This window comes from Malaya genurostris, chromosome 1 (genome assembly GCF_030247185.1).
Source record: "Malaya genurostris strain Urasoe2022 chromosome 1, Malgen_1.1, whole genome shotgun sequence".
NCBI lineage: Eukaryota > Metazoa > Arthropoda > Insecta > Diptera > Culicidae > Malaya > Malaya genurostris.
The window spans coordinates 161,940,863-162,062,958 of NC_080570.1; the positions used below are offsets into that span (position 1 = coordinate 161,940,863).

At 38.7% G+C, this 122,096-nt stretch overlaps 6 protein-coding genes and 2 long non-coding RNA genes across 13 annotated transcripts; 4 read left to right on the forward strand and 4 right to left on the reverse strand.

The window, feature by feature from the left end:
• Positions 1-954: 954 nt before the first annotated feature.
• On the reverse strand, positions 955-2,105 carry LOC131428381 (baculoviral IAP repeat-containing protein 5.2-B-like). Its single transcript, XM_058592300.1, has 4 exons — positions 1,941-2,105; positions 1,708-1,887; positions 1,136-1,652; positions 955-1,081 (listed from the first exon to the last, which is right to left on the reverse strand). The coding sequence occupies exons 1-3, from the start codon at positions 2,046-2,048 to the stop codon at positions 1,515-1,517; spliced, it is 426 nt and encodes a 141-aa protein (XP_058448283.1). The 5' UTR covers positions 2,049-2,105; the 3' UTR covers positions 955-1,081; positions 1,136-1,514.
• Positions 2,106-6,536: 4,431 nt separating this feature from the next.
• LOC131426547 (uncharacterized) lies at positions 6,537-36,747 on the forward strand. The gene is made up of 9 exons (XM_058589376.1): positions 6,537-7,477; positions 14,375-14,605; positions 27,000-27,167; positions 27,231-27,403; positions 27,459-27,546; positions 29,625-29,777; positions 29,858-30,133; positions 30,195-30,536; positions 30,639-36,747. The coding sequence occupies exons 1-9, from the start codon at positions 7,412-7,414 to the stop codon at positions 31,836-31,838; spliced, it is 2,697 nt and encodes an 898-aa protein (XP_058445359.1). The 5' UTR covers positions 6,537-7,411; the 3' UTR covers positions 31,839-36,747.
• A 10,171-nt stretch (positions 36,748-46,918) lies between these two features.
• Positions 46,919-67,890, forward strand: LOC131426548 (actin nucleation-promoting factor WASL). 6 transcript variants are annotated; one of them, XM_058589377.1, is made up of 10 exons: positions 46,919-47,207; positions 47,859-48,316; positions 60,633-60,860; positions 60,925-61,024; positions 61,149-61,259; positions 61,348-61,607; positions 61,681-61,827; positions 61,889-62,056; positions 62,120-62,290; positions 66,338-67,890. In XM_058589377.1, exons 2-10 carry the CDS (start codon positions 48,197-48,199, stop codon positions 66,614-66,616), a joined length of 1,584 nt encoding a protein of 527 aa, XP_058445360.1. In that variant the 5' UTR covers positions 46,919-47,207; positions 47,859-48,196; the 3' UTR covers positions 66,617-67,890. The 6 variants fall into 6 exon arrangements, with proteins under 6 accessions (XP_058445360.1, XP_058445361.1, XP_058445363.1 ...); XM_058589378.1 differs by having other exon boundaries at positions 46,923-47,207; positions 47,836-48,316; XM_058589380.1 differs by having other exon boundaries at positions 46,923-47,207; positions 47,843-48,316.
• A 4,284-nt stretch (positions 67,891-72,174) lies between these two features.
• On the reverse strand, positions 72,175-100,485 carry LOC131426549 (DDB1- and CUL4-associated factor 10). The gene is made up of 6 exons (XM_058589384.1): positions 99,688-100,485; positions 78,967-79,080; positions 74,691-75,060; positions 74,463-74,618; positions 73,606-73,665; positions 72,175-73,439 (listed from the first exon to the last, which is right to left on the reverse strand). The coding sequence occupies exons 1-6, from the start codon at positions 99,870-99,872 to the stop codon at positions 72,621-72,623; spliced, it is 1,704 nt and encodes a 567-aa protein (XP_058445367.1). The 5' UTR covers positions 99,873-100,485; the 3' UTR covers positions 72,175-72,620.
• Positions 100,486-104,222: 3,737 nt separating this feature from the next.
• Positions 104,223-105,057, forward strand: LOC131428404 (uncharacterized). Its single transcript, XR_009229376.1, has 4 exons — positions 104,223-104,335; positions 104,395-104,516; positions 104,648-104,876; positions 104,939-105,057. It is a non-coding gene; the product is annotated as an uncharacterized LOC131428404 (long non-coding RNA).
• Positions 105,058-105,088: 31 nt separating this feature from the next.
• Positions 105,089-105,929, reverse strand: LOC131428410 (uncharacterized). The gene is made up of 3 exons (XR_009229377.1): positions 105,815-105,929; positions 105,273-105,529; positions 105,089-105,213 (listed from the first exon to the last, which is right to left on the reverse strand). It is a non-coding gene; the product is annotated as an uncharacterized LOC131428410 (long non-coding RNA).
• Positions 105,930-106,778: 849 nt separating this feature from the next.
• LOC131426551 (26S proteasome non-ATPase regulatory subunit 9) lies at positions 106,779-107,869 on the forward strand. The gene is made up of 3 exons (XM_058589386.1): positions 106,779-106,989; positions 107,044-107,388; positions 107,444-107,869. The coding sequence occupies exons 1-3, from the start codon at positions 106,885-106,887 to the stop codon at positions 107,663-107,665; spliced, it is 672 nt and encodes a 223-aa protein (XP_058445369.1). The 5' UTR covers positions 106,779-106,884; the 3' UTR covers positions 107,666-107,869.
• Positions 107,717-118,336, reverse strand: LOC131426550 (pre-mRNA-processing factor 39). The gene is made up of 8 exons (XM_058589385.1): positions 118,257-118,336; positions 117,857-117,987; positions 116,584-117,625; positions 116,301-116,410; positions 116,101-116,226; positions 109,943-110,217; positions 108,502-109,878; positions 107,717-108,429 (listed from the first exon to the last, which is right to left on the reverse strand). Exons 1-8 carry the CDS (start codon positions 118,300-118,302, stop codon positions 108,162-108,164), a joined length of 3,375 nt encoding a protein of 1,124 aa, XP_058445368.1. The 5' UTR covers positions 118,303-118,336; the 3' UTR covers positions 107,717-108,161.
• Between the last annotated feature and the right edge of the window lie 3,760 nt (positions 118,337-122,096).

Here is a 122,096-nt window from a genome sequence, read left to right on the forward strand (position 1 = left end):
TAGCGTGATGGGTAAGTCGATGCCTTTCACGCCGCCCGCCTGGGTTCGATTCCCAACCCCGCACATAGGATCAGAAAGTTTTTCTGTCCCGAAGAGGCGAATGACATTAATGTTAAAGCCTCTATAATTGAAACAAAAAAAAAATATATCAAAATGACATTTTTTTAATGATATTTTAGCGCAATTCATTCCATCTAAATAAATTTAATTTGATGTTTTAAAGCTAGTTTCAACTTTTTTTTTAAATTTAGAATCATCCCGAAAAAAGATTTATCGGAGGTCTATGCTGGTTCCTCACTTTGCTTAATAAACCTTATGAGGCAGGAATATGCTCTTATAGAGGTTTTCAGTTGGCTTTCGTGGAGTTTAAAGTTTTAATGCAAGATTTCAGATGTAGCATTGAAGACAGTTAGAAATATTTAGTAATATTAAAAATGTTACTTGATGATTATCTACATCGTCTCAATACTCGTTTTGCCTTTCTCTATTGAAAGATAAAAGAATTGCTGTAAAAACCAACTTTTCGACGCAGTCTCAGAGACCCATAGTGTTATATACCATTCGACTTAGCTCGACGAGATTAGGAAACGTGTGTGTATAGTTTTTTTTGGCTCAATTTTCTCGGAGATGGCTAAACCGTTTCTGACAAGTTTAGGCTTGTTCAAAAGTAATTTTTAAATTATTGATCAAGTTTGAAAATTAAATGACTATCACTCCTGGTGCAATGATAAAAATGACGTAACTGACAAACCGCTCTTTTTCATGGGCTGAATTTTTTCGAAGATGACTCAACGAATTTTGACAAAGTTATGCTTATTTGAAAGCTACAATGGCAAATATTTCGTTCGACTTGTTACAGAAACTCGACTCAATAGGAACGTTTAACATCCTACGACATTACAACGAACGGCGTTCGGATATTCCGGATCGATAACATTATGTTTGAGGATATTTGGCATTTGTTCATTAAGAATACTTTATTGTCAGGTGAAAAAAATTGATAAATACATAAATATATAAGTAAACAAATTTGTGGCACGCATTGAACGACAATCGATAAAATTTCGGTTCAACCTGAGAACTGAAAACGAATAACAGTTGTGTGAATTTGAACTAGAACAATATAAAAACTTACTTGGGGGAACGAAATTAATTGCCAGAGAAATGTGAACTACACATGATCCGTTGAATCCATGTTATGTACTTTACTGCTACAATATTCAGAGAGAATTGGGAAAATGAAAGAAATGCTTTCTTGGACATTCAAGCAAAGAAATGCGCTGACGAAGACCGTGTGATGAAGATAAAAGGCAATAAGGAGAAAACAACTCTGGCGGAATGCAATGTATGCGGTGATCCAAAAGATTACGTGTGCTCGGTCTGTGAAGATGCAACCTTTACTAAACTGTTCTGAATATTGATGCAAATAAACAGAGACATATTGCCAAAATATGTATTTCAATATTCCTAGAGATTGTCCCTTAAAAAGCATATTTTATTGATAAATATATAATTCAGTGCTTTGATAGTTGCTTCATAATTTGTTTTCGCTTTTTATCGAAGTGCACTTGAAGACTGCTTTTTAACGAGCTGTATTGATTTTGGATTCTAGCCTTCAGAATGGCCTCCAACAAATTGATCATTTCTTCGCACTGAAAGTGAAAATTTAGAAATGTATAACCATTGACCTAAGCTAGAGGAACTCACCGTCAGTTGTGCTTCCGGTCGTCCATACTTTACGAATAAACATTGAGGAGCATGTTTGTTGTGTTCCACCCAGGGTTCATCTGTTTCTTCCCAGCCATCCAATACCTTTCCACATACAAAGCAAATAGCTGTATCTATCTCACTATCGTCTCCATGCCAGCAAAAGCCCGCTTCGGCCATCTATGAAAGCATCAAACTAAGTTATAAATATACATCAAATCCGTTGGTTTCACCTTTTGAACGTTGCACGAACTGGAGCTTGAATAAGGCCATTTTATGAAACTCCTCTCTCGATCTTTTTCGAATAAGCATATTTTCTGCACGTTTTGCGACGTAATCATTCTAGTAGGAGTTGTCTTGATTTTGATTTCACTGTTTTAGAAGTGTGCACTAAATACTACGAGCAGGGTTGCCACATTTAAATCTGCATTTTTCAGAAGAAAAATCTGTAAATCTGCATCGGGAGCTCAAAAACCTGTATTGAAGATCTGTATATAGAAGTGATAAGAAATCGAAGCACAACGGAATGATAAAGTCTTTAGAACCCAAATTTAATGAAACCAAAACTTTTCTTAGTCTGAATTTTATGATTTTGTAGTTGAAAAAACGCTGGAAGTTGTTTTTACGTTGGAGCCTCTCAAAATAATGATTTGATGAAAAACTTTCAAAATCCAATCTGAAAGTGAAATTTAATCTGATTGATCAATTGACAATCTTTCATCTTTACTACCTTACGTTATGGCTGAGGCCATCATCTTTTCATCTTATCAGAAGCAATTTTTGAATGCATAAGCAATTACGCTACACTAGTTGTAAATAAAAGTAAGCATAAACAAATCTTTATTTGCAGATAGAACATCTGTGTTTACTGTCCTTAACCTACTCTTTTAAATTTAGTTTTATCGTCTTTTTAGAATTAACACACAATCAGGATAATGTTTTCACTTTGAAAAAATAATCAATACCATTATTTAATATATTTAAACTTGATCTTTATTCAATTGTTAATCCACCCTATCAAAATTCTGTACAAATCTTTTTTTTTTACAAAAATATGTAATCTGCATATACAGAATCTTGGTCACAAATTTATCTGAAAAAATCTGTAAAATGCAGATTATTCTGTATATGTGGCAACCCTGACTACGAGATTGTACCAAACCGCTTTTCGAGGCCGTTTTTGAATGTTTGACTCGATTAACGTGACATTTGTTAAAAATTTTTACTGTAACCCACTGAAAACGAAAAGGTGATCTCATAGTACACCGATAAAAATCGAAACATTAGATTGGAGTGTGAGAACTTAATTCTATTGTAGATTTGGAGTTCAAACGCAAAACTCAAAAGAACTCAATGTATTATTTTATGAATCACAAACTCCAATATGTGAGCAAGTTATCACATAGAGCAACATAGGAATCGAGTATCAATTGCTAAAATAGTTACTAACATTCCTTTGTGTTTTGACAACTTCATTCGAAAACATCATCGTTTGGACCACAACGCAATCTACATGTCGAACTGTCGTTAGAAGGCCAATACGTTTTTAGGATGCTACTAATAATATGTTCGGAAAATCTGAGAACTGGATATCTTATTAATATGATATCTTTGCCTATATCGATCGCAATGGAGTTTCGGTAGGATGGTAAAAGCCCATTTGAAAATCGTCAAATGCGCGTAAATATCTTCGCTGCTTAATTTGAGAAAATCGTTGATAGAGAAGAGACTATGAACTTTTATCTTTAGAACTGAAAAAACTCGAATTTGAATTTATTTGATATTTGTCAACATATCTGATAAAATCGAAAATGATTACAAGAAATCAAAGAAAATTAATTATCTTGCATTTACAAATTAACACTTCATGTAAAAGATTCTAGAACTCAATTTATTTGAAATTATATGAGTTTCCCATAAAAACCTGGGTGCTTTAAAAATAACAGAGAGGAAATTGATTTTTCTCACACTAAAATTAATTTTTCGCTTGAACAAATGACGTTGTGAATAATGAATAAATGATTTTACAAGTGGAAATTAGTTTTCCATTGTATTTTGACAGATAAACTTGTAATCGTCATCCTCGCACACGTACGCGTCTTGCTGTGAAAAACACAACGTTAGATCGCTCCTATCCGAAAAAACTTGAGGATTCAAATGTATACACTAAGGTCTTTTATTTATGCGATCTTTTTTATGTGGTTTTTTATGCGACTTTTTTTATGCGAAGTTTTAGAGTTATGCGGTTTTTTATGCGAATTATCAGTTATGTGGTTTTTTTTATGAAAAGTTTCAGAGTTATGCGGTTTTTTCATGTGAAGTTTCAGAGTTATGCGGTTTTTTATTTGAATTTTCAGAGTTTTGCGGTTTTTTTATGCGGTACGTAAACTCGCAAAAAAAAAGACTTCAGTATATATTCAATTGTATATTTTTTTAATTCAGAAATAAACTGAAAATCGGGGAAGAATAAGATGAAAACAATTTGACAATTCATTTCGCATCTTCTCATTCGATTCCGAAAGATTTCCAAACCAACCAGTTGGAGGCGAAATTCATCCGGAATCAGTTGTTGGGCTGGAAGTGGAATTTATTCGGAATTCACTATGATTTCCACATGGAAATCCGAATGAAAATTTTTCGCCGATTCAGAATTGAATTCATTCGGATCTGATGCCGGCTTCTGAGGAATTCTGGCAACCGTCAGAAGGCTGGCTGCATTCCGGCTGTCAAAATTGCCCAGGCGAAATTGCATCATTATCTCACCGTACGTGTCTGGTTTATTTCCCTCCTTTCTCTTTTTTTATTCGACTTTGTTTGATATTCGTCAATCCCGCATGTGCGTAAAAAACGAATCTTGAGACGAGCTAAAAGAGATTGAAATATGGGTATGTTTGGTAGTGAGAAAGCAATGTTATTGACAATAACATTTTCCATGATTAGTATATATGAAGGCTAAACTTATTGTCTTTCATATGTATCTTTTATTGAAAAAAATAAAACCAATGTAGAACCGATTCAAAACGGTTCTGCCAATCTTGTATGGCAAGAATCCGACAGAGCCAGAACCGTTAATAATCGCTAGGCGAAATTCTCTGCCGGATACGGTTGTTGCATTGTTGCCAGATTTTTGCGGAATTCTGCAGACATAGTCAGGAATGGCTGCAGACATAGCTAGCCGTCTGGGGGGAAATCTGCCCGCCGCGTACAAGTGGGTGTAGGTTGTTACTTCTATGCCGCGAATGAAATTGAAGTTTAATTTCACATCACCCAAGTAACATTTTTAATATTATTAAATACTTGTAGCTGTCTTCAATGATACATGATAAATCTTGCAATAAAACTTTAAGCTCCACGAAAGCCTACTGAAAACATCTATAAGAGCATGTTCCTGCAAAGTGAAGAATCAGCACAAACCTGCGTTGAAACTCCAAATTCAAGAAAATTTTGAAACCAGCTCTACGATCAACATTAAATTTATTCGGATGGAATTAATTCCGCTATGAATAAACTGTCATTTTGATAATATTTTTCTTGACTTTGTGTGTGTCATGTCTGCTTTGAGTGTAATCAGTAAGAATAAATTTGATTTTATTTACAAGTTTGAGGCTTCTTCCGAACATAAAAACTTCACGCGCTTTTATTTTTATCGTGAATATAAGGATCAAAATAAGAATTATAACTAATCGCCTTGAAATAAATGCGGTTTTTGCGAAAATCACCATGATTTATGAAAAATATTTTCTGTGATTCATCGTCATTTTTGTATAAAACTATTTCGTGGCGTTAAAACTTGTACATACGTTCTGAAAATTTATCATGAAAGTCCCTCATATTTTCTCGTTTTTGCATTTCGAAGTTTTTTTTATGTCAATAAAGGCTACGGCATAGAACATCATAATGGCGACCATAAAATTTTCTTTAATGAAAATTCCACTTAATCTAAGAAGCAATAAATCAAATAACCCGCAACAAATGTTTCATAAATGTACTTCAGCACCCTCAAATTTGCTCTGAGTGAAACTGTCATCCAATGAACACGCACACACAAAACAAGATTTATGAAAGAATTTAACTGACTACAATGTTTTAAAGAAAATGTTTGAAAGCAATATTAAGAGCGTTTGCATGGTTTTATTCTAGTACAAATGGTTTTTTTTACTCCAGTTGATAGTCTAGGTCAGGGGTTCCCAAACTATTTTGGGTCATGGGCCCCTTTACTAAAATTAACTTAGGCCACAGACTCCCATCAACAAATTCCTATGAAAATTCAATTTCTTGCTTTTTAATATTGATATAAACTAGTTACCATTGTTCTGCGGATGGTCAAATAAACACAATATTTTTAGCGTAAATATTTCAATTACCAATTTATATAATAAAATAGGGGATCGATTTCTGGACCTCGTCGACCCCAATAGTCGTTTACGTCGACCCCCGCAAAAAAGATATCGACTCCATGGGATCTAATCGACCACTTTGGGAACCCCTGGTCTAGGTAAAGGGTTCTATGGAAGCTTTAAAAACTATGATATTACTTGTCAAAAGAGACACTTATTATAGTTGTCATAAAACAGGTAGTGGTTGAAAAATCAATTACAAATCTCCTATAAAGTATAATCAAAACCATAAGGCATTCGAATTGTTACTTGGACATTCAACCGATTTCATTTTTATCAGTGTATGAAATGCATGAAGTGAGTTTAATGGTACCCACTTTTCATACTTTGTAACCGACACCAATGGATGTTTGCATTTTATTTTGACAGTTTGTAAATTCTCCATCCTTCGTACAGAACGTCAAAATTTTTCAACCTTCAGTTGCCGTTTATCGCTCGTTCTGTCGTAACGTTGTAGGGCAGTTCTCACAGGGATCGGGTTCGTGTTGTACTGATTGCGATTCAACGCCGAAAAGTACTGTTCATATTTATTATCATCCTCATCGTTACTGCGCTTAATAGCAATATTCTGTTGCGTCGAAAAAATCGGGATTAACGGCGTGAAAAAAGTGCTAATTTCCAAAAGTGTGCAATTCTGTAGTAAGGCGAAAGTAGAAAAAAAATATTTTAAAATCATGGTTGTTATGCAAAGAAGCTATAAAAATTGATTATTGCGGAAATCCGGATGAGTGGTTCTGTTTTTCTCTACCGTAAGAGAAAAAAGTTTCATCACCCCGCTAGCCAACCAGCCAGCCAGCTACCTACCATACAGAAGAATGTCAATGAAGTGAAGAGTATCTTTCGGTCAAGTGTGGCGAGCTTGTCGGAGGAGGAAGTATACGAAAAAAAAAATGAAAGTGAAAGCGCCTTCGCCTACTTTTGTCGCAGTTGTCACCGAGAGGGTTGTGTAGATAATATTTACGAATACGTACCACATACAACAGCAATCCTTACAAAACGGAAAGATTGAAAGATTCCCGCCCGCAAATGATTCGAATGTAATCAGTTCACCTGTGCAATGTGTAAGATGAATAATTGTGAAGTGCAGTGTGCTAGAATTGGTTGAATTTATCACATAGCAAAAAAAAGCATCTTATCAAAATCGAGAAAAAGTAAATATCTAACGGGGTGAGGAGATTAGTCGGTGGTTGTTGTTTAACCGTACGAAACTTCTGCGTCTTCTCCTGCGTGGGCTTACAACGAAAATCAGACCGACGAAAAGCGGACGTCAGTCCGTCCGCAACAGTCTGGTGGCAGAGGACAGAAAGATGGATAATTCAAGCTCGCTTCCATTTCTTCTAGTCACAGCCAACGTTGGAAGCGTTTTCGAAGACGTAAGTTCAAGTTCAGCGCATAATAAAAACAGAAGTTGGCCCAATAGTATGAACCGGGATCGCTAGATGACATGGGCCTCATATTGCTATCAGTTTTTTTATTATCAATTCCGATGGATAAAAAGGATATACCACCGAAGGTTCACTAGCGCTGATAGAGAATGGGAATGTCGTATTTTTTTCTGCCCGCTGGACGTTAATAGTGCTTCGAACGGTTTGGCGTCCAATAATTGATTCGCTTGATAGCCACTTCTTTTTATCATCATGTGCTCGTGTCATGTCAGCTTAGTCCGTTTAACCAGCAGTCATGCAACCCAGTAAACACAGCAGCTTTTCCCTACTGGTTGAACCGGTCTGAATGGTCTTAATGTTGTTAACCGCACTGTGCGACTTTAAACTCGGTTTGCTTGCCGATGGTGGCTGTGAATTATTACAGATCACGGTCTCCGTAGTACCTGAGGCCGGAGGATGCTTTTCGTGAGTACAATAGATTTTTGATAACAAATCATTGTTGCCTATTCAATATTATAACAACTGCATCGAGTGAAACTGTAAGCACTCATTATCATATCACACCTCTCAATACACGTCTCGAGTGACGTCTTTTGGTGGACGAACCTCGTGTGCTACAAATAATAGTACAGGATTTAAGGGTTCGAACGAGTATAGCAATCCACTAGAATGAAAAATGATGTAATTATACTTGCTCTGACGTAAGAGTGGGGAAAAGTTTTACTCAACAGGTCAACGAGTCTTGATAATTGATTGCAGCAGTGCGTTTTACCCAATGTTCCCCTCCGTCCGTGCACGGTATGACCCGCACCGATAATCAACGAAATTGCGTCAATCAAACTATAGTGTGCGAGTGACGACTTGATTAGCGACCAGAATATATTTAAACCGTCGGTGCCGATAACGCAAAAATGTGTATATTTACAAACAAACCGCATGTTGCAGTTTGTTTATTATTCGATTTATGAATGTGATTCTTCTGCCTAACGAATCGCGAGCACTGAACTATTAGTGGATTGCGATGTAACGTGATTTTTTAGTGAATGAATAACAAATGTTGCAAGGTTTGATGTAACGAAACATATCAGTCCTAAAGTACGGATATCGAAAATGCCGTAAGCAGACGTGAACTGATGTCTCAAGATATTGAAAATTCATTGCATCATTTAATGGGGTTTTAGAATAGTAATTGATCGAACGTACTTGACCACTTATATATGTATTTGCAAGGCTCGTTTTTATGAAGAGAGCAAACTAATTGGAATTGAACTGTTTCGTTTGAAAAAACTGAAACTAAACCAGGGATTGTCACTTGTCACGAAACTGTGTTTCGAAACTTACTCAAATTTCTGTTCAATAGGGTTGAAACTAGGTTCGAAAATGGTTCCAAACGAATGCACAGTGGTCCGAAACGGGAAATTAGCGTGACAAAAATATTTTCACTATTAAATATTAGTTTTTTGTAGTTAGTGTCTTTGCTTAAAAAAGCAACACTCTAGCTTTTTATTAGATCGAGTTACAACAGTTTTCCCGAGTAAAAGTAGGGTGGCTTCTAAAAAATCACTTTTTTTTTGTTCTAACTTTTTGTGAAACGTTCTACGAAAAAGTTGTCTTCAGAAGAGTTGTTGAACTAATCATTGCGCACAATTTTGCTCAACTAAGTTTTTTATATGAGCTACCAGTAAAAAGTTATGATTGCAGGGTTGTTACGGTTGTGCGGTTTTCGCGGATTTCTCGATTTTCGCGGATTTCGCGCGGTTTCTGCTCAGATTTTAATACGATGGCGCGGATTTTGCGCGAATTTCAAGAAATATTGTTTCACATTTCTGAATCATTTGTTCAAACAAAAAAGTGCAGTTTCATGAAACCCCAAAAAATTAAAGGTGGGCGAACGTTTCAGCAATTGGTAGAGTTGTGAAAACCTTGATAAAATTTACAAGGAGGAAAATAGTTCCTTCAGTGGACAAAACTTCTTTTTTAAACTCTCCGATCTCGAGTTAGACAAGAAAAAAAAAACGAAGAAGAAAGGGTTAAAACGTTTATCTAATTCTGGATCCGACAGCATTCCATCCGTGGTAATGAATTGTTCTAATAGTTTGATATCACTATCCAACATTTTCAATTGCTCTTTGCGTTCTAGAATTTTTCGTGAAATATGGAAGAAATCCTATGTGTTTACAAAAGTATTCAACTACCGTGCTGCTTTGTGCGCTGTATCGAAGTTGTTTGGAGTTATAGTTCTGGATTTTATAACACTTAGTTGCTCTGACTACATATCTGAGACTCAGCATGGACTCATGCCAAAGCATTCAACTTCCACAAATTTATTAACCTACACTTCCTTCATCATACGTTCGTTACAAGCACGTCTACAAGTAGATCCTATATATACTGAGATCTCTTTTTACGCAGGGGATATGCACCGCGTAACTTCGAAGATCCGCGTAAACAAAACCTTAGCATGGAAGAATTTTTTGTTTGATGCCAAATGTATTAGAAATGCATGAAACGTCCAGATCTGTTGTAATCTCAAAAAAATTTTTTTTTGTCGAAACCGATTTAGCAACTTGGAAAAAATATGAAGATTTCCTAAATCGAACATTTTTTCAAATCAATTGTCTTAGAAATATATGAAAAGTCGAGATCTGGTGCAATTTGAATTTTTTTTTATTTCGAAAATGTATGAGAGAGTTGACTTAAAAAATCGTGATAACACCAGATCTCGACGTTTCATGCATTTCTAAGACAAAACAAGAAAACCCGCGTTACTTCGGAAATCCGCTTAAAAACTGCGTAACATCGGAGATCTGCGTAAAAAAGCTGCGTAAATAACCTGTACAACCTCATTATTTGCTGTGTTACTTCAGAAGTTCCTCGAGGAAGTCACCTTGGACCGTTTATATTTTTATTGTATCACAACGATCCAAATTTTTCTATCAAGTGTTTTAGTGACTCAGACTTCCTATAAAAACAGTTGGATAATTTAACTAATTAGTGTAACATCTACAATATGGGTTTTGAGGGGCTACCACGTTTGGCATAACGCCGTTTGGCATAATAATTATTTGGCATAATGGTCATTTGGCATAACAGATTAACAAGCTGCTTAATAGAAATTGTTCTAATTTACTGCAATTTTGAAAGATCTAATGCGGCTATGCAGAGTTTTAGATTATATTAAAGTGGATTTTCAAGTTATGCGGAACGTAACAACTGTATTTTTATGGTGTAAACGCTTCGCTCGAAAATCGCGCGTTTACTTTACAACTTCGCGCGTTTTAGTTGTCGACTTCGACCGGATCTCGCGCGTTTTGATTTCAAATTTTTTCGTAACAACCCTGTGATTGTGATTGTATGCGGTTCCTGAAATGTCATAATATAAGTAAAAATTTAAGAGATCATTGAAAGGGTGCTATTTTTTAACTTATTTAAATTAGTTTTAAAAATACTTTTAAAAAACTCAAAAACATTGCATAACGCTTAAACATCTTAACATATTATCATACTTCCTTCAGCAAAATAATAGTATCAAATCAGTTCTAAAAATGTTCCATACATTGCTTTTTCGAAGAATGTGACACACAAAAACTACAGCCGAAAATAGATTGCAGAACAATTTTAATTAATTTATTACCAAAATAACTGCTTAAATTGAGTTTGAACAACTGAGGATCAGAGATACTGTGTAATATGGTTATTCCGAACTAGTTGGCCATGATAAATCTATGAACAGAAATTTTCATGATCATTCCAACAAGCTGGTGCAAGTTAGTAAAATGCAAATATTTTTTATCCACATCGAACCGAGACGCCTTTGGCACTGTCCCTTTTTTCTCATCCACTTGTGTGCCGAATAGCCTGTAAAAACCGGAAAACGATGCACAATGAGGTTTGCTTCGAATAAATACATTCTACTCATTTTAACAAACTAATGATTTTCTTGGGTTTCAGGAAGTGCTTTGACTTACAAAAAATCTATTTTCGGCTGTAATTTTTGTGTGTCTCATTTCTCGAAAGGACAATGTATGGAACACTTGTAGAACTAATTTGATAAAGCTTAGCTGAGCAAAATTGTACGCAATGAATAGTTCAACAACTCTTCTAAAGTCAACTTTTTTTATGAGCCACCCTACTTTTATTTGGGAAAACTGATGTAACTCGATAAAATGAAAAGCTAGAGAGGTGCGTTTTCAGCAAAGTTGTTCAAAATGAAATTTACTATAACTTTATTGTACAACAAAATCATTTTTGAGTTCAATTAAGAAAATTAGATTTCAGATTTCAATCTAAATGAGGACCACCCTAGTAACATTTTTCATCAAAAGGTGCGCCATTTGATTACAAACAACTTTTGACACTAACTGCAAATAACTAATATTTAATAGTGAAAATATTTTTGTCACGCTAATTTCTCGTTTCGGACCATAGTGGTTTGACCGCAGTTAGGGTGCGAACTGGGATAGGTTTGGCATGAAGCGAACATAACTTTGTCTTTAACTCATCAGTGTTTAAAAGTTCAAATTGAATTTTTAATGCAACCTATCAGTTCAATTATTACCACCAATAAGACGGTAAAATGTACTCTACTTGACTGCTAAAAATTTTTACAACTGTTCTACTGTTATACACATAATTGTACCATATCCTATGAGATTTCCTATATATAATCTCTCGGACGTATTGGAGGTATTAGGTACCGTGCATTTTTTATTGTATTGTTATTTAATTCCATCTGACAATATAACCTTATACTATATGGTTACATTATTTTTAATCCGTGTGACAATCGGCAAGATGGTTGTTCTAATTCTAATAGTCCTCGACAGATGTAGAAGATGTAAGCGATGTGATAAACTGAACAAGAAGACATCTACACCAAAGGACAATGGTGCTTCCTCCACACTAACCCCAAACATCCCCAGTATATCTTTGACAGCCATCAACAACAATGAAGCATCCTTCTCAACGAAACTATCTGTTGTATCTCATGTAGAACAAAGTACGCCAGCTACAGCTAACAACGCACCTAACGCCTGGACAAATAAAAGCAATAACGATGATTCCGCCAACAACAGTGACACCGAATCAATGGACGAGAACGTGAATAGCGAACCACTGCTTCACCTTCATTCGCTGGATAGCAATGAATACACCTGATCTCCAATAAAGACTGTCCCAGAAAGTATGGACGCACTTTGATTTCGCTGTAAATAATTCACAAGTGTTAGATATTCAAATTTTATTCGATATAATGATAATATTAGACTACAACAACAGAATATTATTCTCAACATTTGCTACTTAGTCACCTTCGTGCGAACGTTCCTCATTGAATTCCCTACAGACTTCGTGGCGACAAGTTTTGACACTTTTTTCCTATCTTTTTCGAACTGTTGAATGGTTTCGGCTGCCGAGACATGTTTCCTAAGATGTGCCATCGTTAATACCCAAAATTCCTCAATTGGTCGAGGTTTTGGGCAATTTGGTGGATTCATATCTTTTGGGATGAAAATGCCATTTTGGATTTTTTCTACCGTTGATTTCGAGTAGTGGCAAGAAGCAAGATCTGGCCAGAAGACAACAGGATCCTTGTGGCTTCGAATCATGGGTAGAAGTCGTTTTTGTAAACATTCCTTGATGTATATTTCGCTGTTCATTGAAGCAGTGGTGAAGAACGGTTTCGAAATCTTACTGCAGCTACAAATTGCTTGCCAGACCATAGCTTTTTCACCAAATTTTTCGACTTCAATCGATGTCTCGGACTGGTTTAACACTTGCCCTTCTCGCACCGTATAATATTGTGGTCCCGGCAAGGATTTGTAATAGAGTTTCACGTAGGTTTCGTCGTCCATGATTATGCAGTTCAAATTTCAGCTCTAGTTCAATTTGTACAGCCTTCGAACCTTCGGCCTGATTGATGCTTCTCGTTTCGGACTATGTTGTGGTTGTTTCTGCTTCTTACAGGATCGAAGATTCAAACGTTCTTTAGCACGAAGAACATTTGACTTCGAAGTGCTCACTTTTTTGGCCACATCCCGAACTGAAACCTTCTTCTTTTGCTCGAACGCCTTCAGTATACGTTTATCCAACTGAGGGTTAGCAGGAACTTTTTATCGACCCGTTTTCGGTTTATCCTCAAAGGTGTTTTCCTCACCGAACTTTTCCTGATTGTATTCCGCACGGGGTTTTCACTTACTCCTTCCATTCTTGCTATCTTTCTCAGTGACAGTCCGCGTTCTGTGCACCATTTGTACACAATTTTTCGACGTTGTTCTGCTGAAAGTCCACGTATTTCGAAACAAACTAATGAAAACAAATAAACAACTACACAAGTGGTTAGAGAAGAGTGTAAACAACAGAATGCAACCATAAATGGCAGCGGTTTTTGGTTGCGTCCATACTTTTTAGGACAGTACTTAGGTGAGATATTCGACCGAAAACTTAGCTTCTTGCACCTTCATCAATTCCGGCTAAAGCACTGAAACGAAATATCGCTGATTTTAATGACTTATATACACTAAAATTTCCCTACTGCGCCCTAATTCGAAGCTTTTTAGAATATGCTGTACAAGTGTGGGCGTTAAACTTAGGTTAGGTTAGATTTGGTATCAAACGAAAACGGCATAAGCTCGTTTTCAACTCATCAGTGCCTAACAGTTCAGAATTGAACTGATAATGAAACTTGTCAGTTTAACTCGTATCATCAAAATAAGAAGAGTACACTTCTTGAGTGCTAAAATTTTCTACCACTGTATAAAAATTGCCAGCAGAACGGGGCAGCGTGCACAGTTGATTGGTAACCGAACAACCCTAACTGAGTAGAATTTCACTTGAACAAAATAACGAACCAGCGATTTAATGATGTTTATCGTTGTTTACCCACAGCCTTCGCGACTGCTCAACATCTGGATCCAGGAATTCCTCACCCATGTCGTCTCTCGGCGGCCGGCATTCATCGCCCTTCATCTGCAGGAGGTCGGCGGCAAGACGTACGAAAAGTCGATGGAGTACGTGCAGGAATTCATCAAGCACCTGTGCGAATCGGCCGAACTGGCCGACTACAACCGGATCCGGGTATACCTGGACGAGGACTACAACTCAGCGGAACACTTCACGGTAGGTTTGTTTCGTAATCATCCTTCATTCCATCTGCAATCAGCCAGCTCAAAGCAATCATACTAATTTAATCCCACCGGCAACTATCGAAAACTTCCACTAAACCATTTATATGTCCACTGGCATAGCCCAGCCAACTCCGACAAGTTTTCCTGAGTTGTTCTACTGCTGCAACCACATCATATTGCGTTCCGATTGCAGTGTTTTTTTTTTTCTTTCTTTCTTCTTCTGACTGCGGTTGATCCCATTAGTGTAGTCTTTCGTCTGTGTGATATTCAGTCTCTCGACGATGATGATGGACTTGTCATCTTCGTTCCTGTCTGTCTATTTGCCTTGTGTATGACGACACGGGGGAAAAACAAGAAACAAACAAACGATGCACTTAGCGTTATGACTAATCAAGTATATCCCTGTCAAGTGTCGTGTCTCGCACAGACGGGAGTGTCGGTTGTCCCAATGATTTTGATTTTAAAATATGTCTTGTATTTTATATTGTGTACTGCTCAATGCTGTTTGATTGATAGAGTGGCTTGCAGTCACATAATTTGAAGAGGCAGCTGTCTTGTCAAGTTAAGACATCTGTAAGAAAACGGCACGAACTTTTTTTTGAATGCCTATTAAAAACTATAACATTGCAAAATCCAGAACTGAGAGCACAACAAACTATAAAGCTCTTTGTGCATAAACAAAGATATTGACGTATTGCCGCCGGTAGAGTAATCGTACCCATATTCATCTATTTCTATTTATTTTCTATTTCATAATATGTTCGGGATTTCTTATGTCAAGAATTTCAGAATGTTGGAATTTCCTCTCTTGGTGGGAGTAGATATTGGAATACGATTCCAAGTTAAATGAAATTACTTTCTGAGTTTCGAAAACACATTTCACTAATCGATTTCGTGATTCGTTACACGATTCGAGCCGTGTTTGCTCTCGGAATTATTTTCGAACTGATCGCCTTTTGTTTACCATACCGAGCGAGAAGCAGCGTGGAGAACTCATAAATTGGAAGTGTAACGAAAGTGGACCGATTTGACGGTTTTATTAGCCCGGGGGTCAATATCATAGTGCCGTAACCGTTGTTGCGTAGGATGAATAATTAATAAATATTTATGGCTGATTGGCATTTTGGTGGTAAAATACTGCTTCTTTTTATTTTTAGTTTACACCAGTTTTCCGATAGGTTCAATGTCGGAACAAACATTCACTCGGGAAATTGGTTGCTGCTGCACCTACACTTCGTCGTCGTGGCCTTGACGTGTCTGAGAGCAGATCGACACGAAATAATGCGACTTGTCTACTCGGAGATTTCGTGCCAAATCGAGTAAGATTTTGCTAGCATTCTTCCAGAGTTAGACCAAACATTTTGGGTGCATGAAAAGCATCACTTTTATAGCTAGTTTTTTATAATGAAATATTGCCATTTAAAAAAACAAAAAAATTGATATTTTCAATATTTCAAAAAGGATTACAGAAATGTGAACAACATTTATGCGTTAAGGTCTAAGGTCAGTGTGTTTTAGGGTGATTTAGAAGGCTATTTTCACGCTTCAAATCTGATTTTCTCAGAAACGGTGACGAATATCAAAAAACTCAACTGACAATCTCATAGAACATTACTTTAGATTATTCTGTGAAAATTTCAGAATGATTCGTTGACTTTAGCGGTCGGGAAAGTCTTTTTTCTGAAGGAAGAATTGCATAGCTGAAAGGGGCAACTTTCAACTTGTTCAATGAATATCTCGCCTTCCAAGGCATGCATCAAAAATCTATCCTGACAATGTCTAGATAATTTAATTAAGATTAAGATGCATTGCATAAAAACATATATGTTGTCGCGATAAAAATGAAGTGAATTTTTGTGAAGGTAAGTCGATTTCTAAGCTCGCGCCATTTTTTTCTGCTCCAGTTTCCTGGTAACGTAACGAAAAATGAGAGAGAAATGAAATCGACTCAGAAAGGCTGCCAAACAAGCGGTAGCTTTATGGGATTTTATGTGATGTAGTCAAATTTGTAACCGAAAATATCAAAAATTTCTTGGCCTCCCGGCCCATCGAGTGTCATTTTGCATATATGCGAGAGAGCATGGAGAGAAATGTAATACGTAGAGCGAGGCACGTGGTTATAGCGACCTACTGGCCTCAGCCCTTAATAGCTCTAGTCGAAAGGCTAATGCCCTTTAGCAGTTCAACATCAACTGAACGTCTAAACTGATGCTGCATTCCGAAAAATGTGATTACAAACTAACATCTACTGTTTCATTGAAACGTCTGTGGCGGAACTGTCAACAGAGACAATTACACGCATTCCACGGGTAGACAGATTCCAACAATAATACTCTGTCCTTAGATGGAGCATCTCGCTGAACACACTCGAATCCATCTGATGGTTTGCTTTGAGAAGGACGCATTGAACTAGCGTCAAACTTTCAAAAGGAAACAAACTCCGGTCAAGTGACTCGGGCTAGTTAGCAACGTTTATGAGAAAGGTATCATTTTGCAATTGATTACATGGGAAAAGATTAAATTTGTATGAGAATCATAGAACAGTTGCACATGCGAAGAAAATACGATTTGTTTCAATGTTTTTTTTGTGAATTTTGTACGGACAAAGTCTGAATTGTCCCTGATTTTTCCCAACATTTGAAAAACAAAACTATTAAAAGGCTCGTAATTTGTGAGCTACTTTCTTAATCTACTGCAGTTTTTTTTTTACTTTCTTCATGAGTTTCCTTATAGAATAACTTGTTCACAAAGGTTTCTCAAAGTTCTCAAAATGTATAAATTTTAGCTTTCATCTAAACTCGATGTAGCATTCGGAATGTTTTCATATTTTAATCAGTGTATTTTATTTTTTGGCTTAAAAAGCACTCGCTTGAATTCGAAGAAACTCATCATCTTGTAGTTTCGGAACCGAAAATAGAATTTGAACTGCTCTGCACTGACGAGTCAAAGACGAAACGTAAAGAAAATTCTAAATTAGTATTTTTTTAAATTCTTCATCATGTTTTGGAAAAGAAAATCGAATCTGAAAAAAAATCCAAATCAAATCTGCGCAATCCTAAATACGTATATCTCTGGAAATATTTCAAGTATGGAATGAAGTCGTTCAAAATGAAACCTGTACCGAACCGTAATGATAAACAGAACGTGACGGCTAAAGCCTGGGTGATAATGGACACTGAAACTTATGTGCTAGAAGACTTGAAGCAGCTTCCCTAAATGTCTTTTTATACTGCCATGCAGCGGAACGGCGTAGAGTGGCATTTCCGGACGAAGAAAAGATCAAGTTTCCAAAAAAAAGATTGGTTTGGCAGGCAATATGGAGCTGTGGTCGAGAAAGGCAAATCTTCGTCACTACCAAAACGGTAAACAAGGAAATATACCGTGACGAGTGCCTAAAGAAGCGATTGTTACCATTCCTGCGCAGCCATGATACTTCCTCGCTATTTTGGCCTAATTTGGCATTTTGTCACTAGCCCAAAGATGTTTTGGAATGGTATAAAGCGAATGGAGACGAAAGACGCGAGTCCACCTAACTGCCAGGAGTTGCAACCTATCGAGAATTGTTGGGCTCTAGGGAAGAGAGAACACTCTCAATATGAATAACAAACTACAGCTATAGAAAAATTTCTAAAATCTTGGACAAAAGCAGCTGAATTCGGTTGCAGAGAAGTTTGCGTAAATTCCAATGGCTGGAGTAAAGAAAAAAGTTCGTGCTGCACAAAACTGGACAAAAAGTCACAACACTCAAGGAAAACGCAAAATACGACAACTGGCTTGTAAGACCAACGCCCTAACTATTGAACCGCCAACCCCCCTTACAATTTTCTGAATATAGCCTATACAAGTTCGAATATCAGATGTTTGGCACTTTTGGTTCCAAAGATATGATGGTGTGAGTGACGTAACCGACAATCTGCACTTTTTTTCTATCATCAGAGATGGCAGAACCAATCTTGAAAACAGATCCTTTTCATGAGATAAAATCGTATAAGTGACGTATCCAATAAACCGCTCGGGCTTCTATCCACACAGTGTTCTCTGAGATGGCCAAACCGATCCATACAAATTTGGGCTCATTCAAAGTTATAGTGTGGTCACAGATCAAATGGACTGTACAGAACACCTTCGGTTCTGGTCATGTAATATTATAAATGACGTAACCGACAAATCACACTATTTTCTTAGAGAAAAACTCACCCGATTTCGGCAAACTTGAACTCGTTTGAAAGCTGCAAATGAGTCAATAGTCAAATTGAAATGTATTATTGTTGATACTTTCGGATACTGAAACTGTTATCTAATAAATTTTGTGAATTACCTGCATCATCAGTATCTAACGGGGAAGCAGATTGTAAAACTGACATGCGAATGCAATTATGTAAGGAAAACCGCAAAAATATTACCGCAGAGACGGGACTCGAACCAGTAGCTAACTCCTAACCGGAGAAATTGATTTAACAATTAAACTACCATGCATAAGAAAACACATGAAGTGAAAGTCCAATTGAATAGACGGAAACCAGGCATTAAACGTATGAAGAATGCTAATCTATGAATAATATAAAGAATGTAACAGACGATTTTTATCCAAACAAGTGAACTAAACATCTGGATAAATTAAAGGCAATTCAAAACCACATTAAGGAGTCTGAATATTTTCCAACAATAGGACTTCAAGCCGAAATACAGGAGCTATTTAAAATGAGTGATTACATACAAATCATTTGCACCCTCTCATTCTGCTACGCAGAAGGGGATAGCACCCAAGTAGAAGCCGTTCTATCGATCAAATATCATGATAGACTCATGGGGAGGCATGGAATAGGAACTTGTGAGCTCTTAGTTATCTCATCTTTTGGCAACTAGAAATTTCGAGGAGGTGCACCTGAATTCGGATTTGGTTAAGCAAAGGGCTACCGACAAAGGAGACCCTCGATGAAATACATAAGGTACTTCCAGCACAATCATCGTGGTGATGAGGCTCGATTTACCTAATATTTTGACGCAAAGCAAAGTCATTGCATTACATTCATTTTGTGGAATTTGGCCTTTCTGTTTCAACAAACTTCGCAGCCGATTCTTAGCGTACAGAATCATTGAGTGATTAGTAGTACTACGATTTTACTGACGTTAAGAACTCTTACAAGTTAGAACTCGATGTAAGAGGTAAGTTCGTTTTGGCTGAAGAAACCTTCAGAATAGTTTCGATTTCGCAAGCACAATGAAGATGCGGACTGAAATTCGAGTTTCCGTTACAAGTGTTTCCAAGTACTCATATCTTTACAAAGGATATTGAATCAAATATAAACTATACAGCTCCTGAAGTGGATTTAACTGACTACACCGATTTTAGAATTCCGGTTCCAGTATCGAATCGTTTCTCAAAGCTCAATCGTTTCCTCAAAAAAGTCCAAATCAAATTTCAACTACAAAATTGAAATTAAAGGATTTATGGTCCCATACAAAATTAATGAATTTTATCCGATTCTGGAATTACAGGGTGATGAGTTTTGAAAATTCATATCGATATAGAAGATGACAATCCAAAAAGCTTCAAAGTTGAACTCAAAACTATTGCAATTTGATCGTCATATTAATTTATGGCCATACGAATCGTTTTCGGTTATGCGGGTTCCTGAATACCGGTTCTGGTAGAACCGTAAACTCTAAAGTGGAACTTATTTCGACATCTCATGGAATGTTCAATCGATTATTACACGTTTAGATTCAAATTCGATCCGATTTGCAGTTTCGACATTACAGGGTGATGAGTGAATTGAACTTTAAATTGCCGCTTGAAACGACGGTCATTAAAATAATGTCATGAGAACTAAAACACCGAACAATATTGCAAAAAACTCATGCGGATGATAAAAAAAGGTATCATCTCACTGTTAGGTGGATTAAGCACGTTTTTAGTACTAAATTTAGTGCCTTAATCTTTTGTTTGGGATCGTAGGAATTAAATCCGAAACCAATGATTATCGATATTCGAAAGTGTGAAAGAAACATGTCAGTTTTATTCGTATTCAAGTGCTTCAGTTATGTCGTTGACATTACCCTTTCGTCTTTTTTTTTCGTTTGCGGAATTTAATTGTGAGATACTACGCCACGGCATGACGCACAAATACTCAGTGTTTTTTTCTTTTTTTTTTCATTAGTTCTATTCGAAAATTTGACTAATTTTGTAAAATTTACTCAATTTTGGAAAAACAAAGCATGCAAAGTAGCTTTCTATGTGAAAAAGTCTTCATGTACAGAAAGCTCACATTTGTTCGAGTTAGTGCGAAATTCGTCATTTAAAACTTTACATACTCATAGGCCCGTTTTTCTCTGTATCGTTCACCTGGTAGAGACATTTAATTTTCATTTTTTTTTCTCTTCAATCCCCTGTAAGTTCCAAATCAAAGTACCTCCGTCCGCCTCCTACCTATGTTATGTAAATTCGATCCCTGCATAATCAAAACTAGTTGAAGCGTATCCTTCTGAAATCACCATTTTGATTTACATACTTCTTCGTTCACGTCTCTTAGCTTCTGCTTCGTGGCGGCCAATATCGATATCGGGGATCAGTGGCGTATGAGATTACAATTATTTTCGTCACTCATGCAAATACACTCGAATACCGAACGCGGGCGTTTGTCAATGTTTGTGGAGGGGCCTCTGTCTGTCTGTCTGTTTGTGAACAGAGTCTACATGGTAAAATACGAGCAGAGCACTTTGAAACGACGATGCTATTAAAAGCGTCAGCATCGGAACCGTCGTCAGTGAACTTGAAGTTCAACAAATCGATTGCGGTGAGATTGTTTTTAGCAAAGGACGAAAATGTGGCTTTTTGTGTTTTTTTTTACGTTGTTCAACATTGTTGGATGCCCATTAAAACTGACATGGTAAAGTGAACAATTTTCCTTCGGTCGGTTTCGGTCGGAGCTCAGAGGAGCCCTTTACAAAAGACGCTTCCATTCCGTCAATGTTTATGCAATGAATCGCTGCGGTTCAAGAAGCCGCACGGAGAATGTTGTTGTTGTTGTTGTTGTAGAAAAGAATGATACCACTTGCGCGTCGCAAACCAATGACGGTTCGGAACGTGGGCGGGTAGTGTTTTGTCCGGCTAGTTTATTCTCTCCTAACCCCATCAGAATTGGTTATACAATAAAACCATGGTCGGCCGGCCACCTCATCGTTCGTCTAGTTCGTGCGGCTAGTTTTTGCGGCTGTAGAGAAATGGAACCTCACTCGTTGATCGATATTGTTTACATCGTGTTCCGCGCCTTTCGACTGTCGGTCTGTCTGTTTCAGATTTTTATTGATCGCTGTCACATCGCTGATGATGGTCGGGAGGGTTTGTTGTCTGACGTGTGCGACCTGGCACTCAAGCAAAGCAATTTTCACGCGCACTTTCCGAGTACATATGACCGCTCAATGTCCCAACGAGTCGTCGTCGTCTTCGCGTACCGTCAGCAGTTCTACTTGCTAGACTGCCTCCGACTGTTGTTTGTGATGTAGATTGCATGGATGATTACTTTTTGCAGAACAGCCAGCATGCACTGGGCGTTATGATGAATCGTTAGTTGTGAATATGATCGTTCTAAGGGAAGCAGAGCAGACGCAAAATTGGGTGAGTCGCTGCGTTTCTAGAATGGAAAGTCGAACTAGTAGGTTTCGGTCACGTATTTGTGTATTGATTTGATTCAACATGCTGATGTCTGCCAAATAGGGAGGGGGGGTTTGGCACCTCATGGGTATCGGTTTGTTTGCTAGAGTGCAATAATTTTAATTTATTTTACTAGCATAAGTTGATCAGAAAGCGATAGGTGTAGGGAGAGCGGAAATGATATTAACAGGTCAGAAAAAACGCAAGCCGAAAGCGAAACGTAGAAAACAATTAATGCTGATGCCATTTCCACTCTCCCTACACAAATCGCTTTCTGGTCAACTTATGCCGGTAGAATTTCTGCTCCCACTATACTATACTACTGGTTTTTTGCATTGGAGAAAAATACAACGAAAAGGAACTATTAGAATTACTTATCTGTTGAAATATTGAAATCGGCTTACAGTCTGATATTTTCTAATCACAAAATTTTCGCATTTTTTCTCGATTTTTAAAATTAGATTTGGCCTTCAGAGTGTGCAAGTGGTGTCAGATATTGTATTGTTCATTCCATTTGAATTAAATTAGAGGATATTTTTCGTATGATTATGAATAAAGAGTTTTTTTTAACGTGTACGTTTTTCTTTTCATTATAGAGAACTATACAAATTATTGCGCAATATTTAATTATATGTCAGAATGTTTGAAATAACTAATCCGTACTTTAGTGTAAATGCATCGTTTCAAATTCAAGCAGTGAAGAAGGAGAAAGCTTACCCACCCGCCTTTTTTTTCAAAATCGACCCAGGCTGTGTTTTGCAAAGATGTACGATTTTCTCATAAATTTTTTTCAATATAGAGGATAACGGCAAACGGATAATAAAATGGATGGTTCAGTTATGAACCGAATTTTGAAGCCGAGTGCTAGAACTGATTTCTGAACCTTGCAACTGAATATCTGAATCTGATTTTCGGAACGGGATCTTAAACTCAATTTTGATGCCAGATTCTGGAACTGAATTCTGGATCTAAATTGTTGAATCTGAACTGAACATGTGTTCTGGAACTGAATTCGAAACCAGGATTTTGGTTCGCCCTGAACTCTGAAGATTCTGATTCTGTAGCTGAATTTAAGTTAGAGAATTTCGGTCAAGAATTCAGTTTTCAAATTCGGATTCAGAATTCCGGATCAAAATTCAACTCTAGAATTCAGACCCAGAATTTAGCACGAAAATTTTCAAAATCTAGTTCCGGAATCTTCAGGATTGTGGAACTGAGTTTTGGAATTATATTCGAGACCTGCACTCTGGAACTGAACTCTGAAACTGGATTCAACTTCAACTTACAACTAGATTTTGGATCTAATTTCTGGTCTTGGATTTCGATTCGAAGTTCCAGAATTTCTGATTAAAAACTTAGTTCCAGAGTTCTTAACGCGGATTCTGAAATAGAGTTCTAAATCTGAATTGCGTTCAGAAATTGTTGAACTCTATTCTAGTCTGAACTTCAATTTCAAAATTCATATCCAGAATTTATTTCCGAAATACAACTGAAGTCTTTTTTATGCGAGTTTACGTACCGCATAACTCTGAAAATTCGCATAAAAAATCGCATAACTCTGAAATTTCGCATAAAAAATCGCATAAAAATGACCTTAGTGTACAGTTCCAGAGTCCAGATCTAAATTAAAGATCGTGATCTCAGTTTCATATTTCGGTTCCCAAATGGTGCTTTTTTGCAAATCGACTTGAGAATAAAAAAAAAATTTTCAGTGTAGGACTCGGAAAGGATTGATATTTTTATTCGGAAATTTGACTAATTTTGTGAAAATCATCAGTATAACATTCAAGTTTTCGAATAAACAATATCGAAAAACAAAAATTCCTAATCGAGTCCCACAAATTGATTTTAAAAATTCGATTTAAAAAATTAAATATCGATTTGCAAAAAAAAATTGCAAAAACTAATTTTGATTACAGTAGTTTATTCCTGGTAGTCAAAGTATGATAATTTTCGAGCTTGAAAATCACCATAAACCACCCTATAACCACCCTCCCCCCCCCCCCCCCTCTCGCACAAGAATTTTCCGAAATCCAGAAAAAATGTTTTGATGCCTAAAAGTTTTAGAATTGAATAAAACTTAATAGTATAATATAATAGTTTCATCTCGAAAATTTTTTTTTGTACAAATCAACAAATTTTAGATTTCAAACGCCTTGGAATTGTTTGAAATGTCGAGATCTAGTGTCATCTCTAATTTTTTGTTTAAATTCGACTCTGGAACTTTAGATTCCCAAAATCGAAAAATATCGAAAATTTGTTTTCAGTGCCAAATGTCTTAGAATTACATGAAACGTTAAGGTTTTGTGTTATCACCAGTACAGACTATCATTACAACCTTCATAGGGTCTGTCTCTGACGATATCCAGCCAGCAACCAGTGACACCAGTAGAGGTGACAAGCGATTCTAAATACACTCTCCTACTCAGTGCTTGAGCGGAAAATAGGTATAGAGCGAGAAGACTGGTGTTTGATGAACAGAGAAGATGTTTGGATGTATGGAAGGAGTGAGTGAAAAATCCGTGCGAAATGCAATCAGGAAGTTCGGTGAGGATAACACTTTTGAGGATAACCTGAAAACGCTTCGAAAAAAAGGTCCTGCTAACCCTTAGTTGAATAAACGTATACTGAAGGCGTTCGAGCAAAAGAAGGAGGTTTCAGTTCGGGATGTGGCCACTTCTAAGTCAAATGTTCTTCGTGCTAAAGAACGTTTGAATATTCGAACCTATAAGAAGCAGAAACAACCAAAACGTAGTCCGAAACAAGAAGCATAGTTCAGGCCGAGGGTTCGAAAGCTGTACAATACGATTCTTGTTGGAAATTTGAACTGCATAATCATGGACGACGAAATCTACGTCAAACTCGATTACAAATCCTTGCCGGGACCACAATATTATACGGTGCGGGAAGGGCAAGTTTTTTAACCAGTCCGAGACATCGATTTAAGTCGAAAAATTTGGTAAGAAAGCTATGGTATGGCAAGCAATTTGTAGCTGCGGTAAGATTTCGAAACCCTTCATCACCACTGCTTCAATGAACAGCGAAATATACTTCAAGGAATGTTTACAAAAACGACTTCTACCCATGATTCAAAGCCACAAGGATCCTGTTGTCTTCTGGCCAAATCTTGCTTCTTGCCACTACTCGAAATCAACGGTAGAATGGTATACTACCAAAAATGTCACTTTCGTTTCAAAAGACATGAATCCACCAAATTGCACACAACTTCGACCAATTGAAGAATTTTGGGTATTTACGAAGGCACATCTTAGGAAACATGTCTCGGCAGCCGAAACCATTCAACAGCTCGAAAAAGATTGGAAAAAAAAGTGTCAAAACTTGTCGCCAACAAGTCTGTACGGAATTTAATGAGGAACGTTTGCAAGAAGGTGCGCCAGCTAGTCTACAATTGCTAAGTAGCAAATGTTCAGAATAATATTCTGTTGTTGTAGTCTAATATTATCAGTATATCGAATGAAATTTGAATATCTAACACTTGTCAACTATTTACAGCGAAATCAAAGTGCGTCCATACTTTCTGGGACAGTCTTTATGTGTCGGTTGTGTCTGTTATGCTTTGTGCGATGATTCGTTAAACTCAAGCGGTTACATTATTGCGCGCATTTTTTCGGGAGTACATTTCACCTAAAATTGTCTAAACAGTAATGAATATATCGACGTAAAGATTTCAACTGGATTTTGAAACCAGTTTGACAAAAAGACGATAACAAAATGTCAAACAAAATGTCAAAATGTCAACGACCGACGCGACGCTTCAATTACTGTCAGCAGCAACGACAAGGAAATGGATGAAGGTGCGATTCGGTCACCTACTGCCCATCAACCCTTTTTGCGAATTTAATGACAGCGCTTTTCCTCCAAGCAAAGCGGATTGAGAAATCCAATACAAATCGTATTTATTGTTTCATGGTACAAACAATGTGATATGAAAATAAATTAATGGAATATTCTAAATAAATTCGATGCGCTTGAACGATTCAAGAATTCTATAGCATTCCAATTGAGCAGTTGAGAAAAGTGATCTTTAACATTTTTCTGCAATTTTCTGAACAAATAACAAGAATCGGAATGAGTTAATTCCTTTTTTTTTATTGCAACCATCGTGTCAGTTCTAATCAATTACTTTTCTATCGTTTTCATGATGATGCTTCATTCCGTATGTTATCAGTTTATATTCCTCTGCTAGAATATAGTCGCAGGCCAATTTGCTGGTCCTTCTACAAAGGAGCGAAATTGAGACAAAAAGCAAAACTTAAACTCACTCAATATGTGGCAAAACAAACACACTTTATATACAAAACACACATCTGCGGGGCACCACATTAGCTGGCAGATGTTTAATCAGATTTGCAATCAAGCGTGGTCATTAACATTATAAACACAGGGAAACCGAGTGTCGGTGCCATGCGAACTTGCTCATCTGCCTTTCATGCCTTGGGGATGAATGGATTTGATCCTTGAATGGTTTGAACACTGGAATCCATTGAACTGTCTGCAGCTACTCTAGCTCTAACTCTAGCTTTATATCTGTGATACGTGTGAGTCGTGTGGGGATTGGGATCGTATCGTTGATTAAAGTCTGATTGCTACAGTGGCAATCAAATGATGCTCAACGACTTTGATTTTTTTTTTCGTTCCTCCCACGATGCTTTTTCTTCTTCTGATGTACAGGGACTAATTTTCAATTTCTTTTTTCATTTTTACTTCACAGGCTCTAGGCAATCTTTACTTTGCCATTCATACCATCAATCATCTGCAGATTTGGAACTTCCTCACACACGAATGGGAAACGGTCGAGGGTAAAAACATCCATACCGGTAACATCGAATCGGTTGCTACAAAAGAAAAGGCTAAATTTCCTCAACAATTCTTCCCGGAGGTAATTTTTGTGTGCTTTATATGAACCTCAAAATAAGGAAATAATTTTATTTTGTATTTTTAGTGCAAATGGTCACGTAAGGGCTTCCTGCGAACTCGTTGGTCCCTGAACGGAACTGTGTTCGATCTGGTCAATATCCATCTGTTCCACGATGCTTCCAACCTGGCGGCCTGCGAGGAATATCCATCGGTGTACTGCAAAAGCCGACGGAGGGCCCTGGTGCATACACTGGAAAGGTACAACAGTTAGTTAGATGGAACTACCTTCTAAACTGTTTGCTTTCTTTGTTAGATTTCACATGGATAAGCTGAACAAAGCTGTGCCATATTTTGTCTTCGGTGATTTTAACTTTCGGTGTGATACCGAAGGTGTTGTAAAGGTAAGTTTCTTCAACTTCAACTTTTTCTTCAAATTCTGCAGTGATTTTTCAAATGACTGCCCGTTTATATTCGAAGTCGTTAAAAATGGGGAAAGTATTATCTCTAAACGAGCAGCGCCTCTGCTTTGACTGCCGGAAAGTTCGGATCTAAAGTTCCTTCTTCGTTCGCATTTTTTTGTGTTGATGAAGGGAATAGTTGAACCATGCATAGAGAACAATTAAGAAAATCAAACTGTTTATGACAATGAAATTGATGCCCACTTGGTTCATAAACCTCAGTTCTATGAAACTTTTAATTGTTTTTTTTCCGCAGTGTAGGAATAGGTTTGATAAAACGCTTCTTCTACGCAAACCATACACCAGAGTGCTCACCGGCGTGTACACCTCTGTGAAAGTATCTGCATCCACCTCAGAGAATTTATTAGCTAATGCTCTAGCACTTAGGTGCGATTCAGTGGAGGAGGTAAAAGGAAATAAACAAACGCACTCATGATGCGTGCACACTTTCTACAACAGTGGTGTATATATGTGAAAGAGAAGAGCTCTCGTTGAAGTTGTCAGTGCGAGGGGAGAAATTTTGCTTGCTCTTCGTCACACAGAGGAGATGGACATCTCTGATTTTGATGTGCATTAGGAACAGTTGATTAAGACCAGATACCTCCAAAAAATTCACTTATTGTTCGAATAATATTTCCAAATTATTTCCAAAGATGCTCGTCGAAATACTGCCGCCACCTCTCGATCACCTCACAGTCGTTCGTGAGAAGATCCCCGTTGGTGTCCTTGCACATATCGGCCTGTGGCACATGGCCTCTGCGCGAACGGTTCACCTTCTCGTAGAACTTCCTTGTGTCATTAGCACGGAACAGCTGTTCCATCGCTTCGCGATCTCGGTCTTCCTGCTGGCGCTTTTTTCTACGGGATACCGAGTTTAGTCTGTTCCGCGCCTGTCTGTATCGCTCCTCGTTTGCTCTCGTCCGGTGTTGCAGCTTGCTCGCCCAAGCTGCATTCTTCTCGGCCACTAACTGTTCACATTCGTCGTCAAATGCTACCTATGGCAAAACGGATGTCTCTTCAGCCATCTTCAAGAGTAGCTGCACCAAGCTGCTCTTCCGTTGGTAGTGCCACTGCCAACTGCTGCGCGTAATCTTGGGCTACTCCAGCATCCCGGAGCCGCGCGATGTTAAACCGCGACGTTCGGTTTCAACGTTGGGTAGCCACCGTCGAAAGTTTTGAGCGCATGCATACAGCAACCAAGTAGTGGTCCTAATCTACATTCGCACTGCGGTAGGTGCGAACATTGTTGATGTCCGAGAAAAATTTTCCGTCGATCAAAACGTGGTCGATTTGGTTTTCGGTCTGTTGGTCAGGTGATCTCCAGGTAGCTTTGTGGATATCCTTACGGGGAAAAAAGGTGCTTCTGACTACCATTCCTCGGAAGGCCGCAAAGTTGACACACCGTTGGACGTTGTTATTCGATGCGGCTTGCAGGCTTTTCGGCCCGATTACCGGTCGGTACATTGCCTCCCTTCCTACCTGGGCATTCATGTCACCGATGACCATTTTTACGTCTCTGCGTGGGCAGCCGTCATAGGCTTGTTCCAGCTGCACGTAGAACGCTTCTTTCTCGTCATCGGGTCTTCCTTCATGTGGGCAGTGCACGTTGATGATGCTGTAATTGAAAAAACGGCCTTTTATTCTCAACTTACACATCCTAGCGTTGATCGGCCATGTTCCAAGTTTCCAATCGTAGTCCTTATTTCATTGCGTGGGTCTATGCCGATTGTTCCGGGTCGTATTCTCTTCTGTATTATTCGTAATAGATGTTTTACGGGAGGCTTACTAGGCCTACGCCAACCCCCTGTCTCGCCGAAGGATCATCGTGCTTGTTCTGTTTAACGTCCCAACTAGCACTAGGACGATCCCGTTGGTGGGGTTGCCACCTTGGATTTAGCTGGACGAGATGCAGCATTTCATACTCAGCCGCTGGATACCAGAACAGACGCATGAATGACGCATTGTCCAGTCGTTTGCCAACCATGTAAAAGTTTGTAATTCTTTTCTTTTTTCTCTTGCAGAAACTGACTGAGGATCTCACGATGCACCAAATCCCGCACGCAAAACTAGACAATACCAAGGTTCAGTACCGAGATTCGGAAGGTGCGAATGTACTTACGGTGGGTAAGAAAGAGTTCAATCATTACGATCAGAGCACCTTCAAGGAAAGTTGGGTCAGTATGAATGGCTTGGGTGATGGTTCGATCATGTCGGTTTCATCTGGCACTTTCTCGTGTTATTTTTTTGTTTTCAGCTGCGTCAATTTGACCGCGAGCTGGATTCGCTTCGCAGCATACTGTACGAGTATCCAATCACATTCCCGCCCTCCTACCCGTACGAGGAAGACCCGCTGCAACCGGCCAACTACATGTCCACTCGCTGTCCGGCCTGGTGTGACCGGATACTGATTAGTCCTGCGGCCCGCAAACTTATCGACGAAGGACGTGAGAACGGGAAGGCACAGACTGCAGCGGTTGCCAAAGATACTTACGGTATCATCGGTGAAACGGTCTGCATGGGAGACCATAAGGTTGGTATCGCTTGCTTGAAAAGGTGATGATAATATCGAATATATTTTCCTTTCGTTTCAGCCGGTTTATCTCAATATTCGAATTAAGACGAGTCAAGGTATTTTAAATTACTGTTCCTGTGATACGCATGCGCCTAAACGTGTTGAATACTTTTCCAATAATAGTACTTTCAATGTCAATAATAATAACAATAATAGCTGTAGTAGTAATTTAGCCGGTAAACATGTTAGTAGTATTAGTAGTCGTAGTAGTAGTAGCAACAATTGCGAAGCAAACAACGCCACAAATAGTAACAACAACACCAACAACAACATCAGCATACGAACTCCTACTACTGCTAACGAAACGCAGCCTTCTAGTGGCTATACTTCAACTATCATCACTAGCACCATTTGCACACCTGTTTGCGCAATCGTTCCTTCTTCCACAACTACTACTCCCAACACCACCACCACCACTACAAGCAACAACAACAACAACACCGACGACAAATCATCGCTACAGCCTAACACCAAACATCACTGTTCATACTGCTTCGGTCATATTCAGGCCACATTTGATCAGATCCTTTCCGAGTTGGAGCTATCCTCCGTTGGATCCTGTGTGCCCGGAACGAACGAACCGGTTGACCAATCGGATGGAGGGGCTGACGAGCCGTCACTAGCTGCAACAAAAGCACCATTGCCGGTCCGCATCAGCGTGTTCGATACGGACAGTAACGCCAATGTTTGTATGTGTTCATTGTACAGTAGTAACTTTAGTCTAGGTGGAGAGATCCGGCATAGCCGGTCCGGTTCCGTCAATCATCTCGATCAGCAGTTTGCTTCGGCGTCGGATACTAGTCCTCAAATCTGTCCCAACTGTCGAAACATTATCAAGCATCAACCGGTCGAACACCGGAAGACACTCATCTCACGCAGACTGATGTTGGCTAACGACATAATTGTCAATCGTATCGATACGCACTATTTAAACACTTATACAAACCCCACAGGGAAGTCGACACCCGGAGGTACGATCAATCATTTTGAACCATACACTCCGGAGAGTGTAGAATCTCATTCGCCCGTGCCGGAAGGTGTCATTCGGTTGGACCTTAACGAATCTCGATCCGGTGATATGCTGCTGGATATGGATCAAAGTGCTCCACTGTTGAAGGAAGCAGACAGTTCCATCCAATCGCCCACTACTCGTTGTCCAGATGGTTTGGAAAAACAACAAACAACAACAACAACAACAACGGCCACCAAGGCCACTCTAGCAGGGAGAGCTAATTCGACAAAGAAAAGTGTCGGTACCGATGGTGGTGGAGGGACCAGCACCAGCACCACTAGTCGTGGAGGTGTTTCCCCGCGTCAACTGAAATCTCGCCTGGAGAAGCTCAAGCGAATCTCGGATCGTCGAAAATCCTATCAATTAAGTCGAAGTACTGGCAACAGTAGTGAGGGAACGCTAACCGTCGCCACCGGAACGGCCAGTGGCGATGAGTTGCTAACACTGAACGTTAGCGGAAAGTCTAGTCTCGGCGGTGCTGCTGCTGCTGCTGTTACTGTAACTGGTGATGGTGCGACACAGAAGGATGATCTAGCACTCGTTTCATCGTCGGATGCCACCGGATGTGGAGACACTGACAAGCGAGGGACTGAGCGGAGTGATCGCAAACTGGTCAACTGCTGTCAGCGGCATTGCTGTGCTGTGTCGTAGTGGTTTGGTGAAGAAACATTATTTGTGGCGTATGTTTCGGTTGTACTTACGTGGTTCATTTTAATTTTTTTTGCGAAACAAAAGAAGCAAGAAAGTAAAACAATTTGTTTTTTTATTCTATTTGAGTGTTTTTTTTTTTCAAATTTTATTTTCAACTACATGTTTCGTGTTTGTTTGTGTGTCGTGAAAAAATACGTGGTCGCTGATCTCCGGTCTAGAAAACAGTCGAAACAGCAGTTTGTTCACATGAGTGTGCATAGGTATAACTAAAGGAAGGAAATTTCAGGTGTCTGTTTTTTGAATTTAAGTACGGAACTTACAGTGTAGAGAGTTTTGAGTGCGATAAATTTTGAAACGTGTTTCAATGGCGAGAGTTTTGTCTCTAGATATATTAAGTATTAGCAAATTTGAGCTAGCTGGAAGACGTGAAACGAACCATAATTCTACACGTATAAAGTCGATATTATCAATACGAGATGCGTTTTTACCGTAGGTTCTTAAATAATCCCGTGATTGAAAGAGAGCAGTTTACAGCAAATATTGTGCTGAAATTTTGGATCGTCAGTTAAACTGGAACACTTTGAGATCGATAGAGCGAAAATGGAACTACTCTCAGATTCAGATGTGTCAGACTTCGTACTATCTAGGGTATTCGTCAGCTTTATCTACATTTTATACCTTCCAGTAATCGAACACGACGATTTGAAAGAAATCGACTTTAGAACAGGGACCGCGCAACTTCGGAAATTCGCGTAGAAAAAAACACAAGATTAGAGAATTTTTTTTTGATACCAAATGTCTTAGAAATGCATGAAGAGATCTGGTGTAATCTCAATAAATATTGTTTTGGAAAAAATTGAAAATTTTCCAAGTGTCACAGTTGACTTAAAAATATTTGTTAGTGTTCTAACAAATTTTATATATTTTCTATTGGGAAAAGTAGTGAAAAGCTCTACTTTATCTGCTGACCAGAGGACACCGGTCACAAGTACTCAGGGCAATTCAGAGGTGGATGACGACAGATTAACACTTACCCGTTCATTTGAGACTACCGATTCACAAAGATTTCTTTTTTAAAAGTACACAATAGCGATTTTAATAACCTAACCATAATTTATTCAAATTTAAACAAAAGAACAACCTTAAATAGAAACTACGGAGATATATGTATATTCATCTTGTAGATATTAATTATATTTATTAAAAAAACAATATTTCAAGGTGCGATACGTTGGCTAGCATGCTGCGGCCAGGTTGGGCGCCTTCGATGGTCCCATGTGGACTGACGATATAGTGCCCGAGGATTTCGGGAGCGAGAGTAAAACGGTTTCACATACCTTCGGCTGCGACGCGCCGGTCGCTCGTGGTCTGGTAGTGGTGTGGAGAATTGCCAATACTTATCTCCGAGTACAGCTTCGTATGCTGTGGGTGCTGCTGGGGCCACTGCGGTGATCGGTAATGGTTTTTGAGCAAGCACTTTGAGGGTTCGGGATCGCGGGACCGTATGTTGATGAACGGTCGTGACGGACTCGGACGGACACCAGGTTTTCAGGGGGGGGGTCTCACAGTGCACTATAGTATTGAGTGGGTTTTTTATTAGAGGGAAAGACGCACTTAACTATATCGGGCATCCGCTACCGATAGGACCCTCTAACGAGTTCCAATTATCACTTCCGGGTCACTATGGTACGTTTTTCGGTCCCAGAGGACACCACTCCGCGATCATTCCCTCCATTCTGTCACACGCGTTCACGCACAAACAGTTAAGTCGTGATACACTTCACTTTTTGCCCGATGTAACGTTTATCAAACCCTTCTGGGCTGATCTTGTCCGAGTATCCGCGATTCCGAGTACTAGTGTCGACTCTATAGTAGAGTATATAACAAAATAGCCCCGATCCATCTGCCGGGGGTCCTTTTATACCTCTCGCTCTCGCTAAATCCTCTCTCTTTCGCTCGCCTGATCTTCCGGAAACGGACACCTGAATTCGTTATCATCCGAACGCAACGATGATAGTAGTGTAGATCGATCATAACGACGATCGAACTAATCAATTATTGTCATGCTGTTTTAACCTAGCTAAAGAAATAACCAAATGACTGAGAGCGATGGTAATCTCCTATCTAGGCGCCGAACGGGAAGTAAACATTTTGTTTATGGTTTAAGAATCCATCAGATCTTGTGAGTTGATGTTCTAAGGCATTGATTTTGGGTATACTGGATCTTCCAAGTTCCCGGTTTTTGAAATATAGGGATATACTGACAGTGAATGGTCATACATTTCATTTTCATCGAATTTCATGAAATTTAACCGACTGATCCCGATGTTCAACTGGATGAGTATAAAAGGTTAAGCATGGTCGAAAATCGAACATTTCTTCTTAGACGGAACTGGACGTCGTGGTGAGAGCCTTCCACCAACAGCAACAAATATAGACTTTTGGCGTGGTGCTCAGATCCTGGATTCTGGAACAAAAAAAATAGATCTGAACTCCGCATCAGAATTTTTGAACTGAATTCTGAACCATAGTTTAATTTTAGAACTCAGTTTCAGAATTTACTTCCCGAAATCAAAATCTGCATGCTGGGAATTGAATTCAGAACTTCCGTTCTGGAACTAGATTTTGTTACTGAATTCAGTTGCTTTATTCAGGTTCGGAATTCAAGTTCAGAATTCAGTTCTAGAACTAGTTTAGGAACCTGGATTCTGAAAATAGTTCAAGTTTTGCAACTGAACAGTCTCAGTTTGTTTTTTATTTTAGTTCCGATTTCCGAACGGATAAACAACGGATGAATTTTAATGCGGTTCTTTTTTAGAATAATTAAAATATTCCCATAGAAGTATGCGAAGTTTTCCTCCTCTGAGTATGTAAATCTACAAAGAAGTATAGCATTCATTGTTGTATCGTACTCTCATTTGTTCAGCGCTATTTGTGTGGTAGAATATGTTTGTCGTCAATAAGCCATACTTTAGTATAGATACACCGTTACAATTCCGGAAATTTCTGGTTACGGATGTCGTTTTCGCTTGATGCCAAACCTAAAACAGTTTCCACCCTAACTGCTGTCGAACCGTTTTTTTTTCGGATTATTTCCAAAAATCTCAAAATTTTACGGATTCCCAAAGTCGACTTTTCTAAAAAAAATCTTTTTAGATTACATCAGATCTGGACGTTTTTTGCATTTCGAGGACATTTGACATTCAAAAAAATTCAATTTTGCGGTGTTTTTCTACGCGGATTTCCGAAGTCACGCGGTCTCAAATTTTCTAAGTCACAAAGTCGATTGAAAAAAAAGGGATTGTTACTCCCCGAATTCCAGAATACTGCACACTAGTGCGGTACACTGAGGTCTCCTTTTACAAGGGAGATAGGTACCGCGTAGAAAAAAAACCGCGTAACTTCGAAAATCCGCTTAAACGAATCCGCAAAACTAAAGAAATTTTGTGTGAAATTGATAATTTTTTGATGTCAAAAATGCATGAAACGTTGAGAGGTGGTATAATCTAAAAAAAACGTTGAAAAAAAAAACGCAAAATTGATGAATTTTTATTAAGCCAAATGTCTTTGAAAAGCATAAAACGTCCAGATATGGTGTAATCTAAAACAAAAAAAAATTTTTTTGAAAAAAGCGAATTTGGGACGTCGAAAAATTTTGAGATTTCCGAAATAGAATTTTTTTTCATGCTAAATGTCTTGGATATGCATGAAACATCTAGATCTGGTGCAATCTAAAAAACAAAATTAAAAAAAAATGAAAATTTTGTGGTTTTTGGAATAACACCAGATCTTGCGGTTTCATGCATTTTTAAGACAAAACAAGAAAACCGCGTATCTTCGGAAATCCGCATAAAAAACCTCGAAAAAAGACCTCAGTGTATTCATTCATTCTGAAGCAAATACCCATCGTTAAAGTATTTAGTGTTGCGTTTGATGAGTCTCAAAACTGCATAGAAATTTGTAATAAAAAAAACTGACAATCCACAAAGCTTGTGATGATGTGATATATTCTGAGATCAACATACACTACTTCAAATGACTACAATTCACCGCATAAATCATTCACGTATCGCACGAGAAGGAGTGGTCCTAAGTGGCTCCCTTGTTTCGACTCGTCAAGAACAAAAAGAGTTTTTCTAACGTGTATCAAAACTTTTCCAATCTGTAGGTCACATTAGTTATTTGGGCGGTTCCAGAAATACCGACTTCATCACTTTGATCGCCGTCCCATTTAGCCTCCTTCGCCGCAGTCTATTCTCCAACTTTTGCCTCCCAAAAATGTCTGTTGTAAAGAACGAAACCTTTTTCCATTAAGTTTTATTACATGTATCAAAATGATTATGCAAATAATTTGTATCAAAGCAATCGATGAAAGTATCCGATTTCGGGAGGAGCCAGGACCGCTTGGTGTCCGTTTTCTGTGTTTGAACTGTTAGGTGGCATAGTAGTACAATAGAAACTGTTATACAAGGACGAGGCGAAACGCTTTCGCTGATCGTTATTGCAATGAAGAGTAATATCACATTTCGTCCCGTTTAAAGATAGTCTCGGTAAACATTTCGAAAGGGCGTAAGTGCAAAAGGTACATACATTGCTTCATGCATGAAATCGTGTTATCAAGTTTTATAAGATAACCAATATTTCTTCCTAGCTTTTCATTTTTTTCGTTTTTATTAGCTAGCCTGTTTTCGTTAGTGTGTTTACCCTCATTAGCTGTCACGTGCACGTGTTCTGCAGCAAATCACCAGTATTTATATGAAAAAAAAATCGCTTATTGCAACAGTATGCACCTGAACCTGAACAAAAAAAGCTTTACAATGTAAGTGCACCCGCATCGCAAAGTGCACCCAAAAAAAAAGGGCATTCATGAAAAATTACTCTATTGTTTACATTTTCTCCTTGCCTCCACCCTCAGCAGAAGACAATCAGGAAATCAGTCACCAGGAACTTCGCGCTCGGCTACAAGAATACGACGACTTGCACACGCGCATCTGCGACGGACGCGCTGAATCGACGGGAGGAGGACGGTCGCACTACGTACAGATCATTCCGAGCAGGTCACGCGATTCCACCACCGGATCGGACGATGGACACGGGCCGGGTGTTGCCGACGAGGAAGTTCCAGTGCTGACCGGCTCGTCCGATGCCGATTCGGTGTTCTATCAGCAGAATGCTGTTGACACGTGCAATTCCATGATCTTCCGGGAGACGACGGTTTAGAGTATTTTGCGTTTTTCACTCGTTTCAACCACTCGGAAGTGGCAGGCTTTATAAGCCTACTATCAGTTTCAAAATTGGTCAACCTTTTTGTTCTAGAAATTTGGTTACGGAAAATGTCCAAAAAGATTAGATACCCAAGTACTTAGAAGTACCCGCTAGAAGTAGTTTTTATCGCCTCAATACCTAGAATGCGAGTCATTTCTAACTGTAAAGGGTTATATGCAATAAGAGAACAAAAAAAAAACGATTTTAGCTACTGTTTGGAAGTTTATTGTACCGTCAAGACGATGTTGTAGCGAAAGTTAAATAGCAGCTTATTGAGTATTGCTTATTATTATATGGGGAGGTTAGAAACCATTTTGAATCTGGAAACAGTTTCTAGTCTAAAAACAACCTAGGGTAAAATCAAGTACTTAAAGTCGTACACATTTGAAGAGATATCTCGAACGTACAGAAGAAACAAGTACATTATTCGGGAACAGCAGAGCTCGGAGAAACATACCGATCTGAGTTTAAGGATCAGATGAAATTTCAGTTAACTAGGCAGCCTTATCGAGTCAATTAGACGCAAACATCCCAAACGTTTCCAGTTTCTTGAAACCGAAAAAAAAACGAGAGAGAATTTGTCTTGATAGGGTGAATAAGCCAGAATCCATCATTCCAATCACATAATTACACCTGGAATCGATTCTCAGCCTCGCACATGAGGTCAAGTAGTAGCTCAAAGATGAATGATAAAAAAAACCTATAACCTTTAATCGGAATAATTAAAGCAATGCGAATGATCCGAAAGGTAAGCGATTGGGTGCCGTATGAATTGAAGCCAAGGGACGTCGCATTCCGTTCAAGCACGTGCGTACGACAGCTTCAATCGTACACAAGAAAAGGTTTTTTTACATTGAATTGTTACTGGCGATGAAAAGTCGATGCAATCAAGAGAGAGAGAGGTCTACCAACAACAGTGAATGTGTTTTAGACGAGCATTGCAAGAGAAAAAAAAACACTTCGATTGACACGATAAAGTAATTTTGCAACATGATAATGCTTGCTCACATGTTGCACAGCCGGTAAAAAAACATACTTAGAAACGATCAAATGAAAAGTCCTACCCCCACCGCCATATAACCTCAGACATTGCTCCTTTCGATTACAATTTGTTCCGGTCGATGTATAGCATGGTCTGACTAATTATCCGAACCGGTCGAATTAAAAAAAAAAGGTATCCGTGAATTGTCCGAAAAATGGGAAAAGTAGTGGTTGGCGATGGACAATACATTGCATGAGGATAAATTTGGAAGGCGATTTGTGCACGGGAATAATTTCTCATTCCCCTCTCATCGAACAACAAACACTGAATCGGATCAGGGTCATTTCGCCGAATCCTGAAATCGTCTTAAAATCGTAATTAGAATTCATATAAATTAAAGACAAACGAAAGATGATAGCGTTAACGCCCGTTTTGTTGACCTACCATTGTGCTTCTTGAATAATGATTGATTGTTGTACTCTTGAACAAAGATTGTTTCATGAACCTCAGAAAGTAGTTCCCAAAAAAACTTGTTGACTATTAGCTACTAAACATCAAAGCAATTGCTGGTGTACCTTCCAGGCAAATGTATCGGGTATTTTCCGTTTATTAAGTAAAAATGAAAAAATATCTAATGCGGCTACGCCCCATCGTTTTGGTTCATGTGCTGTCCGACCTCGCTACCGCTCGTTCGGACTTAATTAAAGCAAAGAAACCTAGCTTTGAGTACACTGTGCAAATGAGGCGGTTACAGGTTTGTATGCAAGAGGCCGCCGCTTTCGACGGCGGGTCGGCAGCCGACTTTGATTATGTTATACAGTTATACAAGATTATGTTATACAGTTATACAAGAGACATAACATGCAGTAGATATGACCCTTTCGGCGAAATGACCTTTTCGGCAAAATGACCCTTTCGGAGAAATGACCTATTCGGCGAAATGGCATTCGGCGATATGATCCGCTCCCCACTGAATCAAACTAGAATCAATCGGCCTGATTCTGAATTTCGTTCGAATCGGATTATTTCGATCGAATGCAAAATTTTGCATTCTGTATCTCGATCGAGTTGGAGTTTTCCATACAAAAGTATCACTCGATCGGATTACAGAATGCAAATTTCCACATTCGATCGAAATTATCCGATTCGATCGAAATGCAGAATAGGGGTGAATGAACCGGATTGTTGTATTATTGCTTTCTGATGAACATGATGCTTGAGTGTAATTATCTTAAATGCAAAACTGACCTTCAAACTGGTCTCCTGGCTGGTATTTGTCGTACGCAAGCAGGGTCTAAAATTGTCATTTCCATTGAAAGAATCCAATTCAACAGACTTATAGTCGCGTTTTTACTGTCTCATTCGTAAATGATCACATCTAAAACAAACGAAGAGATTGCAACAAAAGAGAGTACCAATGCCAACGTCACTCGTTCCCCCAACGAAAAGGTAAAAAACGTCTGCTGGGAGAATCAGTCAATTGTTTTTCTTTCAACGATGCGTTGAAAATCAGTGATGTTTGCCTAAAAAGTGTCTAAAATATGATAATTCAGGGTAATTACATTATTAATTAAAATCATTGTCTATTGTTAGCTGTCACCACCGATTCATTCTCAAAGTTTCGGTTGAATATCGAAACTGCACAGTTACGATTGTCACTGGAAACCGAAAATGACGGAACAAAATTTTGAAACTACTTTTTCGCTTATGTCGTTGACTGGACATGGATCTCGTTCTACACATTTTTGCAAACAAAACTGACATTTGTTAAATCAAAAGACTCCCTTTAAATATTGCGTCCTTGAATGGCTACAGCCAACAGGACGGCACTAACGAGATTTTAAAATAAAAACCTTTCTCTAGTTTATATTTATTTTATTTCATTTAGCAGTAGAGGGAAAGCCCGCTGGAGTTGAGATTTTTGTGCTCCTTCTCCAGCAGGCATAAAACCTTCTCATCTTTCGTATCAACAGATAACATTTGTTCAGTTCACCTTTCTTATAAAAACAATTTTCTATCCAGACAATTTTCGCCTCGGATTTGGGTTGATTTTTTTTTTTGACAAAAATTCATTCCGATTCATTCGAGTTGGTCATTGAAACGAGCATACCCGAAACCAAAAGTAACCAGCAACAATATACTTGAAATTGATCTTTGATCACTTTCTGAAAAAAAATTGTGCGAATTGAAGAAAAATGCGAATGGTCGTTTACGTCACTTATACGATTCTATCTCTGAAACCGGTGCCAGCCAGTTTGTTGAAATCGGTTTATCTATTTTCATGAGAATCGAACGTCCAGAATTTTTCGGCCCTAAGAGGCGATCGGCCTTAAGGTTATATCCTCTGTGATCGAAATAAAATTGATGTCCCTCTCGGGGAGACGTCGGTTCAAAAATGAAAATTTTTCACCCTCCCGGATTTGATTCGGAATTTATTTAGAACTGGCAATGTCGGTTATAATCGGAAACCCAAACCCTGTTGAAACAGTTCGGAAGGAATGACGAAGAAGAAGAAGAAGAGATTTTTACTGGGAGATTCCATTTCGTTAGTCTATGAAAACTCAGTGGTAAAGAATTTCACGAATATGACGTCCAATCGGTCGGTCAGCTATCGGTCTTACCTTTGCGAATAATTCTTTCGACAGGTGTTAACATTTTCAATAACTCATCTTCCAATTTACTGTTATAAACGGATACAGTTCCTCGTTTCTTATGCCCCGTTTACACTTCTGCTGGCTGCCAGCATGCTGGTGTCAGTGTACTGCCCTCTTAGGAAAAAAACGTTCAACGGTGGTCCTTTGTTGGTCTAATACTTTTGATCATTGGACCACAGTTGAACGTTTTTTCCTAAGAGGGCAGTACACTGACGCCAGCATGCTGGCAGCCAGCAGAAGTGTAAACGGGGTATTATTTTGTTTTTCTCTGAGTTGACAGTTGACTAAGAAAACCTGAAAACCCAGTTTCAGGAATTTTTATGTATTCCAGTTTCGAAGGACTCGATAAGCCAGCTTCCGTACCGATGTAAGCCTCCCCCCTTATCAAGTGATAGTGTCTAAGCGATCAATCAACGATACCACCCAGAAAGTTAGTTTATTTCGACTTTTGCATCGAGAATGCTTAGTATAGTTAACAATTTGGTTGTAAATAGAAGAAAGCTAATATATAGATATCTAATGATATCAAATCGGTTAGGAATAAGCGAGGAAGGATATACATATTTTTTGTGCAACAATCAAACCAAATACATGTAACTGCAAACGCGCGTTTTGCGCGTGATCTCAAGCCATATTGATAGACAATTCGTTGATATTTTATACTTTTATTTTACTATGATGTAATAACCAAATACTTATACTCGCTCTGGTAGGCGCCTTTCATTCATGAACTCTAGCTGTTTGTTGACAGAGGCCATTACTGTAGCGGAGTTATCTTAACTGATAAGAAATATATCGGGCCGAACATACATACCTATACATGTTATAAGCTCCTCCATTATTAACTGTGAACGTTATAGCGATATCAGGCGTATTTACTTAGCAGATCTTAATCAACCCACAAGCAGCTGAACAATGGATGCGTCTCAGCAGTTAAGTATTCGATGTGCAATAAAAACCAAAATATAGCATCTATTCACGTTCATCCGTTTGGTTTGATTGGTCGCGCCACGTCGACCAGCATTCTTTACAATATCACATTTGGCCGCTCTCATTAAAACTCATGCTGAATCATTAACAGGAAGCTTGCGTGTGTTCGTTATCTGGGAAGTATGATAAAGGTAGATGCAGAACAGTAATCATATTTTAGCGTGTATTTTGTAAGACGAGCCCATCAACTTGAAACATATTCAGAAAAAGATATTTCTGTATAAAATGTTCAAAACGACGTATGTAACATTGAGAGATTCTCTTTGTTTACTTTCTCTTTCGATTATTGCAAAATATTCCTGCTTTTTTCGGTAATTTCTCCAGAGCAGAATAAAAGATGATAGCTTTAGTTATTATTATCGGTAAATAATTGGAGAGAAGGATTGCTAAGAATGCCGTAATAATCAAAAGAGAATGTAAACAAAGAGAATCTCTCATTGTTACATACGTCGTTTTGAACATTTTATACAGATTTCTGTTATGAGTTGCGGTAATGAAAGCAAAAAAAAAATTTATTCATTTCTGTGAAAGCGCGAAGGTCAAAAACAAGACAACAAAATATTTACGATGTGACATGGTTTTATCAATTGATGAATATGAAATGACAGTTCAACTGACAATATTATTGTCAAACCAAAGTAGGGATGCAGGGTTTTTTTTTCGAATTACTCAATTATTCAATAATCGAGTATTATTTTTTCATACTACTCGATTAAGTTTTATTCGATTATCCTACATCCCTAATACAACGTATTGTTAATAGCGGCTTCTGCACTAGACAATATTATTTTCAATATTCCTACTTCTTGCGTTTGTATTTGTTCACTTTTTTGCTTTAGCGATACACAATGTGAACGTCCAGCTTGCTCGAAACGCAATCGTAAGCTTTCGTGTACGATCCGTCCGAAGTTCGAATTTAGTGGGCATGAATTTCACTTCAAATGTGACAATCTTATCTGTAATACAGCTGGCAGTCAAAGTGACCAGACCAGCGTGTGCGCTGTACATCTTATTTTTTCATTGATACTTGTGTTTATGTTCGGGTAATTGCTTTCGAATCGAAAAACACTTCCGGTGAAACTCTTAACGGGTGAGCACGTTGCATCGTGTTAGTTCGGAGAAAATTCGAGTATTTCGCAAGAAAGAAAGGATTTTCAGCCGTACTTTGACGATTCGACGCAGCCACACAGCGAGATTTTCGCTTGTAGTCAAGTGAAAATAAAGTCCATTGGACTATAAACGAAAATTAACTGGCAATATAGCCTTAGTTGCTGTGCCATCAATTCGGCGTTATTTCAAGTGAGGTTACGCCAACCAGAAAAGAAGAAGAAGAAGAATCGAAAAAATCGACTTGTTTTATTCTTTTTTTTTATAAGGTTACGCACTTATACATAGAGTGTGGGACTTTCCACAAGACTACCAACTGTATAAATAAAACTACTCACAGACACAAATTTAGATCAACAACGCTACTTCCCCGTAACTACCGTTAGGTATTGCTTCGGGGTGGAAGGCTTTCGGTGCTCAAAGTACCCTTCCCCGCCTTATGCATCGCCATGGACGTCTGCATCGTTCTTCCCTTCTTTTTGACCATTTCGCTCTCGACTTTAAGACACTCGCTTCGCTCCATGGGATCGACCAGGTCGAGGTCGGTCAGTCGATTCCGGTTCGCTGGCGCCTCGACGACCCAGGGTCTACGTTACGAATTACTCGGCTAGTCCCCGACGAACGATGTAACCTACACCGAGACGGAGCTCTAATTTCACTGCAAGTTGCCCGCAATCTGTGACGTCGTGCTCGATACTGCGTTCCAGTTCTCTTCACTGTGACACATTCGCTGGACAAAGTTCTCTGGTGTAGTTTCTCTGCCACATACATCCAGTAGACTAGGTGTCGCAAAACGGGGGCAAGCAAAGAGGACGTGTTATGCCGTCTCTAACTCATTTGCACAACCAGGACAAGCAGGATTAAGGATTTTAACAGTGTCAGCAAGTTGCCAATTGGCTTTCGTATGTGAGCAATAGTTTACAAAATATTAACGCTTCGTAGCACCTATAACATACAAAAAAGTAATGCATGTACCGCTTCCTAAAACTAATAACTTACAAAACAGTATCGCTTCAAAACGCATATGACTTGCAAAAAAGTAACGCTTCGTAACGCGTATGACTTGCAAAAAAGCAACGCATGTAACACTTTGTAACGCCTGCTATTAACAAAAAAGTAACGCATTTAACATTTCGTAACGCCTGTAACTTACAAAAAAGTAGCGGTTCGTAACGCCTATGACTTGCAAAAAAGTAACACATGTAACGCTTTATAACGTCTGTAACTTACAAAAAAAGTAACGCATGTCACGCTTCGTAATGCCTGTGACTTGCAAAAATAAAACGCATGTAACACTTCGTAGCGTTTATGAGTTGCAAAAATGTAACGTCTCATAACACCTATAATTTACAAACAAAAATATCGTAAATAACGCTTCGTAACTGCTTATAACTTACTCAAAAGTAACGCATGTAACGATTCAAATATCTGAAACTTACAAAAAAGTAGGACATGTAACCACAGACTAACAGACATGTCAGTATGAGTAAATTCTTATAAAAATAATTTTTCGTGATGCACTAGTTCCACCTATATTGTACTGCGCGAACTATTTACTATCTGTACACCCCTTGTGTTATGTACAAGTTTTTTTACTAGTTGGTTTCCCCTCGTTTGTCAACACCGATCAGCTGCTTGCAGGGATGCCTGATTTATCAAAATATTTGAAAATGAATCGTCACAATAAATTATTGGATTACGTTGATAATATATTTAACTTTTTCGCGATGCTGGAAGGTAACCATTTATTTGACTAAACCACAGACTAACAGACATGACAGTATGAGTAAATTCTTATAAAAATAATTTTTCGTGATGCACTAGTTCCACCTATATTGTACTGCGCGAACTATTTACTATCGGTACACCCCTTGTGTTATGTAAAAGTTAATTTACTAGTTGGTTCCCCCTCGTTTGTCAACACCGATCAGCTGCTTGCAGGGATGCCTGATTTCATCATAATATTTGGAAATGAATCGTCACAGTAAATTATTATATTACGTTAATAATATATTAAACTTTTTAGCGATGTTGGAAGGTAACCATTTATTTTTCTCAACATTGTTCATCTAGACTATTTTTTATTGTGTTGGTAATTTTCACCCGAAATTAAGTGGCGGCAGATCAGAAGCAAGTAAATATTGCCACTAAACGGGTTCGATTTTGTATTGCGTTGAAGGATGAGAGGTAGGCACAATTTTGTATATAGTTTTGGCAATATGTATCAAATCTGTATCCTGCATGAAATTCGCATGGACTTATACAAATCAATACATTACTGGTAATTCTGTATGAATGGCAACTCTGTTGGTAAATGAAAAAAATAAACACAGTCTAGATGACAGACAGGATGTTTTTGATAGGGTAACGTGGCGCCATCATGACACATGTGAGTACTGTTCCAAATAAAGGAATTATAATGATTGAAGAATCTAATTTGAGTGTCCTGTCTGTTAGTCTGTGATGTAACGTTTCGTATCACCTATAACTTATTAAAGCGTTAGAATATGTGTCCTTCGTTTTTTTTCTGCGTTATCATACTGCTTATCTGGTACTGATTACGATATAAAAATTATGGTTGTTATTTGCCCCGAAAATTCAGCAAGTAAACGCGGGAATTAACGAGTTATCTACAGAAGACAAAATTAACAAAGAAAAATTCTCAATAATTTACTGAAAAGTTTTCTTTCAAAATTCTTTGTTTCAAATGGTACCACGATGTAGAAATACTAGGTGTTCACATTTGTCTAATACCATCTATTAAATCACGTCTAACAACAATTATTAAGCTCAGTTAGCTGGCAATTGGCAGTCTAATGCAAAACTAATTTTACCTGACGCGCCATCTAAGTTTCATTCTTTGAACCTTTCTTAGGATGACGATTGAATTTTACACGGGCTCTTATGGGAAACTCATATAATTTGAATTATATTGTAGAATTTTAGGATCTGCTACAAGAACTGTTCATTCGAAAATGTAAGAAAATTAATTTTCTTTTATTTCAAGTAATCATTTTAGATTTTATTTCGGCTTGTTTCGGTTCGGTTGGGGTTATTTTGAACGCTAGATGAATAAATCAAATGGCGGTAATACACTATTTCTCATCATAGTATCGCATATTTCGTTCGGCTTGCGCATCTGCACGGTCCTTCAAGTAACATTTCATGATGTACGCGAAGAATAAAATCATTTGAAAATGATCAACATAACATTTTCTCCCATGCTACAATTGGAACTGAAAATTTAAAACAGAATCTTTGGTGCTGCAAAAATAACATAGGTGGAGAATGATTTTTCTCACACTAAAATTAACTTTTCGCTTGAACAAATGCCTTTCTAAATAAGTTATAAATGATTTTACAAGTGGAAATTGGATTTTCCTTGTATTTTGACAGATCAACTTGCAATCATCATCCTCGTACACGTACGCCTCTAGCTGTGAAATACAACGTTAGATCGCGCATACTTGCCTCGTAGTAGCTTTTCTGTAATGCAAATTGCGTGGTATCAGTCAAAAGCAACGACCAATTCTCGCGTTTTTTTTTTCATAACGGCCAATAAGCCATCCATCAACATTCGCTTTGAAGAGTAATTTCGAATGACTTAGCACTCGCTGAGAGTAAGTCATAATAGTAAACGGCAGAGAAAAGTTTTCTCTTTCGTCTGGTGTTAAATTTAATACTCTCTTTTCCATAGCTCGCCTGCAATTTCTTTCGAAAGTGAAAGTTGACAGGTGGCTTATTGGCCGTTATAAAAAAACGAGTTAATTATTGAATTAAAACTCGACCAGTGAATCAATAACTTCTCAACGAGTATTAACTTGTATTTATTTTCTTTGTTTGGTTTAATTTTTTTTTTCGCGAATCATGTGGAATTCTCCTGAGTTTTCAATTTTCATGATACATGCAACCAGCAAAGCAGACAAAACATCGTTTGGTATTGTGCCTAATCTTTTCACTCGGTGCAGTTTATCAAACCCGTCACAACAGACTACTACCACAAACACGCGGTTTTGCGTTGCGATGCAATCGCTGCCGCTGTATGTGTGATATATTGAACCATCTGTCATTCGTTCGTTCCATCAGAGTTTTGTGTCGGTCGAGCAAAGTTGGAAAGAAAAATCCATCCCCATCTACCGATGGAATTCATTCGAAAGTTATCTTTGCAGCAGGAAACATCCGCCGAATCCCACGGTTAGTGTGCTGGACGTGAAAATTATCGTACAGTTTTGGCCACTTTGGAGTTGGCAAAGAAGTTATCATCTTCACAGGTTTGTTTCCTCCTGCTCCGTGGAACATCCGTGAATAATTAGTGTTTCGTCAGTGTTCAGTTCTATCGTGGGAAGAAGTGGCAGTCTAGCTGTTTGTGAGGTTTGTGATTTGGTGACATCATGCTTTCCTAGAAACTCGAAAAGGAGTGGTGTTCGGGGTGGCCTCAGCGTCTGGTCGGGAATCACTGCCGGGAGAGCGAGTCATTGCTGAGGAATTCGACCAAGATAGCACTGTTTACATCTTGTTACTTCTTTGATGTGGAAAAATTTACTACCTTCTTAATTCTGCAACCAGATTGGCACAGACGGCGGAGTTTAGTACCGTTCTCCTTGGAGTGATTATTTTGTTATAAATCTTTTTGGCACTTGTGGGCTACCGTCAAGTAGGGTTGGTTTAGTTTCCCATGCGAATTGGCCGTGACTGCTGTCCGCTGATTTAAATATACTAATTTGAGAAATCAATAGCTCCAAGAGTAGTTCTAAAATAGGATTTTTAACTTTTGCAGATGTGTAGAAATAACTGCATACTATTTCAAACTCCAAAAATCTACAGTAAAAACGATTCCCTGTTTTTTTTTCAACTGTTTTCGATTCATTTTTGTTTTTCTTTTTTTGCAAGATGAATAATATTTTTTTTAAACAAACTACACTACTTGACGGTGGGTTAAAGCACTGTCTGGCTCTCAACCCGCCAGAAGTGATGCACATACCAAAAGTTTTCATTTAAGAGCTAAGAATTTCCATTGAACAGCACTTCAACTGGACAAGAAGAATCGTTACCGATAAAGCAATCCGACCCACCAAAAACAAAACAAAAAACTCATCGATGAAGGCAAAAATGGACAGGAAAATTTGCTAGGCTTTGCAGTTAGTTCAAGAAAATATGTTTCGCAATCTGTTCGAGAAGAATAATTAAGTGTTTATCGAGTGTTCGAATTTAACTGGAAGTGCTCTGACGTGAGAAGATCAGAAAATAAGAGCCCACTTAGCGCCCATACCCACACCTCTTGGCTGGGAAACAGTGAACTGCTAGATTCTGGACCCTCGCTCGAAAAACGAAACGGGCTGTGAAGCACCGAAAGTCGAACCATGAAGCAACCGGCAACGGCGGAAGCGGATCGTACAGCCAGCAAAGCGAACCGACCGAGTCAGCTGCTGACCAACGAGGAGAACGAGCAGCTCTTCGGTCTGCTTGGGCGACGCTGTCAGGTGAGAGTAATTTGTAATTTCATTAGAAGTTTGCGTTCATACTCTAGCTAATTATTTTTTGCTATCATGGGTTTGCTAAGAACCGTATGACTGTAATCAGTAGCTAAACCGTGAAGGATTTAATAAACCTATTGCGTAAAATTTGACACATTTCAACACCGTGGCGGTAACTAAGCAGGTCGTCGCCACCTTTTGTGATAGTCCAGTCAGATATTGAAAGTAATGACTTTTTTTTGCTGTTTGTTGGCAATGAGACTGATACGTTATCTATCTCTTATCTTCAATCATAAGCTTGCGGCGAACACAACGTACTTACAGGGATTTCAGAGTTTCGTTTTTTTTTATCTGTGATCTATTTCCGTATTTCTAGATAACACGGTGGTTACTTACAAACGCCTCGGTTCCGTTCGTGGTTCACGTCATTAAGTAAACTGAAGGGCGAAGTTTCTAGTGCGAATTGCTTGCCACATCAGCAAATACTAGAAATATGCTACCCAATGATCAATTGTCTATTTCAAGCTCTCACAGTTAAATCCAATCCGCAATTGGTCCAGATTTCTTGTCACCAACAAAGGATCGTTTCCGGTATGGTTTGACTGAGTCCAACTTATTTTTTTTTTTTTTGTTTTGTAAGAAGGGTCCAAGAGCCTACTGAAAACCATTATAAAATTATATTCCAGTCAAGTTTACCTTCATAAGTTTTATAAAGCATAAGTCAAGAATCAGCATAAACCTGCCGTAAATCAAGTTCAAAATTATTCAAAATTCAAGAGTTTTAAACCCAGCTTTACGATAAACATTGAATTTATTCGGATGAATAAATACCGCAATGAATGAATTGTCATTTTGATAATATTTTTCTTGAGTATGTGTGTGTGACTTTGAGGCTTTCCCTGGATTGAAAAAAAAATCATGCGCGTCCATTTTTATCGTGAATGCATAGATATTATTTAAATATTTTCTAGAAAGAACCGATTTGCGGAATTTATTCGATGTTTACAACTGTTGAGTAGTTTTCGCCATTCCTTATTTATTTAAACACAAAAACCTAAATTATGGAACAGGATTTAGGAACTGAATTGCAGAACTAAGTTCTAAACCAAGACAAGCTTAGAAATCAGTTACAAATTTCAGGCTCGGAATCTAAATCAAGAATTCAATTCATGAAATTATTTTTATAATTCTGGAACTAAATTCAATTCCGAACTTAAACAAAGATACTGAATTCAATTCCATATCCTAGCTTCAGAATTCAAGTTCCGAATTTAGCTCAATCATGCAGCAGGTCTGAATTCTGAATTTGGATTCGTGAAATTCAGGAACTAAATCAAAAAAACCTTATTCAGGAATTAAATTATGGTTCAGAAGTCGAACACTTAGGTTCGGAGTTCATAACCTGAATTATGTTAATGAATACCTATTTTGAAATGCTAAATCAGTTTTCTGGATTCGAATTCCGAACATAGATCTAGGAACTAAATTCAGTTAAAAAATTTAGTCAAGAAACCAGTTCCAAAAATTTAGTTTAAGAATTCAGAATTAGAACTCAATTCCAGAATCTTAGTTTCAAACTTTGAACCTGTAGTTTAGAACCAAATTTTAAACCAGTTCTGAATTCAAGCGAGAAAATCAATTATAAGAGCATTTTGGTTATAAATTGAATTACTAAAATGACCATCTTTAAAAACAAATCTTGGAACTTTTTTATCCCCCCCATTTTGCGAATAACTTTAACTAACTTTTGCTTAAAATTTGACATAACTATCGAATTATTTTTATCGATTAGTCAAGTTTAACTAAAACTACGGCCCAATTCAAAGTTTGACGAATGGAAAGTTATTTGGTTTTATTTTGCACTGAAAATGAAAAGATAACAAGTGGTATATTGATTACAATACAAAGAACGTAAAACCTTCGAGTTTGACAATGTATTGACACTTCTTATTAGGGTATTTTCTTGTACTGAAAGTATAAAATATATTACACAGTCCCAAAGATTTCCAAAATCAGAAAAAAAAAATTATGCCAAATACCTTAGAATTGTCTGAAACGTCGCGATCTAGTTTAATTTTTTTTTTTGCCAAATTTGACTCTAGGACTTGAAAAAATTTGGAGATTTCCGAAAACGAATTTTCTAATGCCAACTGTCTTAGAATTAAATAAAATGTCGAGATTTTGTGTTATCTTGCAAACCATTTTTTTTTTTGTTGAAAATCTCGACTCTGAGACTTTGAAAAATTTTGAGATTTCCAAAATCGAATGAAAAAATTTAAAGGCCAAATGTCTTAGAATTGGCTGAAACGTCGTGGTCTAGTTTTTTTTTTAAATCGACTCTGCGAATTGGAAAAATGTTGAGATTTCTGAAAACAAAAAAAAATGTTTCAATGCCAATAGTCTTAGAATTACATAAAACGTCTAGATTTCTGAAATCGAATTTTTTAAGTTAAATGTCTTAGAATTGCATGAAACGTGGAGATCTGGTGTGACCTCGAAAAGATTTCATTTCAGATTCTAAGACTTTTGGAATTAAAAAATAATTATTTCGATTTTAGAAATCTCAAGTCTTAAAGTCGAGGTTTTCAACAACAAAAAAACTACAAGAATCAGCCCCATATGGTTGTTGAAGCTATTGATGTGAAACAAGTTTGTTACGCGGCTTTTTTACGAGGATTTCCGAAGCTACACTGTTTTATATGCGGATTCCCGAAGCTACGCGGTGCGTGTCTCCCGCGTAACGAAAGAACTCAGTGTATTAAGAACCAACATCGAACACACGAACCCGAACTCTGTTTGCCTTGATTCGTGTTTGTCTTGTATCCGACGAAATTACATTAACAGCCCAAATATATGCAATTATAACTAGGTGCATACTAGCGTAACGGGTTTTGATATTTAAGCTTCTTTTCGCCAAGCTTGTATTCAAGTTTTGCATGCATTACTACCATTCTGCGATTTCGATAATAAATCGAGTTTATCTGATTTAAATTAGTAATTAATCTTAAGCACTTTAAATTTACCCTAAGATTCTTGCAAAGCGACATAACAAAGCATTTCATCCAAACTCGCATGACACAGGATCAAAGCAAACCAATTAAAGCTTCAAATCGTTTTATGGCACTGTCTAGCAACAACCTACCTCTAGCATGCTACGCGTAGGACTGAAACGTTAGTTATTATTTCGATTCTATTTATAGATTCGCGTGCTTCCAACAGCTTCGCTTTTGCATCGATTGACCAATCAAAGCGACGCTTTCCCATTGATATATAACTTACTCCTTCAAAACCGTCGTTTATGGCAGGGAAATCCGGTATGCCGGCGATTTTTAGCAGACAAAATATGACACTGGTAGCTATTAATACAAATTTCAATCATATATAATTGAAAAAAAAAACGTGACTTGATACATTCAAATCGAAACATTCAAATCGAAATCTAATCAAATGTTGAAATAATAATAATTGATGCAAAATTGGCTGAGCTGTAAGTGTTCAAAACCTGACCGCATTTCTACTTGTATTTTTCCTTGAGTTTCTAATTTGCACCCTTATATAGAAAACAAAGATGTGTTCCTCATAAAAAAAATTTGTTTTTTCGATCACCGCTACTACCGCTTAACGAAATTAGAGATTACCCTAAAATATTGGCACCCTACGATACATAAAAAAAGACGTAGTCCTACGTTAAAACACAGCATATTATAATAAATTAGAAGCCCCCAACAACAAGTTTTTGGGAATGGCAATCGGCAATTTTGGAACAGGAATCTTCTCAATGAGCAAATTAATCACGAAAAATGTCCGTGTTATGAAAGCGCTTTCACTTTTTCTAATGTTTCTAAACTTTACATTAGAAAAAGTGAAATTTTTCGCTTTAAAAAATCGAGTTTTTGTTCGTAAAGAGTGGAGGGGGGGGGGGTGGATTTTTTATGTTAATGGTGGTTCTGTATTCTACCAGGTATGTCTGGTAGTATAAAGTGAGCGTTCTTTATTTGTTAAAATGAAACACAAAACTTATTAGTTCCACGTCAATAGAAATGTTCGTCTTATAAAGCATACCAATCAGACGTCCAATTGTCGACTGCATCGTAAGAATCGAAACGCTTTTCAGCCAATGCGTAGCCCATCGATGAAAACAAATGGTATTCGGAAGGGGTCAGGTCTGGTTAATACGGCGGATGGGGTAGCAGCTTCCAGTCAAGTGCTTCTTTGATTGTATCCTGAACCGACCGGTTTTGCTTTGTCGTGAAGCACTTTGCCGTGTCTTCTGACCCATTCTAGTCGTTTAACGATCAAATCATGGTTCGAATTAATCTTTTGTTGTTTGTAGCGATTAGTATTAACAGTTTCACCAGGTTTTAGAAGCTTCCAACTGCACATCTGGAAAATGTCTGGGTGTGGTATTCCACACCTAGAAATGCGTTTTTTTTTCATCAGGGAAACAATGTAGATACCTGATGAATATTTGTACGATTTTATTTTCCGTATAGGTTTATTTTCCACCCCTATATAAAATACAAAGACGTAGTTCTACGTCAAAGACAAAAAGTAGTTTTAAGTTTCATTTCATTTATAGAATATGATGAATCAGTATAGATCCGCTCATCCATTGTATTTGTTTAACTTATCCATTGTTTTTCGCATTTGTTCGAATTTAACAAGGGAACAGTTTCTTAATATAAGCAATTGCGAAACAGTCTATGGCTACACTGGATTACCTCCAGGAAAAAAATACTTTGATCATCGAGCGCTTAAAACACTTACGTTGGGTTCACTTTCATGCTTTATTACATTACACCTAATTCTTGATTGAATTAAATTAAAACCTGGTCCACATCAGAAAAATACCGTTTCAATTAGACTGGCCGTTTCGGTTGAACGTAACGAAAGGGTAGATAATTCCCAAGAGAGTAATTATACAATGCTGGAATCATGGTTTGCTAAGACAGCGACGCCTCCTTTGTTTAATCGAGGCTAATTGAGTTTCACGTCTGCTGCTGCTGCTGCTGCAGTATTCAAACATTTGTACGGCGGAGGTGCTGACCGAATCGTCGGCACTGAAGCCAAAGAAAACATCCCTCCCCATTCACCCCTCCCCCCTACCGACTCTGTCACCGCCTTTATTCGAGGGCCGAAAGTTTTCCTGATCAAAATCATTCGATTGGCTTATAATTGGCACTTTTCAGTTTCCTAATTGAACCGTCCATTTTCTGTGATCTCTGTTATCAAATCGGGCGATGTGCATGCATTATGCTATTATCTAATTTCATGTGTCTGTCTGCCTGTCTACTGCTTAGTGATTGCATGATTGCTGCCGCTTAGGGCGAACATTCGTGAGCAGAACAAGTGCAATGAATCAGTTTGGTATAAATCTAATCAATACACTGTAACTTACTTTATTCGGGTTTTCAGAACAATGGATATCGCATTTTACAAAAAAACGAGCACCAGATAATAACCAATGCTACGAATTGATAGTTTTATCCTGATTTCAGTTCCCTTGTTTTGAGCATGCCACCATTCACAACACATCGAACACATCGTATTAATAGGGTAATTACACTGAATCAGACGTGGAATTGGAATCAAATTTGCCTTTAATACGCTCTTTCGCCCGGGTCAATGGAAACGAACGCATGTTTAATTAGGTACCTACCAGGCCTGAGATGGAAAACGGAACGAATGCCGTCCGCCAACAGTGCAAATACCATTAGTGAATTGTATGAACATTGGCAGGTGTATGAATGTGTAAAAAGGAAGAGAGAAAAAAACACACAAATAGAAAAATATAGTTCACTGAATCAACACTCGGGATCATATCTCCTCTTTCTGTTTTCTCGTGCTTTTCTTTGCATGCATAACAATGCATAACTATTACTTGATCAAACCGGAGTCTGCTCATTGTTTCCGATTTCATTCATGAGTAACGAATAATCGAAAGAAGAAAAAAAGAGCGGAAGATGATGAATTATGTCGGCCTAGTGTTACCATTGATAATACCACCAGTAGTATTTTTTAGCCGTGCACAACTGAACATAGTAAGTAGCCATCGTTCAACCTGTAATCAGCATGTGCTACGAGTTCAGATTTTTGGATTGGGTCAGGTCAGTTCAGAGGTATTATTTGAGTAAAATCTGAACAATCTGGAATAGCAAAAACTAGCTGGTGTTTTTTCTCTGTTTCCCTTGTAGCCCAACACTGCCCGAGGGTGTGGGATTTTCCAGGTTTCACACATTTCATTCCAGACAAATGAAATATTCGCAATACGATCTCAACATATATTGAGACCGTCGAAATGTACATTGTGTGAACTAAATCAATACTGACGGTAACTGAGGCTCTATTCAAATACTTGCACTTTTATCGTCAGTAAGGCGGGACTAAAGAGAACAGCTTTTCCACTCAAGATAAATTTTTGTTTTTGTCGATATGAGCGTATTACAGCGTTCATTAGTTACTTACGATAGTGCTCCACAACTTATCTTTTGAATAATAACCGGTCGTTATGAAGTCCCCCAGTTGCTCGTATATCCTTCTCCAGAGAATACATCCACACTTTGTTTACTAAGGCTGTGAACCATTTCGCGGTTAATTTTAACTTTTGGTTAAAATCTGACACTCGAGTGGTTAATTTAATGTTGTCAAAAATAACCCTGCTCGAGAGCATGGTTATTTTTGACAGATCGATAGTTATTTTCCAACACTGAAAAAAATCTCGCAATGAAAATTCTAGTATTAATTCTTTAGTTGAAATTATTTCCAGTGGAAAATAAACCCAAATAACTTTCCGTCCGTCAAATTTTGAAATGGGCCACAGTTTTAGTCAAATTTAACTACTCGACACCAAATAACCACTCAAGTGTCAGATTTTAACCAAAAGTTAAAATTAACCGTGAAATGGTTCACAGCCTAAACATCCCGTGTCACATTGACAGTTCATATCTTATCCTATGAAATGCCTAATCAAGATGGTCTCGGCCGAAAGTGACGAAGCTCCTGGAAATAAATCAAAAATGAAAATCATTGAACCGACTGTGGATCCCCGAACGATTTGTTATCATCAGCAGTCAGATTGCCATTTCGAATATATGATAACTGCCAGTTTTTTTTTTTTTTTTTGTTTTCCATCCACAACCAGTGCTGGTAATAATCGTCTACCACGAGGGCACTAGCAAAACTAACCCTCGCCAGACGGAAGTAATCAACTTGATGGGAAACCAGATCGAACATCCAAACAACCGGTCGGTCGTTAGTAATTTCTCCCAACAACCAAACAGCGGCGAATCTCCTTCCGCAGCCTCGGTACCAATAGGTGGACTGAAACCACATTGTTCCGTTGTTTATTTTCTCTTGTGCTATTACTGTTGTTACTAAGGTTACGGAGAAAAAAAACAGTGCCTACCAAAAGCATCAGTGAATGAAAATGACAGTGTGCACGGTTTGGTACGAATGGAATGGCCTACTACCAGTCTATCCGTTTGTCTGACAACTGACGGGAACACCGGTTTCACAGGTGCGTGCGTCGCCGCAGAGCAGGATGATGAAAAACGCAAACGAGGAAGTAGCTTGCCCAATAAAGTAAATTGCATCGATGGACTGCCGTCGGTCCAACGGCGCGATCCAATGAGTTGTGGGGGCATGCACTTGGCAGCATTCGGGAGACTTTTTCTAGGAGGCTTGAATTTCCTGGTAAATGTTTTCCTGTTTTGCCAATGAACTTTTTACGAACTAGATTCAAGCAACCCTTTTCTCTCACTAGATGGGTGCTTTTGGTGTCACTCGAATATATCTGTAAATTGTTTTAGCTGTAAATTCTTCATTTTTCAAAAGGCACGGATGGGATAGTCATCAATCTGTAGGTTTTATTAACCGCTTTAAAATAAAAACTATCAAAAAAAATTAAAATCCTGATTTTTTTTATTTACCTTTTTCGGATTATTTTGTAATTATTGAGAAAAAAATCAAAAAAAATTTTCAGTGTATATGTTTTTAGTGTGCCCAATCGATTCCCTACAACTTCTTCCTGAACGCCATTTTTGTACAATTAACGGTTTCCGAGTTACAACGATTTGAAAAAGGCAATTTTTGCGAAATGCGAAAATACATACGCCCTTTTTAAAAATCAGTCGTGAGTCGGATTGACCTCTCCATCGGTTCAAAACTTATGGTTTTCTATACTGAAGCTATGTGAAAAGTTTCATCCAAATCGGAGAAGGTCGAGTCTGACGATCTGCTAAGCATTTCTGGAATTGCTCAACTATATGGGAGTATGTAAATAGAATCAGTTCGTAAGAAACGTTTACGCGGTTTGGAATTTATCTCGCATAGTTATTCGAAATTTGACTCGTAAAAAAATAATTTGGAATTGGCTTCATGTTTAAACCATTTTAACTATACTAAACCATCTAGTATTACATGATCTTTTCAAAGCGCCTCTGGTGGAGCAGGGCTCAAATGATTGCCTGCCAAACGACTCCAAATTGCTTATCTAAGTCTCCTCTAAGAAACGAATGTCAAACAGAAGTCCTTCTATTTTTGCCTTTCTCATATAGAAATCACTGTAAAAACCGACTTTTGAACCGAGGTCCGGAGGGCCGAATGTCACATACCATTCGACTCGAACTCGAACATTGACGAACTGAGCAAATTTCTCTGTGTGTATGTGACAAATAATGTCACTCGATTTTCTCAGAGACAGCTGAACCGCTTTGCACAAACTCGGATTCAAATGAAAGGGCTTACGGTCCCATAGATCGCTGTTGAATTTTATCCCGATCAGACTTCCGGTTCCGGAATTACAAGGCAATATGTACAAATCTATGAGAAAATGCGCATTCAATACGTTACAACTCCAGGCACTCAAGCAATAGTTTCGGACAAATCTTCCATTCCGGTGTTATAAAGCAAAGTCTTGGCATTACATTCCTTTTGTGGAATTTGGCCTTTCTGTTTCAACAGACTTCGCAGCCGATTCTTAGTGTACAGAATCATTGCATGGCTAGTACTATGGATCCTACTGACACTAAGAACCCTTCCAGGTCGGGGCTCGAACATACGACAACTGGCTTGTAAGACCAGCGTCCTATGCACTGAACCGCCAACCCGGGACAATTCCGGTGTTATAACTAACTGTATAGAGATGAGAAAATATCAACACAATGAAACACATTGTGTGAGAAACCGTCGTGGGCAGAATGTGACAACTTCTCGTAACTTTACTTTTGCCGGTTCGGACAGTAAATGGCAAACGACCTTTGCCTTTACTTTCTGACATATCAGAGACTCGGATGACTCGTATCGCTAAGATGCCTAAGTTCGACTCCTCTGGTAGAAGGCAAAAGTTTAGATACGAGAAGCCTTCAGCTTACTTGAATGACCCTTGTCATGTCTCACTTTTCCGCACTTTATTCTTCACATCCTTGCTCTTCCTTGAGTACTATGGCTCTATAATTTCATATTCTTTCTCCTCTTATAATCTCTAGTTAGTTTGATATCGTTAAAAAAAGTCGGGCGGGTAATTTCAGAGACATAACTGGATGTCGTGAATACGAAAACAACTGACATGTTCCTTAACACTTTCGAGTATCAATTAGTTGATCAATTGTATGAATTATGCAAGCATTCCCCTTTTCCACATTTTTCGCAAAAACAAAGAAGGCTTCAGTTGATCTCGATTACTGTGCATTTCAGACAGCGAAAAGTGCACAAATCAAATCAAACAGTTCTAGATTTGCACTAAACTGAGGATATTTACCTTCGATTTGCGAGCAACAAATCCTAGTAGTTCTTTAGAAAACTTTTAGAGCCATTAGAACGGCTGATTTTGTGTGATGCTCTCCACTGTTGTCCTCTTTCCGTTGTTTTTTCACCAAAGCAAACGACTGGCAGCTGTGACGTAATCGCTCTTGTCGGAAGCGAAACTAGCTTTGCAAACGACACGAAATACATCTGCTCGCAGTGGCGATAGAATCCAAACTGATATAATTTTTGTTAAGAGGTTTCTTTTTACGTGATTTCGTCTGTAGCTTTTTGACTAATGGCTATAAAAATAGCAGCATATAGAATTTTAATTTCGATTATTTCATTTTGGATTTGGATTTCATTGAAAAAAACTATCAGGATGCTGTACGGAATTCATTCCTGCCTTTCAGAAGGACCAAATTGTGGAACTCACTACGATATTAAACACTGTTCGGAACATTTTTCTCGAACGATTTGTTGTACAGCAGCAGATATTTTGTTCTCTTCCTCAGAACGTGTACTATTGAAATACTTCAATGCTTTTTCTTTACACGCTTAAATTGAAAAATTTTGATTCTATTGGTAGTTAGATTATATAAATCCTTTCACAGATCACTGAGCTATGAGCTTTCAAAATATGAGAAAGGCAAATGCGCCTTATGAATTATCCTCTTTGATACTCGTTTATACCAAACATTTCAGAAAAGTTTAATTTTGAATTATTTGAGATTATGTCACACAACTGAAAATTTTATCATAAAACTGTGATCATATTTCCGATGGCATGAAGCAAAAATTATGTTGTTTCGTTAGATACAACAAGAGATATTCACGATCAAAAACTCATCACTCTCTCAGAGGGTAAATTTTGAAAAGGCACCCCATAGTAAAGTAAGTCGTATTCACGACAAAAGTAAAAATTTAAAGACACTGTGCCATTTCATCTACATCCGACTTCCAGTTCCAAAATTATAGGGCAATGAGTATCAAAACTTTTAAACTGTCATACAAAATTATGCAAAATCGGTGCGCATCGGTACGTGCTGGTACGGAAGAAGAAGAAAATGCCATTGCCTAGCACACAGCGTGCTTTGTTCAATTTTCGCCCTTATTCTGAATAACGACGTATTGATTTTTCGATCGAATGTGGTTCGATCGAATCATAGCTACCTTTGATTTTGCTAGCGTTATGGGAAATACAAATGAAATACGAGGGAAAAAACGATACGACGTTATTCAGAATAAGGTCATTTGTATAGCGTGCAGGGTTGCCACATTAAAAATCTATATTAACTTGCCATAACTGTTTCCAAATTGAAAAGGTGATGGTAATTTACACCAAAGAAATTTTTTATTTTTATTCAACTAAATTCAATTCAACGGTACAACAACAGTATTATTAGTGATTTTATTCAAGTCTTGACAGAGTCTTCTAGTGATAAAAAACATAAGTAATATGAGAAAGGCATCATTACACCACTAGGTGGATTAAAACAGGTTTTTTTTAATTAACACTACATATCTGTACAATACTTGTACTTCGCGTAAAATAACAACACATTTTCTTTTTATATGGAGAAAATACTCAATTCACCAACAAAATATAATCGCTTTCTGAGTGGGTAACTCAGATCAGTTTGCTTAAGATTGTAGATTGTAGATCTGACGGAAGGATAATTGTTCACAGTTCCCAATCAGTCGAAATTCCATACGATCTGGGACTGCTATAACGCGGATTCAATTTTCACGTCCCCGGCCATCCACGATATAGGAGTTGAAACCATTACCATTAATTGAAATGTCAAATTTAAACCAAAAGATAAATTCATTCGAACCTTCACAGCCTACTAGTGTATTTTTTATAAACAGCCAAGACCTCTTCCGTTCGCTTTGACTCTGAATCTGCATCTCGCCCAGAGCTGAACATTTCTATTTTTTATCACGTCCAATGGTCCATATACAATGTCGTAACTTTTGCGTTTCATAGCGCGAATAATGCACTCTAGTTTTGATAGGCACATATCACGCACCGAACGTGATGAAAACGATAGCAGTGTACATATTCCAGTGTTTTCAACGACCGTAAGAATATCTAAACACAGACTGAGTTGCAGTGGGATAAATTTTTGACAGTACAATGACACGGACTGCTACGATCGCTACCTTCAGTTTTAATTGTTTATGAAGAGAAGTCAGTTTTGCCGTTGGAAAATAGTCTCATGCGTGAAAATTTTTCTTCAAAAAAATGTTAATTCAATTCAGGTGTATAATTCACTCTCAATCATTGAATGGTAACTGTCCAGTTGAACTCTTACGTAGATACACTTTCGATCGTACAACGGAACAATTAAATAATGCACATTTCGCGGCGCGATTGGCTTTGTACTTCCTTTCCGTATCATTCAGCAAAGTGAAGCCATTTCACGCCGATTGCCCGCCTCGACAGCACAGTCCAGATGCTACATTTATTTCGCACTATAAAACAATCAATTCATAACCCCGCCGGCAACGATAGTAATCATTTAATTTGCATCTTCCTTTTTTTCTGACATGTCTCCCCTTTCTGCACCGGTCACAGACACAATGCACGGCCGTGGTCCAGCTGTACATGACGCAATCGCCGGCACACGCTTCCTGGGTCAAGCGGTGGACCGGAGCACTCTGTTTTATCAAGGATAACATGCGCAAGTCGTACTTTTTTCGACTGTACTGCCTGAAGAACAACCGGCTCGTGTGGGAACAGGAGCTGTACGATAAGATTGAGGTCACAAAACCGAAGGCATTCCTGATTGTTTTCGAGGGACAGGTAAGTGTTTCGAAGGAATTAAAAATTACTCCGAGTCGGACTCATTCTATTTTCTTTCAAACAGGATGGAATCGTTGCGTTCAACTTCGCGACCGAGGAAGAAGCCAGTGCCTTTATGGGCATAACCACCTCAACGATCACGAACAGAAATCGTCGAAGGGACGGTAAGTTGATTGTGTTGTCAGCGAGTGTTGCTCTCGATTAGCCTCTCTCGGTTGGTTGGATAATCAACTAGAAAACCAAAAACACAAAACGGTGCCGCCAAATAACGAACGTCCCCAATTGCAGATCGTCTCAAACGTAACAGCACCCGCAAGGATCCCCCACCGGCACGACCACCGCCGGTAACGAACAATGCCTTCAACGACAATACGGTTACGCTTCGCCACAAACCATCTTGTAAGTAAGACTTAAAATTCGACTGTTTTATGTTTGTGAAAATGTCGATTAAACCCTAACTGCCATTTCAATTCCCTTTCGCTTGTAGTTTCTGCTCCGATGATCTCCAACACTGCCTTCCAGCAGCAGCAGCAGCAACAACAGCAACAACAACAACAACAACAGTATACTCAGCGGTCTGCCAAAACCAAGGGAAAGGCACGCTTACGGAAGGAAGATATCGGTATGCCGTCGAACTTCAAGCACGTGACGCACGTCGGATGGAGTCCCACTAGCGGCTTCGATCTTAGTGGCGAAGAGGAAACACTCAGACCGTTCCTTGAGAAAGCGGGTGTACGGGACCAACATGTAAGTGATATTACCTACGATAGCTTTCGAGAAATTGCGGCTTTAAATGTTCAAATTATGTCCTGTCTTGTAGTTGAAGGATCGCGAAACACGCGAGTTCATTTACGATTTTATTCAGAATCATAAAGTGCTGGACACAATGAAGCACGAACAGAGTGGTAACCGGAAGCAGAAACCTCCGGCCCCTCCACCCGTTCCGATAAGGAATCTTCAGGAACAGGTTGGTAATCGTGGCAAAAATGGCAAAAAAAAACATTTGAAATCAAAACTTTTATTTGCAGCAACAAATGAATGGTAACAATCAACAGCGCAACCCACCGCCGCCACCACCTAACAGAACGCTTCCACCGCTTCCGGCCACGACACCACCGAAGGTAAATCAAGCGCCTTCCCGACCGCCACCGATGCAACAACAAACAACGACACCCACGGCACCAATTCCAGGACCCGTAAGTTGGGAAGAACTATTTCGAGTGACTCCTAAATAAACGCATTTTTTTCTTGGATTGTAGCCTCCGCCGCCACCACCTCCGCCAGCATCTTCGGGAGCAGTACCACCACCTCCACCGCCGATGTTGACCCCGTCGGCTCAGAAAACGACTGCACCTGCCCTGTCCGTACCCGCAGTGGATGATAATCGATCGGCTCTGCTGGATAGTATTCGCAAAGGAACGACACTAAAGGTGAGTGTTTTTTTCCTGTTCGGAGACCTACCGCAATTACAAATGTGTAACAAAGTCGGATCCTGTTCCTAGGGGAATGATGCCGTTATTTCATTCGGTAGATTGTTAAGGTTCTACTAACTTCTTAGATAAACCTTCAAGAAAGCACACATCAGTTTATTAAGAGAAGTGTACCTAATAAACTGATATTTCTCCTTTGAATTTTCGCTCATCGACCCAAACTGTGACGAGAAACAGAATACGGTCACAAAAAGCCGTGCTCGGATGTTGTGCAACCAGAAGTTAACGAAACCACACTACTGCATAGGCATATGTGAAAGCAGACTTCAACCAGATTTCGAAAGTGTGGAAAATGGCTAGGTTCACTAAAAAGATCTTGGTTTGGCAAGTCAGTTGTACTTGCAGCAAACGGAGTACACCTTTCGTTGCCGCCAAGCACCATGAATGGACAGGTATAAAAGCGGCTTATCTCTCGAGATGGCTAACGACGATCCGACGATCGTCTGGTCGGATTTGGCATCACGAAGGACGTGCTAGAGTGGTAACAAGCGAGTGATGTCGATTTCGTGCCAAAAGATTTGAACCCCCCAAACAGTACGAAACTGTGCCCAATGCCAGACAATTTGATGATAATCGTATTTTTAGAATGAATTTTGCGTTTGCAGATTTCAACACTATTCGTACCGGGAGGTGTCAAAAGACAACTTTCAACTTAACATAATTTACTAAGTTCAATAATTGCTCCACAAATTTTGTTTGCCTTTTTTGATAGTGGTGCAAAAAACTCAGCCATGGGGATGGGGTTGTTCGAGCCATTGATGTGGAACAAGCAACCAAAATTTCTAATGATCTACAATCAAACAGTTCAATCAATCGTCACCCTTTTTAATCCGCAATTGCACGAGAGTCTGCCTAAATTGATCTTGATTAGGAACCAACACCGAACACGCGAACCCAGAATATAGACTCTGTTTGTCTTGATTTGTATTTGTCTTGTAGCCGACGAAATTACACCAATATCCCAAATTTATGCAATTATATCTTTGTACATACCTGCGATACGATTTTGATATTAAAGCTTCTCTTCGCCAAGCTTGTGTTCAAGTTTTGTATGCAAGCAATTATTTTTATAGCGTTAAGTTTCTCTACCGTTCTGCGATTTCGGTTGAAGCGATAAACTTTTTCTCATTATCAATCGAGTTTATCTTATATAAATTAGAAATTTATCTTATGCACTCAAAATTTTCCCTGGGGTAGTTGTCAATTTCTCAGGCGAAACGACATAACATGGGATTTCATCCAATCTTTCATGACACAAGATCAGAGCATAGCAATTAAAGCTTCAAATCGTTTTATGGCACTTTTTGTTTTTCTGTCTAGCAACAACCTACCTCTAGTATGCTACGCGTAGGACTGAAATGTTAGCTATAATTTCGTTTCTATTTATAGATTCGCGTGCTTCCAACAACTACAATTTTGCATCGATCGATTAATCAGAGCGATGCTTTCCCTTTGATATATCGCTTACTCCTTCAAAACCGTCGTCTATGGCAGGGAAATCCGATATGCCGGAGATTTTTAGCAGACAAAATAGAACACTGCTCGCTACTAATCAAAATTTCAATCATTTATAATTGAAAATACGTGGCTTGATACATTCAAATCGAATCTTAGAAATATTTCCAATCAAATAATGAAATAATATTAATAATTGATACAAAATATACTGAGCTGTGAGTGTTTAAAACCTGATCACATTTCTACGTGTATTTTTCCTTGAGTTTCTTATTTGCACCCCTATATAGAAAATAAAGATGTGTTCCACATCAAAAATTGCTTCAGCATTGAACTAATCCACACTGTAAGCAGTTATGCTGTAAGACTGACAGAAAAGTAAAGCCTTCTTCATACTTTTGATCTACTTTGTTAATTGTTGTTTCTGGGCGCTTCAAACAAGTGCGGACAGTACATCGAAGTATGAACACAACGCAAAAAATATACAAATCGAAATTTATATAGGTGCTATAATCTGCAATTACGGTCGAATCATTTTCTGGCCATCTCCAGTGTCTACACACCGAATCTATCAAAGATTTAATGTCGTCACTAGTACATACAACGTCCTAAAGACTGTCCCAGAAAGTATGGACGCAACCAAAAACCGCTGCCATTTCGCAATGGTTCAGAATCTGTCAATTTTTATGGCTGCTTCCTGTTTTTTACACTCTTCTCTAACCACTTGTGCAGTTGTTTATTCGTTTTCATTAGTTTGTTTCGAAATGCGTGGACTTCCAGCAGAACAACGTCGAAAAATTGTGTACAAATAGTGCACAGAACGCGGACTGTCACTGAGAAAGATAGCAAAAATGGAAGGAGTAAGTGAAAAAGCCGTGCGAAATGCAATCAGGAAGTTCGGTGAGGATAACACCTTTGAGGATAAACCGAAAACGGGTCGAAAAAAAGGTTCTGCTAACCCTCTGTTGGATAAACGTATACTGAAGGCGTTCGGGCAAAAGAAGGAGGTTTCAGTTCGGGATGTGGCCAAAAAAGTTGGCAGTTTGAAGTCAAATGTTATTCGTGCTAAAGAACGTTTGAATCTTCGAACTTATAAGAAGTAGAAACAACCAAAACGTAGTCCGAAACAAGAAGCATCGATCATGCCGAGGGTTCGAAAGCTGTACAATACGATTCTTGCTGGAAATTTGAACTGCATAATCATGGACGACGAAACCTACGTGAAACTCGATTACAAATCCTTGCCGGGACCACAATATTATACGGTGCGAGAAGGGCAAGTGTTCAACCAGTCCGAGACATCGATTGAAGTCGAAAAATTTGGTAAGAAAGCTATGGCATGGCAAGCAATTTGTAGCTGCGGTAAGATTTCGAAACCCCTCATCACCACTGCATCAATGAACAGCGAAATATACATCAAGGAATGTTTACAAAAACGACTTCTACCCATGATTCAAAGCCACAAGGATCCTGTTATCTCCTGGGCTGATTTTGCTTCTTGCCACTACTCGAAATCAACGGTAGAATGGTCACTTTCGTCCCAAAAGACATGAATCCACCAAATTGCCCACAACTTCGACCAATTGAGGAACTTTTGGCATTAACGAAGGCACATCTTAGGAAACATGTCTCGGCAGCCGAAAACATTCAACAGTTCGAAAAGGATTGGAAAAAAGTGTCAAAACTTGTCGCCAAGAAGTCTGTACGGAATTTAATGAGGAACGTTCGCAAGAAGGTGCGCCAGCTAGTCTACCATTGCTTAGTAGCAAATGTTGAGAATAATATTCTGTTGTTGTAGTCTAATATTATCAGTATATCGAATAAAATTTGAATATCTAACACTTGTGAATTATTTACAGCGAAATCAAAGTGCGCCCATACTTTCTGGGACAGTCTTTACGTCAGTATGGGTGCCGCGATTTACACTCGGTGCGGAATGTTTCACCGCTTTATGGTAGATTTACTTTGTGCGCCGTTCGCCACACGAGAGGTAACCGAAAAGGGCGAAACATGAACAACAAGTTACAATTGTTACTTAGGACTCTAACATACATTTTTGTCAAATCCTATAAAAAGCTTAAGAAAGTGCTTTCAACAATTCGGATTCAATTTTTTGAATTGTTTCAAACATTACGGATGAGATTCTTCAGTCGTCGTCTTCATTCTACTTACAGCCATTTCTATTTCCATGGAGTCAAAACAAAGCTGCTATCGTCATATCGATAAATAAAGCTTTGGTTGTCAATGACAAAACATTTTTCCGTTCCTGTACAGCGCCTATTTATTTTTTCGAACCTACCATAAATGCACTCGGTCTCAAAATTGACCTAATCGTAAATGTTTTAGACGCTTCTAGTGCGTAGGTATTAGTTAACTTTATACATTCATTTTAGGAGCATTTTCGCACCCATTTCTCACCAGAAGCGTTTTCAGTGTCAGGGGCGGCTGCTCAATTACATTACTATTACAGTGGGGAATCTAAACGTTTTTGATTCTGATTTAAATGTTTCGCGTTATTTGTTTGTCTTACAGAAAGTGGACCAAAGTGCACTGAGCACCGGAAGCGGTGGAGATCCGCGTAGTGATCTGCTGTCCCAGATCCGGGACGGTATCGAGCTTCGACCGGTGGCGGACCGGGAACCGGGCCAGGTGGTAGATCGCAGTAGTGGAAGCGGCGGCAGTGGCGACTGTGGCACCGATGCCCTGGCCGATGCACTGCGACGGGCACTGGCCGAGCGAGGGCGCGTCATACGGTCTTCCGACGAAGACGAAAGTGATTCCAACTCGGCCAACGATGACTGGGACGACTGAACGGCGACGGCAACGACGCGAACCAAGCAGCAACAGCAGCAGCAGCAGGTGAGTGATAGGTTGGTGGTTCTTTTGGTCCACCGACCGGAAACGCGGTGCCAAATGAACGAGTGTGTGAATGTCATTTTGTGGATTTAGTAGCAGCAGTTCTACTGAATTCGTGACTAGCAGCAGGTTACCGAAGTACGAGGATTGGTGATGTTAGGAATTCGGTCGAGAAACGTCGAAAAACGCTTCCATTGCTCTGTGCAATGCATTTTAGTTATACATTTTTTTGTTTTATCCTGGTATTATTGGATGTGCTGCCTTCGAATATGTATCCGTAATGTATTTTAGAGCTTTAGTTCTGTGTCACGTTCACTGGTAGAACTTTAATCTAGGTTGTGTAACTAATTTTTCAGATCCAGAGATAGTGAGAATGAAAGGGCAAAATTCAAACCGACGATGTCTAGAGATAGTAAATTTGTTTATCTCCGATTATTAGATGAAACAAAAGATTAGCGATCAGGGGACCAGCTAAAGTTTGACCTAATTGGCATTCACAGTGAAAAAAGAAAAAACAGGTAATCTACTTAAAACCGTAATTCTTTGATCGGTCAAACTTTTCCTGATGCAGAAAAAAAACAAACAAACAAACAACAATCTATCTGCTCGTTTTCCTCTCGTATTGTAGCGAAAAGAAAACACGAGGCTGTTCATAAACAGCAAACGAAACATACGCAAGATACTTTCTTTTCTAAATGTGTAACTCGAAAACCCTGAACTGATAAAACTAGCAGACCCGAAAGAACCGTTTTGAATCGTTGAGTTTATTTCCATCGAGTAGGTAGTTGGATAAATTCTAGAAAATTGATAATATAACAAGTAATAGATAACAATAGTTTGAATAGAGAGTGTTCAGGCCTTTGTTGGATTAGTCAAGCAAACAGTAGTTATTATGAGCAAATTAATGTACATTTGTTAGGTGTTTTTTCGCTAGCAAACCAATAACCGATAGTTTTGTTAAGCATCATAAACTCTTCCTGTGTATTTTCAATCACTTTTAAAGTATTTCTGTTGATTTAAATGTGTACATGTTGTGCCTAGTGTTGTATGGCGGATGAAATAAAGAATTAGCATAATTAGCTCTAGCCTCCATTTCCCGATTGTCGATATATTTCTTCGATACAGTTACGTATTAGTTTCGGATGTGAATTTTGTTAACTGTGGGTTTAATCCTTTTGTATTCTACTTAACTATACTAATAAACTTTTTACCTAGTTCTAATTCTGTTACGAGCTAGCGGTGTCATTGTGAAATAGAAGGAAAGAAACAATCGTTTTGAGAAATATCCGATGAGGTTCTATCATTTCAAAAATAACGCATTTAACGGAGATTTTGGCTCGGTTAGAAAAACTCGTTCAAAGTCTATCTTGATCCATCGCTGGAATTCGTTTGCTTTAGATCTCGCAGCTTGGCCACAAGGAATTTACTTTCGCGAATTTGAGGAAAAATTTGCATTCCTCCTGTACAGGACTAGTCTACTGCACTCATATCGCCGAAAGTGGAAGCTGTTTGTCAAAAATTAAATCTAACACACTGGGAGGACGCACCCTTACTGGTTTTGATGGAAGCCTCCGACGCCCCCGCCTCAGGGGTTTTCCTTGAATTTTTCGATAAACGTGTTTGACAACAGCCAGGAAAACTGGGAGCGGGACAAAAACGGATCATCACAGGGGACATAAAGGGATGGGAGCGGGACAAAAAAAATCATCACAAGAAGGACGCGAAAGTAAAGCAAATATTGCAGAAGAGAGCTGATCTTTCGGTACGTACAGTGGTTAGAGAAATAAAATTGTCTCCAACTTTCGTGCATACTTCTAAGCACCGGCAAGGTATGAAGTAGTTCAAGATGAAAACTGTACCGGACAGTAGTTATAAACAGAATGTAACGGCTAAAACATGGATTCGCAAGTTGTATCGCGAATATTTGACGGAACAACGTAGGGGAGCATTTCTGGACGAAGAAATAGGACCAAGTTTCCCCAAAAAAATAGTTGGTTTGACAGGCAATATGCAACTGTGGTCGAGCAAGCTTCACCACTACTGAAACGGAAAACAAATCAATATACCACGAAGAATGTCTAAAAAAGCGATTGTTACCCTAAATTTCTAAATGATATATATGGATATTTCAAATTTTCAAATTTCCCCAAATAAAAAAATTGAAGCTCCAGGCTTCAAAACTCCCAGTTCGTCGATTACGTGTTTTGCTAAATTTAATAATATTTTGGTATATTGCGTATTAGGTTTAAAACATGAACATTTTACACATTTGGGAATTTTTGTACCTCATTTAACCGGTTTGTGCTGACTAGTTTTATTCATTTTACGAAAAAGTAAAAATTTTGTAATATTGTGGAATTAAATGAAATTTATCTTCTTTTAAAGCCATGTTTGACAAATGGCGCAAATCAACAAAAATCCAAGTTTTTTAACTTTTATGTTAATATCTCGAAAACGGCTGCTTCTAGAAGAATTGTCGTTATGATCTGAAGTAATCCGTAGAATTATATTTTGGTGTCTAAATCACTATTTTTTATCTTGAAGTATTGAAAATATTGGTAAATTGTTTTAACTGTAACCTCTTCTTTTTTAAAACGTGGGCTTGAGGTATTGAAGAAACATTTTTTTTAATTGCAGTTTTTAGGTTGGCTTCCTGATTCTTGAAAAAGTATTAAACTGTTTTTACAGTGGGTAGTTTTTAGAGTGTACAATCGATTCCATACAACTTTTTCTTGGACACCATTTTTAGACAATTTACAATTTCCGAGTTAACACGATTTAAAGAAAGGGTATGCAAAAATACATACGCCCTTTTTAAATCAGTCTTGGGTCGAACCGGTTTCTCCATCCGTGCAAAACAAATAGTTTGCCATTCCAAAAACGTGTTTCGATCAAATTGAAAAAAGTTGATTCTGTTTTTGCCACTTTGTTTGCTGTTAATTTTTGGAATTGCTTTACGTTAACTTAACAAAATGATCCACATATCGAATGTGGTTTTAGCGACGAAACGACCTGCCACTCGTGTTTGAAAACTGTATCACAAATATAACTACCCCTCAGTAACTCGAAATGTCAAAATATCATTTGAAAAATGTTCGAAACTGGCAACACAAGTCGATAAAATGTTGTTTGTCGAAAAACAGTTACCATAACCTTGGTTACGCATTTGGTTCCATTTATCAATGTAAACAAGAAACATGTGATCTGATTTTTTTTTGAATTTGTTTATATGGAGAAATAAAAACATTTGATTCAAGTGCATGCAGTGAATTGCATGAAAACAAGAAGATATCATACTTAGAGAAACAAAAATTTGTCTCACAGTTGTGTTTTAATTCATAAATTGTATGTATCTCCGAAAGATATTCGCCCTTATTCTCAATAACGACGTATTGGTTTTTCGATCGAATATGGTTCGGTCGAATCCTAGCTACCTTTGATTTTGCTAGCGTTTTTAGGAATACGAATGAAATGCGATCGAAAAAACGATACGTTGTTATTCAGAATACGGATGATTAGGTGACTTTGTAGCAGAAATGGCATTTAACTAGAGTGGCGAGTTTGTAGCAACTGAAACAGTGTTGCTCAAAAAGATTATTTTTATCTACATCAAGGGATCACTATATTTGTGGTAACTGATGGTAAATCGCTCACGAACACTTTTTATTCCGATTTTTTTTCGAAGTGTTTGGTCGTGTCGTCGATTTTAGTTTTAAGGTTTTTTAAGTTATATAGCGCGACTCGCCAAAGAACACTTGCCAGCTGGCAAGCTTCTTGGGATAAAGATGATCTGGGTCGGTGGATGCACTCAATTATTCCGAAAATATCGACAAAGGCATGGTTCAGGGGACTGGATGTGAATAGGGATTTCATTCGTATGATGTCGTTAGACGCACATCTCCTTTAAATTGGGCTCTCCGAGACTAATCATTGTGCTTGTGGCGAAGGTTATCGGGATATTGATCATGTCGTTTGGACATGCGTGGAGTATCGTGATGTCAGATCTCAACTAATAAATTCTTTGCGTATTCAAGGTAGACTATCCAATGTCCCAGTTCGAGACATTCTTGCTTGTCGTGACCTTCCTTACATGAAACTTCTATATCAATTCATACAGAAAATTGGAGTTTCAATTTAACAAAGGATGCTTTTAAGACTTAGTTCTGATTCCAGATGCGTCCATGAGTTCAACCAATAGCTAAATTAGAATAGAAATTATGTAATGATATAAACAAACTCGAAATAGTTTATGAAATTATCAACAAAATGTCTGAAAATAACAGCTTGTTTTATAATTTATAGAAGTTAATCGTTCGGTTCAAATAATATTTCCGAGTAGATTTCATAATTAATGACGAGTTACCTAAGATGATATTTAAGTAATAAGAGGAATATGTTTTAATAAATTCAAATCATTGTGACTATGTTAGAATTAAATTAGTATAAGAATTTTATATAAAAGTGATGCTACGGCGAAGAAAAACTTATGTAAACTGCCTTAAGAAATAAACGTATTTATAAAAAAAAGTTATTCAGAATAAAAAGTAATATACCTCACTCTTGATGGCCTTGCGCACCGCGACCAACATTTACCGTGTAGTGATACCGGTAATAAGTACCAATAACTTTTTATAACATTAATTGAATTTTTGAGATTTCATACATTAGGTAAGTTTATAGATTATTTGACAGCAACCGATGGTTTGTTTACATTCCAAATAACACGTATTAAAATTACAATGAACACATAAACAAACTACTTATAGCTGTCAAACGATGTTCGTCCAGCTCATTTTGTGAGGTTATGTCATGTTCGTGTAAAACCTAATAGAAATCAATTTTCAAGTAAGGGTTAATTTTTTTTCATCGACTATTGAAACACAGTTAGGCTTGAATGAAGAAATTAAAACAAAAGTCTCGATAAATCTCAGTACCTAAATGAATCACAAACATACGATGAAGCCGATGTAGTCAAAATAAGTTCTTTATGCGTCTACAAATTGGTAGTTGGGCGGGCAGTATAGAATATATTTGCTTACCTACCGTTACGATTCTGATGAGTTCCTTGAACAATCGGGGCTCTTGGTTCGCTTAACGTGGCCTTTTTGTAAACAGTTGCTCTTTCAAAAAATACCTGAACCACATGAATAACTGTAGATTTCAGAGATAAAAAAGAAAACCTGTACAACTACGGTTTTTGACAGAAGAAAATTGATTACGTTTGGCCGAGGCAAAGCCTACTACAACTCCGCACTTTGTTGCATATGCCCCGTTTACACTTCTGCTGGCTGCCAGCATGCTGGTGTCAGTGTACTGCCCTCTTAGGAAAAAACGTTCAACTGTGGTCCAATGATCCAAAGTATTAGACCAACGAAGGACCACCGTTGAACGTTTTTTTTCCTAAGAGGGCAGTACACTGACACCAGCATGCTGGCAGCCAGCAGAAATGTAAACGGTACAATATCGTTACGAAAAAGTGTGAAGGAATTTTCTTTCAATGTTGGTAGCAATGCTTCTGTTACATATCGTCATAATTTATTTTCATGTACTTGTCATTCATCAACACTGCCCGCAAACGGGCGCTTATTATAACGCTGCGAAGGAATATACAATCAGCGAAACGATCCTATCGTGTAAGCTAAATCTAATAAATGTGACAGACGAGATTTCTTGGATGGCGTAATTCAACCAATACACGGGGACAGGGAGGAGTTCACCTCGGATGAAGACTTAAACTTTAAGTCACACGCTAGCTAGTTTTCGCTAGGCTGGCAGTCGAGTTTAGAAGAGAAAAAAAAACCTTTCGAAACAACAAAATACCTACCGGTGTGTAAAAGTAAGTACCTCGAGGGATGGTTGGTTTAATAATCATTGCATAGTAGTAGTAGTAGTTCACGCGTTCATTCGATCCCATTCACACCCAAAAGCCATTGTAACAATTTTGTTTCGAATAATCTTATTACAGCACCGGTTGGTGCCACACTATCTTACCCCGTAAACAGCCGGATACCAGCAGCGGAAATTTCGGGCTAAACTTACTACTGACCACCACATCCGAGTGGCAATGCTTGGTTTTGATCTCGTACAGAGGCTTTGGACTGGCATCTTCCCGATCGGTGATGAATGGCAGTTCGTTACACTGCGCATTGAATGCCAGCAATCGAATACCATTGCCGTGGGGCGAGCAAATCACCCGTCCATCGAACGAAAAGCAAGGTTCCTTGATAAATCCCTTTCCCTTGTTTGCTTCTTCAATGTAATAAAGCATTCGGTTTGCGTTCACCGTAATCGGTTGTTGGTATCTCTGTTGCTGTTCTGCCGGCGACAGCGGAATCAAACCGCTTGTGATGCCATACACATTGGCCATATTCAAGGATCGCGTATTTTCCACACGAAGATTCCTGTTGCGCAGTGAAACTTCTGCAGCCCAAATGTCCGAATTCGGTGTAGGGAAGTCCATGTTCCCTTGGTTATTGTTATTATTATTGTTGCTGTTGTTGTTGTTGTTGTTAGCGCCTACACGGTTACCGTTGGCATTGTTAGGTTCTACTGGTTCGCCATTAGCTGCATTTACCATAGCAGCAGCCGCCGCAGCACGTGCTGCAGCAGTAGGCGCACCTCCGCCTCCACCACCTCCACCTTCACCCGCTGTTGAAACGTCTTGATTCTGACTTGGCTCATCACCACCGGTGCCGATTGCTCCTGTTGTTTCCTCCTCGCAGTCACTTTCCAATTCTTCCTCAAGTGAAATCTCCTGAATATCGTGTATGCAACTCCACTGAAGAGACGAGAAGAAAATAAAGCCATTTTCAGCGTATCTCTAATCAATAAAAAAAAACGATAAAATCTATCATCTGGCCTTGTGCTGGCAAGGTAATAAATTTAACGTTCTATTCGCATTTTGATTCGCAAGTCCCAGTACCAACTAGCAACTGTTTGCTCACCTCAGAACTTTCATCATAGCTCATATTTCTGCTGAGCGCACACCAGCCTTGGGGGTGAATCTGCAACAATAAGGAAGTTAGAGCCGTTAGTGGTAAAGCTAGTAACCATCAAGCGATGTCAAGTAACGGGTCTTGTTCTATAGGAAAGAGAATGGAATGGAGCCCCATAAACCGAGTAGCGATTCTGGCAAGAGACACGAGGGTATTCCTATTCCTGTAACCGGCACGATAGCAGTTTTATTATAACCACTAACCGGCAACAAAAAAATAACGTAACAAATTACAATCACGCAGTGAACCATTGCAAAATGAGTGGCGGCAGACTGGCTTGACACCCGGAGAATAATTTATCCACCGAAAAGCATGTCGCGCAGTGAAGTGAACTTTATGGAACCATCTAAATAACGTTGAGAAATTATAATAATTCATGTGTGCTTAGTGTTTGGTCCTCCGACACCGCAGCCTATCGGACCGAAGTCGCCATTCACTTGCGGCACTAGTGTTATGCAAGCGGTAGATAGAGGGCTCGAAGCAACAGGTACTGCGGCGCAGAAAAAAAAATATCAGGCAGACTTCAAAGTCAGGGTCGCTACCGCTTAGCGGCGGATAATCTTTGCCCGCAGCACACGCTGCGGCGGCACAGCGAAACGAGTGGCCCAAAGAGTCAATACCCTTTCTAGTAGTGAACCGCGTTTATGGAGAGCTCCACAAGCGAATGAACTGATGATTGCATTTGCAATGGCATTTTGCCGTGGTGGGTTGGTGAATTTTACGGATTATTATGTTTGCCGAAAACGCCGCAGACTGTTTCCTAGGAGCACTGATCAAACCAATGTGCATGACTTCTCATACCGTACCTGTAGGGAACTGATCACTTCCGCGTCGTTGCCTTCCGGGAAGTCGCTGACCAACTCGACACGGTTGTACTTTTGCTTCTTGGAAAAGGCGTGATCATATCGGGCCGCGTTCGGGATGAACTGATGGCGTAGCTGCATCAACCGATAGAGGTTGGGCTAGAACGAATTAAAAACAGAAACAAAATCAATCAGCGCGCTGTTCCTTGTTTTCTTTTTTAATATACTAACCCGGAACCCTCGTAGATCTTTCGCCAGCGAAGCCAGATTGAGATTATGAATTATGATCAAATATCCACCGGTGGTGCATATCACCAGTCTGTTTTCATCCGGTACCAGCCGACACCGCATCAGTCCCGGTGTGTGGAACACCTTCTGGTAGACGAACCCTTGCTCGGTGTAGCTATTGATGTCCCAGGTGAAAATGGACCCGTCGAATCCGGACGTCACCAGCAGACAGTCCTTCTTCGAGTACTCGATGTTTTTCACCCAGTTCGAGTGTCCGTGGAGACTGCGAATTTTAGACCGCAGATTTCGGGTATCCCACAGGGCTACGGTTGTGTCATCCGAGCAGGTCGCGAACATACGGTTGTCCAGAAATCTGTGAAAGTAAAAAAAAACATGGATAATTAATATCGATATTTTTGCTGCATGTCGGTACATTGAAAACAAAACTAGTTTTTCACATCGGAACTGCTATTTGTTCGCCATTTAGAAAAACATGCTTTGAAAACCTGTTTACAAAGTTCACAGATTACTATGATTGAGTATTTTTTTGGCTTATTCAGTAGTGTTCTAGTTCTAAATGCATAATTTATGTCAGTTACCAAATTTAAATCTGGATTTATTGCTAAGAAACTTGTCGCCAGTTTAAATTTGAAAGAAGAACTGGTCAAATAAATAAAACTAGAACGGCTTGCTGGGGATAGGTTTGTTCCAGTTTCTGTTCTATTATAGATCTTCCATATAGACCCGCACGGCCTTTTGGCTACCTGGGCAGCCATGGGCTACCAAAACTGTTTCAGTGACGGCTGTCAAATCCAATTTGGCAAAACGGGCAAAACATTGTCGCCTGTATCTTAGTTAGCCGAGCGTTTTCATCTTCTCACCTTCGCTGAAAATGTCAAAGATTTCCATCGGTATGGCAAACGCTGGCAGCCGTTAGTCAATGCGGATGCCCGCAAAACGAATACCATAAACTAACTTTACTAGATATCGTCAAACGTAAATGAATATGATTTGGATTATACATGGAACAGTATAATCACATGGTGTTTTACATGTGGGTGGGTCTTATGTTCAACATTGCTGCCATTTGAAATAGATAAATCACACACAGGTATTATAACATTGTTGTGCACGCATTCCACCTACTGCACTTTTCTCGGTTCGTTCCTATTGCATCTGGAAGCACGCGTCGTGAGTGGCATGTTTTATTCATACTGTGCTAATTAGTTGTTATTAAGCTTTCCTGTTTGCTTTAACAATCCAATTGGAATAGGTGATTTTGTTTCAGGTAGCACGTTGCGACTACCGCAATCGCGATAATTTACACATCATCATCAACATCATCTTGTTGTCCAGCATTTGTCTGGCAGGGATAATCGTCGATCAAGATAATTGATATCGTCGGCCAAACAAAGTTCTACAAACTTCGATTCAAATGAATGGTCTTATGGTCCTTTACAAAACCTAATTTTACCTGGATCCGACTTCTAGTTCCGGAATTATGGAAAAAATTTATACCTTCACTTAGAGGAGCGAATTAAAAACAGTAAAAATGTCTAAATTGGCCTCAAAACTAATCCAATAGTCATTATCAGTAGACGGCCATATATCATGCAAACATAACACATGGATCAATAAGTCCCGAGACTAACAATGGAAACAACATTTTTTTGCAAATTTTTTTTTTTTATTCATCAACATAATCACCTTTTAGGGTGATACAATGGTTCCAACGTTTTTCCAATTTTTCAATACTATGTTTATAAAAAAAATTATCATTCGCTTCAAAATAAGCTTCAGTTTCAGCGACGACCTCCTCATTTGAGCCAAATCTTTTTCCCTGGAGCATTTTTTTAAGATCAGCAAAGAGCCAGTAGTCACTGGGGGCTAAATCTGGCGAGTATGGGGTGTGGGGAAGCCGATCAAAGCCCAATTCGTTCAATTTCGCCATTGTTTTCATTTTTTTTTGCTGTTTTTGTTCCATCGAAAGCAATCGCGGCACCCACTTGGAAAAAACCTTTTTCATGCTCAATTTTTCATGAAGGATAGTAAATACACTTCCATATGATATCTGTGTCGTCTCAGCAATCTCACGGAGCTTCACTTTACGATCTTTCATTATAATTTTTGTCACTTCACTCACATTTTCCGGTGTAACGGCTTCCACAGGTCTACCCGAGTGTTCCGCGTCATTTGTGTCGGTACGACCACGTTTAAATTCGGCGAACCACCGATAAATCGTTGCTTTTGATGGACAAGAGTCCGGATAACATTTTTCAATCCATTGTTTCGCTTGCACGGTGTTTTTACCCATTAAAAAACAATGTTTTATCAAAACACGAAACTCGGTTTTTTCTATTTTTTAAACAAACTACAAAACGACTTTACTGCAACCTCGATAACTCAGCTGTTTCTGGTCGGATCGACTTAACATTTTGACCCGTTTCAAGCAAAGGTTAGTACTCTAGAAAGACGTGGTTACGTGGTTGACCCATGTGTTACTACTAGGTGTGCAGATTCTGGACGACGTGGTCTACGCATTTCGCGGTTCCCAAAGCCAGTAAAGAGGACATGGTTCGGTAATGGTAAAATGGTCAAAATACTGCAAAACCAATCAAATTTGATTAATAAATTCATATATCAAAGCATAGTATCTGTTCTAGCATGGGTAGCTTTTTTTTGCTATTGGATCTCGTTGTCACCCTTTTTCTAGGGGGAGATGAGTTTCCATTTCCATCCAACGAGGATCGGGGGTCACTTCGTCCGCGGCTTATCTCATCATCCATTGCTTCATCGTCGGTGTTGTGTGTGATTTTCGTTTTCTTTCCGTTGTCCTTGTTGATCGTAGTCTTGGGCTCGTTGAGAGTTGCTGTAGATGCGCCTTGTTGTACATTGGTTGCAGTTGCTGGTTGGTTGGAGGGTAAGTTGTAATTGGAGGGTAAGTTGTAATTTTATCCAATTCTGACTTCCGATTCTTGAATTGTAGGATGATGAATTTTTTAAATTTAAACCGATATAGAAGATGTCAATCCCGGAAAGCTTTAAAGTTATACTCAAAACTGTTGCAATTTATTCGTCATATGGCCATACGAATCGGTTTGGGTTATGCTGGTTCCTGAATACCGGTTCTGGGAGAACCTTAAATTACCGTAAACTCTAAAGTGAAGCTTACTTCGATCGCATGGAATGGTTAATCGATTGTCAGTTTCTACATTACAGGGTAATGAGTGATTAAAATCGCAAATTGCCACTTAAAACGACGGACATTAAAATAATGTCATGAAAACTGAAATATGAAAACAATGTCATGAAAACAAAAACACATGCGGATTGATAAAAAAAAAGGTATCATCTCACTGCTAGGTGGATTAAGCACGTTTTTTTGTTTTTTTGGGCCCTCCCGAAACGAAATCCTGGGTACGGGCCTGCTTTCGTGTGTTCAAGATTCATAGATTGGTTTCGTGCATAATGACCAGCGTTGCACTGACTCGCGATTAAGCATTTCATGAGATGTAGAAGTTAGTTCCTCTTTAAAGTTTTTGTCATTATTTATGGTACTTCTAGAAACGGTATTCAGGCGTTGCCAAAAATAGTTCGTATGTAAATGAATTAGTATGACGAATTTTTTGGTGTCGTCATCTTCTATGAAGTTTGAATTTTAAAAAATGGTCACCCTGGTATTTCGAGCTTGCAAGAAAAACGATTTTAGCTGGAACGCTTGTGTCCACCAGTGAATATTCTTTGTTTACGGATATTGGATGCAACACTGATTATGACTCGAATAGCATAGTATTGATGAGACTTCAAAATTTACCGCACAGTAGGCGGTCAGTCACGGCTCCGGGTTGTCTGGGGGGGAAATTTTTTTTACGACATTCGTTAATGCCTTCGTCTTCTCATCAGTTCAGTCCTCTATAATTTTCATATAAATCATTGAAATCAATCTGACCACCAGCCAACTGTGGCGGGAAACCAATGCAGTTACGTTCAGTACACACTACTGGGACTAATTACACCTCATCAGACCGAGAGACGAGAGACAGAGAGATTCTATTAAGCTGTTGTCAGCTGGTCAGCTGAATGCGACGGTATTAGCTAAATGAGCATAAATGCGGTGTTCCATAATCTCGCTATACTATAGGAAATAATCTTAATTTGAAGTGACTCGAGGTACTACCGCAAAATGACAGATCGGTAACGGTCGCAGTAAGTTAAGGTAATATTATATGCTACCATCCTGACGGATAATTACAGCCTGTAACAAATTGGTGGCACTTACTTGACACAATTAACGCTATCATTGTGGGAGTTCTTGATGGTGCACATTTGCTTCTCGGTGATCGGATCGAACAGCACGATAGTCTTCTTTTCGCAGGCTGCCACGAGGATTGAGCTGTTGGGAGAGAGGAAGAAAAAACATAAAAGAGAATGTAGAATGGAATGCATTAATTTGGTTTCGATCGATTTATTTCTAGTGGCGAGGAAACAACATCAAACATCGAATCGACCCACAAACCTACTCAGGTGGCAAAAAGGTGTTTTGATTGAATCACCTCCGTTCGAATTTTTGCTTTACCCAAGTGATCCACTTTAAAGTGATATTCCCCAGTCTTTACATGCTCACTCGTAGACACTAGACTCGTAGTCGGTTGTCAAACTTATACAATATTCATCGATTTTATTAGCTAATCTAGCAATTCACTACAAAGTATACATTATCGAGTTCCATGCCAATAAAATAAATCTAGACAAGTTCCCTAGTGTATGAATTCCGAAGAATGACTTTTATTACAGATTGACTATTTTTATTTGTTTAGCGTTGACGTTTCCGTGCGAAATACGCAACTTTGTCGAGCAGGCCTTTTCCAGCGGGGTGTTGTTACGCAATTTCAGTGATTCCAATAGCAGATATTTTCCGTGTTTTTTCGACTACCATGATCAAGGTGACAAAAGGACTCAACGAACAACGTTCCTTCCGCTTGTGACGAGGGCTCGATTTAGATCCGTCGCGTTACTTTAGGCTATAAGCGTGTTCGCGAAACAATTTAAATATAAGCTGTTTAATACCGTGTACAGATCAAATCCGATCAGTATACTACTCGTTGCACTACTCTGCATAATACCAAACAGTTTTTTTTTATCTCTATAGATCATGTGCTGCTCTGCTATCCTTCTACGCCGATCTATTTCATCGGTTTCCTGCTATGCATGGAACGTTCCCTTCAAAGTTCCATCCGTGTCGATCCGTGCCCGGCGGTTACATCTGCATACACTCGGTCGCGGATTGTTGCATGCTTGAAGAGCTAGAAGAAGAAAAAAAAATCAACATTCGACACCTGCAGCTGGAGCTGTGATCATGGAACCATCGGAGCGTATCAAACACGCACCCGCGTCGACTCCCGGTTCTTCGTCCATCAATCCATCCATCCATCCATCCATCCGTCGGTGCAATGGCCCGGTAACGACGTCTGTGCTGTCTAGCCGTCTATAGCTCTAGCCAGAGACACGAGCGTCGCCGATCAAGGATTAACCGGGCGCTGACGCCAGTTGCATGTCAATGCTTCTATCACCTGTCAGAAATCTGGTTAATAGCTGATTTGTTTAGAATATTAAATAGCAGACATCATGAAAAATGCAATAAAACTAATTTGTTTGTCAGTGAAATAGGTTGGAGCGGTAATTGGGTCAGTGCTGCTAAATGTGGCTAATAAATGCAACAATTGGCAATGCATCCATTACGTGATAGGTAAACGGAATTCTGATGGATTGACGTAGAAAGTGACAAACATTCGATGCACCATTCCAGTGCCGCTCTAACATTTCAATAGCACTTTTGTAGAACGATTTATCTTTTGCCTCAAAATAGGTCTCAGTTCCAGCGATAGCCTCTTTTTTCGTGCGCAATTTCTTACCGGCGAGCATTTTTTTTTTCAGTTCTGCTAACAGCCAGTAGTCGCTGGGAGCCAAATCTGGCGAATACGGTGGATGCGGGAGCAATTCGAAGTTCAATTCATGTAGTTTTGCCATTGTCTTGATGGACTTGTGGCGCGGTGCGTTGTCTTGATGAAACATTTTTTTTAATTGCAATTTCAGCCTTCAAACGCTCCAATAACGCTATATAATATTCACTGTTAATGGTATTTCCTTTCTCAAGATAGTCGATAAAGATAGTACCTTTCCAGCCGATTGTTGTGCTTTCGGGCGCTTTGGACGAGGTTCACCAGTTGCTGTCCACCCAGATGACGATCGTTTTGATTCCGGATTGACGTGATGAATCCATGTTTCATCCATTGTCACATATCGACGCAAAAACTCCGGTTTGTTACGTTTAAACATGGACAAACATTGCTCAGAATCATCGAAATGTTCTCGTTTTTGATCAATAGAGTGAGCAAATACGGCACCCACTTTTACAAGAGCTTTCTCATAGTCAAATTCTAATGCAATATAAAACCAACACGTTCTTTTGATATTTTTACGATGTCAGCTAACTCACACAACTTCTTCTCTTTTCGTTATCGCCTCATTCGGACGTCCACTGCGTTCTGCATCATCGGTGTCTCTACGATGTTTTATTGTTGTTTCTGATGGATCGGAGCCATTGTTTCGTTCTAACGGTACATTTTCCCATCAAAAAACAGTGTAAAATTAAAACACGAAATTGTTTTTGATCCATTGTTCTGAAAATAACAAAAGTAGCGTCACTCGTAGCACAATAACTTACAAAATAATGAATAGAATATCATGAAATTTTAACAGTTGTCTTTTAAAGGTTAGTATTAACTGAAAAAAAAGATGACTGCAATAAATCTAGCACCATCTATGTGTTAGGCTCGGGACTTTTCAGCCCATGTGTTAGGTACTATTTACATATTCAGTTTTCATACATGTTATAAAACTTCATGAAAACCTGTTTTAATCTATCTAGTGGTGAAATGTTGTCTTTCTAACTACTGGTAAAATAAACAATTCATTATTATTTTTACGTTTCGTCTTTGACTCATCAGTGCAGAGCAGCCAGTGTTTCAAATATAGAAAAAATAGAACGGCAGTGTATACCAGTTTTAAATTTGACAGTAGAACTGGTCGAATTAATAAAATTAAAACGGATTGCTGGGGATACGTTTGTTTCAGTTTCATTTACATTATAGACCACCCATATGAATCTTGCAGCTGCTGAATTTGCTCTTAGGGGTTAACCTTAAAAAAAAAAAAAAACAAAAAATTACCTGACTCAAAGAAGCGAATGGCCTTCAAGATCAAACTTTTATAATCGAAACAATACCTGCGTTGCATTCATCGCGCAATCCGAAGCAAATCCAGTCCCGACAGTTTGCGGTGTTCAATTTTTGCGGGATGGCTCCGACTAATTTCAAAACTAAGTAACCTGTGCCTTCCAACTATCTAACGTCGTTTTCGCTTGATACCAAACCTAACCCTGTTTCCACACTAACTGCTGTCAAACCGTTTGTTGGAAGCCAGTTTCGAACCTAGTTTCAACGTTGTTGAACAGAAAATCGAGTCAGAAAGACAAAAACTGATGCAGCTAAAGTGCGAATCGACGATGGCGAACCGTAAGCGGGTTTGAAACCCTCGGATTCCAATGTTCAGATTTAGAATTGATAATGCTCAAAACAAGCTGCACATTACCGGTTTCCAGAATTTAGATCAACTTGTTTGTGGGATGAAAGACCAAAAATACTACGTCAATCACATGAATCGTCATATTTTTTTTTTTTTGTTACTTTTCAAACCAAGCCGGCGCTGTCACTCGGGTATTGTTTAGCGGCAAACCGCATTCTGGTTTGTTTTTTTTTTAGGTTATGCGACTGGTAAACAGTGTCAGTGTAGTTTCAAGAGATCCTGTTAAGAGTTTTGATGGTCGACCTCGCCAAACAAATCTCGTTCAAGAATCACGTCCGAATTGTATCCCTTAAATGGACCTGTTCTCAAAAGCCGGACCACCATGCACAGTGGCTGTTTCGACTGTCGGTGCGCAGGAATAACGATTGCGATCGCACATTTTAAACAGCCGTTAACGGTGAATGTAACATGAGACCAGTCGTTTGATAGGTATGGTGAAGTTCGGGTTTCTAAAGTTATCCAGTCTGTTTTATAATCTAACCAGTTCTCAACTATTCAAACTGTACAGCTCTGGTGGAAGGTAGTTTGGAAGAATATTTAACACCAATATTTTCCGGGACAACAAGTCCCGGGCTTACTTAGAAAAATACTTTTTTTTTTTTGCAAAAATCAACATTATTCAGCAACATAGTGCATTTATTATTTCATTGGAACAGGGAAAAAACTCGCTGAAGTTGAAACTTACTAATTTTCTCTTCAGCAGGCATAAAACCTCCTCATCTTTTATACCAACAGATTATCCACGTCCAAATGATACATTAATAAGTCAAGATACACTCACAAACTTAAATACAAGAAACATAGGGATATAAACTGAGGAACAAGAAAAGGTGGGAGCAGCCAATGTTTCCCAGAAATAAAATTGCTGAAACATTCCTGCTTTTCTTGGTAATTTCTTCAGTACAGATTAAAAGATGTTAGCTTTAGTTATTATTATCGGTAAATAATCGGAGGGAACGTCTGACATCCAAATTGCCTTCGCTCAAAAGCAACAAATGGCATCTGTATTTTTAGACATTAAAGGAGCATTTGATTCAGTTTCCATTGATGTTCTTTCAGACAAGCTTCACCAAAATGGACTCCCAGCGGTTATAAATAATTATTTGCACAACCTTTTGTCAGAGAAACACATGCATTTTTCACATGGCGATTTGGCAACACTCAGAAATAGTTACATGGGTCTCCCGCAAGGCTCATGCCTCAGTCCGCTCCTCTATAATTTTTACGTAAATGACATTGACAGCTGTCTAGTAACCCCATGTACACTAAGACAATTGGCAGATGATGGCGTGGTTTCAGTTACTGGACCCAAAGCTATTGATCTGCATAAACCATTGCAAGATACCTTAGATAACTTGTCCGATTGGGCTGTTCATCTTGGTATCGAATTCTCTGCGGAGAAAACAGAGCTGGTCGTCTTTTCAAGAAAGCATGATCCCGCGCAGCTTCAGCTCCATATGATGGGAAGAATGATCCAACAGGTTTTAACTTTTAAATACCTCGGGGTGTGGTTCGATTCCAAATGCACGTGGGGAGGACACATTAGGTTTCTGATAACAAAATGCCAACAAAGAGTAAATTTTCTTCGAACAATAACAGGATCTTGGTGGGGTGCTCATCCGGAAGATCTAATAAAATTGTATCAGACAACGATACTTTCAGTGATGGAATATGGATGCGTTTGCTTTCGTTCCGCTGCAAACTCTCATATTATCAAACTGGAGCGAATTCAGTATCGTTGTTTGCGAATTGCTTTAGGGTGCATGCATTCGACACATACAATGAGTCTTGAAGTTCTGGCGGGAGTTCTTCCATTAAAAGATCGATTTTGGGAGCTTTCATCACGCCTGCTAATAAGATGTGAGGTGCTGAATCCCATGGAAATCAACCCTTCAAGATATATTCCTATCCGTGTCAGCCTCCTAAATGTCCCTGACTCAACTTTATTTTTCGATACATCCATGCAGCGCGAAGTGCGTGGAATCCCGGATCATCTACGTTCGACGGAAATCCCAAAAATATTTTCAAGTAAGTTCAGGCATATTGACTCTGAGAAAATGTTTTACACGGATGGATCGCGAATTGAAGAAGCGACAGGGTTTGGTATGTTCAACAATAATGTTTCGGCCTCATTTAGGCTTCAAGAACCTGCATCTGTTTATATAGCAGAGCTAGCAGCAGTTCAATATAGTTTGAGTGTAATCGTCACATTAATTCCAAACCATTATTTCCTCTTCACAGATAGTCTGAGTGCAATTGAAGCCATTCGCTCAAACATGACTGGCAAGACTGAACCGTTTTTCCTGGGCAAAATAAAACAGTGCCTGAACGACATATTGAACAATAATTATCTAATCACTATAGTCTGGGTCCCGGCTCATTGCTCCATTCCAGGCAATGAAAGAGCCGATATTTTAGCCAAACGTGGTGCTATTGAGGGTGAAATTTATGAGAGACCAATTGCTTTCAACGAATTCTATAGCTCGTCTCGCCAAAGAACACTTGCCAGCTGGCAAGCTTCTTGGGATAAAGATGATCTGGGTCGGTGGATGCACTCAATTATTCCGAAAATATCGACAAAGGCATGGTTCAGGGGACTGGATGTGAGTAGAGATTTCATTCGTGTGATGTCTAGACTCATGTCCAATCACTACACGTTAGATGCACATCTCCTTCGAATTGGGCTCTCCGAGACTAATCATTGTGCTTGTGGCGAAGGTTATCGAGATATTGATCATGTCGTTTGGACATGCGTGGAGTATCGTGATGTCAGATCTCAACTAATAAATTCTTTGCGTACCCAAGGTAGACTATCCAATATCCCAGTTCGAGACATTCTTGCTTGTCGTGACCTTTCATACATGAAACTTATTTATCATTTCATAAAGAAAACTGGAGTTTCAATTTAATAAAGGCCCCTTTCAAGACTTAGTTCTGATCCCAGCTGCGTCCATGAGTTCAATCAATAGCTAAATTAGAATAAAAATAATGTAATGATACAAACAAACTCGAAACAGTTTATGAAATTATTAACAAAATGTCTGAAAATAACAGCTTATTTTATAATTTATAGAAGTTAATCGTTTGGTTCAAATAATATTTCCGAGTAGATTTCATAATTAATGACGAGTTACCTAAGATGATATTTAAGTAATAAGAGAATATGTTTTAATAAATGCAAAACGTTGTGACTATGTTAGAATTAAATTAGGATAAGAATATTATGTAAAAGTGATGCTACGGCGAAGAAAAACTTATGTAAACTGCCTTAAGAAATAAACGTATTTATGAAAAAAAAAAAAATCGGAGGGAAGAATTGCTAAGAGTACCGTAATAATCGAAAGAGAAAGTAAACAAAGAGAATCTCTCTTTGTTACATTCGTCGTTTTGAACATTTTATACAGAACTGAACGACTGAACGTTACCCGAGAATATCAAATTGTCGTTGAAGAAATTTAGCATCGTTTTGACTATCATTTTTTTTTAACAGATTAAAGTCGTCTGCGTACGAAATCTTTAAACACGTCAGGGAGAGATTAACGTCGTTGGTGTATGGCAGGAACAGGGGAGGTCCCAGGTGACTACCTCGAGGCACACCCGAGATGAGGGCGGTATGACGAACGCTTTTTCGAAAATTTTTGTTAAAAAGAACTAATTAAAAAATTAGCATGAGTTTATCGTTATTTTGAAGGTAGTTGCTTTGATTATAATAGTAAATTTTGTCGTGAATACGACTTACTTTACTATGGGGCGCCTTTTCGAAATTTACCCTCTGAGAGAGTGATAAGTTTCTGATCGTGAATATCTCTTGTTGTATCTAACGAATCAACATAATTTTTGCTACTTGCCATCGGAAATATGATCATAATTTTATGATAAAATTTTCAGTTGTGTGACATAATCTCAAATCATTCAAAATTAAACTTTTCTGAAATGTTTGGAATAAACGAGTATCAAAGTTCATATAGGCGTTCATAAGGCGCGTTTGCCTTTCTCGTATTTTAAAAGCTCATAGCTTAGTGATTTGTGGAAGAATTTATATAATCTAACTACCAATAGAATCGAAAATTTTCAACTTGAACGTGTATTGCAGCAACACTGAAGTTTTTCAATAGTATACTATTGAAAAACCTGTTTGATTTAAACCATGACAGCACCAGCCAATCAGAACGCGAGATGTTTGCATCTATACAAGAGCATCCATATAAAAGTTGAGTGGTTCATTTTTCCTACCATTTGCTGAGCAAATGTTCCCGAAACAAGACACACACGAGAGCAACAACGGGGACCTGTCGTCTCACTGTTTCCCGTTCTGCGAGCAGAAAAAGGAATTTTGGCAAAGGGGCTGTCCGTACACCGCTGCCAGTAGCAGGTATAAAATGAAATGTGATGTGAGAAATAGCGTCATTTAAGTTAAAGCAGCTACTCTGAACGCACGATACACCGTCAGCACGATGGCATTGAAAACCAGTGGAAAGGCAGCCAAAAAGTCCAGCAAGGCCCATTCAAAGTACTTTTCAGTGCTTTTCAGACAATTCGAAGCACTTTTCAGTGCTAAAGATTATCATAAAGAACTAGTTGAATTTTGTCGCTTTCCTACCATTTTCTGAGCAACTGTTGCCGAAACAAGACACACACGAGAACCATCTCAGACCTAAATGCAGATCTTGTTGATTGTGACAATTCAAGGCACTTTTTAGTGCCATAGATAATTATGAAGAGTTAATTAAACTTTCAATATTTCCTACCAAAAGATTCATCAAGATGGAAATTAAAATAATTTGTACCGTCACTAACACATTCGATTACGAACGGCAATGCGAAAGCGAAAGTGATGATGTTGAACACATCTTTATACTAGTATGGGGTCGTGTGAAAATATGCCATGCGAAACAGGTTTGCCATATATACAGATTAATCTATATTATTATTATTATTATCATTATTATGATTACTATCATTATTATTATTAAAATGACTCTTGCATACCGAAGATCGTCGATACATTTCATACCAGGCCATTGCAATTGTTTCGTACTGAAATTTCGAGAAGAGTCAGATATCTTCGAACTTCATAGCTTCAAAAAAATAAACTACAAATTTGTCGTGCCTAGCCTCCTATATAAGCAAATTAAAAAGGAATTGTTTCAAGTTTGGAATATATAGTTGTAGAATAGTAGCTGTTTAATGTAACTAATCTGTACTTTAATGTAGGTGCATCGCTTCAAACTCTATTAGTGAAAAAGGGGAAAGCTTGCACAATTCATAACAGTTCGGCTGAAAAGTTCGAATCGTTTAATAGAAACACACATTTTTTTGCCAAAATTCGTTTTTATTATTCAACATAATTGCCATCAGAGGCGATACAGCGATTATAGCGATCTTCCAACTTTTCGATACCATTTTTGTAGTACGATTTGTCCTTTGCCTCAAAATAGGCCTCAGTTTCAGCGATTACCTCTTCATTGCTTCTAAATTTTTTACCAGCGAGCATTCTCTTGAGGTCTGAGAACAGGAAAAAGTCACTGGGGGCCAAATCTGGAGAATACGGTGGATGAGGGAGCAATTCGAAGCCCAATTCGTTCAATTTCAGCATGGTTTTTCGTTGTTGTTTTTGATCGATTGTGAGCTCACGCGGCACCCATTTTGCACAAAGCTTTCTCATATCCAAATATTCGTGAATAATATGTCCAACACGTTCCTTTGATATCTTTAGGGTGTCAGCTACATATATCGATCAACTTCACTTTACGGTCATTGAAAATCATTTTGTGGATTTTTTTCACGTTTTCATCGGTAACAGCCTCTTTTGGACGTCCACTGCGTTCATCGTCTTCGGTGCTCATATGACCAGTACGAAATTTTGCAAACCACTTACGAATTGTTGCTTCGCCCGGTGCAGAGTCTGGATAACACTCATCAAGCCATTTTTTGGTATCGGCAGCACTTTTTTTCATCAAAAAGTAGTGTTTCATCAACACACGAAATTACTTTTTTTCCATTTTTTTCACAATAACAAAAGTAGCTTCACTCAAAATGCAATATCTCACAAACTAATAATCAGACAGCTGTCAAATTTATACACGTATCTTTTAAAGGTTGGTACTAACTGAAAATGGTATGGATTTAATTCTAGTGGCGCCCTCTTATAGAAACGATACGAACTTTCAGCCGATCTGTTACAATCAATCAACTAGCTGATATTCGGAAAAGTGATAGGAGCGTGCAAGTTTTTTCGTATTCACGACATCCAGTTATCTCTCTGACATTACCCACCCGCCCTTTTTCAATAGTGTAAACCAAAGGCTTATATTCATTGAAAACTGTTTCCTTTAAAATGGAATACCGAAATTGTGAGTAAGATTTTGCTCGAACCAGTTATCAAAAGCACACAATCCTGCCCACACATTTTAAATACATGATTTTTTAAACGTGTTTATTTTTTGGAAACACAAACGAACTGCTGAAAACTGCTCAATGATTATCATTAGTCATGTTTTAAAGATGCGAAAAATGTCAAAAAATCGACGGAACTTCCCTCCCGTCAGTGGTTGTACGTGGTTTATGGATGAATACTAAAAATCCACAATTGGATGGTTATAACTAAGGAAAATAACAGAACTTATTTCAAACAGTAAGAAATTGATACTTGGTCTTCTTTCGCCCTTATTCTCAATAACGACGTATTGATTTTTCGATCGAATGTGGTTCGATCGAATCATAGCTACCTTTGATTTTGCTAGCGTTATGGGGAATACAAATGAAATACGAGGGAAAAAACGATACGACGTTATTCAGAATAAGGGCGTTTGTTCTCTGGGGATCGAAACAAATGCGGTGAATACCATCAGATACAAAAAAAAAAACACATGGTAAAACCAAGAAACAACGTACCAGATACGCTCAAGACCTGTTTTAGTCTCGACAAGTGTGTCCGAGGAAAAAAAAGCCACTTTACTGGGTATTACCAACTCCGTACAACTTGAACTCTGCTGAAGACGAATTGTGACATGGTGAAATGTTTTTTTTTAATTGGCTTATAATTAATAATTTTTAATGATGATGTGATTGCTTTTTGCAATAAAAATAATTAATTAGTTGTCTAGAATTTAGCTGCAACTTTTTCGTTTATCATTTCAATCATAAACTGTAACATTCAACCGTATGTTAGTTAGTTAATTACGGTCGATCACACAGTTGGCTGATTCTGTGCATAACCAATGCAGCACGCCAAATGCTGGAACGGATCGATCGGCAGATCTAAAGACTGATCAGTAAACTAATAAAAGACAGACGGACACAACACTTGCCCTGGAATATTGCTTACAATAAAACCGACATTTACTAGTGCTTAGTTTAAGAGTACCAAAATGTTTAGTTGAGGTGGAAAAATTGACAATCCCGTTTTTGAAAGTGCCACATAGAATTCGCATTCGTTCCTAGTGTTCTGCTCGTTTGTCTGTGGCCCAATTACAGAGACTTATGGTATTACGATGTAATGAGAATGCACATCAGACCGGAACAACCTGCGAACATATGTTTTTGTTATTTTTTTTTCATTGTAGTCTCGTAAGCCTCCCCACGAACGAGCGCATGTACTGTTTTACCGTATCGTGGTTTACTTCTAGACTCGATGTTGCTTTTGTTTTCCGTGTTTTCCCAATTTTGCTAATTTGTATCTAGTCTTTCGGTCATTAATCTTACGGTGAGGAACAGAAAAACAAGGAGATTACTGAAGTTGATGACGGATCGATTTTCATGTGAAAAGCAAGCTTGCGTTTCTGGTGTAAGTTGCACTATGAAATATTCATCTTATCTTCTTTTTTCAGCTCAAAGCAAAATTTGACAGCTTATGGCTCGGCAACGACAACCATATGACCAAATATGAATTATTACGAACGCGAAAAGAACTAAACTGTTCTGATCTCTGATTGACGTTTGGAAGTATGGTTCTATTTTGTGAAAATAAAAATTTATTGTCTACGCCTACCACGATAATTATGAAGGCACAGGTTACTGTTCTTCATGCCCCGTTTACACTTCTGCTGGCTGCCAGCATGCTGGTGTCAGTGTAGTGCCCTCTTAGGAAAAAACGTTCAACAGAGGTCCAATGATCCAAAGTATTAGACCAACGAAGGACCACCGTTGAACGTTTTTTTCCTAAGAGGGCAATACACTGACACCAGCATGCTGGCAGCCAGCAGAAGTGTAAACGGGGCATCAACACTCCTTCTTAAGCTGTTGTCTTCAATTGTCAACAATCCCATCGTCTTCCAAATATTTTCAAGCTTGTTGCTAAATGGTTTGAACTGTTCGAACATAGGAAAGGTTGACAATTCTTCGATCCCGTGCATCTCGAATGAAGTGGTGGCGAATGTCAATGTAATTTGTTCGTGATGTGTATCCGCCGTTGCGAGCAATTGATGCTTGTCGCATCGCAGTTCGATAGGGTCGATTTTCATGTCGTTGTGACATCAGTTCTTGCCACCAAAATGCTTCTTGTACAGCTGCAGACAGTGCTATCTTCCTCACAGGTCGATAGCGAAACAGTAGTGTGCCGTTTACAGCTCCAGGATTAAAAATATGCAGACTCTCATTGATCTCCTGTAGTCGAGGACGGACGCCCAGTCTGTCTCGGAATATCCGACAAGTTTTGAGTTGCCAAACAACCACAGGGTTGTGTATGAGATACGGCCGATCTTGATGACATTAAAAATGCATTCTTCAAACTCATCAACAGATTTAAATTTGACAAATAGGCAAGTTAGAATGTTCAGTTACTAGTATATCATTGTCAAGTGCGTTCCAGAGATATCAAGCTGGTTGACGTGCTCTGATTAATACGTTCACACGCTTAATTTATTATAAGTACTTATTATAAATAGCAAATACTTTTGGTATGCTTGTTTGAGTTAAATATTTTCAAACCAGCTGGTTGATAAATCTTGATGATCAGGCTCAGAGTTACCGTAATTTCAAACGCTTCTAACTAGATGATTTGTAGATGGATTTATATTACTTCTCGATGGACATTAGGATAGCTCCTAAGTGCAAATGACAATTTTGCTTTGTTTATTTTTCCTTTCAATCATAACGAAATATTTCTGCATTCACCATGAAATTCAGCATCGCTTTGGCTATCCATTTTTAAAAACAGTTTGAAGTCGTTTGCGTACAAGAGCTTCAAGCACGTCAGGTATGTATGGCAGGAATAGGAGATGTGCAGATGCAGTATGTCGAACGCTTTTTCGAAAAATTTTGTTAGAAGAACTAATTCAGAAATTAGAACAAGTTTATCGTAAATATTGTCCCGGGTTGACGGTTCAATGCATAGGGCTCTGGTCTTACAAACCAGTTGTCGTATGTTCGAGCCCCGACCCGGAAGGATTCGTAGTGTCAGTAGGATCGTAGCACCAGCCATGCAATGGTTCTGTACACTCTGAATTGGCTGCAAAGTCTGTTGAAACAGAAGGTCAAATTCCAGTACAGGAATGTAATACCAAGGCTTTGTTTTTATCGTAAATATGAAGGTAATTACTTTTATTATAGTATTTTTTTTCAATAGTGTAAGCCGAAGGTTTATATTCATTAAGGGCATTAAAACTGACTCCTTCAAAATGGAATATCGAAATTGTGGGAAAGATTTCGCTCAAACTAGTTATCTAACGCACAACGCAGATGATGGTACTAGTTATTATTCTCTGCAAATAGTTACATACTTATGTATTGCTGTGAGTAGCGCAATAATCGAAAGAGAGAGTACACAAAAAGAATCGTCATTTGCACTCATAAGTCAGAACCTAATCTAACGCTCATCGAGAAATAATAAAGGCCCTTATTACGGGTATCACTACACGGTGAAAACCAAGTGAAGTGATTGTGACCCTTATTATCGGTATCACTTCACGGTGAAAATCGAGTGAAGTGAATTCAGGTCCTTAGCACGGAAGTCGCTCCAAAGACAAAAGTAATTATTTGGATGAACTTGATGTCATTATAAACATCACGCCACCAACATTTCGTTGAAAAAATGAGTTTTTTCCACTACAGTGATCACTTCACTATGCGTGATACTGGTAATAGGGAAAATCAAGTGAAGTGACATGTAAGTGAAGTGAATGTGAGAGTGGAAGTGAGAACGGTAATAAGGGCCATAAACTCATCTTCAAATCACCTAGTTAAAAGCGTTTAAAATTACGGTAAGTACAGCGTTTTCTGAAACCCCATCGCTCACCGGTTAACCAAAATTGATACGAACGAACACATATTTGGCATACTCGCATACAGTTAAAAAATTAAAACCTGATCGGTATTCAATATACTCAAGGGAACACGGTGTTCAGCAAACTTCCGTCATCCACACAAAGCACAAAAGCGAGTATCCAGCGAGCGAATGGACGTAACCCAATTTTGTCATGCACATCTTAAACACAAGCTACGTGTTTCCTTTACAGCTCTACAGCAATTGTAAAATGGTATAGATTTATAGATTCCTCTTTGTGCCGAACTTCATACTACGCAGAATGATGCGATATTTTTTATGCATGACGCGAAGCCTCCCTATGCCGAACGAAGCAGAACTGCTACTAAATTAAGTGCCAGGTGTAGACCAATGATCGAAACCGTCGACCGTGCACGAGGAATCAAAAGGATGACATCATTATTGCCCGCTGTAGTTGGTTAGTGAAAACATAGGTAGATTCTAACCAGGCATTTTAATGCCTAAAAGGTAACGCAAGAGATGCTTGGCAGCCTCCCAATGCTTCGGGCTCCAGGATTGTTGTTGAACCTACTCAAAAGGTTAACAGCGAACAAGATACCTGTTCTAGTGCACTGCGAAAGATACATCCGGATGCCCAAACAACTTACGAAAAATCGTTCATTTTTTCTAGTGTTCACAATAGAGATGGGCAAAACAGTTCATTTCAAAGAACCGTTCCGTGATGTAAAGTTCTATTGAAAGAACTAGTTCTCCAGAGCCGTTCGTTCGTTCTTTTCATAGTTGGTTTGTTCGTTTAAAGACTAAATGAGAACTTAATGTTGTTAGGTTAGGCGAGCAAAAAGAAGGTCCCACGAATTAGAACTGAGCTTTCGAGATGCAGTTTTCTTATTACAGAACTACCGTTCTCGAAAAAAGGTTAAGCGAGTAAAAAAAAAAAGGTCCCACGACTTTGAACTGAGGAACTATCGTTCCCGAAAAAAGAACTACTGCTCATTAATTCTTTCAAAAGAACTAGTTCTTTTGAACCGTTCGCGAACGAATTGCCCATCTCTAGTTCACACGGAACTGGATGTCGGGGTGAGGTTCTCTATCAACATCAGTAAGAACAAATCAGGTATTAAGTGTGAAACGCTCAAGTCGTGCTCTCGTTTGGACGCAAATCGCATTCAGCTGCGGAATACTGGATCTGGATTCGGGAATTGAATTTTAGATTGATTTCTGTTAATGAATTCCGAATCTATTGTGGTCCACCTGAAATTTGAACTTCATTTTAGTTTTAGTTTATGTTTCAGAATTTAGTTCCAGAATTCAGAGCCTGCATTATGGAAATGAGTTGGATTCTGGAACTAAATTTCGGAACCTAATTCAGTTTTGGAATTCAAATTCAGAATTAAGTTCTAAGTTTTTGTTATTGCAACTTAATTAATTTTTTAGTTACCAAATATGTTTTAACATTTTCCAAAAATTAAAAAAAAAACGAATATTTTGCGTTATAAACTGCAAATATTTGGTTTCATTTGTTTCTTTTTTTCACATTTTCACGTCGGTCGTCGACATCATTTTACTTACAGTATCATGAATAATTCAATGATTCCGAATTTGTAGTAAGATTCAACATAAATGTATTTCTATTATGTTTGTTTACCTTTTTAATAGTAACTAGGTATAGAATTCGTTCAAACTAAATTTTCCGAAGTGTGGAAAAGCATAGAAGTTTTATTCGCATTCACGTCATCCAGTTATGTCTCAGACATCAATCACCCGTCTTTTTTGTATTCAATTCGACTGTTTAATCTAGTGTTTCCGGGTAACTTGATTGGTAAAACGATTTCTCCGAATACTACCTTGATAAAAAAGTTCAGGGAATTTATTCAGAAAATTTAAAATATTACATTGTTCATCAAAATCAATATTGTCTCCTTCATTTTTCGATATGGCCATCAGAACCATCTACGGTTTTTTCATAATCTCATCTCAGGTGTTGAAAAGCGTTCCACGGAGTGGTTTCTTGAGTCAACCGAATAGGAAGAAGCAGAGCTAAAAATAAGTCATTTTCATTGACTGAAGAATAGACGAAAATGACAAGAATTACTGTCACTCTCAGCTTCGCTTGCAAACTATGAGAACGAAATTCATGTCCAGTCAATGACATAAGCGGGACAGTAGTTTCAAAATTGTGTTTTTTCTTTCATTTGCCCTTCCAGTCATTTGCAGTTTTCAGTGAAAATCCCATAGTATGCAGTGTCGATATTCAACCAAATCTGTGAGAATTGAAAACGACAGAAGAAGGTTTCACAATAAGTTTTAACTGTTGATGCTCGAATTTGTAGTAGTTTTGGTTTCCAAAGAAGTTCTGGGATGTAATTACTTCGATTTGCCATATTTTAGTAACTTTTTATAGCCAAGCGTCTTATATTCTCAATACATCGATGAACGAATGAGAATTGAAATTCTGCTGTTGCTACCTGTAGACGTTAGTTTGGTTTCGTCTTGCAACAGAAGAAAGAGTGACGTTGGCAATTATGCTCTCTCATTTTTTCGATGAGAAACGAAAGTGCTTCGTATCTCTTCGTTTGTTCTGGTGTCGGTCATTTACGAATGAGACAGTAAAACATTCAAAATGAGACTGCTGGATGGTTTCTTTCATTGAGAATGTGTGGCAATTTTAAGCTCTGGGAAGTCCCAGGGAGCCAAATCTGGCGAATTCGGTGGCTGCTGAATGGTATTCGGTTCGTTTTTAACCAAATGTTCACGGATAACGATGGCATTGTGTAACGGTGCGCGTTCGTGGTCGTATCAGATCCACGAATTGTTTGCCCACAAATCTACTTTTACGGCAAATTGCTTCACACAAACGTCTCATAACGCCGAAATAATACTCTCCTTATTGACGGTCTGGCCTTACTTACCTTACCTTACCTAACAGCTATAGTCTATGGCTGCTCGTCCACTTGATCGATCCACCTTACTCGCTGCGCTCCTCTTCTTCTTGTACCAGTCGGATTAGATTCAAGAACTATTTTCACTGGGCTGTCGTCCGACATCCTTATGACATGCCCAGCCCATCGTAGACGTCCGATTTTAGCTGTCCGTACGATAGGTGGTTCTCCTAGTAGCTGTTGCAATTCGTGGTTCATACGCCGTCTCCACGTTCCGTCTTCCATCAGCACTCCGGTTCATAGATGGTTCTCAGCATCTTTCTTTCAAAAACACTGAGGACGCAATGATTCTCTGCCAACATAGTCCAGGTCTCGTGGCCATAGAGAACAAACGGTCCAAAGTACGTCAACCACCTCGATATCGTCACCGTCTATCAATATTCGTGGTGGGAGGCGTAGTGTTTTTTCTCTAGAGTCTCTTCCTCTCATGTATTCTGTTTTTGACGCATTTATGGCCAGTCCGATACGTCTAGCTTCAGCTTTCAATCCGATGTAGGTTTCCGTCATCTTCTCAAGGTTTCGTGTCATCCATTGTCATCTGTTACTTAAAACCCGCTTGGTACGGTCCTACGAATTCCTTAGCTATTGGTGATATACGACGGCAAAGGATTTGGGAGAGTACCTTGTAGGCGACGTTCAGCAATGTGATTGCGCGGTAATTGCAACAATTCAGCTTATCGCCCTTTTTGTAGACGGGACATACCACTCTACCCATCCATTCCTGCGGTAGAATATCCTCCTCCCAAATCCTAGAAATCATCCAGTGCAGCGTTCTAGCCAGTGCCTCTCCTCCATGTTTGAGCAGCTCGCCTGGCAACTGGTCATTGCCCGCAGCTTTGTTGTTCCTCAGCTTGCTGATCTCCTCACTTATCTCCGACAGATCAGGTGCTAGGAATCTGTAGTCGGCTAAGCGTGCACCCAGATTGATTCCTGTGTCGTTCTCTGTATCTTATGCTTCGCCATTCAGATGCTCGTCGTAGTACTGCTTCCACCTGTCGATCACCTCACGTTCGTTCGTGAGAAGGTTACCACTGGTGTAGCCTCTACGTGAGCGGTTCACCTTCTCATAGAATTTCCGTGTGTCATTTGCGCTGTATAGCTGTTCCATCGCTTCGCGATCTTGGTCTTCCTGGTGGGGCCTTTTCCTCCGGAAACCTGTGTTCTGTCTGTTCCGTGCCTGCCTGTATCGTTCCTCGATCGCTCTAGTGCGGTGTTGCAGCATCCTCGCCCTTGCTGCATTCTTCTCTTCGACCAACTGATGACATTCGCCGTCAAACCAGTCATTTCCACTATTCGATAACCTCGTACCTAGTACGGTTGAATGCGGTGCTACTCACGGCGGACCTTATATTGCTCCAGCCGTCTTCAAGAGTCGCCGCGCAAAGCTGTTCTTCCGCGACAAGGTAGTGGTCATAATCAATTTTGGCACTGCGGTAGGTGCGGACATTGATGACGTCGGAGAAGAATCGCCCGTCGATGAGAACGTGGTCGATTTGATTTTTCGTATGTTGATCAGGTGATCTCCAGGTGACTTTGTGGATATCTTTGCGGGGGAAGAAGGTACTTCGAACTACCATTCCTCGGGAGGCTGCAAAGCTTACGCATCGTTGGTCGTTGTCGTTTGTTACCGCGTGCAGACTCTCCAGCCCGATCACAGGCCTGTACATTGCCTCCTGGCCTACCTGAGCATTCATGTCACCGATGACGAGTTTTACATCCCGCCGTGGACAGCTGTCGTAGGTTCGTTCCAGCTGCGCGTAGAATGCATCCTTCTCGTCATCGGGTCTCGTCTCATGTGGGCAGTGCACGTTGATGATGCTGTAATGGAAGAAACGGCCCATTCTATCACTGATTGGCTGCCACCCAATCACGCGCTGGCGCATCTTGCCCAACACTACAAATCCCGTTTCTAGAACGTTGGTTGTGCCACAGCTCTGGTAGAAGGTAGCCGCTCGATGCCCACTTTTCCACACCTTCTGCCCCGTCCAACAAAGTTTCTGCAGTGCTACGACATCGAAGCCGCGGATTTGAAGCTCATCATGCAGCATTCGGTCGTATCCTGGGAAGCCAAGCGATTTGCAGTTCCATGTGTCAAGCTTCCAATCGTAGTCCTTATTTCGTCGCGTAGCCCTATTATTCCGGTCTGGCCTTGTAGAAGGAATTCATGATACACAACACCCTTGTAATCAATGAAAACTGTGAGCATCGCCTACCGCTTCTCTCATCATCATTCGCAGACTCACGGCTGATAAACGACTGTTTTCTTCGGAGTATCGTTGCCGAAACACTCTTCTAACATTTGCAATGTCATCGCACCATTGAAACCGTTTTTAACGCAAAATTTAATGCAAACTCGTTATTGCGAATTCAATTACATTTTGTAAATTGTTCAAAATGGAGGACACGCACAGACATGTACTCAATACAGCGTAACTTTTACAAACGTCCAGGTGTCAAGTTGAAATTTTGATAGAATATCAATGACAAATGTGGCAACCTAAAAGAAAATCTAATCGGCTGACTAAGAGCGCTACACGGTGGTGATTTCGGCAGCTTTTTGATCAAGGCAGTAGAAGAGGCTACGGGTTCGAGTCCCGTTTCGGCTATAATCTTTTCGCAAATTTTCATTTTGCTGTTTCATTTGCCTGTATTATGCCAGTCTGTTTTTCTCGTTAAATGCTGAAAAAATCTAAAAACAAGCTCAAAACAGCTTTACGTCTTTGCAAGACTAAGAACAGATCGACATGAAAAATCTTAGACTCTTCCAAAAGAATGTGAGCACCTGATTACCGTAGAAGATCTCGATTTCCACAGAAAGCTTGAGTCCTGACCGAAGACCACATTCGATGAAGCGAGGCCAAATTACTACACAACAAACGATGCTTGTATTTTGTGATATGTCTCTTCGAGCACAATCCTCGTTTAGTGTTTGGAGGATGAAAATAGGGCATCTTCTTACATTATCATCTTTAGCGATAGAACTAAATGCTTCTGTTCGTGCTGGACAAGAAACTTCATTATCAGTTTCATTTAGTTGGATCGCTTGCACTTTCATTACATCGAGAAGCGTTTGTTCGTTTTCATTTAATTTCCGCTAGGTCAAACTCGTCACCTATTTAAATCAAATATATTGATTGACTGTTACAATTTAGGTTTGTCATCTCAGAATCGACTCATACATTTTGTTCTTTGTTTGTTTCTGTCGATCCGTCCTTAAGCGACTTATGAGCCGGAATTTTATATCCGTCATTTGCTTCGGTACACAATTACTAATCGTCGACAACGATTTCTTGCTACAATTCTCAAACTCAGGAAAGCAAACACACCATAGAGCTAACATTTTGCTTAATCACGATGAATTCTTCACAGATTTTGCTTACTATTTTTCTTATACTCAACCACCGGATGGCGTGATTTTGAACTTGAACCTGACGCCAAACCTGATAAATGTAGTCATATTAAATCTCGACAGCGCCGGCGGTTCAATCAATTAGCCAAACGGCCGGCCCTTTGGTTGCATGATTGGATGTGCGTAGTGGCAAGATGCAGAACACACCTCGTTGCTAATTAATGACAACTTTAAACGACTTAGCTGGTCACGACCACGGCTCTTTGCCCATGACAGTAGTAGAGTATTTTGAGCGGCACACCGTGTTATTGAATAATGTCTGCCATAAGAGGCATAGGAATACTTCTGATATAATTCCCATCTGTTGAAGCTGAATGAAATGCTTGCAGAACACGATCGAACTAGGATCGCGAGTCTAGTTCCACTGCCTTAACCTCTTGCTCCACTTCGCCTTATCTGCTAGAACTCGTGGAATCTTCAACTTGAACCTAGCAGCACACAGACAGCTAGAGGACAGAGAACGGTGGCTGCATTCACTCGAAATTGGTTTCAAGTTCGACCGGTATCGGATTTGCGCTGGGTGATGTAAACACTCGACGTTGACTTGCTGATTAATGTTGGCGTTTTTTTTTTCTCCGAGTTGAAACATTGTAGTGTTCGACTTCAAGTAAAACTATCAACAGGTAGAAATTGACATTTACGGAACAATTTTCCCATTTTATTGTAAACAGTATATTTTTATTTTTTAAATGACCTCAATGAGATGACTATTGGCTTTTGATTTACGTGAAGCACAATTAATCACCTTGTTTTAATTCTGAACTAAATAAATGAATTTCAACTCACCCATCCGGTGAAAACTCCAGATTGTAGGCTCCACCGTACTCGCAGGTGTTACACGCATTGCGCTGATCGTTCCAGCTTTTTTTCGGTTCCAGCGAGCAATAAATTGCCCGATGCACCGAGTCGGCATCTCCGAACCGGGCCGGGAGGCCACTTTCTCGTCGACGTAACAACGAGTGTAGTGTCATAGTTTACAAACGGGCCTAGGCTCCCGTGACTCTTTTGGTAGGTAATACACAACGCCTAACTTTAGCCCGGAGCCACCAGATACAAGATAATCTATGCTCTTTGGATGGACAGCAAATTACACTGAGTACACTAGCCACCCCCAAGAAAAACACTTGCACAGCGCTCAAATTGATATTTACTGCAAATGCACTATTCTATCTACTATATTTCGAATTTGATAATGAAACATTTGCTTGATTTGCATTCACTTCTTCATATAGGAGAAAAGAATCACGAACTTCATTTTAAAAGTTTCGACGGAAAAAGTATTGACTTTTTTTGACAGACACACTCTCACTCCTGCACTCAAAACATCAAGCAGCTCACTCCCTGCTGGGCACAGAAATATCCGGTTGAGGTATCAATGCTTCTTTTTTTGTTAATTATCACAACCTGAATTCCAATTAACACTATAGTGGATCTGCTGTCGTATCACGATGAACATATCAGTAGATTAAAACACGTTTTGGATTTTGTTTAGACTTCGGAGACACCCAACGATGTAGCTTTTTGCGAGTATCAATTGCTTCTGAAGCCAAACCCAACATATTATTTGCACTGTACTGACTGAGTGTCTAAGATAGATACCAGTATGAGAGCAACATTACAACAGTCGCAGTGGAATGCCATATCGCGTTACCAGCGTCGAGATGTTGCATCGATACACTGTAACGAAAAACGTTAAAATAGTGATATTCAATAGATTGATATCAGCTGTTTTTCAAAGAAGGACGAATCTTACAAAAGTAAACAAATCGAGTTTCTCTCTCCTACCAATAAATTCTTCAAAATCCTACAATTTTGGCTAAAAAATCGGATTCTACAAAAATCTCAATCTTAGTAATACAAAGAACTATAAAGGGCGAAACTGTCATTCCATTTGTTTACGAAAGTTTCGCCCTCCGTGTTCCATGCAAACAAACAGGGCGATACTTCAATTCCTAATAAGGAAGGGCGAAACTATTTGTTTTCTTTATTTTTGATAGTTTCCGAACCTTTTACTACTGGAAATAATAAATGAGACGATAAAATTACCCGAATATTTATCTTCGTCACGAAAACCAACTAATTTCACAAAAAATGCGCAAGGGCGTAACTTCATCATTCACACAGGAAGCATAAAAGTAAACAAATCGAAAAAGGGCGAAACTCTTTTTATGTTGATTTATTCAGTAGATATAGAAGGAAAGTGGTAAAATTTGCATACTTTTTAAAGATAAACGAACAGATCATCGACTAATCAAAAATTGATCTGAGAATAGACGATGATTTCTAAATACGATTTGAAACCAAAGTTGAAACATTCATCGATGTTTTTCTCCATTTGCTGGCAATGTTAGATTCGCCGTTCTTTGGAAAACAGCTGATATGAAAAATGAATGAAACCGAACAACTACACAGAGTTAGTTGAAAGAACAAACAAAGAGCTCAAACTTGTATCTTTATTTAATTTAGTCATCTGGTTATTTGAAATTGTTCGATTTTACAGTTTGAATGAATTTATGTTAGATTTGTGATTTTCTTAAACCTGTCGGAGTGTTGGGTTTGATATTGAAAATATCCATTGATTTGCTGCTTATACAATTTAAAACTTCAGCTAGAACAGCTCATTACTTATCAAATTTTCTACTACATAATCAATTGGCACATTGTTGCAAAACTAAATTACCGGTAGCGACACCTGCAAATGAAAAATGGAACCAAGAAAAGAAGGGTTCTTCTGAAAATTTGCATATGTGGTTTTGAATTGATCAACTAATGAATATCGAACTACTAATATGATTTTTAAGGAAAGTAGTTTATCAAATACTAACCGTTGTGACTGTATTCGAAAATATATTAGGTTCAAAGTACTTCATATGGTTGATGCAACGGCGAAATAAACCTAATGTAAATTGCCTTATAAAATAAAAGTATTTACGAAAAAACATTTTTGTGGAAAATACTAAAACTAATTATAACCTAATGTTTCAGTTTATTTCAAAGTGCACAGTCAGTTAAAGCCAAAACGAGCAACAAGCAGATTGGAATCGCTTTTGACAATTCTATTTGAATCATAACAATGTCTCCGATGATCTCTGATTATAAGAGCACTACCCCTAATCACGTGTTGGTTCCGAAATTACACAGAGAATAAACTATGGTAGAAATAATCATATTTTTGGTTGTTTTCTTAAACTGTGTTCGCTCTGTTAGTCAAAAAAAAAAAAGGTTTCGGATGTATCGGTTCACAATTTTCGGAAGAAGTGGTAAAAACCAAAAAAACGGAGTTTATTTTCTTTTCTTTACGTTTCGTCTTAGACTTGTCAGTGCAGAACAGTTCAAATTGAACTGCCTAATGCAAACTTAAACAGATCACCTTGAACCGCTAAGCAGACGTAAAGTTAATGCTATTTGCAAAGTTTATTTTATTTTTTCAGAGACGTCTGATTTTCACAAACTTATGTTCAAATGGAAGGTCTTCTGATTTCATAGATTGCTATTGAATTTAGAGCTTTAGAGCTACGATGTAAAAAACAAAAAATACTTCATTTAGGGGTTAGCCAAATTTTGTGCTAGGGCACATAACCGTTTTCATTATTTTTACGTTTCGTCTTTGACTCATCAGTGCAGAGCAGTTCAAATTGAACTGCTTAGTGCTAAACTCGGCAGTTCAATTTGAACCGCTAAGCAGACGTAAAGTTTCTGCTACTTACAGAACACTTTTTGTTTTGCAACGAAGTGCAATGTCTTTTCTGACGTGCCGAACGAAAACGTGTTTTCGACTATTTCTGGCCGATGCAGGTATGGTCATTTAGGGGTTAGCCAAATTTTGTGCTAGGGCACATAACCGTTTTCATTATTTTTACGTTTCGTCTTTGACTCATCAGTGCAGAGCAGTTCAAATTGAACTGCTTAGTGCTAAACTCGGCAGTTCAATTTGAACCGCTAAGCAGACGTAAATGACCATACCTGCATCGGCCAGAAATAGTCGAAAACACGTTTTCGTTCGGCACGTCAGAAAAGACATTGCACTTCGTTGCAAAACAAAAAGTGTTCTGTAAGTAGCAGAAACTTTACGTCTGCTTGCGGTTCAAATTGAACTGCCGAGTTTAGCACTAAGCAGTTCAATTTGAACTGCTCTGCACTGATGAGTCAAAGACGAAATGTAAAAATAATGAAAAAATACTTAATTTGGCTCAAAACTGTTTCATCATTGTAGTTGCTGGCCAAACGAATCGAATACGTCTGTATCGGTTCCTAGTTCTGGGCTCCGGAAGTACCGGAAATAATGGTCAAAAACTTCAAAAATGAAACACACTTCATTTTCTCAAAGACGCTTGACCGATTTTACGCCCGCTTATATTCAAATGAAAGGTCTTATGATCTCATATAATACTATTGATTTCCATCCGGATCGACTTTCGGTAATAAGTGTTTGCAAACGGAAACATTCCTCCAAATTTGGCTCAGAAATGGTTACAAATTTAAAAAAGATTCAATGAAAATTTTCTTTAAGGAATCTCTTAGTAGGGTAACAGAGGTATTTTGGCCCCCTATAGGATTTATTTTATTTCGGCCCACTTTGTAAAAATATCCACCAAATGTTGTAATATCTTTGAAAAACCCTTCCGCAACAGGTAGTTTAATGTGATTAGCTTCTAATTGATGCAACATGGGTTACTTAACATCGGTTAAATCCAAAAAAATTTTGTGGTTGGCCAAAATACCTCTGTTACCCTAATATTCATGAAAATAATTACACCACCAGGTGGATTAAAACCGGGTTTTTAATGAATAGAACACTGTTTTAAATTTCTTGCGTGACTGTGTGTAACGAGATCTGTCAGACAAAATTTCAAAGCGTCGAATGACATCAGAAATTGTCATAATTAGGAAATGTTTTGCACTGAATAATACAGTATATATCATTCAAAAGCACTCTAGCTCACTATCCTCCAGAAATGTCTCTAGAATTTCATGACAAAAATTCATATGGTTTTCGAAATCATTCATTTTGTATGCTTGTTTCTGATTTGAAACTCCACAGTACGTGAACACATTGACAAACATATACAGAACAGATTTGAAATCTTCGAGTTGAAATCATCAACCTAGAGTTTTATTTTTGAGTTTCAAATTATACGACAGTCTGTCATTTTAGCAAAAATATCCATCACAGCGTTGTGAATACAATTCTATTAGCGGCCCTTACACGAGTCATTAAAAATTTCATTACTAAAAAATAATATCATTTTAATGAACGTGTATGGTGCAGTAATGACGAGTTTTCTATCAAATTTGAAATACATCATTACTTAGTCATCATTAAAAATGACAAAAATAATTCTCGTGTAAGGGCCGCTATTCGCGACCTAGAAGGAACGGTGCTGCTATCTATGAAAGTTTAATCTGTGTGTGAAGTGAATGTAAACAAAGCAGGGTACCTTTTCACTCAAGTAAAATTAGTTAATTCTCTGTTTGCTCATTTGATTTTTTCAGCGTTGAAGTACTAAAAAGATTCTATTTAGTTATTAAAACTTATTTTGCGGTACATCATTGCTGGTATTTCGTGAGTAAAAAGCGGGAAAAAACTCCTCTTCCGGCACTAGTAATCCGCATAGGTAAGACAATATTTGAAATTTTATGATCAAACAACTATTCTTAGTTATTCTAATGCGGCAATCCAGTGCATTACAATACAGAGAAAGGTAATTGAGATTTATTTAAGAATTTTTTTCTTTGAATATTGTAGGTCATGGATCTGAAAATTTGCTCGAATGGGCTTGCAAAAACATTTCATGACAGTGTTTGTAATTCTGATAAGAACAGTGTTATGTTCCAGAATTAGTATATCGATTCAATCCCTCCCAAACAAGTAAAATAAACGATACGTAATATGGATTCAATGATTCAGAATCGAGTCAACGAAAACTACTTGGGTGCAATTTACATTTCTCTGGCAATAAATTGTGTTCCCCCCAGTAAGTATTGAATATTGTTCTAGCTCAAATTCACACAACTGTAATTCGTATTCTGTTCTCAGGTTTGAACCTCCTAACTATGCGAGTAATTCTGAGGACTTCTTCTGTACCCGCTGCTTCCTGTCCCTACTAAGGAGTTGAGCTGTAATTTTATCGAGTGTCGTCAATTTATAAACTTATATATTTATGTATTTATTAAATTTATTCATCTGACAATAAAATGTAGTTAATGAACAAATGCCAAATGTCCTTCAAACATGATGTTATCGGTTCGGAATATTCGACCGCCGCTCGTTTTAATCTCGTTGGATGTTAACCGTTCTATTGAGTCGAGTTTCTGTAACAAATAAAAATAATAATTTTGTGATCTGGAACACGGATAAAAAAAAAACAAACCTCCATCAATGATCCAAACAGCTATCACATGTTTGCATTTTCCTTCACTAGTTTTGCAAGTACATGCAAATAACCAAGCAGAGCGTTAACTGCTAGTGTAAACTTTTATTGTATGCGGCTCGACACTTGGAGGATGACTGTAGACAAGTCGAAAATAAACCAAATCCATCCATATCCGAACGGATTCCTCCGGCAGCGTAGCTAAAAACTTCCGACAAATTCATCAACACAGTGCATGTAAAACCTTTTGAAGGCTCCTGAAGATGAATCGAAAAATGCATTATTTTCACATTTAAAGTTAGCACTTCGACAAAAAAACTTCAACACAAATAGAAAACATGCAGTTTCAATACAATTCAAAGAATTTTCAAAAAAAGCAGTAGATTTTCATTCATGAATATTGTTCTGAAATTATGTTTACTTTTTTTCGCATACCGATCACTTGTTTTTACATGGGAAAATAGACATCACACAAAGCGATTTTTTTATACACATTAACTGAATTAGTATCTTCGAAGATTTTAAGAATCACTGGTACTTACCAATTCAAAGAGTAAAACTAAAATCGAAGAAAACGGTACGTTTGAAAATGTATCACTTTTTTCTTTTGCTTGTTTACTTCCACTTCACACACATAAGCTGTCAAACTCAACTTCGTACACGCTTAAAAATAGGTACTCAAAAATGAGTAAGATCTCACTCATCTACAGAAAAAGTGGAACAACTCTAATTTAGAGTAACTCCGAAGTTACTCAAATTTGAGTTCTTCCACTGGAAACGATATTTGGGTAAAATCTACTCATTAACTGAGTAATACTTTATTCGTACATGTACCAAAAATAGAGTAACTATCACTCAAATTTTGTGTGAAATTTTATTTCACATATACCAAATTTGCAAAAAAAAACTGCTCCTTTTCTGAATGTATTGTATTGTTAAATAATTGAACTCAATACTATATCAAGTGGTGGTCGCTTGGAGTAGTGTGTTATGCTCAGGCACCAACCATACACTTATTTCTCATGAATGACATTTGAGCATATTCGTTTCCATTCTAAAGAACAACACGAAGCTGATCATTCCGGTTTTTGCAGACACAACACCGTTTGTGTTGATCGACTCACCCTCGAAATACGCGTCTCACTAACAAAAAATACAACCTGTTGCTACAAATGGTTATTACAACTTTTAGACTTATCGCGAATGCGAATAGTAACAATAAAACGAGATTTTGCGTTAAACTCAAATTTAGAGTAGGAGTTACTCAATATCATTGATGATAACTACTCAATTTTTGACGTTTCCATGTATCATTTGAAAATGAGTAACTATTACTCAAACTTTGAGTAACTTTTTCTAAGCGTGTAGTCGCGAATTGATACTTCGTCGGTTTGGCTTGAAATATTTCAAACAAAACCATTTTGATGAAACTGGGATGGCATGTATCGAAAGATTGTTGCGTCAGTGAATGCAACATAACAAATAATGCATTTAACGTAGCAACAATAAGTAAATCAGTAACTGTCAATAGATTTTCTTTCGCATTCGATTCGATACGCAAGGAAAAACAAAATATTCCATTTGCGATTTGGAGTCAAACTAAATTCTAACAATGGTAGTTCCATCCAATACATCTCGTGAGGCGGTTTTACAGCTAATCGAACAGAAGGAATCGATTGAGCGAAAAATAAACGATCAGGGCAAAATTCTGCAAACGGTAAGTGTGTAAGTAATGTTTCAGCAGCGTCATTCTGATTGCACCATTCCGCAGAATCATGTTGGTATGAAGGACCCTCTAGTTGACGAAAATGGATACCCCCGCAACGATATCGACGTCTATCAGGTTCGACAGGCACGTCATCAGATCATCTGCCTACAAAACGACCTCAAAGCAATCATGAAACAAATCGAACAAGGACTGCATACGGTACATGCCGAAACGGCCGCTCAGCAGCGCGAAAATCTGTCCTCTACGAAACTACAAGCGATGGAGGTGGATGGGGAAGGCAGTAGCGTGATCGATGGTACGGGATTGATCTCGACTGGTAGGGCGACATCCGCAAAACCTATCGCTAAAGTTAACGTAGTCAGTGATGGTTCCCCGGCACAAGAGGCTGTAAGATAAAAGTTGGTCAATATTTCGTTTTATATTCTTGAGTTGATTTTTCCAGGGAATTGCCTTGCGCGACGAAATACTCGAGTTTGGTACCGTGAACGCCTCTAATTTTCGTGACCTGTCTCAGATTGCCGTTGTGGTCCGGAATTGTGAGAATAAATCTGTCCCCGTGAAGATTCGTCGCGACGGGAACATACTGGAACTAGTTCTCACACCAAAGCCTTGGAACGGGCGGGGACTGCTCGGATGTAACATTGTTCCAATGGACCACCAATGAGTTATATACTGCATTCTTTTCTACTGTTCTTCGAATGAAAACAATTTGCGATTCATGAGTTGTTTACGCCATTGGCTTTATTTTTATCATTTATTTTCCCTCTAAATTTTTACCGTGTTTTAAGCTTTTTCAACACGTTTGTTTCTCCAGTCATGGGAAGTGAAATATAAACATGAGCAGAATTGTGTGTAATTTAATTATTAATCTGTGTGTTTCATTCCTATGCGTCTGAGGTGCATTAAAATCTATTTTATCTTTTGAACAGGTAGTTGTGAACTAAGTAAGTTTCACGCGTTAGACTTGAGACACATAAATCTCACGCTAAAAACTAAATCCGTATTCCGAAACAAATCAAATTCCTTGAGTGTTCAAATTAACTCAAATCTGTGTGCCAACTCTACACTATAAAACGAAGGTTAAGTTGTATGTATAGAAACGGGATTAACCAATTATAGAAAGAGTTACCAGAATCTGACTAGGTCCGATTCTGTCTAGCTTAATAATAACTTCCATACCCACTCCACTGACTGTACCCTCCGTAACCGGACTGGGAATATTGTTGATTCCAGGTGCTGTAGCCGTACGAAGAACTGTCCCCGTACTGATACTGACTGGATTGGGCCGCCGTGGTGCCATAGTATGCAGGATTTGCTCCCGCATAGCTGTATCCTCCGGCTGCATAGCTAGCTGCAGTTCCGCTAGTGCTAGCAGCGGTACTGGCCGCCGTAGTATCTTTTGATGATTTTTTTGGTGGCGATGGTTCCCTGGAAAATAGAAAATTGAAAAAAAAATTTGATGATATAAACATAAAGCATAGAAAACTGTAGCATCTTTACCTCTTTTTCTTCGTTTCGTTCGCCTTGGCCATTATCGCTTGCAGTGCTTTTTGGGCTTCCTGCAGTCCCTTAGCAGTACTACCGAAATCTTCTAGGAACTCAACCTTCCTCTGTGCAAACAACACTTTCTGATCAGGCTCTATTCCATCTCGTGCCATAAACTGATCCATGATCTCCAGGATTTCCTTCTCGTCCACTGTTTCGCGTTGCAGCGATAAATCAATCAGCTGCAGAGCAACTCGCGTGTTCGACGTATCTTTTTCCAGGTAATTCCTGAGTACCTCGTGGGCTTGATTGAGGTCTTTTTTAATCTTGTTGAGAAATCGTGCATATTTTATTACCACATTGCCGGCAACGGTTCGATTTTTCGCCTGTGCCAAATACGTCTGGTACAACTGAACGCACTTGTCGTAGTCTCCGCGACGGCGTTCCAGATTTATCCGCCGATAGGCAACTTGCATCAGATTCGGACAAACCTTCTCCAGGTTCGCGAGGATTTCCGCAGCTTTGTTCGTGTTGGATTGTGCTTCCTCAAACGCTGACCACATCAGATGTAGACTTGGCTTATCGGGATGGTGAATTGTGCAGGCGCGTTCATAAGCGTCTCGGATTCGTGGAATCATGATTGGATCCTCAGACCGACCATCCAAGTAACGAATCAGTTTCAACCAGAAATCGTCGTACAACGCACAAGCAATCAAACACCGCTCAAACAGTACCAAAATGCGTTTCTCGTCTCCTTGTTCGATTTCGAAATCAAGATACTCCTTCCAGTTCTTCAATTGGCAGCGTTCCAACGCTTTCACATGGAAATAGGGCCGCTTGATGCCTTCTTCATACGTCCACCGAGCGGTTACTGCTGCAACCGTTGCTTTATGTATTTTCTTTCTCCGGGAGATGATTTTGTCTTTGATAGCTTCTGCTTCTTCTGGACTGTTAACATGGTCATCGGCTTCCTTCTCTTCCTCCGGCTCAGTCTGTATCTTTTCTACCGATTTCTCTTCTTCGGCCGGTTCTTTGTTTTCCTTCTCGTCTTCTTTCGCTTCTTCGCCACTCACCGGCGGCTGCTTTGTCTCGTCCGTTTCCATCGGTTCCTCCTTGTCCTTGTTGGTGTCCGGTTCTTTGTCCTCCTTCGGTTCCTTCACGTCGGACTCCTGACTCTTGGCTCGCTTATCCTTCGTCTTAGATGACTTGTGCTCATCGTGTTTGTCTTTATCGGCCTTGCGGTCCTTGTCTTTGTCGTTCGAACCGGAACGCTTTCGGTCTTTTTCCTCCTTGCGCTTTCGGACGGACTCACGAACGTAAGCGCGAAGCTCAATGAATTCTTCTTTGCTGACCAGAGTGTGAACCGGATTGTTGTTGACGACTTCTTTGAAACTGGCGAGAGAAAATAAATTTAGCGTGACGTAATTCGTGCATGAAACCTGAGCGGAAAACTTACTTATCGAAATGATTCGCGTATCCTTGGGTGGGCGTCGCCAGCAGCCGATCGTGCAATGCCACCACCTTTTCAATGCGCTTTCCTTCGTTCTCCCATTTGATGTAGGCTTCCCAGAGCTTATCCGAACGGAACTCCAACCCGCACGATGCCAGGGCACGCTCGAACTGTGACCGAATCATCGCTTCGTCGTCGGCTTGATTCGCCTTCACGTGGGACAAATAGTGGATCCACAAGTCCACCGAGAGTGGGATCGCTTTCAAGCCCCGTTCGAATACCTGCAGGCGCGCGTTCGTCGGTCATTTCCGGGCACGGGGAAGAAAGAAGAAGAAAATCCAGATGGCGGAAAGGAATTTCCGTTGTAAATATGTGACGTATTTCATTTCACTTACATAGTGCTCAGAACTATTTGCTTTACTTTAGTACGACTTTTACAACTGGAAGTCGACTGTATTGTGAAGCGGCAAATTTGTTTCGGAGCAAACATTCCTTGGCCTACACTTTCAAATAAGTAATTTAAGTTATAATACAAATCATACACTATAATACTATCTAAATTGGGCCCTATTTATAGAGTTAAATTTAAGGTGATTATTTGCTCGCTGGTCTCCTAAGCTCTGTCTTGCTCGCGCTCTGCTTTTCGACTCCTTCGGAATTGCCCCCAACGTTGCAATGTGTCCGGTTCCAGTGTTAAATCTCTGGCACAAGAAGGTATCCTATTAAAATTGAAAGTGGTTTTCACCGTGCATTTGAACATATATTTGATGGTGTGAAATACAAACCAAACTCCACTGGATTATGTGCGACGTTCTGTTCGCCGGCTGTCATCATGACCTACCACCGGTTTACCGTGAAGAAGAGAATAGATTCTAGCAAATAGCTCGATAATTTCAATAAGCTCTCAACTTCTTTGAAGGAAACCTTCGCTTCCGGAGATATAACGGTATAAGTGACGTAAACGACATAACGCAATTTTTTTCTTAGCGCTCAATTTTCTGGAAATTGCTCGACCGATTTCAACAAGCTGTGACTCGTTTCAAAGCTACTATTAAGTCATTGATCAAGTTCGAAGATCAAATGGCTGTCACTTCTGGTTCCGAAGATAGAATGGTATAAGTGACGTAACTGACAAAACTCATTACCGCTCAATTTTCTCGAATATGGATATGGAAGAACCGAAAGACCGAGACTTATATTGAGTAGTAGATTCAATTCGAAGATCATATGGCTGACACTTCACGTTTCGAAGATATAATCGTACAAATGACGTAACCGATAAATCATTTTTTTCTTCTACTCACACAATTATTTCAAAAAGTGACCAATGGTCAAGCTCAAATGCACTATCGCTGATACATTTCATATGTGACGTAAGCGCTAAAGCATGCTTCTGCAAACTATCCGAAACATTTCGAATGAATTTTTATCAAAAATTTTATGGTTTTCGGTCAACACTCACTCCTTTGGATGCCAAGCCTTCGACACGAATGAGAAGAGTTTGTTCAGAAGTAAATAATGCTGTCGTTCAGGTCAGTGTCGAAGAAAACGACAATTTATCGATTCGTTAACGTGCGCATAAAGATAGACTTTGTCCTTCGACTTTATGGAAAGTTTTACGTAAAGCTTTGGATTTGGTGCCAAACAAAATTCAATTGGTGCAAGAATTGAAGCCACACGACCACCGTATGCGCCGCCGTGAATTCAGTAACGGTGCAGAATATAGAAAAACCCACCTGACAATGTCTTCCAAATTTAGTTGAGAATATTCTGTGAAATTTTCAGAATGATTCATTGAGTTTAGCGGTCGTGTTGTATTTTTTCTGACTGAAGAACTGCTGAAAATTGGAACGCTCGGACACAGACATTCTATTTTCGTGAAAGTTGAATATTTTTTCATTGTTCATTGGAATCCATATAATGTCCAACCCATACGATAGATTAATGTGATAAAACTTCTCATCAAAATAATAAAATGTATGCTGGCAACCCGGTACCGTTTGCTCATATACGAGCCACGTGGTCGATTTAAAACTCAACACGTGGCCCTCTGTCCTCAGACCTTAATCATTAGGACGAAAATCCGTTTTTTTACCGCAAACTTCTCTTCACTAATGAGGCCCATTTTTCGTTGAATGGTCAGTCAACAAGCGAAATTGCCGTATTTGGAGCAAAGACAATCCACACACCGTTCAAGAATTACCGGTGCATCCCAATAAAAAATGTACTGTTTGGTGCGGTTTAAGAGCTGGTGGAATTATCGGTCCTTATTCCTTCAAAAGTGATGAAGGACGACGCGTTACCGTGAATGGAAATCGATACAGAACCAATCATTTTTTGCTGCCAAAACTTTAAGATATGGATGTGGACGAAATGTGGTCTCAACAGGATGGTGCCACTTGTCATACTGCGGCCGAAATAGTCGACTTATTGACAGAACATTTCAATGACAACCTTGTTTCAAGAAATGAACCGGTGAATTGGTCTCCGCGTTTGTGTGATTTGGCACCACTAGATTCAATATTCAACGTTTCGATGCTGAACTGAAGGCGTATTCCATTTTTGGAAAAGTGATCGAAAATTGGATCTCCAGAATGACCTTTGTGAAAAACAGTCGTGGTGGCCATATGCCCGCAATCATATTTAAATGTTAAAAGCTAAATCTTATAAATCAACAACTTTCTTGTGGGAGATAGTCGTCAGACGTTTTTTTATTGAAATTTTTTGATTTTTTGTATTTTGTGTTCTGTGGAAATGCCTGTGGAAATAGTGCTTGCAGTGCTAGATGTTCATTTCGTGTTTTTATTGTACCAATCGATATCGTTTTATTTTCGGTGCAAAATAATCCCAAATAACTTTCCTTCCGTCAAACTTTGAAATGGGTCGCAATTTTAGTTATATTCAACTCGAGTCAAAATAACTGCTCGACTACCAAATTTTAAGGTCATTAAGGTCAATCTATCGAACAGAGACAGCAGATCTCGTATATGAGATGAACATCATTTGTACATAATTAACCAAAACTAGATACTTTTAAAAAGTAAAACTTAAACATGTAATAAATTTAATGGTAAATATATTTTAATAGTAGATTTCAAAAAAAAAACTACAAAAAAAAATTAAGGATGTAGAGAAAATTCTAAATCATCCAAAAATCAGATCTATGTTATGTACAAACAAAAGGCGACAATTGTCGGAGTTTCTTTTTACCTTCAGTTTCAACGTTGCACATCTGATTACTCTATTTTCCTAAATTATCTCTTCATTCAACCTATCAATTTTCGGCTAGCTTCGGAGACAAATTTTATTCGAATATTTGATTATAATGATGAAAATCAACTATTGTGCAAATCCGGTTATATTACAATGTTAATAACAGAGATAACATTTGTTTGATGAATTAATAATTTTTTCTCGGTAGCCGATTGCCCAGATCAACCAATATGACCAATTAACCATTCAAATAAATCCCTAAAATAATAATGGAAATAATAAACAATCAAAGCGCGCGTGAAATCTGTTGACCTTTGTTTTGTGATTTTTTCTAAATCCTATTCACTCGTTTATTTCGTTGCAGATTTACTTCAGTTTTCTCAAATAAGAACTGTGAATCAAGATTTTCCGGGAACTTCAGTGTCGGATATTGTTGAAACGTTCACTCGTCTGTGAGTTTTGCAGTGCATCCGAGCATCTTGAAACCGGAACATACTAAGTCGCGCACGAATACTACCATTACTGAAATTTATACTAACAAACATCCATCTCCCGTAACACTTGTGGCGTGCGCAGTAGTATATACGACCTCTAGTAACAAGTACTGATCAAGGAAATCTGGGGTAACCAGAAGATGTACAGTGAAAGATGATTGGCCAGTCCCATGTCTGATCATCTAGGAATTCACTGTACAATGTCAACCTCGGTCACTAGAAGCAACTAGTGTTGATGGGCGTGACCATGACCATATTGATCATTTTATGTTACGTTGAGCATGAAGTACCATTAACATGTATCATCCATTCCAATTGCAACTGCTTTTTTTTATCAATCAAGAGAAATTCACGGGCAATTAAATAAGTTAAGTTAATCCTCCTACCCCCAGTAAGTATACGTGATACGATCCGTAACAATCGCTAACGATTGTTTCTTCGTATCAAAACAGCCGATTTTTTTTAAAGCGAGGAATCTGTAATATTAGAGAAAGATGGAACACTATATTGCTAGCAACGACCAATACTTAAAAATAACAAATTTTCCACATTACTGTTCATGTTTTGTTGTTTCTAATCGCTCCTACTAGGTAATATGAGTTCGACCGGTACCAACGGATTCTGATGACAGCATCTTACGGAAAAAATCTGAGAGAGGAACTACAATCTATACAATCTATTTTCGAAATGATATGGTAAAAACAAAGAATCACGAAGCACTCATAAAATAAAAACAACGCAGATAGATCTAGTGATTCATTGGAATAAGCTTCAAAGATTATTATTTTGAAGCATGTTCGGAAGAACGAGGTGATTTTGGGTAGCTCGATATTTTCAGAATTTCCATCATTGGTATGTCAACACATCCGATTGAGTCTCTATCACACTTTCAATTATCAGCTAGAATATCAATCGACGCAGTCCAACAAAATTGTTCCTCTACTATAATTTAACATTTTTGTTTGGAAGTAAATTAACTACTGTAATACATTTTCAACATTAGCAACGAACAATCATATGAAGTTTTGGGAAAGTTTAGGAATTGCGTAATTGACGACATGCGAGTATGTCACTGAAGAACGAACAATCAATACAACAAAGAATTTCGTAGATTGCAGAGAAAGTTCAAATACACGGAGGTCTTTTTTATGCGGTCTTTGTTTATGCGAATTTTCAAAGTTATGCGGTTTTTTTTATGCGAAGTTTCAGAGTTATGCGGTTTCCCTTCTGCGGTTTTTTTAATGCGAATTTTCAGAGTTATGCGGTTTTTTTATGCGGTACGTAAACTCGCATAAAAAAGACCAGTGTATTTAGATAATTCCGAATCGCCTAAATCTCTTCCAATCCTGGATTATCAAAGAAAACATCCTTCCTTGAAAATTGATCCTTTCATCAATCATCTTTTGCTAATGAAACAAGTGACTATAAAGTGAGGCTAAAAATGAACAACTGAAATGCCTCTGAAATCGTGTCAAGTTTTGATCATAAGAAACTAAAGAATATTCATCATTCATCATCATAGCTGCTCCACCTAAATGCTGTAAGGGAAGTAAACTTTTTTCATTATGGTTAGTGAGGTCTTAAGTCTAGGTATATTCTTACATTTCAAAACGAGCATTAATTCATTCATTTCATTGTTTTTTATACTTACTAAGGTCGATGCGAGAGCGTTAGTCTGACGAGTGAGCTGAAGATAAATTTTACACTTTATCATAATAAATCGAATTGCACTGTAAGCAAAACTGATTGTTTTGCGTGCTAAGTGTATTCAAAACCACAAATAATCACCAAAAATATATGTCTGCGCTAAGTGATAAAGACAACGTTTGAAATTGTTTCACATACCTATGCTATCTAAATGTTGAACGATTGATTGATTGATTGGAACCCGGTATAGATAATAGAAGAGACTACCTAACTACTTTTCTGTTTTTTTTTTTGCTGTCGATATAACGCGAAAGTAGCTGCTAGTGACTAAATAAACTAATGGCAGAGATGATCGCTCATGAATCGAGGCATGATGAAAAGCACAATAATTTTCATGGACGATCATAAAGATGATGTGATCATCGGCAAACACATGTCCAATTTATTTGCAATCCAGATGGATTTCTGTCCTCTGCGGTATATTATCGCTAACAATGTAGAAATAAATTACAATACTTTTATATTTTGTTTTTGGGTAATGAAGTCGCCCCAACCGAATCGCAGCAACTCCTTCGTCCGGATGCGATTCAATCTAGGCAACTTAACAAATTATATCCGAAAGAAAAAACAATCACTTTACTGTGTCTTTTACAGCTTCCCCTACTGATTACTCCTATGTTGGTGATTCCTGGCAGATCAGTGTCACATGCAGTTCATTTTATCGACTTTGTAATTTGAGCGTCGCGCTCTCATTTGAAAGGTAAAGAAATAGGAACATGAAAACAATGGCACAAATCGATCTCCACTTACCTCTTCACACTTCCGCTTGCTGCCCTTTCGTTTCTCGTAGTCGGCGTATTTGCGCCAGTATCCATAGCAATACGGGTAATGCGCCAGGAAGGCATCGTACGCTTCACGAGCAGCCTCAATGTCATTCTGAAATCATTGAAAATAGTTAACTCCATTTCTTCTTCATCTCTTTCAAATAACTTTGGATTGCAAATGCTAACCTCTTGATCCACATATTGCAGAAGATAAGTCCAAGCGGTGAAATCTGTTGAATCGTCATTGACCGCTTTCCAATATTTGTCAAGATCCGGCAGTTTCTTTTTTTCCGGCTCTGAAACGAAACACAGATCCCATTTAACGATTTTGATTCAGTTTAGGAATTGTACTTCGGTGTAATAGAAAAAAGTGCTTTGCAAATAGCATTAACTTTACGTCTGCTCATAAGTTTAGAAGTCGACGACGAAATGTAAAAAAAAAGAATTAGAAATCCTCTAGTGAGCTTACCTGCAGGAGGTTCGACTTTGGTTTTCTTCTCGGGAGCTTCGGAAATTTTTTCCGATGATTCATCATCTTTTTCCAGTTTTCTCTTAGATGTTTCCTTTTTGTCATTCTCCTTGGAGTTTTCCGGTGTGCTCTGCTCAGCTATAGTGTCGTCCGTCGATTTCTTATCGTCGATCACCTCTGCTGTTTGCGGCAACGTCTTGTCGAGAAGCTCTTCATCCGACACGTTATCCGTATCCGCCGGTAACTCGGCCTTTTTTGCTGCCGGAAGCTCGTCGTCCGATACGTTATCAGTATCGGCCGGAAGTTCAGCTTTTTTAGCTGCCGGAAGTTCCTCGTCCGAAACATTGTCTGTATCGGCAGGTAACTCGGCCTTCTTGGCGGCCGGTAGCTCTTCGTCAGAAACATTGTCGGTGTCGGTGGGCAACTGTGGAACAAGTTTTTCTGACGAGTGCGGTAGTTCGTCCTCTGAAACGATTTCAGCATCTGCTGGTAGCTCAGCAAGTCTGGGTCCGGGCAGTTCATCATCCGAAACCTCTTCCGCATCTTGAACCTGCGGTTGAACTGGCCTTGGGAGTTCATCTTCTGATACCATTTCCGCATCCAGATCCGTGTTTTTAGAGTCCTCTTCAGTAAAACCATTTGCCAGATTGTCCGCTAGTGCATGGTCACTACTACCAGTTATATCGGCTTGATTATCTCCATTCACTTCTTGTTGAATCGAAGCCATGTCATCTAAGTTTTCGATAGCAATTTGAGAACTTTCATCAACCGCTGACGGCAAACTATTGGCATTTTCCTCGGCAGCTAAATTTGCTATGAAAACGCAATCTTCCGGCGGAGCTGGTGCTGCAGAAATTGAGTCTTCTCTGTCGGAATATTTTTTATTTTGTGGTGTCCTTGTGTCCACTTGAAACTCTTCGAACAGATTGGTCGAACTTGTTTCTTCACCCAGTTTGCTCTGTGTATCCAAAACCGGAACAATCAATTCCTGCAGTTGTTCCATTACTTGTTTTGTGTCGGGTTCATCTGAGTCATTCTGTATCTGGAAATATTATAATCTCAATACTCGACATTCTTGCATCCTATGAATTTCAGTTTGAAGCAAATTAAAATCAGTTGGCCCTTGCGTAGTCTTCTCGGAAGCACAAATCCCACGAAAGGAATTCATCCCTCTCGGGAGCAAACGGAACAACGTCACGTTTGCTCGAACTATTCGCATTTCATATCATCATGATGGCAGTATTCCGAAAATTACAACCGAATTACAACTTACCTCTTCCGCAATCACTTTTTCCGGTGGTTCTTCTTCGTCTACTTTTCTGTTTCGCCGAGATGACCTTGTAGGGGTAGCTACAACGGCCGGTTGTGAAGTTTTACTTTGTCTTGAACGAGTTGCTCTACGACCTGAATTAAAATAAAGATAAACCACAAGTGTTGATTACGCCTTAGTTACCATGCAACAGAAGCGAGGAAAAAACAGCATACGCGACAAAAATTAATGGCGGAAGCCCTGCTGCGGTATGCATCACAGTCGTCCGATTTTAAATCGAGATTTACACGGAAGCAACCGCAGATTCAGTAAGGTTTCGATGATATCATGAAAGTTTCATTATTTTTGCACCTAATTGTAATATTTTTAGAATGCAAAAATAACATTTACGAGCTTATTTTACCTTTTTCTTCCGGCGCAGCAATATCTTCGTCACTTACACTAGCCATCTTTTTTTCTACTTCAATTCAGCAAATCGGCGGTTGTTCAGTTTTCATGCGTTTTTTACATTTTGACAGTTGCGCTGAATGTGAGGGGTCTCCCACTGCCCAGTAAATCCGAACATCGGACGCATCGTGCACGAAAGCTTTTGATTGCGTTTCGAGCTTACATAGTGTATCGGTAGAACAAAAGAGTGAAGATATACCAAAGCAGAGAGCGGATGTCTGATACTCGGGGGATGGAATATATCGGGGTTGGATTTCAAACCCCGAATTTAGGGCCAGAGTTTTTCTGGGCAGAACAGGCGAATTACCTTAAGGTTAAAGCCTCTATGATCGATACAAATGTTTAACAATCTTTCTCACCCTATCGGGAAGACGTCGGCTCGAAAATATCTTGTTTGATATTTCTTCGCTCTGTTTCTCTAGCGATACATAATGTAAACATAAAGCTTTTTTAGATCGACGCGGTTGATGCAAATGGTGCAGAATTGTCCGATGACGGGCCGATCGAAGCGCTACGATCGGCCCCATATCGTGCTCAATCGGACCGATAATCGGGCCGATGATCGGACCGATGCGGGTCGACAAAATCCACCGGGTGAGTTTTATATTTTTAGAAAGTTTCAACAAGTATGTACACACAAAAAATTAAACTGTATCTTCCATTAGCGGCCCTTACACGATCAATAAAAGTGTCATTACTAAAAAGTAATGGCACTTTTAATGATCGTGTAAGGTCTACGAGTTCAGTAATGACACGAGTAATGATGGAATTCCGGATTTTCCATTAGCGGCCCTTACACGATCATTAAAAGTGTCATTACTAAGTAATGACACTTCTGCTCAAACGCTCGTCATTACTGCATTACTGTACATCATTACTTTTTAGCATTACACGTTCATTATTAATGATGAGTATTTGTAACTACTCCAGTAATAGCAATAGCAATATTTTTATTTTCGTTTAGCTGAAAATAAATTTGATTTGCCATTGAAACGTTAAGTTTAATGAAATATTAACAATATAAATCTACACTTTGTCATTTTTTCGCGTATAGTTCTGAAGATGTTCAGCACTTGCACAAAAAAAATAAGAAGAAGAAATAATGTTGGTAATGATGGAAAATCCGGAATTCCATCATTACTCGTGTCATTACTGAACTCGTAGACCTTACACGATCATTAAAAGTGCCATTACTTTTTAGTAATGACACTTTTAATGATCGTGTAAGGGCCGCTATTATTACCAACATTATTTCTTCATCTTATTTTTTTTGTGGAAGTGCTGAATATCTTTAGAACTATAAGCGAAAAAATGACAAAGTGTAGATTTAAATTGTTAATATTTCATTAACCTTAACGTTTCAATGGCAAATCAAATTAATTTTCAGCTAAACGAAAATAAAAATATTGCTATTACTGGAGTAGTTACAAATACTCATCATTAATAATGATCGTGTAATGCTAAAAAGTAATGATGTACAGTAATGCAGTAATGACGAGCGTTTGAGCAGAAGTGTCATTACTTAGTAATGACACTTTTAATGATCGTGTAAGGGCCGCTATTAATAGAGGACTTTAAATTTTAGAGATTTGAAAAATTATTCATCTGATAGCAATGGTTTGCTTGAGTGAGAAAAACATTTTCAAACTAAACATTTTCTTAATTGAATGTGAACAAGAGTCATGAAACAATCAAACAGGCAGCATTAATCGAGGGTTTTGTTCTGAGTGTATAAGGATAGTGACGATATCTCATCCGTACACACACACACACACACACACACACACACACACACACACACACACACACACGCTGGTTTTGTTTAGAAGTCGGTAAATTCCAATCAAGGAATAACTTGGCAAATCAGCTGAGTTTTACGTAACCACTTTGAAATTGTAGATGTAGCATCTGAAACTCTTATTTACTTTTCTATTGAATATGCAACTTTGTAGCACTATGAAAAATCATGTATTCCTTTTGTGTTTCGTGGAATCGTATGGACTAGCAGTTGTTGATGGGCACAACATATGAAAAGGGTATACTAATAAAATGAATTGTTTGAAATTAAAATGTTTTGTTTGGTAAGATTTTGGGGTCTACTTTTACATTTTAAATTTTTGATGATGATTAGATTTCAAGACTACACTTCTATTAAGTAAATATTTGCCATAGGATTCTCTTCAATTCGTGCTAGAGTTGGAAATAATTACAACCCTAAAACCATCCAGTTCAAGGTTGCATGAAAACGCCTTATAGTAGATAACCAAGTTACATCATTAACACATTCAAACTTCATAAGTTTTGACGAAGTGAAAATGTTGCATGCAGACAGAAAATTGAGATTTTCTTGTACTCAATTTTCAAGAATAAAATGGAGCCATATATTCCAGTCAAGTTCAATCCTATCGTTCAAAACATCTGCTATCATCAATGTAGCGTTTACACTATTGCTGGTTGCCAGTATACTGGCACGCCAACAGCTGGTAATGTTCAGACTATTGCTGACAATTTCTTGTTGGTAATTTTTTTTAAAATTATGAACAAAAAATGAAATATATCCTTTAGGTACTCAAATCATCAATCTCATTTTTCATATCGATCCACTTTACGCGAACAAATGTTTTAACTGAGAAAAACATGAAATACATTCGAGAAGTACTATATTTTAATTCCGTCGCCATCTTGAATTTCTTCGCCAGCATGAAATTCAGATCGATCAGAAATTTCCATGCTGGCAACACCCAGAAGCTGGCAAGCGTTTACATTATGCTGGTAGCGTGCTGTAGGGCCCAGAATGCTGGCAGCCAGCAGAAGTGTAAACTAGAGGTGTGCAAAACAGCTCATTTTGGTGAACAGCTCCGAACCGATCAGCTCACCAAAGTGAATCGATTCGATGTATCAGCTCATCAGCTCTTTTAGTTTGAACATAAGATTCATTTTGTACGCCGTTTTTCTCATGCACCGGTTTTCTTTCATATGCATGATCGAAATTGAATCATTGATTTGCAATGATGCAATGAATGCAATACGAATTAGTTTATCTTTAATTGATGTCGACTAAATTGAATCTCTTAAAGAGCCAAAGATCCGACCAGCTCGTAGCGTGTTCCCTTCGTCATAATGCAGTGAACTGGGTAGCAAATGAGTGAGCTGATGAGCTGCGGTTCTTTTGAAAAGAGCTGTGAGCTGTCAGCTCACTTCAATGATTCGATTCACTGGAACAGCTCAGGAGCGAATTGCCCATCTCTAGTGTAAACGGGGCAAAGAGCACACGATAGCTCTCGTCGTAATTTTAGTGTGCTAAGACCAATCATAAATCCACGACTTTCATAGCTTGGCAGCTGATGAGAATTATTCCAAGGTAATCGACGAAGAACAAATCGAATGAAATGAAATATACGTTGTATCGATTCTGAGTAATATTCTAAGTAGAACGAGCGAGTGAATAGTACAGGGACTTCAGGTAGTAAATACCAGTTAGCCATTCTCATCACGAATCCCAAGCATCGAGAAGCTATAGCAACAAATTTATTTGAAAGTTGACTGTTCGTCGAAAAGACACCAAGATCTTCGACGCATGTCGATCTGGTAGTCAAGAATCCATCACGATAGTATTTGAACGATTCTTTTTTCCTTGTGAACTTAATGGTTGAACATTATACGCAAAGAGTATCAATTGACGCTGAAGGAATGTCGCATCTTCTGAGTTGTGAATAATATGACACATCTTGAAGTCATCAGTGAAAGATACCCGTGGTCCGTCCAGAGAAAAACTTACATGGTTGAAGAACAATAA

Bases quoted from the DNA above. Each gene is read 5' to 3' on its own strand.
- LOC131428381 (XM_058592300.1), bottom strand. From the start codon at position 2,048: ATGATTACGTCGCAAAACGTGCAGAAAATATGCTTATTCGAAAAAGAT. The intron at 1,888-1,940 runs GTGAAACCAACG...ATGCTTTCATAG, and splicing joins GTTCGTGCAACGTTCAAAAG to ATGGCCGAAGCGGGCTTTTG. The intron at 1,653-1,707 runs GTGAGTTCCTCT...TTTCACTTTCAG, and splicing joins GACCGGAAGCACAACTGACG to TGCGAAGAAATGATCAATTT.
- LOC131426547 (XM_058589376.1), top strand. From the start codon at position 7,412: ATGGATAATTCAAGCTCGCTTCCATTTCTTCTAGTCACAGCCAACGTT. The intron at 27,547-29,624 runs GTAAGTTTCTTC...TTTCTCTTGCAG, and splicing joins ATACCGAAGGTGTTGTAAAG to AAACTGACTGAGGATCTCAC. The intron at 29,778-29,857 runs GTCAGTATGAAT...TTTTGTTTTCAG, and splicing joins GCACCTTCAAGGAAAGTTGG to CTGCGTCAATTTGACCGCGA.
- LOC131426548 (XM_058589377.1), top strand. From the start codon at position 48,197: ATGAAGCAACCGGCAACGGCGGAAGCGGATCGTACAGCCAGCAAAGCG. The intron at 48,317-60,632 runs GTGAGAGTAATT...CACCGGTCACAG, and splicing joins TGCTTGGGCGACGCTGTCAG to ACACAATGCACGGCCGTGGT. The intron at 61,828-61,888 runs GTTGGTAATCGT...TTTTATTTGCAG, and splicing joins TAAGGAATCTTCAGGAACAG to CAACAAATGAATGGTAACAA.
- LOC131426549 (XM_058589384.1), bottom strand. From the start codon at position 99,872: ATGACACTACACTCGTTGTTACGTCGACGAGAAAGTGGCCTCCCGGCC. The intron at 75,061-78,966 runs GTAAGTGCCACC...TTACTTTCACAG, and splicing joins GATAGCGTTAATTGTGTCAA to ATTTCTGGACAACCGTATGT. The intron at 73,666-74,462 runs GTACGGTATGAG...TTATTGTTGCAG, and splicing joins AAGTGATCAGTTCCCTACAG to ATTCACCCCCAAGGCTGGTG.
- LOC131426551 (XM_058589386.1), top strand. From the start codon at position 106,885: ATGGTAGTTCCATCCAATACATCTCGTGAGGCGGTTTTACAGCTAATC. The intron at 106,990-107,043 runs GTAAGTGTGTAA...ACCATTCCGCAG, and splicing joins AGGGCAAAATTCTGCAAACG to AATCATGTTGGTATGAAGGA. The intron at 107,389-107,443 runs GTAAGATAAAAG...TGATTTTTCCAG, and splicing joins GTTCCCCGGCACAAGAGGCT to GGAATTGCCTTGCGCGACGA.
- LOC131426550 (XM_058589385.1), bottom strand. From the start codon at position 118,302: ATGGCTAGTGTAAGTGACGAAGATATTGCTGCGCCGGAAGAAAAAG. The intron at 117,626-117,856 runs GTAAGTTGTAAT...TAATATTTCCAG, and splicing joins AAAAAGTGATTGCGGAAGAG to ATACAGAATGACTCAGATGA. The intron at 108,430-108,501 runs GTAAAGATGCTA...TCTATTTTCCAG, and splicing joins AACGAAACGAAGAAAAAGAG to GGAACCATCGCCACCAAAAA.